General features: G+C 34.7%; 1 long non-coding RNA gene across 1 annotated transcript; it reads right to left on the reverse strand.

Moving 5' to 3' along the window:
• Positions 1-29,957: 29,957 nt before the first annotated feature.
• LOC125754923 (uncharacterized) lies at positions 29,958-84,660 on the reverse strand. The gene is made up of 3 exons (XR_007410071.1): positions 84,505-84,660; positions 80,187-80,342; positions 29,958-30,157 (listed from the first exon to the last, which is right to left on the reverse strand). It is a non-coding gene; the product is annotated as an uncharacterized LOC125754923 (long non-coding RNA).
• Positions 84,661-144,179: the final 59,519 nt, after the last annotated feature.

Here is a 144,179-nt window from a genome sequence, read left to right on the forward strand (position 1 = left end):
ATAAGTGCCATATGGTTTTTATTTTTATTTTTATTTTTTTCATATGGTTTTTAAAAGTTGAAATAGGGGTTCCGGGGTGGTTCAATCAGTTAAGCCTCTGCCTTTGGCTCAGGTCACGCATGATCCCAGGGTCCAGGGATTGAGCCCTGCGTCTGGCTCCCTGCTCAGTGGGAAGCCTGCTTCTCTCTCTGCCTCTACTGCTTTCCCTGCTTGTGTACTCTCTCTCTCTTTCTCTCTCTCTGTCAAATAAATAAATAAAAATCTTTTAAGAAAAGTTGAAATAACTTCGAAATGCATCCAAATAAAATAGGGTAATTAACAGATAGAGGTAGATGGCCACATACCCATTTGACATGGCAAGTACAGTAAAATACTAGAGTGAATTTAGGTGACGATACATGGGTATTTGCTATAAAATTCTTTTGGAGTGCCTAGGTGGCTCAGTGGTTGAGCGTCTGTCTGCCTTTGGCTCAAGTTGTGATCCTGGGGTCCCAGGATCAAATCCCACATTGGACTCCCTGCATGGATCCTGCTCCTCCGTCTGCCTATGTCTCTGCCTCTCTTTCTATGTCTCTCATGAATAAATAAATAAATCTTTAAAAAACATGTTCATAATAAAATGCCAGAAAAAATAATTTAAAATATTATAGCAACAAAAATGTGATGTCCTGTATAATGTATTGGAATATATTTATGTTTCTTGTATTTATTGTTATGTTGCTTTTTTGAATCTGAACATAACATTAAGTTATTTTATTAGTTTTAATATTCTACTGGTTAGAAGTCAGGGGGAAAAGAAAGGAAATCTTCACAGCAGCAAATTCACAGAGAGGTAGTACAACTAGAATGCTAACCAGCTAGTAAAAGTTAAATTCTTGAGGCACCTGGGTGACTTAGCCAGTTAAACATCTGCCTTCTGCTCAGATCATGATCCCAGGGTCCTGGGATCAAGTCTTGCATGGGGCTCCCTGCCCAGCAGGAAGCCTGCTTTGCCCTCTCCCTCTGCCCCTTCCCCTGCTGTTCTCTCGCTCTCAAATAAATAAAATGTAAGTTCTTATGTAGGCTCCACTTTTATCTTTAATTACCAAGACAGATCTTTGCTAGATTAGCCCCACGCATGTAGCTCCCCACTGTACTGGAGTGCACTAACTTGAGCTTCTCATCCCCCCTCATGGAAGAACTTCACCTTGAAGCTCCTAGTGCTCCACTGGAGGCCAAGAGTGGTTTCCCTGGTGGCTTAGAAAGCTATGTAGGTAACATAGATCTGAACACTCTTATTTCTTATATGGTAAGAGTTTAGAGGACCAGGCCATCTTCATTTTGCACCCAACACAATGCTTTTGGCATTATCCTGAAATATGAACCTAAGCAAGGTGCAGACCCAAAGACTGAAGAGTCTGCTTTACACTAAACCTGAAAGATGGAGGATCCATAGCTTAAGGAGCTGTGCTATCTTGCTAGCACCTGGATACTTTCTTATAGGTGACAGTACTCAGTACTAAAAATATCCGAGTAAAAAATATAGACTTTCAATCAAAGAAAGTAGAATTAAAAACAAGACTCCATCCTGGGTTTCAGCACCAAAACAAAAACAAGGACCTCAGAAATATATTTTTTAAAGATTTTATTTATTCATGAGAGATACAGAGAGAGAGGCAGAGACATTGGCAAAGAGAGAGAAGCAGGCTCCATGCAGGGAGCCCAATGCAGGACTTGATCCCGGGTCTCCAGGATCACGCCCTGGGCTGAAGGCAGGCACCAAGCCGCTGAGCCACCCAGGCTTCCGAATCTCAGAAATACTTTAAAAAAGCAATTTTGTTCTGGATATATTTTTTAAAGATTTTATTTATTTATTCATCAGAGACACAGAGGCAGAGACCTAGGCAGAGGGAAAGACAGGCTCCATGCAGGGAGCCCGATGTGGGATGTGATGCTGGAACTCCAGGATCACACCCTGAGCCAAAGGCAGATGCTTAACCACTGAGCCACCCAGGTGTCCCTTTTGTTCTTGCTGAGCATTTGGAGTGAAAGTAATGTGAGTGTCACCAATTTTTGGATCCAGTCAGTATTTAATCATGTGTGAAAGTTGCAGGAATAATACTGGTTAATCAGTGAGGGAACAAATGGAAGTTTTGATGTGAAATTAGATACAATAAGATAATATGGGCATCACCCTGGAAGGCTTTCAAAGTGCCCAGAAGACCTTACAGATACTTTCTCCTACCCTAATAACAGGTTTTGCCCTTTCAAATAACAATATAAAAATAAATTACAAATAAGTGTTCAACTTACTTGATTGTTCTTTTCCAAAGATATAGATGTGTTCAACAAACATTTCTGAGGAATTACTCTGAGAAATTGTGATGAGTTCTGTTGGAAGCTTAACAGACTCAAAAACACCCTAGGAATAAATATATTAGAGAATTGTTACATATGGGGGAGCACTATGGATGAGTCAAAAGAGTTTTGACATTTAAATATGTTAAACAACCTTCTTAAAAAATAAGTTGAACAGATTTTAGGGAGCTATGATGAGTAGCCAACATTAATATTTTTGCTTCCATATGAAATTCTGGGCTCTTAACAATTAAATGGGTAACTGCCATTTATATATGGTACAGAATTTACAAAGCAAATATATATTTAACATTCATGCACACAGTCTGCAGCTTAAGAATCGTCTTTCTTTTACAAGGAAGGAACTAAGAATGAAAGACACCAATTTACCCAAAGCTGTATCTGTACTACGTAACCAACTGGACTTGGCCCAGGTCTTTCTTCTTTTGATCTAGGACTTTTCCTCATTGTTCTAGAAAGGACCGTTTATCATACAACTAGTTCATAAGATGACACATCTGTTTGATGAAAGGAAAACTGAAAGGAAAAGCATGAACACTTTTTTCTTCATTCAGAGTATATATTAAGATTTTTACATGCTCTAGAAGACTTGTTCCCAAAGTATGAAATGTGTAGTATTGCCATCAACTGCAAACTTGTTAGAAATGCAAATTCTTGAGCCCCATCCCAAATCTATTGAATCAGAAACTGGAGGTGGAGCTCTAAAATCTGTGTTTTGACAAGCCTTCCAGATTATTCTGATGCATGCTAACGTGTTAATTTTCTAATTAAACAGATAATTCTCTCATTAGCTTGGTAGGAATATCCAGGGGGGTCTGTATCTAAATCTTTTGAATTATTTGCTTTTTATATTAAATACTTGTATATTCTAAAATTATTGTTTCTACATCTAAGTTTTAATAAAACCATCAGCATTTATTCTTGGTAGGCAAAACTAACATTTGCAGGAGATGCTAAATTGTTGATATATATTTTAAAATGATAGTTTAGTAATTATACTTTAAAAATACATTAGAATTACTGATACAATTATTTTTATTAGTTTTTTTTTAAAGATTTTATTTATTAATTCATGAAAGACACAGAGAGAGGGGCAGAGACACAGGGAGAGGGACAAATAGTTTCCATGCAGGGAGCCCAATGTAGAACTCAACCCTAGAACTCCAGGATCACAGCCTTAGCCCAAGGCAGATGCTCAACTGCTGAGCCACCCAGGCGTCCCATATTTCTACATTTTTAAAAAAAGATTTAATTTATTTATTTATTGAGAGTGCTAGTGGGGGTAGGGGTAAAGGGATGGAAAGAGAGAGAATGAGAGAATCTCAAGCAGACTCATGCTGAGTGTGGAGGCCAACTCTGGGCTTGATCTCAACCCTGAGATCATGACCTGAACTAGAATCCAAAGTCAGGAGCTTAACCGACTAAACCACCTAGGTGCCCCTCTGTTCCTCACCCTTAATGTAACTAGAGTACATTATGCAAAAATAAATTTTCTGAGTCAGACATTTTCATTAGCATTAAAACATTTTTTTGAAGACTTTATTTACTTATTTGAGAGAGAGAGAGAGAGAGAGAGAGAGCATGTGCACAAGTGAGGGAGGGGGGAGCAGAGGGAGAGGAATAGAGAATCTCAAGCCAACTCCCAGCTGAGCATGGAGCCTGAGCTGGGCTTAATCTCATGACCCTGAGATCATGATCTGAGCCTCCTAGGTGCCCCATATTTAAAATTTTTATAGCCATATATTTGTCTATATTACCATGTAATTTATAATTCGTGATATTTGTGAGACTTCAAAATGATACTTTTCATTAAGACAAGTCCTATCTAATGTAAAAAATATTGAATTCAATGTTATTTACCAAGAATGGTTTGTTTTCTTATTTTACATAATCAAATGAAAACTGAATTTAAAAATTGGTCGAGGCACCCAGAATGGAGAACATTACCAACATACTAAAATAACCAATTGCTATGATTTTCACTATACTCAATCAAAATGAAGCTTCCATTGTCTGATTCTGTTCATTTTAAAAGCCATTTGGCTTATATTAATTTTTCCTTACCCATGTGCATGCTATCTGATTTGGCCAATGGTTCCTGCTAATTCACAGTGACAGTTTTGAATGATGTCATTTTTTATCATTTCTGAGTTCATTGCATTTAATGTTCAAAAATATGGCAAAACTATCATAATAAGAAGCATAATCCAAGGAAAGACATTGGCAAATATCTTGTATGTTATTTCTGCTGAACAAATGCAAAAATGGAGCCTCATCTTCTCTATATATTTCAATCAAAACCAAACAGCATTGACAGACCAAGACCATGACTCATTTAGCTTTCTCTTTATTCACCGTTTGCTTATTGCATCTATTGTCAAAAGAAGGAAAGAAAGAAAGAAAGAAGAAAGAAGAAAGAAAGAAAGAAAAGAAAGAAAGAAAGAAAGAAAGAAAGAAAGAAAGAAAGAAAGAAGAAAGAAAAAGAAAGAAGAAGAAAGAGAAAGAAAGAAAGAAAGAAAGAAAGAAAGAAAGAAAGAAAGAAAGAAAGAAAGAAGAAAGAAAAAAGAAAACACCTCTAGTTGGAATTTAAATTTTTCTATACTATGACCTCATTTTTTCCTAAATATAGTTGGATAATTTCTGACTCTTATAGGTCATTTCCTTACTCAGAATGCTCTCCTGCTTTGCCACTATATATCATTTACCCAACTCAAAAGCTTTCTTTTTCAAGGTCCTGTTTAAGTCACTTGTAGAATGTTGTAGAATGTCTTTTCTGTCTACCTTCACTCATATAGAGCTCCTTCTTAAAACCTCTATATGGATATCACAATTACTCTTATATGGCATTATTTTGAATGATTTCATCATTTTATGTGTTAATGTCCTAATTCTTCAGACAAATTTTAAGGAAGTCAGTAAGATGTGAATTTGAAGTTCACAGGCTCTGGAATGAAACTTGCTGGCCTTGAATTCCTTTTCCGTCAAGTTCTTTTGGATTAATCCTCTTTGATTAAGTTGTGTGATTTCAGATAACTTGGATTACTTGTGCTTCAATGTCCTCATTTGTAAAATGATGATAAAGGAAGTATCAATCTTCTGAGAGTTGTTACATGTAGAGTTGACTGATGTAGCAATTATTATAAGGGTATATAGGAAAGAACAATACAATGGAACTTTTGAATATGAAAATATCTGAGTTTTCCCCCCCATTTAACTAGCCTAGAAAACTCACAATATTCTTATATGTTTGTTTTTCCTCATCTGAGAGATAAAAATGATGTTTTCAGTGATCTCAAAAGTTTATCCTAAGTTTGAAATTCTACTGCTACTGGAATGAGGATGTCATCAAATTGAGTCCCGTCCTTTCTTCCCTCCTTTTTCCCTCCCCCCTTCCCTCACTCCTTTCTTCTTTTCTCCTCCTCAGAATTAAAATTCTGAAATGTAAATAATAATCTTCACTATTTGATGAATTTTTGGAAAAGAGATGATCATGTCTACTTTTTTTCTTTTTGTTTTGATCCACAGATAACTCTGCATTTTCTATGCTCAGCACTCATGTAATAGCTGATCAATTGACAATCCTATAAGGCTAAACCATGTTCAAACTAGATTGTGCTGAGCTATTTATGTAGCCTTTTACTCCTGCTTTCATTTTATTCACCCTTCCCTTCCTAAATGTATACAAACAGACATAACAAGGCCTTTGCTATCCAACATTCTCTTAGTAGAGATTATGATATGCAGTTTAAAATAGACACCTCCTCTAAATGGACAGTCTTGAGGCTTTTGGTGTGGCTAGCAGATCATTGCTCCATGACCAGAAACACACAAACAAACAAGACCAAAAAAGAAACAAAAACACAAAACACCCCACAGAGGCCTCCTTTTACAATGTTGAAGCAGTGCTGTATGAGACCACATAGCTTGGCAAGTGACAGGTGGTCAAGATATCAATGCCTCCTGGGCAGCTCTGACAAGGATCTTTGAACAGTGCAGAATGGAACGTCTGTACAATCATTCCCCAGGAAAGCTATCTTCTAGATATTCTTATGTATTTCTTTCCTCTCCAAGTAGAAAAACAAGCTGAACTATAGACACTTACTTCGCTTCTATTTTAAAATATTTCTTTTCCAACAATAATAAATTATTGGAAAGCAATTTGGCAAAATGTATTAAAATGTTTATACTGGGGCACCTGGGTGGCTCAGTGGTTGAGCATCTGCCTTCAGCTCAGGTTGTGATCCTGGGGTCCTGGGATCTAGTCTCACATTGGGCTCCCCACAGGGGGTCTGCTTCTCCCTCTTACCTGTGTCTCTGCCTCTCTCTCTGTGTCTCTCATGAATAAATAAAGTCTTAAAATAAAATAAAATAAAAAATCTGCCTAGATCTTTCCCTTTTATCGTTCTGTTACCTAGATATACTTCATTTTATTTCAGTATTCAGGAAATGAAGGAAATGTGGTTCAGTTTTGAATGTGCTTGAACTAGCTCTGGGGACAGGCATTTAGCTAAGTAAGAGGGAAATTTTGCAAAAAATGGAAATCTCTGGTCTTTCATAGGTTCTAGTATAATATTAACATTTTATTTGCATAATTCTTATCTTTGTATTGAGTTTACTCAATCTTATTATAATATGGTAATGGTTTTTGGAGAGCTTTACATTCTACATTATTCTTGTAAGAAATTTGAAAGGGAGAAATGTACAGAAACAACTACTTGAGATTGGATAAGTACATATTGGGTGATTTTCTGATTATATTTTTAAAATATTGTTCCCAGATTCATGTACACATTTGGAAAAAAACTAACTTCACATATTTATTATGTATATTTTAAATAGAAGAAATACCATTAAAGTCCATGGAGTAAATATATAGTCATTTTGTAAATTATTTATCTGGAAACCTCAAGAGCTTTTTGCTGCTGTTTCATCTGTCAGTTAAATTTGTTTTAGTGGTATAAGTAATAGTTATGTGATATTATTGTATGAAGTAGTCATGAAAATATGTACAATTTACTTGTAAGACTGATCAAATAAATAAAGATATGAGTATATACTGTCTTGATCAATGCATGTAACTCTGCAAGTGCCAATCACCCTTTACCTTATTTTTCTATGTGAAAATGTACACACTAATTTAACATATACTTTTTTATTCATTTTTACAAAGTGAATTATATGTCACAATTTTAAAATTTGCGGAGATGTATAATTTCATACATTCTTAAGAGTTGCATTTAAATAATTTTGTACAGTCCTGCAACAATTAATTACTATTAAAACATCATGAAAAATAACAAAAGAATCTAAAATAATCCACCAATGTCTTTAGTACACCAACAAAAATACCTAAGGGTAAATTTGTATGTGTCTCTCTTCTTTTTCTTCTCTTTCTCTTCTTATAAGGACATCAGTCATGTTGAATTAAGAGTCCATCTTTATGACCTAATTTAACTTAATTTCCTCCTCAAAAGCTCTGTCTCCAAATCACATTGAAGGTTGAGGCTTCAATATATGACTATTGAGGGAACAAAATTCAGCTCCTAACACTGCATAATTGGTGAATAGTTTAATTTAACTAGGGTGTGGTATACATCCTGCTATGCTAGGACCAAATAAATGAAAAGCAGTAGAGATAATGAAATACGGCTATTTGTAATGAGGATGAACTACAGAATCTAAGTTTAGGAATGGGCAAGAAGTATATAAAAAGTATAAGAAGCATATATAAGAAGTATAGGTATAAGTAGGTTCAATGGATGTAGGTATAAGTAGGTTCAATGGATGTAGTTCTTTATGAAGATGAAGAATTATTACAATTATTGTATCATAGGCAAAATTTACTGAACACTTCCTGTGTGTCATTTGGGTGCATAACAATTCTGTGAGAAAGGGCTAGCACTATTCTTGTTTTACAGATAAACACAGACGAACAAAACGGTTCCTTCAAAGATCACATACTTTGGAAAATGATGTCAGGATTTGAAGAACATCAGTCTGAATCCAAGACCACTCTCTTCACCACAATGTCCTAAGTGAGCTGGAGAAGGAGAAAGAAGTGATGTCTATGTAGCAGAATTCTCAAAATCAGTATTCCTCAGGTAGTAGCTTCATTGGTCTTGGCAAACTCCAAAGCTGATTATAAAAAGTACTGGCTGATTTTTGAACTGGGGGAACAAGTATTTTGAGAAGAACAAGTTGTTGAGGGGCTAGGGCAATGAGAATGGATCATCTGCATGAGTGAACAAATCACAATGATGGTAATAGCACATCAATAGCTTCTCTGAGCCTATGTGAAGCTTTGCTCGGTGGCAGTATTGTAGTCAATGAGGTTTATCTGAGGGGTGGTGATTGCTAACTGAGCATATGTGAATTTGTAAATTAAGGGAGACCTTGATCTTTGTGTCAAGTTACTGGGTCTAATCTGGAGGTTCTAATCCATTCCAGGGAGTTCCTAGAGGCTTCAGATTTCATTCATGTTCTCCAGAGTTTATCAGAGATATTATCAATCATAGTCTCTGATTACATAGAAGCCAAGTGGATATTTAGGTATAACCATCCTTTCCTGTTAAACACTGACACTGCATATAACTGGCTCATACCACCTTTCCCAAGCACAAGACATGCCTTCTATATTATGATATCTTTGGCATCTAGAACAGCTCCTTAAACATACTAGAATCTCAAGATATTCTTAGTGAATCATTTTGGAAATAAATTTAATTCTTCATATCTTCACTAAAACAAATTTCTACTCTTGGTACAGCTGTGCAGTAGTTTTTAGAGAAACTCTTTCTACAGTAATTTAGCTTTGAAACCTTTGTGCCACTGGATGTTATTGGCACAGTCAACCCAGTGCAAGTTCGCTGGTTCATATGCTAGGATGTTTTCTGATTTCCTGCAGGGGAGCAAAGTGATTCCCAGAACACAGAATTGTGCTATTATTCCAGCTTCCCTTACTTATTCTGAGAGCAGCTCAGAATCTAGACATCAAAGGAAAGCCCCAAATTTCAAACACAAAAGTGACAAGAACTTCCATTTTCTTGACATTCTCCTGGGGGAATAGTGGCTGTTATTAGGTTGGATTTGACAGCATTGATTGATTGTCAATTTGATTTAAGAGCACAATGCCCCCCCTTTCATTTTATTCTTGCCAAGGACCCTGTACGATTTGACTACATTTTTTACGCAGGCTTCATTTCACCCACCCCTGTGTATCCCCCCTTCCTAGTTACAGATTTGGAAAGGGGATAGTTTAATAATATGCCAGGTTGAGTGGAAGCCAATTTTTATTTTCTTTCTCCTCTGCTTTATTATTGGCCAGATTTTTAAAAAGTTCTTTTCTGCTTCTGTGTCAAATAGAAGCCAAATTCATCTCCTTTTAACTTAAACTATTCTTTGTAATAATTTAGCCTCATCCCAGTCCCTTGTGTTGTTCTATATCCTTAGACCATATTTGGTTGAGTTCTGTAGATTTCCAGTTAGATGAAAGTGGCTTAGAACCATGGAGAATCTCCAGAAGCCATTGATTCCAGTCCAGGGCAGAAAAACTCAACTCTAGACAAATGGTGTCTTTCCTGTTCTTTAAAATTTCAAGATCTTCCAGTGGTCTTCAAACTTACATTGCATTTACATGGAGTACTATGTTCTTTTCTATTTTTTATTTGGAAATTTCAAACCTAAAAGGGAAATGAAGAGACTATAATGAATATTGTGTAGTCTTCACCTGGACTCATCATTTATTGTTATCTCATTATGTTTGCTTTCTCTCTCATGTTCATTCTTTCTCACACTGTATAATTCTCCTCTATCATCTATCTATCTATCTATATCTATTTATCTATCTATCTATCTATCTATCTATCTATTATCTATCTATTATCTATCTATCTATATCTATCTATCATCTATCATCTATCTATCTATCTATCAATCAATCATCTATCTCTCTTTCTATTATCTATCTATCATCTATCTATCATTGTCACCATCTGTCTGTTTATCTATCCTGGTGAGCAATTTGAAAGGTCATTGCAAGCACCATAATACGTTACCTTAGGTAAACCCCTACAAAACATTATAGACACAATGTTTGTCCAATGCCTGACAAACTTACTAAAAGGCAAACAGAAAACTGCCTATCAATTGGTTTATGTAGTAGAAAGGGATTTTTTCATTTAGTAAATCAACCTGTGTGTGTGTACATGTGTGTGTGTAGAGCAAAAGTCTTTCTTGACTAAGGAGCGTGTGGCAATACATAATGCTTGCAAGATCTCTATATATGTGTATATATAAATAATTATTTGACATGTGAATAAAGCATACGTAAAAGTTAAAATGGCAAAAGGCATAAGAGAAGTGCATTCTTGAGTTTTAAAATGCATCCTCCACCAATTGGTTCTGAACCCCAGAGAACTGAGCTAGTGTTCAGCTGGCGCTTTGCCAAGGACATGAGGAAAACTAGGGCTCTGATGAATTTTGACATGGTGGCACTTGCAGTCTCCTGAGGGACAGCTATACACTGCTTTTCCTTCCTGAGGTAATAGGCACACAACCTGCATTAAGTTATATTCTCTGTCCCAATCATCCATACTGGAGAAATGTAGTGAAAACACACCAAAGCACAGAAGGGATACGAGGTAGCAAAAATGAGTCTGCTGTCTAAGAGATGTGTGTAGAAGGAAAAAAGGATATGGTTATTAGAAAGACACTCTCAGCCCTCTGTAAGTGAAAGAATATCATTTCTTTCTGAGAATCTAGGTGGCATAGTTCTTTTTCCGGTAACTAATGTATAGCTAGAATTGTTTAACCTTCATAGTAGTCTGGATCTCCTGGGCTTTCTGGATCTGAAGCAATTGCCCTAAGAATAACTAAGAGGCCAATGAAATGAAGAAAAAGCAAATGTAGGGCAGTTCTGCACCAGGAACATGACTCACAGAGGTCAAGTACGTGCCTGACCTAATGAGGCTGACAAGCACCATCTCAGTGACAGCCTGAGCTGCCTTCTAAACCAACTGGACTTCCTCGCTACCTCCTAGGGAGATACTCTGGCTCACAAGGTAAACTTTGAAAAATGATGGCTAGAAATGTTTTGATAGACATAGAAGATGCAGGCGTATCCTGTCCCTTTAGACACCAGGTCTTACAGATGTGGCAAGAGCATCCCCTGGTCTATAATCTGCACAATGGAGTTTTTAGTTATTGTTCTTTTTGCTTCTCTCTCTCTCTCCACCCCCTTCCCAACCCTTGTGCTATGCAACTAAAAATAAACAAAAAGGAAAGCCCTTCTAGAATTTTGTGTTTTAGCATCTCAAAAGCAAAAGCATACACACTGACACTGTGTCTTTTTGCTATAATTCAGTTAGGCCACCTAGCACAGAACCTCATAGATGGCAAATATTCATTTTCTTTTTACTTAGTCCAAAACATGCCATGATCATCATCACCATCATCATCCCCAACAAATGTTATTATGTGTAATTCCTGCTTTCAATGGACTTAAATTATATTTCGATACACATTTACATAGATACAAATGTAGTTATAAATACATGAAAAAGTGCAACACATTACATTTTAATGACTGGATTATTTTCCTTTTGCCCTCCAAAAATGACTTTCTAAACTGAAAGTATGTATCTTATTCATATTTATTCTTTGTACAATGTCTGTTAATATTAGACCCTTAATAATGGTGTTGGTTTTATATATATATATATACATATTATACGCACATATATATACATATATAAATAATATGGTCATATATTCATATATGTATATGGATAAAAACTATTATAGTTATTATAGTTGTTGAATGAGTAGTATCAAACAAAATATTCTATTGGTTCTCAAAGAAGGGAGATACTAGATGGGTACAAAAGTCTGGGGAAGTCTTCTCAGAGTAATCACATACCTTAAGCAAGAAAAAATGAAAGATGTTGCATACAAAGATTTCTCTCAGGTGAAGGTCCAAACAGATTGGAATGGATAATTTGGAAGTTCCAAAAGATCGATCTTTTGGTGGCAAGCTAAATGCTTTGCTATGGCTTTTAATGTAGCCTAAGAAAAGTTCTTTGAGAAGGAGAGAAACATATTAGGCCATGGCTTAATAATTCAAAATCAGGGTGCCTGTGTAGCTCAGTGATTGAGCATCTGCCTTTGGCTCAGGTCGTGATCCCAGAGTCCTGGGATGGAGTCTCACATCGGACTCTCTGCAGAGAGCCTGCTTCTCCCTCTGCCTATGTCTCTGCCTCTCTCTGTGTGTCTCTCATGAATAAATAAATAAAATCTTAAAAAAAAAAAGAATTTAAATTCAGTGTCACAATGCAGAATGGATTAAGCAGAGGAGACAATGGAGGAAAGAGGTTTACAGATATGGACTAAAAGATAATCAAGTGCCATGTGAAAGAAAAGGAAGAAACAAAAGGACATAGCAGCAGATAAAGTAATATCATTTAGTGGGTAATTAACTTCAAGAAACAACAAAGAAAAAGGAGTCAAAGATAACTCCAAGTCTCCCAATTTGATAACTAGGAAGTATGGTGGTAACATTAAGCCCTACAGGAAACTATAGTTAGGGAGAAATGGCTTCACGATAAAGAATAGAAATTTGAGTTGCTTCTTGATAAACTGTTTACTAGAAAATAAAGGACTTGGGACATTAAACAAGGTTCTCAAGGCTGGAATGTAGCTCTTAAAATCATTCACACAGAGTTGGTGATCCACTTGTCTCATATTGAATCCTTTGTCATAGACTGCTTACCTCTCATCTTTCCTTCACTCTAGTGCACTTCTAGTGTTTTCTGTTAGCAGTATGTGGGCTCACAGACTGTGCAAACGACAAAACAAAGTAATTTCCTCTCCAAATCTACTTGCCTGTTCTGTAATATGCAAGTGGAACTTTAAATGACTTCTCCTGCAGCCCCCTCATGCCCATATATTTTATTATTTTAATAAGCATATCCTTAGGTAAGCTTTGCACCTGAAGTGCCTCCACTATTGAGAATGTCTGCTTGTGTTCTTTGTCATCTTCATTTATTAAGTTTAAATTTCACAGTTTGGGCCAGTCTCCTTTCCCAGGTTGATAGTTGGTGTTTTGGATATTTTCTAGTTTAACTGAGAATAGAGAAAGTCCCCTCTCACCCTACACTCCACATATCACCTGTTTCTTTTACTGTCACTTGTTTGTTTCAAGAAAGGGAAGTGAACCAGAATGCTTGTTGAACTATGTTTGAGCAGAAAGTTTACTTCGTTTTATGGTTAGTTACCTAGAGGATATCAAATATTGACGTAAAACTGGGATGTGAGAAGAAATTCTATACCTTACTTCATCAGTTTCAGTATTAGGAAATTGTTCTGGCTGGAGAACTGAAAAAGAAGATCCAAATCCTTTTTATATATCCAACTATATGAAACAGTCTGAGTTTTCTACGCCTGTATCTAAATGAGCAGATGCGGAACAACATTTAATTTCACTGCGACTTCTGCCATCTGGAAAATATTGGAAAACTATCACAGCTATTTCAATGGTAGCAGGATTTCTCTTCTGTAATCTAGAGCTATTAATGTGTGATTATTGAGAGAGAGAGAGAACATATCTATTGTTATATTCTAGAAAAACTTCTCTGTTTTGATATGCAAATGTTCATAGTTTTATACTCGGGTTACTAAAGTGGCTTACCTCAGTATATATTATTGAGAGGCTAAGAGGGTTAAAATATATTTGTGGTGAACTATAAACCCTTCCATTCATTTATTTTTTTTTGAGAGGTTGACTAAAATTGGTAATGATGAATATGTTTTTTGATAACCCGAAACTATTATTACTTGGATCAAATTGAAACTTAAGAATCCAAAAGAAACAGAAAGTTTTATAGTAAAAGCTTGATAAGCAATAGAATGAGAGAATGAGCTATTAGGATAAAAAAATAAGCAGGACTTTAATTAATTTTTTTAATCATAGAGTGAGGTTATTTTCCCTGAGGACTTGCTTTTTTCCAGTATTTCATTTTACCTGCATGGTTTCCTATTCATGTTAAATGGAGGAACACTATGGCTCATATTTTTCTTTTGCAAAGACTACTTATTCTTTAATAAGGACAGGTAATAGTTTCTTTGTGGAGCTAATTGACTTTCTTGCTGTGAACATAGAACCTTAAAGCTAAACTAGTGAATTTTAAATAAATAATGGAAGTTTCCTAACTTTATGAAAGTTTCGTCAAAAGATACTGTATTTAATCTGATATAGATCCAATAGAGAAATTATTTTACTTATTAAAATATTGCAAAACACATTTATTTGTTTAAAACTCTGATGTGTTTCATGCAAAAAAATAAATAAATAGCTCATAGGTGCAGGCTAGCACATGAATGCATTGCATAATGAAACTGAAAAATATATTAATACTGTATTCATCTTAGTTTTGAATCCTGGAAGAAAGACCCATGGTCCAGAAAACAAAAAACATATGTGGTGGGTACAATGCAAAATTAAGCTTAGCAATGTTAACTTGTCCAAAATTACAAAACTAGTAAGCTCTGGGTGTGTCGAGACAGAAGGGGAAGTAGTGGTTGGGTTAGCCAAGGATCCTGAGTTACAAAGAAATGCAGATTTCATACAAAGCTGGAAGATAAATAATCTGGAAGTTGCTTTGGACAAGAAGGAGATGTTAATACAATATATTGAAACCAAGGGTATCTTTTTCATTTACCTTACAAATCATGCTTAAAGGCAAGTTAAATTAAAAATGTGTAATAAGTAAAATAAAATCTCAAAAAAAAAAAAGATTGCTGCTAGTGAGAATGTTTAACGCAAATGCCTTTTGGGCACTGAGGACAACATCCGCCCATTCCAACAGTAAAAAATAATAATAAAAATAAAATAAAATACACTATATAATTAAGACTAAACAAGTATCCATTGAATAAATTTGTTGCCAAAATATTTTGCTTAATTGCAACTTTACAAAAATGTAAAATTTGATTGCAATATCAATAAAGACAACTATATAGATAGATATCACAGATAATTATTTAAAGATAGAATGCCTAAATCCCAGAATGTTTACCATAAACTTACAACTTTATGCATATGGATCTTATACTTTTTAGTAGTATTGTATAATTTCAATGCTAATTATTTTTTTATATGGCTCCTAAAATAATTTTCTATTTCTGGTTCACACTACAACTAAATGTGAGAAGGAAAAGAACTTGAGAAACTTCAATGTCTTAGACCTTGCGCAAAGTGGATGATGTATATGTAGAGAAACCGTGACGGATAGTACTTAAAATGGGTATATAACTAACTTAAAACTAATCTTTGTTTCCTATGGTATGACACCCATGAATTCAAGGTATGGCAAGTAACAATTCTACATATAAAAATAAGAAAAAATCTACTTATATTTGTTGACATTTTTGTTGGCTTTTCAACTTGTTTCAGTTGAAATTATACCATTTTACTTTAGCTTACAAAAAATTCTTGGATACCACCATTACATGTATTTTCTCATTTATAAACCCCAATTCTGTGCTTGCAAGTGGCATTTCAGTCCACATATCTCTTGATCATTATAACTCCATGTTCAAAGCTCTAAAGAGAAAAACTAGTATTCAATCAGGACATAAAAAATCATGTATGAGGGTCCTACATGTTCAGAGACTCTTGCATATACTGTGGTTCTAGAATATAAAAGACAAGGGGCACCTGGGTAGCTCTGTGGGTTGAGCATCCAACTCTTTGATTTTCCCCTAGGTCATGATCTCAGGGTGGTGGGATCAAGAGCTACATCGGTTCCTCACTCAGCAGAGTCTGCTGGAGATTCTCCGACTTCTTCTCCCTCTGCCTGTCTCCTCTGTGCTCTCTCTCTCTCTAAAATAAACAAATAAACCTTTAAAAGACAATAGATAGACTTTGTAGCTTTATAGTTGCCAGTAAGACTCTCTACCTCTTATCTGGAGCCTTGACTGCACAGGAGGGAAGAGCAAAGAATCCTCAAGTGTTACACTGATCTCCTACTGAGAAAATACTATATTCCACTACTTGTGATGAGAGTAGTTAATCATGAAATAAAGTGAAGGTTCTATATAAATAAAACGACAGTTCAGTACAGAGAAGAAAAGCAAATCAAGACACTGATTCTTGGTGTTTTTCTGGAAAAGAACTACACATTCATCTCAAAATAGCACTCCAATATAATTATTTTGAGTCAAAAATACCCTTTTTTATCACTTTTTAAAACTATATTTGTGGTCAACAAAATTTTGAAACCCACCTCTCCCCCTCTCCAAGGTGCATCACCTAATCCCTGAAACTTGCTAATATGATAAGATATCATTTCTGTGATGATATGGTATGTTATTTAGCTCAGTTGATCTTCTGATAGGGAAATTCTCTGTATGGACCTGACCTAATCATATGAAGCCTTAAAAGCAGCAGAAGGCAAAAAGTAAAGGCAGAAAGATTTGAAACATAAAAAGTACTCAACATGCTAATGCCGGCTTTGAAGATAAAGAAAGCCACATAAAAAGAAATATGAGAAGCCTCCTAAGGAAGAGAATGGCCTCTCCCTGACAGTCAGAAAGGAATCAGGGATGTGAGACCTAAAACCACAAAGGACTGGATTTTTCCAACAAATTTAATGAGCCTGGAGGTAAACCCTTTCCCAGAGCCTCCAGTTAAGAGCCCAGCTGACACCTTAATTTTTGCTTTGTGATACTCTGAGCACAGATCCAGCCAAAAGGGCCCAAACCTCCAACATATAGCATTGTGATCTAATAAATGGGTGTTGTTTTAGGCCGTTAAATTTGTGGTCATTTATTATGCAGCAATAAAAACTAATATAATATTTCACATGTTTTGTGTTTTGGAGGGCAGAGAGTTATTTGATCATTCAGATCATCAAGTCTTTAAACACAATGGATAGTCATAGAAAAAAAATTATTATAACTTTTTAAATAGAAACTCAGGATTGGATAATGTTAGAAAAATAAATCTTCAGATATTCTCTGAAACTTACTGCCATTGAAGGACATAAAAAGTGTCTTTAGGGGCAGCCCCGGTGGCGCAGTGGGTTAGCGCCGCCTGCAGCCCAGGGCGTGATCCTGGAGTCCTGGAATCGAGTCCCACGTCGGGCTCTCTGCATGGAGCCTGCTTCTCCCTCTGCCTGTGACTCTGCCTCTCTCTCTCTCTCTGTATCTCTATGAATAAATAAATAAAATCTTTAAAAAAAAGTGTCTTTAGATGAAGTTAATAAGAATGACAAACTGAATTTTTCCAACCATAAAAATAGACTTATTTTTACTTCTACCTTCACAAATCTTGTTTTCCCCTATATTAATATTTGTTATTCCAGAATTATCTAAGAAAAGAAAACTGGAGCCTCACAAGTATAATTCCTGGAAATACTGGAAGTCTACATTTTCTTGCTTCTCTTGCAGCTAGGTTGAGGTATTGTAATTGAGTCCTGGCAATGGAATATATACAAAAATAATACTTGCCATTCCAATATGTGGCACTTTAAAGAGGTCTATGTCAAACTTCTGTTTTTTTTTTTTTTCTTCCTTCTCTGTGATGACATTGGTGACCATTTGTTTAAAATGTTAACATCAGAAAATTAAAAAACAAAACAAAACAAACAAACAAAAAAAAAACCAGGTTGGATTCCTGAGTTATTGCATATAGGAAAGCCACCAAAGAGACCTTATAGACCCATACCAGAAATAAATCTTCATAATGGTAATTTACTGAATTGGGAGGTTCAGTTGATTTGTTATAGGAACTAGCATTAATCTCCTAAAACATTACTTTTCTCCTGAAACTATGAAGTAGCAACCAATAGCCTCAGAAATTATCAATAAATCAGTGTTATTAGTACTGTGAAGTTTAAGACCTCAATTATACCACAATACTAATTCTAGCATGCTCCAGGAGGCTGGCACAAAGCATATGGTAAATAAATAGTTTCAAATGAATAAATAGTTTCAAAAGCCTTGCTTTTTCTGGATATAATATGCTTTTACAATAAGGAATATCATGTAGTCTACCTAACATTTCACTAAGATGGCTCATGGTCAACAAGGCCTTGTCAGATAATTGCTCTGAAGGCCTAAACTCATGGAGGAAAAATACAAGTAACACCCTGAAGCTTACTACCTACATTCTCCAAGCTCCTTGTTCTAGAAGATGATTATAATTTTGCTTACTAAAATTTTTCATTTCCTCCAAATTATGATAAAGCTAACAGCTGCACCCTTCAAATAAAAGTAAAATACTTTTTTTTAAAAAAAAGTATAATTTGGAGAATTAAAAATAACCTGGAATTTTCTGACAATGCTAATTGCCTGCTAATTTTGGACTGCCTACTCAAACATATACCAATATTAGATAAAACAAAAAATTTAAAAATCAAAAAGGCAGAGTCACCTGGGTGCTCAGTTGGTTAAGCATCAGATTCTTGGTTTTGGTTCAGGTCATGATCTCCTGGTTGTGGGATTGAGCTGCACATCAGGCTCTCTGCTCAGTGCAGAGTCTGCTTCAGATTCTCTCTTACTCTCCCTCTCACTCATTTTCTCTCTCTTTCTCTCTCTCAAATAAATAAAATCTTAAAAAAAAATCAAAGCATCTATTTATTCTAAAAACATGATAAATGTCACCTTATATACCTAAAACTGAACCACATGCATGGTATAAGTAGCAGACAAAGTGAAGTGATGGAAAGGTAAATTTCTAAGAGAAATTGAAGTACTTTTATGTTTGCAAGAATAAGCCAGGTTCAACACAGCAAAGCAGGGACTCAGAAGAAGAGCCTCCAGTTGTAATAAAAAACACAAATAGCCTATGACCAGTATCTGGGGCTCTGACAGAAACTGGCTGCTTCATTTAGATTGCAGGAAGGAGTAAAAATAGCCTAATAGCTTCAAATTGGGACAAATGATCAGCACCAGGACTTGTAATATCTACAGAGGAGTGGAACTCTCTATCGCCAATTTATGATCATGTCTCAGAGAGATGCTTGAAGAGAACAGATAGATATCAACAGAAATTGCTATATCCAGAAAAACAAAACCTGCTAACAAACAAAAACAAAGCACATTAATCAATTCAATATTGAAAGTTGCAAGAAAAATATATTATGTAAGGCAAAAATTCAAATAGAATACTAATAAGACAATTAAACAAATTAAATTAAATAATACACTCAGGAGAAGGAAATAGAGCAATTTAAAAAATGACATTTTTGATCTTCAATAATAGATAAAAAGCAATGAAAATTCACAGGAAATGAAATGTATCAGAATTTTAATCAAGAACAGGTTTATATGAAAAAAAACAATTGAAAATTATAGAGTAGAAAAATATGAAAGCTATGACAATATGATGAATTGAACTTAATATATATTTGATAAACTTTAAAACTATTCATGAAAAATTTCTTAATAAAGTCATACTAGGGCAGCCCAGGTGGCTCAGCGGTTTAGCGCTGCCTTTAGCCCAGGGTGTGATCCTGGAGACGCAGGATCGAGTCCCACGTCAGGCTCCCTGCATGGAGCCTGCTTCTCCCTCTGCCTGTGTCTCTGCCTCTCTCTTTCTTTCTCTGTGTTGTCTCATGAACAAATAAATTTTAAAAATCTTTAAAAAAAAAGTCATACTAAAATGCTCAATAAATGAAATAAACACTAGAATGGACCATTGAAATCAGCATTGAACTGGAAGATAGTAATTAGATATACAACTAGAAACAACATGGGTAGATATAGAGTGGAAAATATAAAAGAGAAATTAGGGGACATGAAGGTTACATTGTAACTAAAATATGTATCTTAGAAATCTTGGGAGGCGATAACAGTGCAGATAGAAATAAGAGGTTTTCAAAAGGCAATGACTAAAGATATTCTAGAAATTGTTAAAACCTTATAACTTAACAGATCAAAGAATCTATTAGTGGAATGCAGCAGCTTGACAACTTAAAAAAGAAAAAATATTGTCATCTCAACTGATGCAGAAAAGCAGTCACTTAAATTTAACACACATTCATAAAAAGATCTTACCATACTGGATGTCAATTTTATTTGGTAAAAACATATACCTAAGACATATAGCAAGCATATTGCTGAGCTATACAGTTTTTGAAGCACTTCTGTTCAATGAGGATTCAGATAAGAATGCCTGCTACCACTGTTAGTATTTGATATTACACTGAAGGCCTTCACCAATTTCATAAAACAAGATGAATTAATTAGAGGTATATGGGTTGAAAAAGGAAAAAGACAAATTTATTATTTCAACATGATATAATTATCTACATAGAAAATGTAAGGGAATCTAAAAACAAAATTCCTGACTAAAAATTCCTGAGTAAAAAACAACATAATAAATATATAAAAATTAAGAAATTTTTATAATATAGTAATCTCCAATTAGAAAACATAATAGACAAAAAAATTTTGTGTCCTTCCCCTTCCAAAAAAATAGGGTAAGGTGACAATGAATGAATATAATAAAAGATGTGTGAGAACTTTATGGAAAAAAATTGTAAGGACCTAAAAGAAAACCTGTGTAAATTGAGGGATTTACCATGTTGATAGATGTCATAAAAATGTCAAGTCTTCTCAAATTTATCTATAATTTTAATTCAATTCCACTGAAAGTCTCAAAAGGATTTTTTCTGGAAATTGAAAAACTGATGAAAGGCTCAGTGTTCAAGAATAATGAAAACAATGTTGAAGAAGAAAAGCAACAGATGGAACTTAATTCACTTTATGGTAAGATTATGATAAAACCACAGTGCTGGAAATAGTGTGCCATTAGTATGGTACAGAAATGTAACTTAATGGCACAAGACAGAAAAATCAGTTATTGACACAACTGTATTTGGAAATAGAGTGTAAAATAGAGGTGGCCTTACCAATCAATTGGAAACAGATGATTTACTGAAAATGTGTTGTTGGGACATTCACTTATCCATGTGATGTAAAAAATAAAATTAGATCTCTAATTCCCACCATGCATCTAAATTAATTCTAGAGATACCAGATGCCTAAATAACAAGCAAAATTTCAAACTCTTAGATGGAAATGTAGAAGAATGCATTATTTTTTCAATAGGGTGAATTTATCAAAGAAATAATAACATATCATTAAGAAAAAAATATAAACTATGTCAATATTAGAATGTTTGGTGTCGTAAAAGACAGCATAAACAAGGTTTAAAGTCAAGGATGTTATAAGACATTTAATACATCTAAAATGTACGCATTTAATTTCTAAAATACATAAAGGACTTCAATAAATCAAAATGAAAAAGATTACAGACAATCCAGTAAATTTGAGCCTGGTCAAAGTAAAAGAACAAAAAGAAGGACCTAGTAGCCAAAAACAGGAATCAACCTCACCAGCAATCATGAAAATGCAAGTTAAAACAACTAATCATATGTTTTCAAACAAAAGATTATCAAAAATTAAAATAATAAAAATTGATGCTTATGTTATACATGCCTATGTTATTGAGGGAGGAGGGTAGAATTTGATTTATCATTCACTGAGGGTATAGATGAAAACTGGTCCAAACATTTTAAGATTAATTTGACAATATTTAGAAAGGTTGGATTAAGAGTACAACAATCCTGCTTCCAAATGTATTTCCCAGTTAATCTAAAGCACAAGCCACAAGGTGACATCTGCAAAAGATGTTCAATGCAGAAATTTTGTATGAGGAAGAAATTGAAAATTATCTAAATATCTAAGGATCAGCTCAGGGATAAATGAAATAAGCTATGTTATATTCAGAAATACTATGATACAGTGACCTGATTAGATGTCTATGTTTCAATACAAAAAGATTTTAAAATAATAAAATGTAGTTTGGCATCACTATCTAGCACACAAAACTTTCTCTGTTATTTATGAGTACTTTTATATAAAACTTTTGCTGTGAGTTGTTACAAACCAAATTCAAGCTCATGGCTGCCTCTTGGGATGGAAGGAATTTTTAAGCCTCACAAAGATAAAAGGAATTTAACTATAATGATATGGTTTATGTTTTTCTTGTATAAAAAGATTTAAAGCCAATATGACAAAGTTAACATTTTCTTTACATTTTGGTTATTTGGTGGGTGGCTATTTTAAAGAGTGATATACTTGCAGTAATCTGTGCTGCTGCTTTTGCTCAATAAAGTGTGCCTAATGTGAAGTTTGTCTTGTAATTTATTTTTCATCATATCTTTGAAAGATTAATTCCCAATTTATAAAACCTGGGATAATCAGTTCATATATGGTAATTATAAAACAGTCCCAGTTTCCAAGCAGGTGTTCAGAGGATAGAGCCTGAATAAGAATGAGGCCAGGAAGAAAAAACGGACCTGTTGACGAGAACACACGGTACATATAATAGCCTTCGTATGTCTCTCGACAATAATCTACAGAAAAACCATGATTTTCCTAAAGGAACATCAGCCACTTCATGCAGGTGGCGGAAACTCAGCTATACTCCAGGAATTAACTCGGGCTGGGTGACACAGTGGGAGGAGCTAAAGAAAAAGGCTTTTAAATCCATCTCCAATCAAGGAGTGGCCAGGGCCTCTGTACGTACTCCGTCACATTTGTAGGTTCCTGAGCACAGAGCACGAAGCTTCTGTCCTTGGACGATGCCAAGCTTTTTATCTTATCTTTCATTCCTCTGATACTAGAAGGTTGTCTTTGTCGCATTCGATATTGCAATATCTATGAATGAAATTTGGTCTAAAATCATTATGGAACTTCTGATTTATTAGATTCTAAAAGAATCCAATACTCTGTCATAATAGTGAATAGGAAAGAAATTAATTCTTTGCTGAATAGAGTTGCTATTTAGCTGCTTTGTTTCTCTTGAAAGTATAGCCCAAATTGGAGTAATTATCATTGGAAGTCAGGAAACTAAAGTGGCCCAAATTATTTTTCTTCTTCAATTCAGTAATTGTACTTGCATAAATAACAGTATTTGTCTCTGGAGCTCCAGACATTTCAGTTTGTTAGGAATTGTTTAAGCCAAATCAAATATTATTAATGCATGCACCAAAACAAAGGGGTAAAAGAGGTTTCTAACAAGAGAATTAGAGAGAAAAAAAAAAGAAGAAGAAGAAGAAAGGCTTATACAGATTATATCTGTGGGTGAAAATGTTACAGGCATCCTGAATTTAAAATTTTCATTTTTAACTCTCTCTTGGCTTCATCTTCACTCTGAAAAATAACTTACATGAATTTTTCACTAGCCTTCAATGTTCGATATATAGCCTTCAATGTTCAAATATAATTTCTTTTAACCCTGAAAGCAGACTGTTTCTTTATATCAACTAATGCCTAGGAGTGAGACCCATAACAATGTTTGGCAGATTCTTGGCTGATCTGCATGATGAAAAAAATAATGTAATACCTTGAATTTTGCATTGTGTCCTTCCTCCTGTGCTGGAAAATTCTTTGCATCACCCTTTTATTACTTAACTGATCATGCAAATTTCAAGGTGTATGTTTACAAACATTTTGTTGTGTTTCTCATGCTATTAGCATTCTGAAGCTTTCTCTTTCCAGGTTTCTATGGCAACAAGGGTACGGCACATTCATTAAAAAAGAAGTTCTGTTTAATTGATCTACTAATGTATTGCTTAATAGTAACTGTTAAGCAGTCTTTTGTTTCCAAGTCATATTTAGGGTTCACCTATTTGCATAAAAACATTTCATTAGCTGAAACCAATTATTAATAGTAATTTTCTTTCTTTAGTTTTAAATAACTAAACCCTCATTGAGGTTTTCTGAATAGCAAATATTTGTAGCTTTCAGAATACACTTGCCATATGAGCTTGGCTTGCTTTGTTTCTGTGAGCAGCAAGAAAATTATAGAGCTTGAAAATTTTGATCAAAGAAGGAAAAAATAAGATGTCTCTCCTTTACAACTGAAAGTTAGATATTCAGGAAAGCCAACTCTAGACCACATCAGACAGTGATAGTTGTTTGTTACTTTTAATATTAAAAAAATACAAGGTATGAATACAAAATTTAGATTGGAGCCCTTTTACGGTACTCAAGGGAAATCCTGACACTACATGTGCATTTAAAGATCTATGAACATACTTAGAATTAATGCCTGTAAGTATAAAGGTTTTTAAGTAAAAGAGAAATGTTGTTTTAGTTAGGTTGGAATAAGAAACAAATTATTTTACCAATGCAAGCCAAACACTTGCAATTGATACTTATCTTTGAATAAAATGAGGTCAACTGTGAGGTCTGCCCATAACCACATATGTATGAGAATTCATATACGTATATACATTTTTGATAGTGTTTTAGATTTATAGCTATAAGTTGATATATATTATATGCTTACAGCAAAGATTTATTCTAATCACTCTGATAAATAGACTCATTCTTAGCTATGTATGTTACTGTTACAATATTAGAGGACTCGATTCTAAAAAGATAAGCTAGGAAGCCTAATTTGAATGGCAAATATACATATTACTGACCAAATCTTCTTCTCAATATGTCAGTTCAATTTATTTACGTGTACCTATTTATATTTTCAAAAATATTAATCTAAGTGCTTTATATTTGACCCTTGGTGTACTCCTGTCCAGCTAATATCTTGGATTACTTAAGTTCAAAGAATTGCTTTAAAATCAGATCATATGCTTATAAATATAGTATTGGTATAGTTTAATAAAGGCAATCACATCATCTTTCCAAACTTCCAGAAATATAATTAATAAACATGTTCTCTTTCTTTCTGTATCCTTGACCTTTGTGTGTCTTTGCAGATACATTAATAGTATTAACATAATGCTATGATTAAAAAGCTAGACAGCACAACAATGCTGCTTGACAAGATATTTTTACAATTCTTTTTGATGTCATTCAGTTAAGAATGGATATCTTTAGAACTCTTATAAATTAAGTGGGTATTCCCAGTGGAAGCTCTCTTAGTTTTCTAATAGATGTTTCTATTTCAGAATATGAAACGTTAGTTTCAGCTTATGCCACCAGTATCCATAGTTTTGCTAAGTAATAATTATATATACTACACATTTCAAAATAAGCTTAGAATTAAAAACATTTTATTTTTAAAGTGTGTGAAAGTTATATTTACAATTTTTTAAATTGTGAGGTCAGCAAATAAATTGATGAAGAATGCAAGAACTTTTCATTCTGCTTGATTAAAAATATTTCCATTAAAATATGACTGGGGAAATGACCAAAAATATCAGTCATGATTATATTAAATGAATAGTAAAATAAAGATCTTTAGTAAAGAAACTCCTTTTGGGACTACTACTATCAGTAAAAAAAACTTTAGCTTAAAATAGCATTGAGAGTGTAACTTAATGGAGTGAGATGAAGATGGTATATGAGTATTACTTTGGAATTTTCTTATTTATAGCAGATTATAATACCTTAACAAGATCCAATCTCTGAATTTGGGCAATTATTTTTCCCTAGTTTATCGTAAAATGAAAAGTCTAGCTTTAACTCCAGAAAGTTCAAAATTGAAATAGTATCATTAAGCTTTGTGTTAAATCCTGGGATTTTAATAATTATTTTATTTTTTAAAGCAAAGTTAAATTCACTACATATTTACTTTAAAAGTAATACTCTCTTGCTCTGACAAGTCAGTGATGTAAAATTTATTAAGTAAACTATACATTTTAAAATTATCAGGTAAAATTTATGATAGAGAGATATAAACCGAAGATAATCTGAAGAAATGCTGATCTTCAAAGTGTTTCCCATTAAAAATTCCTTCTATGCCCTTTCTTCATGATTTAGCAAATATTTATTAAGTATACCATATGTGCTAGGCCCTCATTGTTATAGCCATTTGGAGTACAATGAAGAAAAACAAAACTAAAACAAAAACATACACACATACACATGAATACCTTTTCTTTATTGATTTTTATGTTCTAGCAAGAAGAGACTAGAACTGAACCATCCATTAGATGTGATAAAAGCTGTAAAAAGGAAATAGAATGAAGAGAGTCATTTGGAACATCAGGAATGGATAGATGGGGGAGGTAGGGCTCAGGGCTGACCTAAATGAAAGGTGAGATTTTTATACTACGAGGGAGGGAAGGAGCCAGGCAGGTGGACATCAGGGATGCAGTAGGTTCCAGGAAGAGGGACAGTTAGAGTAAAGGCCTTTAGGTAGGAATGTCCAGGGCAGAGACTGAATAGTAAGGAGGCTAGTGCAGTGCTGAGTGAGCTGTGGGAGAAAAGCAAACGGGGTTTGAGAAGAGGTCCAGCAGGTCCAGCAGACTACTGTGAGCATTTTGACATTTACTCTGGTGAAATGGGGAAACCACTTCACTGCAGAGTCTTCCAATGCAGATGTCATTTATTCTCACATACTTTGCAAAAAGATCATACTAGCTGCTCCACTGAGGATAAACTGTAGGAAGATTTTCTGGTAGTACTGTTGTATCACAAAGGGTCCCAAAAGTTCGTGGCTTAAAACAGTCATTTTATGTTACCATGATTTTGAGGTTCAGAAATTTAGGAAGGTCTCTTTTAGACAGTTTTCACTCAGGGTTTCTCATGGTAGTTACATGCATATAATGGCTGGGGCAGGACTTACTCAAAGGTTTGCTTGGGCAGGATATCAAGGATGGCTCACTCACAAGGCTGAAAAATGATGCTGGCTATTGGCTGGAGCTCAATGGAGCTGACAAAGTATCTATATATAGCCTTTCCAGAATAAGGTCTAAACTCTTTATGAGTTGGAATAAGTGTCCCAAAGAGAGGACAAAGTAATAGCTGTATGGCTTTTATGATGTAGCTTCAGAGGTCATACAGCTTTACTGCCTTCATATTTTTGTGGTCAAAGCAGTCCCAAGCCTATATGGGCTCAAGAGAGGAGTGACAAAGATTTTGTGGCCATTATTTTATACTCTCTAGGTTGTTCCATGGCTACTAATTATTTATATTCTTACAATATATAAAATATGTTTACTCCTTGGAAGACATTGCACTCTGAAATTCTCATTACATTATAGCAGTGAGGCTTGGGCCTGAGATCCAGTATCTCCTCATCTAAATATGGTCTGAATGCAGATAAGATTCCTCAGGCGTAATTCCTTAGATACAGCTCTTTGGGTGTCATTCATCTTGATCAGAAGATTTATAAACAAAAGAACATTTTATCTAATCTCCCCCCCTTATAGTCAGCATATAAGGTTAGGACAGGTAGTTCAATGTAGTAGACATTGCCATTCATGAGCAGGAAATGAGAGGAATGGACACACTGAATCACTGAGTGACATTCACCTTCCTTTCTCCCAAGAAACAAAAATCAAAATTCCCTTCTAATCATGTATTAAGCAAAGTGAAGAATCTTGTGATATGTACTTGAGGTATAGAAACCTATGAATGACAATAAAAAAGACAAATTATCAGCTCCATTTGGTATCGTCCCACCACCACCACCTCCCCCCTGCCACATCAGTCTATAGTTGTGGAATACACAAAAACACTCACTTTCAGAAATGGAAAGAAGGAGAGAAGCACCACAGTTATTTATCTGAAAAAAATTTTAGAATCTCTCAGGCAGAAGTTTTGATAATGGAAGTAGGAAATGTTTCCTGAACAATACTCAGCCCATTGTATATGGTTTTTACCTTCAACCTTGGATAAATCCTTTCTTTCTTATTATGTTCCCAGGCTACATATGGAATGGGTATTAGAAAGTATATTCTCCTTGGGAATTGAACATCTTTCTTAGGCTATTTCCCTGTCATGGTTTTTCTTTTGGCAATACCTCCTAAAATCGCATTTAGCTTCTTATATATTTTATTTCTTCCATTTCATGTGCCAATCATATCCACAACTTTTTTTTTTTTTTTTTGACACTTGTCTCTCTCTCTCTTTCCATCCCTCCCTCCCTCTCTCAACTTAATTATGGATAACTTGACTGAAATAGCTGTCAGGAGGGAACAAAACTCTTAGTCTTTTTTTCCATGTTCAATTTTGTCCAGCCTAAAGAATTCATTGAGAAGCACCTTAATTTATTTAGGGTTTAAAAAAAGTATGCAGGTTGGACCATTGATTTTATCATTGCCACAAATTCTCACTGGCCTTTGTTAGTCAGACATCTTCTGAGTTTTATCAGTTAAGGATGGAATCAGTTCCCACTTACAACATCACAGTTCTGGATTCTCACTAGTACCTTTCACAACATGCTTCAAAAGCAGCCAATTTTCTTGGACCTCTTTTTTGTAGCACATTTTCAAACATAAGCAATAATACTAAACACAAACTATTAGTATTTTATTTCCCAACATCTTTGACTAAAATGACAATATATTTCAGTATTTGTCTACCTTTCAAGTTATCATAAATAAAAATGTAACCAAATATTTCAACTTAGCATAACATGAATAGTTGACTTCCGAGCCTCAAACTTCTCTCCATCTTCTTCCCTATCTTAAAGCTTATGCCACATATTTCAATTTTTTAATGGTAGAACTTTACTCTTGAATAAATTTCTGTATGTATGAGTCAGGAGAGACTAGGTTACACTTCAATAGCAAGTAATTCGGAAAACTCAGAGGCCTAATATTGTAAAGATTTATTTGTCATATATTCTACATGTCCTTTAAAGGGTGGCAAAGGATTCTGCTCCATATTGTCACTGCTTTGACTGTGGCACATGGATTGATGACCTAGAGGGATTGTTGGTCATACTGCTAGGTTTTTATATGATAGTACAAGTGAAAGGAACATGCTGGGTCTCCAAGCTTCTGCTTTAAATAGCACACATCACTTTTTGTTTGGCAAATCAAGTCATATAGCTACGTGGAGTTCAAGTGAGTGAAGTTCCTCAACCACTATGCAGTGATGACATTTTGGATACAACACCAAACACATGATCCACGAAAGGAAGAACTTATAAGCTGCATTTCATTTAAGTTACAAATGTCTGCTTTGCCAAAGGCACGTCAAGACAATGAGAAAACATGTCATAGACTGAGAGAAAATATTTGCAAAAGACAACTCTGATAGAATACTATTTTTTAATATGCAAAGGACTCTTAAAATTTATCAGTAAGAAAATGAACAACATGGATAAAAACTGGGCAAACGACCTGAACAGATATCTCACTAACAAAAGACATACAGATAGCAAACAAGCATATGAAAAGATAGACCATATCTTATGTCATTTGGAAAATGCAAATTAAAATAATAAGGAGACACCACTATAGGCTTATTTCATTGGCCAAATTCTAGAACACTGTTAACATCAGATGGGAGGATGTGGAGCAACAGGAACTCTCATACATTGGTGACAGGAATGTAAAATGGTACTGCCACTTTGGAAAACAGTTTGACAGTTTCTTATAAAACTAAATGTATTCTTATCATATGATCCCACTGTAGGTTTATAATTCCATTTTCTCCAATCTAATGATACATGTGCTGCTTGCCTCTCTACTAGAGTCTTGATCCATCATCTCCTATTCTCTCAGTTCTTTTATTTTTCTTCTCATTTACATGTTTGTTTTGTGTTGTGTTGCTTTTAAAAAATAACATCCTTACTGGTAGCATTCTGAAAAAAAAGCAAGAGTATCAGATAGAGTCTTAGAAAATTGCCTACATCCACTTTTTTTGATCTACACAAAGAAAATTTCAGGGATGCCTGGGTGGCTCAGCGGTTGAGCATCTGCCTTTGGCTCAGGGTGTGATCTCGGCATCTCGGGACTGAGTCCCACGTCTGGCTCCCAGCATGGATCCTGTTTCTCCTTCCTCTTCCTCTGTCTCTGCCTCTCTCTGTCTGTCATGAATAAATAAATAAAATCTTTAACAAAAAACTTTCAATGTTAAACTCAAATATTATGATCTCTTCAATATCCCATTTGTACAAGACTGTCAATTTTTAAAATTTTTAAATTTCTGTAAAATATCATCAGCGAAAATATATTTTACATGTCAGTTAAGAAAAAGCCTTTATAATTAGCTTATATATACAATATAGATTGTAATTAAACATACAAATAAGTAGTTCAACTTCCTTTTTTATCAGGCTTTTTTTTTTTTGTACCTGATTTTTTCAGAGATATTGTTCATCTGCTTAATTTGCTTAATGTGAGTAATATATCTCCTGAATATAAAAATAAACATCATTGTTGACAGGTTTTGACTAGCCCACTCACAGCCACAATTGAATCATACTGAATTGAAACCAGGCTTCCTTTGATTCTCCACATCTTTTCTCAAATATCCAGTAGTGAGACAAGTTTGAGCCTTCATAATCTAACTCAGATATGGAGCAGACAAAGTTTGAAAAGTGTTGCAGGTGACCTTCTCTATTTCTTCAAAATATAATTTGTTAATTTAATGATATCAGTTGAGGTGGTGCTACCACATGCAGACAAGATGCTGGGCACAAAGGGCACCACAGCCAACAGGAAAGATTAATCCTACCCATTTTACAAACAATTATTTAATAACACTTAAACTCTTCTCTAATTTCTTTCTTATTAAAGGGAGGAATAGTACATTTTATGATATTAACTTCATTTGACAAACAGAAGCAGAAAATCCTCTGCAACATCCAAGCAGTTTCTTATTCTGGATGTGTCTGTCCCATGCCCTTTTTGTACATGATCAGAAGTAGGTGAAGATTCAAATATTTGACTCTATTCATCTGTCCCACTTGCATGTGGCTCCTTCCATGGGTAGGCTTTAATTCCTAACTCTAGGGATGCTCCCATATAACAACACTTCATTGTTGCCAGAAAAAAAATTCTTCACCTTGGGCTGGCTCTATATCCCCTTTTCCCCTTACTCCTTATTTTTTCTTACCTCCCACCTCTTCTTTTAAGCTCAGCTTCTTGTGTGAATTATCAGTTATTTATCATTTCCATGGATAGATAGGGCCCAGGGTAGAAGATAGGAGAGAAGGGAGAAGATTTCTTTGTAATTTAGCCTCAGTGTGAACCTTTCACAGGGCCAAGATTAGCCTCTTGTTGGCATATCTCTTGGGTGGTTTTATATGAAAGAAATTTATATGTTTTGATTAGCTTGCCTTGCATTACCAAACCCTCTTCTCTTATCATTGTAAATGTGAGGTTGCACAAAGGTGTATAAGACTGTCAGAAGACTCACAAAATTTATATAACTGACACTTATGAAAAGCATTCCAGAGGTAAAAGAGGGGGTTTTGAGGATCTTTTATAAAAGTAACTAATCTAATATAGGTAGTCAGAGAAGACTTCTGTGGAGTGATTTTTGTTCTTATCTTAAAGAAAGTAGTAATTGATGGGCGTCGAAGATTAAAAGTCTGGAAACAGTTTTGCAAGCAGAAGTAACAGCATATTTCTACCTATAATGGGGAATTGGGGGGCAGAGTGGGGAAAGCAAGGTAATTTAGATAGACAGCTAGTATGACAGGACAAAACACAAAAGGCACAGTAAGTAAGATGAGTCATGGGATGACATGAAATGAACAGTGAAAATCCATATAGTATATGTTACACATTTTGATATTTATTGTAAGAGTGACTGTAAGCCATCAATAGGAATTTTACTCTATTTTAATTTGATTTTGATTGAGGTGCAATTTAAGTACTATAAATTCACCAATTTTAAGTGTACAATTAAATTGGCTTTGATAAATGTATGAAGTAATGGAACCACTACTAGAATCATGATATAGAACATTTCCATCTCCCTCAAATTCCATTTCACAGTTATTTCATTTTTAGAATCTCATATGAATGCAATCATACACTTTCTTTGGTGTCTGGCATCATTCATATTCACTCATCAAAATGTTTTGATATTCTTCAATGCTATTACATGTATCATAACCTTTTATCATATTAATATCCAGATTAATTTTTTTATAAATTCTTCTTTGTATGGTTTATTTAATTTTGAATCCTTAGTCTGGTATTCAATCTGAAATTATGAAATTGTTCTTAAAGAATATACAATCCACTTTATTTTGTTCAATTTTATGATAACAGTTCCCAGAACATATAGAATATAATGTATGAGAAGTCTGCTTCTCAAAACACAAATCTTTTGCTGTAACCTTGAAAGAAAATCAATGTGGTTGATTTGCCCCTGTTTTTTGCATTTCAATCTATTTTTCTATAGCTTTCATCTCCTAAATATATTCCAAAAGGGTGTTCATAAGCTATTCTTTAAAAGATTTTAAAATAAATGAAATCTAAAAAATGGGGATTGGGGGCACACCTGGGTAGCTCAGTTGGTTAAGCATCTGCCTTCAGCTCAGGTCCTGATCCCAGAGTCCTGGAATTGAGCCCAGAGTCAGGCTCCCTACTTTGAGGGGAGCCTGCTTCTCCCTTTTCCTCTGCCTGCTGCTCTGCCTACTTGTGCTCTCTCTCTCTCTCTCTCTGTCAAATAAATAATTAGAATCTAAAAGATTTTAAGCAATGTGTAAATTGATCTGTTGAGGGACAGATCCAAAGAGAAACTTGATTTGTTCCTACATAGTAGATTTACAGATACTCCATAAAAAATCATCCATATTAAATCTATATTTTTGATTCTAGGAAATGACCTAAAGCTAGACTTTTTCATTATTGCATTTTTATATATATGAATGAAGAAATAGATGATTGTTGAACTGTGCTTTGAAAACATAATGACAATCATTAATAATAAAATGATACCTGTTTGTGTTCATTGATTGTGATTCTGCTAGTAAGAATGACCTTTTGGATGCAGAAGAAATGAAATGCTAGAATATTTTATTGGTTTACCTAGTTGTGACTCAATATTAAAATAATAGGCAGAAAAATCAAGAAATTAAAAATTCATCTTCATTTGAGTTACAAAGAGTTCCTCAAGAACATATTTATTTATTATTGGGTCCTTGTTTAAATTAACTTTTCAGTTGCATTTCAAAGATGAACCAGAATTTATCACTTTATGATGCCTACTGAGCAATTATTTAGGCCTTTTCCTCTCTTAAATTCTATTAAGATGACAGGATAAATTTTTAAAAATGAGAAGAAAGCCATATATTACTTGAAAGTCAAAAACAGTGCCAAAAGCAAGCCCTACTATTAAGGAATTTCTGGAAGATATAATACAAATGGAATCTAACTAGTGGTAAAACTCCACAGAGCCTGGAGACTTATACAATCTTACACAGGGAATGGACAGAGCATCCAGTAAATGAATTTTCACAGGAAATAAAAACATGAAAATATTCCAAGGCGGGAAGAGCAGGAGATGAGATAGTAATCAGTGATAGAGTGATTGATTCACATGGAGTTAAAGGGCAGTGGAACAGCTGCACGAGGATCCATTTTCACAGCAGTTGCTAGGACATTTGCCCCAAGACTAAAAGCCAGTAATAGAGTTCTTTAGCTGAAGTGGAGCATATGCTAATGGAGACTCTCAAGCTGCAGATATAGATAGAGCCAAAAGAAAAGCAGAAAGAGCTCACATAGTTGGAAGTCAAGCTACTCATACACCTTGCTTATCTGTACAAATCCTTAAAATCAGAGTATCTATCATCAGAATCAGCATTTGCCAATGGTGCTTCGGTTGTACTCAGGAAATATTCTCTATCTACTAAAACTGGTAAATCTAGACTTTTTCTTAAAGGTAGAAATAAATGAAAATCAGTAAAGTTTAGAAGTTTTCCAATATCATTTAACTGTCTCAACAAGATATTACTTTCCTGAACTAATAAAAGAAGCATCTATCTATTAATAAATAGAATTAATAAAAGTTGCCAATATGGTTGGTCAATTCAGAGAGATTTAAAATAATTCCTTTAACAGGAGAACAATAACTAAAATTATGATACTGAAATCTCAATAAAAGAAATAATCCTCAAGAAAACAGAAATGATTAAAGGGGCCAAATAATAGGATTTATACTAGAACTAATTGGCAAAATTAGAGTGGTACATGAAGGTATAACATTTATAACACAAGAAAAAGAATTTAAAAAAATGGTTGCTGAAATTAAATCTCAATAGATAAGCTGTATAGCGGAATGGAACTGACGGAAAATTATGTTATTGAATTAAAAAAGAGAGCTAACTTTTTCTCAGAATTCAATGGAAAATGAATAAAGGTTAAAAAAAATGTGAGAGTAATTTGTAAAATACAAAGGCCAGATGCAGGAAATCCAACAGCACCAATAGCACCAATATGTTTATTCCAGAAAGAGATGATTGAAAGAAGATCAAATCAATGAAATAATAGAAAATACTCCTGAAAGACTTGATGTTTAGGTAGCAAGGACTCACCAACTTCTATATACAAATATTTCAAAGGTAAATAAATCTAATGAACACATACTAATTTTCTTAAAATATAGAAACACAAACACAGCTCTGAGAGGGAGGCAGAGACAGAGAGAGTGAGTCAGAGAGAGAGAGAGAGAGAGAAAGAAAGAGAGAGAGAAGGATTACCTGTAGGTTTTATTGTCGTATTACCTGAGGTTCCTTTTATTTGAGCACTGCTCTTCTACATGTATTTGTCAGGTGTGATTCTATTTCTCTTGAATTTCAGAACACAAATCAGTTTAACTGGCCAGGGAGTTGCATTCCTTTGAGTACAACTATTAGTCCATAGGTAGGTATTTGACCTGGGTGGGTTTCTCCAAAGTCATTTTACAGGGATGGATGAGAGAACTCTGGGAGAAAAAAACATCTCTCTTCTCTGATTGTAAGGTACAAAGAACTGGATGTCAAGAGCGCCAGTTAACATTCCAGTGTGTGTTGTGTACTTGTCTGATTGTGCTGCCCCCCCCCCCTTTTTCTTTCTTTCTAGATTTACATGGCCATTCCTCCTGCTTGATGCTTCCAGTGTTCTTCTGGGAAGATTACCCGGCACTAATCATATTCTTGTAGCCATGTGGGGATTGTTTCGTTCTTTACTAAAGGGAGGCTCTTTGATCTTAGCCACCTCTGTGGGATGAAGGGGGAAAAGTAACATGGTATAGAATGCCACTTGGTCAATGCCTCATGTCACTCTGAGCTAGGATGTAACACATCAGAGTCTTAGCTCCACCTTGTACACTTCTGGCCATCCCCAGGGTTTCCCATTGCTATCGAAGCTTAAAATGTCCTATAGCCTCTTCAACACCGCTAGTGAACACTAGCTCATCAGACTGTGCTCAGCTGCAGGCTGAAGGTTAGGAAGGGGAAGACTACTCCTGGCTTCCTGGCTCACTTGTGTCCTTTCACTTGTTCTGCTGCTGCTGCTACCATGGGGGCTTGCCTGTCAGTTGCCCAAAGAGGCCAGATGGTGCAACCCAGCACGGTAGTAGGGCTGACCTTGTACAGCAACCTTTGACCAAGACCCTGGACATAACAGTTCTCTCTTCCTCTCCTGATACAATGTTTCAAAATGCAGTTCATATTATATACTGGACATTATTCTAAGTACTTGACATATATTAATGAATTAATAGGTAAGATCTATTATTACTCCTGCTCGACAGATGAGGAAAATTAGAAAGAAAGGAAGTTGAGACCTGGCAAAGGTGCAATGTCAGGTAGTATAATTTGTAGTTTAGTTTCTCCAAAACATTAGAAGACAGTGATAGTTCTCAGCACACTCTGCTGGATGATACTGAAACTAACTAGATCCAGTTGGCAGGACGCATGTGCCATGGAGAAAAGGAAGAGAAAGCGTTGTCTCACTAAATACAATGTTAGTGCTCAGGCAACCTCTCAGGGGGACATCCATTCTCATTCTAACTACACATAACTAAGAACATGATTTTCCTTTGACTTTAAGAGAGAAATGAAATAGATCAAGGATCTTGAGGTCCAGTAGCAGGTTGTCAGGTCCATAAAAGTCCAGTACTGCAGAGATGCAACTCCCTAGCTATCCACGTGTTTGGGAGCAGAGCTTCTGCTCAGGGACAGTCCCTTGATGGAACTGACAGTCCTATAGGCTTTGGCTCAGCCAGCCCTGGTAAAGCACGGAAGTGCTGCATCGTTGGCATTGGAGTAGTCTGATGCTTTAAAAATGCTTTTGCCCTCCCACTCACCGAATACAAGGCAAAAGCAACGGTTCCGCCTGCACAATTCCACCCAAATGCTGATTCAGATCTCTGGCACTGGAAACGCAAAGCAGTATTCTAGTTTTGTCGATGTATACACACCCTAACCACAGCCTCCTAGTCATCCAGGAAACTGACAGAACCACCAGCCCTTCCTAGGCCCGTGATGGTGAGGGTGATTGCACAAAAGCAGATTTCCAACTTAGAACTTTACCTTTAGGGAAACACAAGGGCTTCAGGGCAGAAATACTCCCTTAGCCTGCTGATGTCACTGAGCAATAACCAGGACCGATTCGGGGACACACAGGCACCTAACTGTAATTCCCAGAGAGAAAATAAAACAGATTTTGGAAAGAACAAAACTGATACTGATATTTCTGCATTTAAAAATGTGAGGGTTTAAGTGATTATATCTGGCTAACAATGTTAACGACTTCAGAATTTTAAAGTCCAGGAATTTCCTGGCTTCATACAAGTTTGTACCAGATGTTTAAATGTTTTGCTGGGAATTTCAAAATCAGCTTCTCTCTTTCTCATTCTCTCTCCCTCTCCCTCTCCCCCCCCCCTGCCCCCACATACAAACACTCCTCTCTCTGGCTTTTACTCTCTTGATCTCATTCTCACTACTCTGTCACCCTCTCACCCTCACCCTGTCCTTTCCTCATCAGTCAGATTTTATCCCAGATCTGCTTTGCTGTATGTTGGGTCCATTTTGCAAAATCCAAATTTTGAACTCCAGGTTCTAGAGTAAAGTAAATCAACTGATACAGTCACCGAAGTAATCAGCTTCTTAAAAAAGAAGATAGAAGCAGGAACAGGAAACTACTCAGGGCAAAAACTATTCCTATATGTCCAGCCATAAACACTCTTTGAGAAAATGAGTTGACTTTAGAGTTATTTTAATTTTAACTTAATTTTATTGTGTCTGCTTGTGTTTGCAAACATTTCTGACAATCTTTCCATAGCTCTTGCTTTCTGTCAAGTTTACAGGTGAAATTGGTGTGAAACTGTGAATTATAGGTTCTGATTGAATCAGCATGTAGTAAGCTAGGATTAATTGATTTGACTACAGATTAGAGTGAGAACATCTTTCGGAAATGTGTTGCTATCCATGTAGACATAGCCATAGGATCAACTGACATTTTCTGTCAAAGTCCACCTCATTCATTGAGTACAGTCTGCTCCCGAGATAGCAAAAAAATTTTTGATAGATGAAATGCCCGAATACATTCATGTTCTTTAAAAAACAAAGCTCTAGCTGGGCCATTAAAAACAATTCTTCAAAATAGAAACTGACAATCCTTCCATGAGAGGGTAAGTGTGACTCCATTGTTAGAGCTCGCTATAGCTCCCATACCATTAAAAATTGGATTTTGATCTGCTAATGAAAGTGACGTTTTGATTTTACTGTCTCTTCTCACTGCTCGTCTTACATTGACAATTTGTAGTCAAAAAGGAACAAATCACGCAGATAATTTGAATATTGGCTTTGTCTTCCCTTCTGTCTACCTTTTCTAAATAGATGAACTGACAAGTGATGCCTTGGTTTATCTAATCTCAACAAATCTCTTCTGCTCTGTTCAATAATGCCACTTGACACCTCTCACAGGTTCATTTACGTTAGCATGCAGATTGTTTCTCTACACAGATTTTATGTAAGATTAACAAATTATTTAGTATGGGGTTTAAACAGATAATTAAAATAAAGCAATGTATTAGCTTCCACTACCCCTTTATAACTTCTAATAAAACAAATGGGCTGTGTCGCAATATAATCACTTGCGTCATATTTTTATGTCCTTTTGTTTCACATTTCTTTCTATAACTTTTATTAATTAGCATAAAAGTTTTTTTTTATTTTTTTTTATTTATTTATGATAGTCACAGAGAGAGAGAGAGAGAGAGAGAGAGAGGGGCAGAGACACAGGCAGAGGGAGAAGCAGGCTCCCTGCACCGGGAGCCCGATGTGGGACTCGATCCCGGGTCTCCAGGATCGCGCCCTGGGTGAAAGGCAGGCGCCAAACCGCTGCGCCACTCAGAGATCCCCAGCATAAAAGTTTGAATACAATCCTATGTCATGTCTTCTAGGAGAATATAAAATACTAAGTAAGTATTTGTACACACATATGAAAATATATGTTTTATGAACAGGTATTTTTATATGGTATCAGCAAATTAGATTTTAAAATTTAAAAATCATAGACCTGTGTATTTAAGATTTTAAATTATATTATGATAAAGCTGCACTATAGAGAGTCTTCCTTTGAAGGATCAGCATTATTAATTTCTCTGAATATATGTTAGACAAAGAAAACGTATCTTTATGTATGTATCCATACATATGTATCCATTATTTTTGACATTTATCATAATATTCTTCTGTACCTTGATCTTTTTACCCTTTATTGATGTTTCTTGAGAGTTCTCTAAAGTAACATGTGGCTTATGTCTCAGGCTGCTGTTTCTTTAGTCCAACCTAGAAGTCTCACAGAAGTAGAAGAAAAGTGATTTGAAGAAATAAAGTACATCTGTGAGAAATACTTGAGAGAGTAGACAGGGGAGGGAGGTTATTAAAGTCCAAGGAGAAGCAATGGCAGCCTGAGAGAGAGGCAAGCCTAGTGTCATTGTTAATAGGAAATAGGATGGGAGCTTTTCAGTGCCCTTCCCTCTGTCACATTTTGGGTGTGTATCACCCCCTGTATTTTCACTACTTCAGAGTAAACAGTACCAGAGCCAACACAACAGCCCTTACTCAGTAGATAACAGGTGAATAAAGACTAGCTGGATCCTGAGTTTTCTTACCTTACTTCCAAAATATGGCTTGACAACCATAATTACTTGAGACAGCTCAACATAGAGCACTATCAAGAAGAGGTATCAAAATTCCCTGAGATACAGAGTCAGTTAGTTAGGAAAGAACAAAGAGTTTGTCAAACCCAATCCATAATGTTCTGGGAACTTTTTCTAAGGACATGTTTCACCTCCGAACCCATCAGAAATTTTACAATTTACAAGTGAGAATTAGGTCTTGGGTCTGTTACTTTTAATAAAATTAGTCAAGATGACTGACAAACTATGGGGAAATAATCTCACAAGTAAGATAACCACACATAGAGGAGCACAAACAAAATAAAAGAGAAATGACAAAACATTATATATACTATACTGGATAAACCAGAATTTTGTTGTTGTTGTTGGTTGGATAAACCATAATTAATACAGCATGTGAGTCAAGAATTTCTCAACACTGCATCCATGGAGCTATTGATAATTGAAGAAGGAAGTCATTAAGGAGGCTACTGGTAATAAAAAATTATATGTAATAGTTGGAATGAAGAGCACGTATATGAGGTAAAGGGAAATAAGATAGAGCCAAAGAATAAATTTTGGAGCTGAAAGATCAGTTGTAGAAGGCAATCAGGAAAGGCAGGGTAGAAAATATAAACAAAAATCTAACAAACTTGGAATATAAGAGTAGAAGTAGCAAAGTTATAATAGACCAAAAAAAATAGATAAAAGGATCAGATAAACTCTCTGAAGAAATAATGACCAAGATTTATAAAGAACTAAAGACTGAAGGATGAATGTTCAATATTAACATGTTACAATCTTAAGCAGCGTAGATGGAAGAGTCCCCCATCAAGATAAATGACAGTGTAATATAAGGACAACAAAAATCAAAAGAAGTTCCAAAAGTTACTAATAAGAAAGGATCATCCACAAAGGAAACATAATTATATTGATAACAAATTTCTCAATAGAGAGGCTAAAGACAAGAGAACTTTGGGGATTATTTATAAAGTTTCTAGAGAAATGACATTTGGAGCTAGAATTTTATATATAGCCATATTTTCCTTTAAATGTGAGGGCTTAACAAGATAAAAGCATGAAAGGCTTAAAGGTTTTTTTTTTAAAAGCTTCTAAATTATGGGATCCCTGGGTGGCGCAGCGGTTTGGCGCCTGCCTTTGGCCCAGGGCGTGATCCTGGAGACCCGGGATCGAATCCCACATCGGGCTCCCGGTGCATGGAGCCTGCTTCTCCCTCTGCCTGTGTCTCTGCCTCTCTCTCTCTCTCTGTATCTGTCATAAATAAATAAAATATTAAAAAAACAAAACAAAACAAAAGCTTCTAAATTATGCTTGCAAGTATGACTGTCACAAGAGGAGAAAAACAGCAAGGAGGATGTTATGAGACATAATGCAATAGGTATAAGATACCACCAGCTTCAAATGAGGTGGTTCCTCAAATAATCAATCTACACCTTATAGAAAACAGCACTACCCCTATATACATAAAGCTGAACCTGGAGAAGACAGATGTAGTTCCTGATGGTCTGATGGCATCATCTTCAGCTGAGCAAACTCTCAGGATTTTGGTCCCAGAACGTTGAATATTTTTTGCTGGAGAATATTGCTACACACTGTATCTTGATGGGACTAACTTCTTTCTGTGTGACCTAAAAGCTCTAATTGTTTTACCAATAAATGTTTGTGCTTAGGTTTTGCTTCTTTTAATGTCACTTGATATTCTTTAATTGTCAACAGTTCATTTTAAGCCATTTATATTTAAAGCGATTACTGAAATTTTGAGTTTATTTTTGCAGTAACCATGTTTTCTTGTTGCCTTTTTAAAAAAATCACTTCCTGCCTTTTGTCTCATTGAGATTTAATTTTTTTATCTATTCACAGTTTTACATTACATGTACTAGTTCTTTTTCAAAATATACAACTTTCCCACGTCGGGCTCCCGGCATGGAACCTGCTTCTCCCTCCTCCTGTGTCTCTGCCTCTCTCTCTCTTTCTCTCTCTGTCTCTGCCTATCATAAATAAATAAAAATAATACTTTAAAAAAATATACAACTTTATAATAAGATCCCAGTGTAAATCACTGTCTTCATCTTACTGTTCGGAAAACACAAAGTATTAAAAGCCCAACTTTGATCCAATTTCTGCCTGAGGCACTTTTGAGCCTTCTGGTTCTCTGAAGTGGCAACTTTGCTCCCACCATCTGATCTGGCTTATTATGGGACTCTTATTTAGATTTCCTCTCTATTTAGAGTTACAGAGATTTTCCTTTTGTTTTAGGACATGAATATACACTTTAATATATATTTTTATTTCTTTATGCTTCCAGTAGTGATGAGCAATTTCAATATATGGAAACTTCATCAACTTCACATAAAATTGTAAGAATTGGGACACCTAGGTGGCTCAGTGGTTGAGCGTCTGCCTTTGGCTCAGGAAGAGCATGATCCTGGAGTCCCAGAGTTCAAGTCCCACATCAGGCTCCCTTACTGGAGACTGCTTCTCCTTCTGCCTGTGTCTCTGCCTCTCTCTCTGTGTCTCTCATGAATAAATAAATAAAATCTTTTAAAAAATTGTAAGAATTAACATCTCTATATTTTTCAATTTTCCTATCCAAGGATATGATACATTATCTGCATATTTAAAAGTTATTTTTTCTATAATGTATTTTGTTTTTTATTAAATGTATAAGTCTAGGGATGCCTAGGTGGCTCAATGGTTTAGCTTCTGCCTTTGGCTCAGGGTGTGAACCTGGAGTCCTGGGATCTGAGTCCCACATTGGGCTCCCTGCATGGAGCCTGCTTCTCCCTCTGCCTGTCTCTGACACACTCTCTCTCTCTCTCTCTGTGTCTCGCATGAATAAATAAATAGAATCTTAATAAATAAATAAATAAATAAATAAATAAATAAATAAATAAATGTATAAGTTCAACCAAATTTTATTGAAACATTATAAAAATATAAGAAATTGGGGCATGTGGGTGGTTCAGTCAGTTAAGCATCTGACTCTTGATTTCAGCTCAGATCATGGCTCAGGCTCCTTGCTGGGTGTGGAGCCTGCTTAAGATTCTCCCTCTCTTTTTCTCCCTCTGCCCCTCCCTACCATCTCTCTCTCTCTAAAAACAAAAAACAAAAGAACAAATATAAGGATAAGAAATAGGACAAGAGCTTTGGTACAAGGCTGTTTATACCCAATTTTTAAAACTCAATGTATGTAAATAAAATAACACTGCATATATAAAAGATATATATATGTATATGTGTGTATATATATGTATACACACACACATGCATACATAAATGGCTATATATTCACACATTACACTAAACACATTAGGTTAGTTGCTAATAGATGTGAACAGAAGGGATGTTTGAGTAGGAATGTAGAAAAAAAGGAATAAAATACATAAATAAAACAAGAGAAAGACCTTGAATAATGATAAAAATAAAATAGAAACTATGGAGAATGGCTATCTTAATTCTTTGTGCAAAAAAATATATTGTGCTAGCAAGCATATGTTATTTCCATATTCAAATGTGTGACTCAATATTAATATACAAGCAACCTTGCATTTAAAGGACTCATTCGCAAGAAATATTCTGAGGTAGAGCCCTTCATATTATTCCCATATTTATAATGACTTGTGATTATTATTCTATTTCAAGTAATAAAATTCAAGTAAATTCACTGTGGAATCTTGAGCTCTCAATACTTAATTTATTTCACTAAGTAATATTAAAAAACTTGAAGAGCCTAAGCAACTTAGTCAATGTTAACATCAACGATAATTAAATAGGACTATGAAAGGAAAAATTTAAGTATCTTTTGGGTACCTAAGTAATTAGAAGATCTCAGCGTTCTGCAAATGAATATAATATGAACAATACACATTCTTTGCCCTAGAACTGAAGCCTTGAAATGTTCATATTTCATAAATTTCTATTTGCCTAGGTCACACATTTTTCCTTTAGTCTGATTTGAGTACAAAATCAAAGTATCGGAAATATTTTCTTGACTCTCTTGCAGAAGAAATTTAAAGATCACATTTATTTTTTCCAGCTTAAGACTTTCAAAACAACCAATCTGTTCTCACTGTATGAGTCATTGAAATATGAAATTTAATAAGGATATGGCAGTACAAATTACTTTTCCAGTAAGTATATATTGGTGGCATCAGCATATGCATTCAAAATTTATCAGTAAATAGGAACAAGGCCCAAATCACATTTCAGACTTCTATTTAGGTACCTTGGATAATATGGAAGAAGAACATTTGGAAAGAGAGACATTTGGTGTACAGCAAGATGACTTCTACATTGGGAGGCAAAAGAACGGCCTTTAGTTTGGCTGGGCTAGAAATTAAATTGCTGATCAAAGATAAGTTTGTTTCATTAAAACTTCAATATAAATGAATTAATTTCAATATCCTTATTTGTAAAATAAAGGATTGAACTGGATTTTTTCTGAAGAATATTCTCCAGTTCTATCATTCCATGAGTCCATTAATTGAACCTAAAAATATTTGAGCCATGAACCTTTTATTGTAGATTTTCTTACCAATGATATATTAGAAGATAAATGGATATAAATCCAACAGCTGGAGTTGAATCTTAGCTCTAATAACCCCTAGCTCTAAGACTTTAGATACTCATATTCTGCAAGTCTCTTTCTGCAAATGTTAAGGGAACATAATACTATCTAACTTGTAAACACTTATTTGAGCACCAACAATAATAAACATAAAGTACCACCAGCATAAATCTAAAGCACATATTGCATACTTCTTGGTCTATAATGTGTTCAATGTTATTAATAAATTATTAACATTTGTATCAGTCCATATTCACACAAATTACTTAGTAAAGTGTTTATTTTTAAAACCAGAGTTAATATATATAATCTTTAAAATTATACAACTGACCAAAAGTTATAGTTAGAAATATAGATAAAAATAAATGAAAAATAAATAAAATATAAACCAATACATGCTAATTTAGCTGCCATTCTACATTAGAAAGCCATATGAGGAAATAAAGCTAGTTATCCTTCTTAAAGGGATCTAATGACATGTAGAAAAGTCTTTTCTTTTTCTCTCCCCCCCCTCCTTTTTTTCAGATAGAGAAAGAGCATGTGAGTAGGAAGGAGCAGAGGGAGAAGGAAAGAGAGAATCTTAAGCAGGATCCATGCTCAGCGTGGAGCTGGGCATGGGGCTAAATCTCACAACCCTGAGATCAAGACTTGAGTCTTTCCCCCCCCCCCAAAAAAAAAGAAAAGAAAAGAAAAGAAAGTCTTTTCTGATGGGAGACTTATCACTAGATTTCCTACTGATAGTAGGTTTTTTTTTTAATATTTTATTTATTTATTCATGAGAAACAAGAGAGAGAGAGAGGCAGAGGGAGAAGCAGGCTCCATGCAGGGAGCCCAATGTGGGACTTGATCATGGGACTGTGGGATTATGCCCTGAGCCAAGGCAGATCCTCAACCGCTGAGCCACCCAGGCGTTCCCTGATAGTAGTCTATATTTAAAGGAGTATTTTGTCATAATCCTTTCTCAAATGCACATGAATGAATAGGCATGAACTATTAAGAATGAAAAGAAAGTCTCTTTTCAAGACGAATATTAAAAACAATCCACCAAGAATTTACCTCAGACTATAGACTATACCTCAGAATGACTAGTAGTAGCACAGGCTGAAAATAAACTTCTCTGTTTTTCTATAAACTGAATACATTTTTATAAATTGGAGAAATGTTTGACTTTGCAGTTTATTCATTAATGATCAAGTAAAGCAAATGTCACATTCTGGGTAATTTTTTCAATTATCATGGCCATGTCATTTACTTGTGAACCAATATTAAATAATACTGAATAAAAGGAGAAAGCTGAGAAAAGCAAACTGGTAAAAAAAAAAAAAAAACGATTATAAGTTTAACATATAACTAAGTTAACTGCGTGAACTAATTTAAAATTAAAATGAGTTGCTTCAAAGAAAAAGCACCTATTATATAAATGTAACAAGATGTTTTACTAAGTAGTGTTGATTTTGAAAACTGGAAATATTATTACCTTAAATCACAGAAAAAAAATAAGGAAAAATTCTTGAAATTTTGCAAAGATATGGAAATACTACCTTGATCAGGCATAACAAAATCTTAAAACAAGGCTTATTGTAATTCAGATGTCAAAAAAATTTTTGTAAGGATTCAGATAATAAATAGTTTTGGCTTTGTGGGTCCTAAAGACATTGAGCAACTATTCAATTCTCCCATAAGTAAGAAGCAATGACAGTGTGTATATAAATGAGCATGGCTGTGTTTCAATAAAACTTTCTTTATAAAAATAGGGAAAGGTTGAATTTGACCAAAGGGCTACCGTATTCTGACCTATGATATAACTAATGCTTCTTGAAATAAAATAAATTAATCCAATGATAACTGAAAAATTTCAGCGCTAATTTACTTTGCTCTCTTCATGTGAAAAAAAGAAACATCAGCTTTTTCTGTAACATTTGTACTTTAAACTTTTCCGGTTAAAATACTGATATGAGAACCAGGCTCTTTCTCAACTTTTGAAGGGACTCATTCTGTTTAATCATTTCTTTCTTTTCAAATAGCTGGGTTTGGAAGAAGCCACAGAAAAGGATGGACAATGAGGAAACAAACCAGTGGTTCGAAAGCTCCCAAAGCAATGGAAAGAGAATCCTGAAGGGACAGGAATGAATCAGTACAAGAAAATTTATGGTCAATAGTACAAACAGGTTAGTGAGTGAGACAGCAAACTAGGAGAAAACAAGCACAGAATTTACTAGTTCCTCCTTTGGTATCTGAAATAGAAACATAAAACCCTTAGGAAATCATCTTCTCTAGTCCTTTGCCTTCAGACAAATGGACATCTATACAATTAATGACAAGGAATTGAGGACTCCAAAACTCTCTGGAGATTTAACAAGTTTTGAGAGAGAATTGCAGAAGAAACTCACTTGAATATAAACCTCAGTGGTTTGAAAGAGTTAATGATCATCATATGATCTCAACATATTACCTGGAATGACAAGTATATTTGACAAGTGTACTAGGGAGAATTGGCCTCCCCGGTTGTCAGCTATTCTTATGCTTTCATTAGGGTTTTTTTACATCTTTTTTTCCCTTAAAAACCAATTCCCTGTCCTTCATTATAATAGGCTTAAAATGTAATATAATTACTCCAGCATAATACAGTTCAATTATAATATTTGCTAAGAAACTGCATTGCCATCTTTTCTCTACTAACATACACTGACACACTTCAAGGGAAATTACTTTGAAGTGTCTAAGATGGCTACTTTTAAACATTAAAACAAAGGTAAGCGTTGTCTATAATTAGCATCTCAGTACTCATTTCTAATTAGGATATAGAAAAGTGGGTACAGAGTGTATTTTATTGACCAAACTGAGGCAACAAATAATTGTATCAAGACAACAGATTTAAATAGCATCCATGGATATATAGCCACTCTCCTTGAAGTGAGGATGATGAGGATTCCATATACATGAGTGACCAACACATGGACCAGGAGAAATTATTCATTTAAGAGTAAGCAGTTGAAAATGTAAAATTTTGTTTTCTTTTAGATCATATATATATATATAGAGAGAGAGAGATAGATCATATAGTCATATCTTTTAAAGTAAATGAACATAGGTATCCAATTAATTATAAATTATATGTGAAATACATTACATTATCATGTAAATAATAATAACCTATGTACATAATAAAGGCATTAAGAATGTTCATCTGGTGCAAAAGCATGTAATCACTGTTCAACATAAAAGAATAAAATATCTATTTGTATTAGTTAATTTGAAGTACTCAATTTGATAAGAATGCCATAAGAGAAATTTATTTACTGGAAAGGAGAATGAACTAGAATAGAAATCTCTTCAATGCTAAGATTTTGTGATAAACCATTGCATCTGCTGCCTATAAGAAAATTCAAAAGTCTGGTCACTGCCAGAGACCCTATTCCCCCATGGGTTACAAGATGCATTTCAGTGAGCAGAATTCATAGTAGCACAGTGTCTCAGCCATATGTACACCTTATGGCAGGACCACCTGTTAGTTCTGGAGCAGAAACTTTAGTCTAACATTCTGCTTGATGCTTTACATTTTTTCACATTCATCCAATTCCTCTAGAAAGACATGCTGTCTATAAACAGTTATATGATCCTTGGAAAGAGCACCGGCTTTGGAGGCTGTACTATGGTTGTTCAATTTCTGAAACTTTTGGTCACTATATTCACCATACAATTAATCCCTAATAATAGGTTTTAAAAAGTTAGAAGTGAATAAATATGTAGACTTTATGGGCTCTTCAGTGACCACCTGGACAGGTTTATTGTGCTTAGCACATTGACTATGGATAAAGACCACATGTGGGGGATATAACCTCCACAACAAGACACTGAACAATTCTGTGGTGCTTAAATTCTGCCAAAGCATCTTGAACTATTTTTTGAACATTTTAGAATTGGCAAAATCTGAAAGACAGCTTGCCAAGTATTAGTCCACATATATATTTCAATGGGACTTTAATCCATATGATTCTAATTCATTTATATTTAGATCATCAAGATATTTCCCAAGAGCTATTAGATATTCTTTAAAAGCTTATGATCATTTTCATTAGCTCTTTTTTTGTATGAGTCAGAAAAATGTGTTTTACTTCAGGTACAATTTCTAAGAGGGTTTTGCTGCATCTTAATTGAACTGCAATTTCAGGGAACGTTCTTAGTCTACCAAAATACTTCTAATAAAACATATTAAAATATTATCAAATGGATAAGTATTTATGAATTTGGCATTGTGCTGGGAATTATAGGGGCTGTACATGTAGTACTTCTGTCCTGCAACTTATAGATAGATAGACAAGACCAAAGTTCATAAAGTAAATATTAAACATGAGTGGTATTTGTATTTTCTGGTGTAGTTTTGAATTGGTGTGCTTATTTAAAATGCAGTTTACTTGGGAACCTCCTCTGAGATTTGGCTTAACTAGGTCCGGGTGATTCACATGTATGTTAATATTTGATAGCACATATGCTAATTAAGGATGAAAATAATTTGGAAGATTTTTGTGGAGAAGCCAGAACTGAGGCTAGCCAGCTGTAGATAGTTCTAGATAAGCAAAAAGAAGAAACATATGGTTAAGTTTAACCAGAAGCTGGAGCTGTAATATGGATAGGACTCACCAAATAAGCAATAATGGTGAGAGAGCCTGGCAAGATTAGAAAATTCATGTTAGAAATGGCAAGAAATAATACAGAGAGGGCAAGTTCTAGAAGGAGATCTGCACCAGGCTGAGGAGCATAGTATGTCAACACAGAACAGAGGCCAGCGTGATAAAATCAGTCCCTAGGAAAATCAATTCCATAGCTCTTTGTAGGACAGCTTGAGGACAAAAATCCCCATAAGACGGACTCAAGTTACGATGATATTTCAGTAATTCAGGGAGGATGATAATGACTTTAAGTAGGCTGGATCAGCTACGTAACTTGTAAGCCCACTGCAAAATGAATGTGAAGTCCCATGTTCAAAACTTACAAAGAATTTCAAAACAGTGACAGTAGAAGGCTTCCTAAATGTGGGTTTTGCCTAAAAGTGGGACCTTGAGTGTCCATGAAGCAGGCTCTGTGAGTCGGGTACAACAATATTAACACAAAATGGAGGATCTGAGAGCTAAACTCAGTTTCATATAGGTTTTGTTTATGAATAAAATTTAACTTTTAATGTGACTAAAATGTGAATTTTTCTTTCACATAAGCTACATTTTTCAGTTATTCTGGCTATTGGGGACATGGAGATGTGCAACTTTATAGTGGCAATTAATTGGAACTGGTGAAGGAGGAAATCAGGAGCTATTTTAGAGGAAGACACAATATAGGTAAAATTCTTTCAAGAAAAAGGAACTGGGAAAGATAAACATATAGTTTTCTAGACTTTGTATTTTTACCAAAAAATTATGTGGAGGAAAAATGGTAAATTTGCTTCTATTTATTTTGGGTTTGAATACAGAGAACTATATTTTAAAAATCCTGCAAGTAATTAATTGGAGCCACAAGATCAAAGACTGGTAAGAAATAAGGATATATATATATATATATATATATATATATATATATATATAGTGAATTATATATATATATTTATGTAAGGTGAGTGATTTTTTTTCTATCACAAGTGAAAAATTAGATACTTTAAAAGGTGAATCTAGACACAGATTCATGCACAGGAAGGCTCTTAGAAGCAAGGCTATGCTCCAGCTGATTTGTGGAGGAGGGAAACATTGTCTTGGTGTTCCCTCTGTGTCCTATAGCTGGGTGCCTGCACTCTTTCAGGTACTCTGTGCCAGGTGACACCGTTTACACTGTACAGCACCTTCCCACCTAAAATATACACACACACACCCCCACCTCATCCTGACTGTCGTCTAATTTCCGCAAATCCTTGCCAAGGCATTCACTGATAAAACTAAAGACTGAAGTGTTAGCTGAAGAGATTAGCGTGTGAATGTTCTCACCTTACATTTTGACAGATGCCTCCTAAAATTCCAATATCCACTATTTGACACTGAGGAATGGAGCTTTAACACGGTAGATGCTAATAGCAAGCAGTGGATCCTCCTCCAAATTACCTCAGAGAAGGGTAATTGTCTGTGTTCACAAGGCGGGTACAGCCTGGATGTGTTAATACTCATGTATGTACCCACCATCATGTTTGTCTTCTTAAGGCCATAACTTGAAGACACAAGTTCTGTTAGAAGTAATTCAAGTGTTCATTCAAGTATTAATTGAATGTGGCTATGTGCCAAGTCATGTGCTATGTCCAGGGTCTCCAACAGCAAATAAGAGACCTGAGTTTATGTCCTTTTGGGATCTTTTGGGAAAAGATAAGGAAAGAGGACATTTCTGTACAGCATGATAAGCTGATAGGTTATTCGATGGCTGCTGTGGGGCATTGGGGGGGACACCGAATTCAGCCTGAGATGGAAGAGAAGGGCAGAAGCCAATCAGAATGGGCTTCTAAAAGGAAGCACAGTCCGAATTAATGTCAAAATTTCTGTCCAGGAGTCAGTCTTTTGTGGGATTTACTGTTAGAATTGCCAGTATGTAGCTCCAAGACTACTCACTCAAATCTTTCAGGCAAAATTAAATAGTACTTTGAACAAACACCGTAGGGCTTCCATCCTCTGACTGCCTTTCTTTCTCCCCTTGACTCCCTCTTTCCTGAGACTATGCTGTTTGTCCCAACATTTGGTCTATTTCTTTAGGAGTCGATTCCCCTGAAATTTTTACATGCCAGTGTCTTCTTTTCAGTCAAATTCCCAGTTCTCATTCTTTTTAACCAATCAAGCATCTTATTACTGATACCTCAGTGTAATAAGAATTTAAAATTTATTTATGTTGCTTGAATTTAGCATAAGTATAATCATTATGTTATAGAATATATAATGGATTAACTAGCATTTCGTGATTTGGAAGGTAAAGGTGGAACATTTTAAGCGTCCTACCAGCTTACTAGTATAACATTCTTTCTTCTAAGTAAAATATAGTCTAGTTTTAATATGAAGTTGGTCTACTTCTATTGACATTTCCACAAGTTTACCTTATAGTGATACCTTACAAAGGTTAAGTTATTCGTCAACTTTGCATTATTATAAGGATTAACACTTTCTGAGGGTTTATTATGTGTCAGACACAATTCCAAGCACATTACAAGTATTATTTCACTTGATACTTGTAGCAGAGATTAATGTCATGAACAGAATGTTTGGGTTCCCTCAAACTCATTTGTTGAAGCTCTTAATATGGTGGTATTTGGAGGTGGGGACTTTGGGAGGTAATTAGGTATAGATGAGGTCACGGGAGAGGAGTTCCATGATATAATTAGTGTCCTTATAAAAATAGACTGGGTTCCTTCTCTCCCCTTAACTGCCATATGAGGACACAGAAAGAGGAATCCATCTGTGAATCAGGAAGAGAGCACTCACCACAATTCCATCACGTTGACTCCTTGATCTCAGATTTCCAGAACATAAGAAATAAATGCCTATTGTTTAAGCCAGTGTGTGGTAATTTGTTACAGCAACCTGAGCAGACTAACATAATTCACCTATTTTAAGACTTACCCTTAAAGAAGATAATATTATCTTATTTCTTTTCTCTCTCTGTTTCTCATTTTCTATACCTTTAGCATAGGACACAAAAATCTCCTTGTGAGGATTTTGTGTGAGAATTAAATAAATAAGTATATATAAACTGTTTAGAACTGTGCCTGGCACCAAATAAGTAATAAGTGTATTACTTGGCTGTAATACAAGAAAAATGTAGGAAATCTGAGTAGTTCATAAGAAAAAAATTTCCACCCCAAGCAGTTAAAAAATAGGCAAAGGGAGTGCTTCAATTTCCTACTTTACATGGCCAGACAAGTCCCAGGAATTAAGCCCAGAATGATTCTGTTAGCTATGTTGTTTGGGTATCATTTTCAATTTTATGGTCACACCTTCACTTATAAGTGGTTCTGAATATTTATTATTTATTTTAGATTATGAACTCCTAGAGGTCAGAGCTTTTACCTAAGCAGCTATATATGGAATTCTGAATGGACTCATGAATATGTAGTGTTTAAATACTACTTGAGAGCAATCACATGTATGCTTGCTATATATCACAAGAAAGAAAAGTACAATCTATAATACCTACTTTTATAGCATTGAATTATGTTGAACTGGTAAAACAAATACTAGGAAGAGTGACTAAATGAGAGTACCTATAAACCAGAAATATTTCTTTTATTCAGAAGACAAACTTTCTATAAAAAGGCATTCTGGAGGTTCAAAATCCTTTTACATAGGTATGACAAGTTTTATAATGCTTTAAAACACTTGAAGGTCACGTTTTATTTCAGCCCTAGCATGTGATCTCCATCTATTTGACCAGAGAAAATACCAACAGAGGAAACACCCATCTGTATTATTTATAATTTAATTCTTTACACTGTTTATAAGAGTCTTTTAAAACCAAAGCTGGTTATTTGGATATGTGAGTAAATAAAGTCAAAGCTTGAAATGTTTTATCTTTTTATTTTGATTCATTTTACCCCTAATACTCCTTTTATACTGAGATATAATTTACATTCAGTAAAACATACAATTTAAGTGTTCACTTGATAAATTGTAAGAAATGTGTACAACCATGTAACCATCACTCCAACCACCCCAGATTTCCGTCATTCCTGATTGATTGCTGCCACTACCAATCCCCTTCTTCCATCTGCCCTAGGTAGCCACTTTCTGATAACTATTGTCATGGACTAATTTTACATATCCTAGAATTTTCAATAAATGGAAATCAGCAAATGGCACTGTTTCATGTCTGGATTCTTTCACGCAGCACATTATTTTTGAAATTCACCCATAGCATTGAGAATATGAGTAGTTCATTCTTTCTTATGACTGAGTAGTTTATTATAGTAGTATTATAGTAGTTTATATAATTACTATAATTTATTAATTTTCCTGAGCATTTGAGTTGTTTTTCAGTACTAAGCTATTATGAATAAAGAGGCTATGAGCGTTCATAGTATGGACATACGTTTTACAATTTCTTTTTTTTTTTTTTTTTCGTTTTACAATTTCTTAATTGAGTATCAGTGGAATTGCTGAATCAAAAGGTACCTGTAGGTTTTATTTTATAAGAAATAGGTAGTTTTCCAAAGTTGTTGAATCATAAACTACTAGGGCCTTCTGAAACATTTTGGTGTTTCACATCCTCCCAACATTTAGTACTGTAGCTTTTTAATTATAACTATTCTAGTGGATATGAAGTGGTATCTTATAGCTTTCAATCTTATAATAAATTAAAACATGAATTCTTTCCTTGAAAGGTTGTTCTTTTTCTTTAATTCCTTTTTGATAAAGCCCAGGATAATATAATATATCTTAAGTTCTAAGATTGCACTAATATACACTTTTCCACTCTCTTGTATATTCCCATTTATCTTTGTGTTGAAGTTTTCCATTCAGGCATTATGTTTCAAGATTTTTTTAAAATTATTATTACATTGGGAAAGTTTACGGAGAAATGTTTTTCCACTTTGAAACGACATGATTAATATCTCCTGGATGTTTTAGTGTGCTTAAATGTCCACTTTTTAAAATGGAGTTTTTAAAGAATATGAAAAAAGTAATTAGATGCTCCTGTAAATGCAGAGGTTATAATTGATCATGATATAACAAATAGCAAAGGTACTATAACTGGATTTGAGAATCATTTGTGATGGAAAGATGATGGAAAAAGGAGAAGAATGTCCTATTAGAGATAAATCATAAATTTCAATAAGAAAAAACACAAGGAACTACTAAATTTACCAGTTACTTTTTTAATCACCTAACCAGTAAACATGGTTGCCAGATTTAGTAAATAAAGACTCCGAGTTAAATTTGATTTTCAGATAAACAACATTTTTTTAGTATAAGTATCTCCTATAAATATTTGGGTCATACTTATACCAAACATATATTTGCTGTTTATTCATATTAACTGGGTCCTGTATTTTGCCTGGCGACTATACTCTCTTCTTTATAACATGGAAACTATTATTAAAATTTCTTTTAAAGTCACATTGATTCTTATTACACACAATATGGTCAACAAACTCTGAAAGACTCATGAGCATACACATTCATAAACAAGAATACAAAATAAACAAAAACATCAGTTAGTATGCCAGTTTGCTAGCGCGGTCATAACAAGGTATTTGAGATTGGGTGGCTTAAACCAAAAAATGTATTATCTCAGTTTGGAGGCGAGAAATCTGAGATAAAGCTGTCATCTGAGTTTGTTCGTCCTGAGGGCTCTGAGGGAAAGATCTCTTCTAATCCTCATTCCTTGGCTTATTGATAGTCATCTTGTCCTTGTGTCTCCATCTTCCCTCTGTATATGTCTGTTTTTAATTACTTCTCTTATAAGGACACCAGTTCTATTGGATTAAAACCCACTCTAGGGGTACCTGGGTGGCTCAGTGGTTGAGTGTCTGCCTTTGACTCAGGTCGTGTCCCAGTCCTGGGATAGAGTCCTGCATCAGGCTCACCATAGGAGTGTGCTTGCCCCTCTGCCTCTTTCTGTGTGTGTCTCATGAGTTCTTTTTTTAAAAAAAGAACTCACTTAATGACTTAATTTTAACCTACTGACTTCTATAAAGATTCTATCTCCAAATACAGTTGTGTTCTGAGTAGTAAGATCAGAACTTCAACATACACAATTTTAGAGGACACAGTTTAGCCCATAACCATGAAGAAGAGGGTTGGAAAAAACTGACAAGGGAGTGAACAAAATATGGGTAATGTAGAGAATGAATCTGAGCATGGCTTTTATGTTAAGTATAGGAAGTATTACAACTTAAGTATGATTTTATCTTGCCAGTATGAGTTTTAAGAGGTAGGTATCTGGGACGTTTAGCAATTACTCTTAGATTTTGGTATGGAAATCTCAGTGGAGCCAAGATTCTCACTCTTGGTGAACTACATCTTAGTATAACAACCAGAAGAAAGCATCTATAGGTAAGATGGCTTAACATTGTAGGTGTTATATCACTTTCTTCTCTAATATTTGATGATGACTCCAGACGTAAACCAAATGAAGAAAAAGAAGAGAATAAATTTGGAATCATATTTTAAAATCTTTTCTAGTCTGGAATGTGTTGAAATTCACTTTGAACAATGAAAATGATTTTTCCCCCTAAACTTTAAAGTTAATTTAAAACCATGGTTTTTATTAAGCAAAACTCTGCTTCAGGGGATTATTCTCTACTTTCTCAAGAATAATCATCCTTGTGTAACACAGAATCTTGGTTCTGCTCATTTGGACACAGTAAGAATGAAATCACTGTTTATCCTCTCATACTCTGAAAGAAAAAAATATGTTAAAACAATTGTTGGGGATTTAATAACATTTGAACACAAATTTCCCTGAACATAAAATGTATTTGTGTGTGTATAAAACTCAAAGTTCTATCTTATAGCATTTTCTGGAAAAAGTGGCATGGCTGTGACTATGTTTTTTTATTTCACACATAACCTACCCTTAGCAATGCTCATCTAAAAATAAGAAAATGCTTCACGAGGCAGAACATAATTTCCATCACAAACATGAAGAAATATTATGAGGACAAGGCTATTGTTCATATTTCACACAGATTCTCATGTTTTAAATACAGAATGGCATAGATTGATCTCCTAGAATATTTAGTAGAATATATCCATCACCTTCATCCAACTGATGGCACAAAACTTAGATTTATATTTTTTCCTTTATTCCATGATTTCTCAAATCAAGAGATGGACTGAATAAATTTATAAAGTCTCCAGCTGATTCATCTATTATTCAACCTGAGAAAGTATACGGGATGGTAAACTACGTAAATGTGCTACATACCATATCAATGAAACCCTCCTTGATGAGATGTTTCAGTTTCTCTGCTTTGCCTAAATACAGCAATCATGGCACTTTAATTGCAGTTAATTGTTTTCATTTCCATTGCCCCTTACTAAAGTGTGAGCCCAACACTCCTATTTACCAAAGCTTAGCACAAACAGATAAGTAGCATTAACTAAATAAAATGTGTGCTTAATAAATAAATGAATACACGTTTTGAAATAAATGACAAGTATAATTTAGTGCAATCTACTATGTGCCAGGTAACATGCTAACCCAGTAAAATGGACTATTTTGCTTTCTTCTCATGAGCTGATAACATAGATCTCGTTATTATATACTTCCCAGATGAAGATGCCAAGCCTTGAAGCAGTTAGTCAGTGGCAGAGCATGGATTTGAACTAAAGTGCTTCTGTTTCCTGAGCCTGAGAGTTAGTTTAATTACAGCTAAGAGCCTGCCCCGCAGAGCCACACTGCCTGGAGTTAGGCTTCTCACCCTGCCTCTTATCAGCTGCATGGTGTTGGAGAATTGATGGAATAGCTCTATGCCTTAGTATCTTAACATTCCTGTGCCTTAGTTTCCCATTTGCTAATCAGAGATACTAAGAATTACCTCATTCATGAGATTGTGTTGCGTTGTAAATGATTTATTGTACACAAAGCACTAGAACCAAGCCTGGCTCGTGGTTAAGTACTATATAAGTGTGAGCATTTTTATTACTACGGATCATATTATATTATACATTTTGCATTTAAATTTCTATCTCTTATTTACTATCCTGTATGCAGTTCTTGAATACACTGCAACGTGCTATATGTTCTAGACTCTGCAGTTACACTGGCACAATGATTACATGGGCCCTGATCACTTTTTTTTTTTTTTTTTTTTTTTGAGAAGATCAAATCCCCTTCATACAAAGCTCAGGTTAAAACTGAGCAAGCCCCTACAGGTGTAACTTTGTACTACCTGAACAGAAGAGGTGAATAGAGAAAGTGGCTGAGTATTTCTAGGCGGAAACAGAATCAAAGAAGTGAATGGTTTTTGGCATCACATGTCATACTATTACAAGACCAATTTGTTGGTCTACTATATTTGGTGGAATATTGTGTTTTGAGCAAAGAAAGGAAACGGTAAAGTAACATTAGCTAATTCACTGTAAGCATTAGATGTATTAGGTTTAACATAGATTTAAATAATAATAGGATTCAGAGGAGAAAAGGAAATAGAGCTACATTTCAATAACACTGAATAGCAGCTCTATTTATGGAAGGCCGTTTTATCTTTCAATGGTGCCAGGTGTAAGATACAAGGAAGGTATACCTGAAGGACATTGCCAGAAACAATGGAAATTCTTAAACAGGTCTCCTTGAACACTAGAATGAGCCAATATGATTTGTTGCCTTTCAATATACAATATCCATTTGTTAACTATGAGCAAGAATTAGTTCCACGAGTAATTAGTGCAATAATTCCCACTAATCTTGATCTGTTATACCCTACAATTTGCTCTTAATATTAAATAAAATATTAAAACGTGTGACTATTTTTATATCATCGGCCTTAAAAATCTCACTAAGTTATTTTAATCAATATACTTGTTTTAAGTAAAAGCCATTTAATCTCCTGACTTATACATTAACCTTCCATTAAGTATTAGTGAAGAAGTTAAATGCACCTTAGTCAATAATGCTAATGCAGGAACTGTTGTATTACCTATGGAGAAATGCGTATTCATATTATGTTAAAGTGGCTATCCTTAACGATTAGCCATTACGTGTCAGGAAAGTGATAATAAATTTGAAATATTCCATGAGAAAATGAATTATAATGTTGAAACTGAGTTCTCTCTACTGTAATAATTTTGAAATGAGGTCATCTGCTTCTTCTGGTCAGTGCCTTTTAAGGCAATGATATTGAAGTGATGAAGACACCCTGGGTGACACTTGAACCTCACCTTGCAGTTTCACATCTTGGTGGGTAATAAATGAGGCTGCTAATTGAAGCTGAGACATCTGAATCTATTGATGGTGGTGTTTTAACAAGTACTCATTTTGTGTAAATAATGTGCCAATATCTGTAAGCTGCTTACAATAATGCAGAATTTTTTCTGCTTCAAACCTCCTGCATATTTTTGTCTACCCCTTTATCATGAAATGAGATCTGTTTTCAATCCCTTCCTGCACATTCTTATATTTCTCTAGCATTTTTCTACAGATTTCCTCCCATCAAACTCTTCTTTTATGTTAAGATTATCAATGTAAATTCTAATGGTTTATGGGAGCACACAAATGCACTTTCTTTTTCACTTAGGAGAACTGGTATGCCTGGATAAGAAGCTGCTTCTTAGATCATTGAGGAAAATGCGTAGGCTCTAAATAGCATTTTTCCAGCTGTATTCTTCCACTGTTGCAATGACAAATGCAGATGCTTATTTATCATTATTTTTCTGTATCCGTAAATATTTTTCATTATTATTGACATAACAAATATTAGACATAACAAATATTATTTCATGACTTAAGAAAAATAACTAGATGTTGGGACATTGTCATGAAACAGTTCAAATTAAATGGCTTATTGTTCTTGTCTTTGCCACCTGTAGGTGTCCTTGCAATACCTTAGGAAAAGAGGCCAATATCCTGAAAAATATATATGTGTGTGTATGTATTCCATGTATTTTCAATTTTTAAGGAAAATGTATAATTTCTAAATAGCCCACTAAAGACATGTCTCAATTTTCTTAAGGCAAGAATAGTCTTTTGACTTATTGCTATAAAGGAGCAAAACAGAACTGATGCCTAACCTGATCATTAATGAAATGTTTAAATCTTGTTGGTATTGTTTTCTGCCTAACAGCCTATCTAAAATTGTTCTAAGGCTGATATTAACTCAATAAGTTAATTACTTAAAATCTCAGTTTCTCCCTCTGGTAAATGTATTTCCATGCACTTTGTATCACCAGTTATTAAATAAAGTCATTATTTTTGGAATTATATCATAAATATTTTAATCATGTATTTGTTATATAAGGTAACTCCAAAATTACTTTATTTTTGTACTAATAAGTTATTTTAATTACTTAATTTTTATTGCATTATTTTAGGAAAACTATTATAATGAGTAAAAAATTTAATTTTGGCACCCATAGTTCATAATCATCAGCATATAATTTTCATTCCATTCAAAGGTGGGTTACATAATGTTTTATCTTATTATACTCTTTTATAAAAAAATATCCTAAAATACTCTTGGAACTTCAAATTTGGGAACACCTTTCTCTATAAAAAGGAAATAAGAAAGATAACAGGATATTAAAATTTTATACATAGCATTCATTAATGTGTTTATCTTATAGAATTACTCTATTATTCTGTTGAAATAGTAAGAGCCACACATTGAATATCAACCATGTAGCAGACAAAGCTTTATGTATTCTCCATGTTTCAATTTACTTTAGCCTCACATTGTCATTAGTCATATCTACCACCTTGCCTCTTACAATTGGGAAATGGAGTTATAGAGAAGGTAGGTTCCCCTCCAAAGATACCAGGATTTGAAGTTGAGTAATTGGCATTACAGCTCATGCTTATATACCTTATATACCTTTGATATATTGTAACTAAATGCAATGTAGGAAGGTCTTATAATTATGTCAGAGATTCTTCTTTAACATCCTTCTTTTTACTGAAGAATGAGTTTGATGAGTTTGATGAAAAATAAAATTATAGAAATAAAGAATCTTTGTGGGTAAATTCTTACAGACACCTTGCCCCAATAAATGGGGCAGCAAAGCAGTGATAGTTCATTCAGTAACATTGTCTTTATCACTGACTTTTATTCAATATGATTCACTCTTTTAGAATTTTGAGAAGAAACAAGCCAGTGGAAATTTTCTTTTTAAGATTCATTCCTCAGAAAGCTCTGTGAATAATAAGATAACAGAAAATAAGATCAGAGTGGGCAAAAGTCAAGCAATGTATTAGGGGACTAGAATCCAAACTACATTCTAACTTGATAGAGATCAACTAACTAATCAGTTACTACCTAGAAAACTATGGAGATAGGCTGCTCCCAAAAATGCCAGACCAGGCAAAAGATGAGCACTCTAGCTCCTACTTAGCATCAGGAGAGAGTGTAGAAATGAAAGCTAAAACATTGTCTTCTCATAAAATGCCTGCAACTGAAATAAATGTACACATCCCAAAGAAAAGCAAATAGTATGACCAATGGATAGAGATAAAAAGATAGTCTTGTCATTTTAGGGTCCTAACGTGTGGAGAAGACAAAGATGGAGACAGGATATCAAGGGGACCCATAACATTTTGAAAGGAGATGCACAGACTTAAATACCCTTTCCTGGAAAAAAGGTCAAGTATAGAGACATTTGTATAGGCTCAAAATACTCAGCTGGAAAATAAAATAATGGTTTAACTTTAAAAGGCAAATTGATAGGTAAAACTCTTCATTTTATGAAATAGTGAGGAAAATGTATATGGATAGGATGATAACTATTAAAAACAGATAGGAGACTTTAGGGAAATATGTTTAACTTCCTAATATCAACATGAATATCCTGTCTGACTTTCTACATTTCCAGAGACAAAATATCAGATTAGATGGACCTTGTTTACTTAGTATGAAATTAACTATGTTCAATGCTTCTTGTCTATTTCAATTTTATTTCCATCCATAGGTCTGTGAGTTCAACTCCAGGCGTTCTCTTAGATTTTATACAAACTTCTAGTTGCTGTGATAAGGTGAATTACAGGTATGTAAAAAGTGAGAAAATTATTAAAGGTTGGGGATAGATGAGATAGATAGATGATAGATACATAGATAGGTAGATAGATGACAGATAATTTACAAATGGCAAAAGTGAGCAATTAAGGAATATTCATCTTTCTATGAGCAACAAATTTTTATTATAAGATAGCAAATTGATATATACATTGTCATTGATGTCAAGTTTTTCAAAATTATGTAGATTTCCTTTTTTATTTCTCTTAACAAATATTTTGTTGATAATGTGCTAGCAAATTCTTCAAGCTACTTCGTAATTGTAATTTAAGTGTTTTTACAGTCTATAGTGATTTTCAGGACATCAGGGTACTATTTAACAAATGGAAATTCATTCCATAATATTCTAGATGGATTTAAGTATAATATATCTGATGATGATTTAAAGGTATGGAAAAATATACATATACATACACATATACATGTATATATATGCATGTATATGTGTATGTATATGTATATGTATATATACCTATATATATGGTATAGAATATCATATATACGTATGTATATGTGTGTGTGTTTATATATATTTATATATATACCTCCTTTAGCTTTCTTCTTTAGCTTTCATTCATGTAAGAAATCATGTATCTGTTAATGAAAGGAAAATTGTACCTAGTATATATCAAGCAGACTTTTTGCATTTTCTGTAAACCATTAACTTGACACATAATCTTGTTAATAGCAGTTAGTGTAAAGTTACATAGCTTTACAATATCCCTGAAATGATAATATAACTATTTATAAAAACACTATCCTCATTCCCTTTCTCCTCAGTCTCCTCTCTTGATTCTTCCACTGATGCTCTCTCTTTCCATCCTGCTTTCTGAGCTCAGATTTAATTTTGGAAAAATATTTTCCTAATTGTTACCCTCCTCTTAAACTACCCCCATCGTCTCCTCATTTATCAAAACTTAGCTTGTCCTAGGACTTTCCCATACCTCAGAGTCAGGATCTGCTGTCACTGTAGCATCTCATATCTTTATTCTTCTCCCCTCTCTTGTTTCATTATGTATTCCTCTGTGTTACTCCCAACCACTTACCCTCTCCCTGTCACATTGGAAACAAGCTCACCAGTCTTTTTCTTCATTAGGAGGCTACCATTGTGTGAGAAATATTGATAAGAAATACAGTCAACGTGTAAGAGGAAATGGCTTTGGGGTTGGCTTCATAAAATAGAAGTAATTAACTTAGTAAATTGTGCCAACTGGACTTTGTGGAAGGAGAAAGGAAGGACTTCCAGGTATTCTCATCAGTGAGTTCTTCCTTGACTTTATCTAAAATTATCTTTAGGTAATAAATCATAAGGTCTTCTATCCATTGTTTTAATATGCCAGCTTTGGTATTACTACTTGAAAATAAGCTACAGGGGATCCCTGGGTGGCTCAGCGGTTCAGCTCTTGCCTTCGGCCCGGGGTGTGATCCTGGGGTCCCAGGATCAAGTACCACGTCAGGCTCCCTGCGTGGAGCCTGCTTCTCCCTCTGCCTATAACTCTGCCCTTCTCTCTCTCTTCTCTCTCTCTCTCTCTCTGTGTCTCTCATGCATAAATAAATAAAATCTTTAAAGAAAAAAAAAAGAAAATATGCCACAGTGCACATGAATGCAGGACAAATTGAGCAAAAGCCCTTCACCCTGGTGCCAAGGGTTTGGAATCATCTTGCACACTATTGATTCACTCCTTTTCCTGCCTAGCCATCACTGGGGAGGATTCCCTCCTGTCTTCTACCTCATTATCTGGCTGGTCTTGTGATTAAGTTTTGTGACTTTCTAGACACCAGTGTTTTTCCTTCCTTTTAAACCCACTTTTGCCATAGGATTACTTATTGAGTTCCTTCATAGTGTTTCCTTCTAAAATCTGTTCCAACACAAGTCTTTGACCACTGCCTCCCATTTTTCCTGGTCTCTAACACTCTTACTCCTAGAATGCCTTTTTCTCTGTCAATTGCTACCCCTATAGTGTTTTTCTTTTCTTATTGACCATACACTATAGTTTTACAAAGATAAGCACCAGTATGTTCAGTACTACGGTCCTTATCTTTTCCAACTGCATCCATAAGACAAAGCTTCAACGTTGGATCAATTGCTCCATTTAACTTTCCATTTTCATACCCCAGCTACATGCAGGTAGAGAAGACAGTATTCTAATTGAGGAAATTTTTGCCAATTCCTTATGGTGTGCCAAATAGTAAGCAGAAAAAAGCAATGTGCTCTGCCTTAATGGAATTTATGATAAACCAGCCATGCAGATAGAAACTGAACTTTAGTGTTATATTTTACTGATTCTTTTTCTGAATTTATTAAGGTCTCTCTTCTATTCTTCACAGAAACATCACCTTTCTTTAAACCATCAAAATTTCTCAGGAAATAACATTTTACCTTTCACTGAGAAAATCAAGGCCAGCATATATGAATATTCACTTTCTTTCACATCCTTTTGTTCAAGATTAATCTTTTGTTATGTTTTGAGTCTCAATTTCCTTCCTCCACCCTCTATCACCAACCTTTACTTGATAAGTTATTTCTTAGTTCTCAATCTTCATTTTTTCTTAATACCTCTCTTTTCTTATCAGAATATCTTTATAAATTTCACATTTTAAAAAAGAGTCCAGGATGCCTGGGTGACCCATTCATTGATTGAGCATCTGCCTTTGGCTCAGGTCATGATCTCCTTGCAGAGAGCCTGCTTCTCCCTCTACCTATGTCTCTGCCTCTCTTTCTACACCCCTTATGAATAAATAAATAGACTCTTTTAGAAATAAATAAATAAATAAATAAATGTCCATTTTCTAGCTATAGTTAATTGAACACTTAGTACATGCCAAGCTCTGTGACAAGTTCTTTACATATTTTATTTCATATTCATGATAACACAAGAGATGTAGAATATTTCCATTACTTTATAGATGCCACAACCTGGACTTACAGAAGTACGCCACACAAAATAGTAAAAATGAAATTTGAGCCCAGGTCCTTTGTTCCAAAACCCAAGCTTTTAACCACTTTGGTATTTACTTCTTTTCTCTCCTTGATGATTTCATCTGTCACTTACTAGTGTGGTGGTTGATTTTATGTGTCAACTTGGCTAGGCTATCATACCCAGTTATTTAATTAAATATTAATTTAAGTGTTGCTGTGGGGATATTTTGTAGATATGGTTAACATCCATAATCAGTCAACTTTAAGTAAAGCAGATTACTCTAAAATATGGGGGGGGGGGGTGCTCATCCAGTCATTTGAAAGGCCTTAAGAACAAAAACTGAGGTTTCTAGGAGAAGTAGATATTTGTTCTCAAGACTACACATCAACTCTTTTCCTGAATTATCAACCTGCAAGACTGCCCTACAGATTTTGGACTTGCTACCCCCATAATTATGTGAACCAATTATTATTTTTTAAATATCACGCACACACACACACATATACACACACACTTCACTAATGGTTCTATTTCTCCCTGAAGAACTCTAACTGATACATATAGCAATGACTTTTACCTATAGCTCCATCCCTTAATTCTTTCTTGCTTCTTATCTAGATATTTAACTGTCTATTGTACTTCTCCATACAAGTGACCAAAGGAAATAAATTCATTTCCAAATTGTGTTTTTCTTTCTACTCCTTTCCCAGTGTGTTTTTCCTCCTATGTCTCAAACTTGGTAAATGGCATTTACCTACTCAACTGTCAAACCAGACTCTCTGCCTTGCCCTGAATCACTCATATGCTATTTCAACAAATATTTCTCCTTTGTCTCTTTTTTTTATCTGTTGTCCAGCCTTCAGGCAATTTGCCAATAACTTTGCTTGGACCACCATCGTTTTTGTCTTCATTATTGCCATGACACTCTCTTTCTGAGAATGGTTTCTATTTTCCTTATGGAATCTGAATTAATATACTTTTTAAATCATTTTTAGTTGCCTCTCCTGGCTTATATTTACCTTGGTTGACCTCTATCATAGTAATTATCACACTGGCTTATAATTGCACCATTAAGAGTTTCTTTTTTTCCCTGATACACTGCATGCTTCATATTTTGTCCATCTTTGTATTTCTAGTGCCCAGCACAGTGTTTGACATCCAGAAGGAACCAACAACAACAAAAAAATGATCAGTGAAAGAATACTATTTAATATTTAAGTAAGAAGTAAAGAACAGATTATACATTTCATTTGATTGAATATCTGTGATATCCACAGCTAGCTGCCTTCAAAATACTTGTTCCCTTTTATTATTTAAAGTTGGTAGGTAGTGGCTGGCCAGTCTGACACCATGTTTTCCAGCTTCCCTTGCAGGTAGATGTGGAAATGCAATTACTTTTTTCCAAGGAGCTGTGGTTTTTTGAAAAATAATGTTCCTTTTCTCCTTGTTGTATACGGACCTTGAGTCATGACAAAACTATACCTTGAAAGGTTTCTAGATCTCTGAATCACCACCCAGAGGAAAGTATGTGCTGATCTCATTGTAAGTTTATGTGAGCAAAAATCAAACACAAATATCTGTTACAGCACTGAAATTTTGAAAGACTACTTGTCAGAACAGCTATTTTTTCTAATTAATATAATATTCAACCTAAAGTTAAAAATAATATATTTGTAATTTGTTACTCAATGCCATTAAGGATATAAAATTGTCCCCAAGTTATCAGCCTTCATAGTGTCAAATTCATTATCTCAGTCAACTTTACCTAAACTGAGTTTAGAAGGTTGAAAAGCCACTGATTTGGGTAACAGAATTTGGATATATTCCCAGTCTTTCTCCCACCACATAGCTGTTTTTGAGAGCTAACATAGAATTTAACCAATTTCAGAAAATATAGTTGAAGATTCAAATTTTGTCATTATCAGAAATTGCCTTATTTCTAAAATGATGATAGCTATCTTGATTGGCTGCCTCCAACATGTCATTTTTATTTATTTTTTAAAGATTTTATTTATTTATTAATGAGAGACACAGAGAGAGAAGCAGAGACACAGGCAGAGAGAGAAGCAGGCTGCCCTCAGAGAGCCCAATGTAGTACTCAATCCCCAGACCCCAAACCACACCTGAGCCAAAGGCAGATTCTTAACTGAGAATCTCTTGAGCCACACAGGTGCCCCCCAACATGTCATTTTTAAAACTCTATTTGAAAATTTATTTTAAGAAATTTTATTTAAATCTTTTCTTTAGTTCAAAGGATACTCTTTTATTGAATTGTCACCAAAGGCTAAAAATAAGTTTTACAAGATAGAAGTAAAAACAATGAACTAGTTAGAATGAGTAATTTATTGAGGAGATCATTGAACTTCATTTAACTATCATGTATTTCTTATATCTATGAAATATCAAAGTCAGAAGACCAAAAAATGCTGTCAATATAGTTTATAGTTTGTATGTATAAAACCTTATAAAAACACTTGTGCACATACCACTCAATACCTACAAATTAACTTGATATATGGTTTCAGTTAATAATCAAACCAAACAAAAAGATTTAGGAAAAAAAATGTTAGTGGATCAAGGATGTTCTACTTTTTGTACTAAGAATTTGCACCATAATCCGATGAATACCTGCTGAATCACTCAATCTCATCTTTAAACAAATTTAAAATAATGCCAAGAAAAATAAAACAGCTTGTATAAGTCGGTTTCTTTGTGTGAGTCAAAGACCATTTTTTTTTTCCAAATTGAGATGGCATGATTTCTACAGGAAAAGTCAGGGTAGTTTTTAGTGGAGAGGCACCTGGAAATAGCATATGTTTTGGCTAAAACTACCCATGATACATGCTCAGGAAAAGGTCCTGAGAATAGATTGCCAGAGATTTCTTATTCTATAAATATCTTGCTTTTCTCCTAATCACTTTGTGGTAGAAGCCAGAATGGCAATCTTGACGGACATAGGCAGCTAACTAATGTATTGATGTAGGATAGACCCGTGATCCTGTGCTTTACCTCTTTTTCTATTGAATTTAGAAGATATAATGCATGTAAATCCCTTAAAACTATTCTGGCAGAGTAAGCATTCAGTACTGGAAGAGGCTATATATCATAAAGTTTAAGTGCACATGCTCTGGAGCCAGACTGCCTGGGTGTGAGTCCCAGTCCTACCACATCTCCCCATGTGACTCTGAGCAAGTACTTAACCTCTTTGTGCTTCAGGTTTCTTTTCTTTTTCATCTGTGAAGTACGGATAATAATCAAACTACTTCATAGACTGGTTGGGAGGATTAAAATGGTAAAAGCATGTTAAGTGTTTAGAGCAACACCTGTCCCATAAGGGCTTAATAAATTAGTTATTATTACTTAGCATGTACATGATGCTTAATAAATGTTAGCCTCTTCCTCCTATCAAAAGGAGAAGTCATTTTATTAATTGTAAATGTAAACCCATGTTTTCTTTTATAGTTTTTTTTTAACATACTTAAATGCCATTTTTCCCTTGGATACTTCCCAGTTGTCTTTTTTCTTATCACAATTTAAAATAAATTATTGTTATTTTTTTAAACATGAAGGATGTCCCAAATATTTAAAGAAAGTAATTACATACATTTAAAAGAAATAATTCCTATTAGGATCTTTAAAAATTAATTAGATTTACATTTGAAATCAGACTGCATTTTTAAAGCAGATTATTTCTCCTTAAGGATGATGATATAGAGAATTCATTTTGAGCCTTCAGGGTATAAACAAAGACACTATTCAAGTTTCATAAATTCTTTTAACATGCCAGATGTAAAATCAATTAGCTGTGGTAGAAATATGGCCTCATATTTTAAGGACTGCAACATTCTAATTGCTTGGTCTGCAGTTTTGGCTTTTTTTTTTTTTAATAGTAATATAAGGGGATTTGGACTTAAACATTTTTCATTTCTAGAATGTTCTTGGTTGATTTTTGAGAGTACCTAATATAAATGCACTAAGAATCTTCTTCGGAAATTTAAAAACAGAAAAACACATCTGTAATTTCAAAAGGACATCTCAGAAAGGTCTTTACCCATAATAAATAAAGGGCCATCAACAGGATTCAACTATAATCCTTAAATATTTGTTATGAGTTCTCAAAATTGTAAATGTCTATTCTAGAAACACTCTAAAATTTATGTTTTAAAAAAGATTTCAACAGACTGAGATTGTTCAAGTAGATTAGACCCTGCCTAAGAAAAGATAAAATAATACTTTTAAAAATATAATCACAGGTACTAGTGATGACACAGTAGCTTACCAGAGTGGCCAATTAATGACTTTAGATTAGAGAGATCAGCTGGTTTGACTAGACTTAGTTCCACATACCTCTATGTAAACCTTGATCACATTATCAGAAAAATAAAGCATGGACAATTTGCTCGACTTAAATGGGTAGTTCACAATTAACATCTATTAGCAAAGCCTGTTCTAATGGACAGGTATGTTTATGCTAGCTTTTTATCAGTTCCTCACTTCCCCTTTCCAGATCAATTACTTGCTGATTTTCAGACAAAATTCAAAGTACTTCCTACCAAAGACACTTTTAACCATGTCTCTAATCTAGATCAAAACCAGGACATTTATTTTTCTTGCTCAAATGTAATATAGTCTGGCAGTCACTTATCTTAAATATTTGAAGCCAGTTATGACTGGAAATTTGGGTTTTCTATATTTTGAACAAAAAATGTTATCTATATATAGTATATTTCATAACACTCCCAGCAAGGTATGCAGCAAGATATCATAATTAAAAGCATTAATATACCTTCAGCATAAATATATAGACATTCACTGTAACTAGAATAAATAGATAACATAAAATTACTGAGTCACCAAGTAAGTTAACTAAAAATGTTAGTTTTATAGAACATTAGAGATTTCAGAATTGTAAATAAGTTATTGTGGATCAATAATATAAAAATAATGAACTAAAAGTGGTTCCCAATAATTGCAAATTTAATAAATCAATAATTTTTATTGTTATAACCATCTCACCAATAATAGTTCTAAACTCCAGACAAAGTTTTTTTTTTAAACTCTACAAAGGGGGGATCCCTGGGTGGCTCAGTGGTTTAGCGCCTGCCTTTGGCCCAAAGCGTGATCCTGGAGTCCCGGGATCGAGTCCCACATTGGACTCCCTGCATGGAGCCTGCTTTTCCCTCTGCCTGTGTCTCTGCCTCTCTCTCTCTGTGTCTCTAATGAATAAATAAATAAAATCCAAAAAAAAAAAAAAAAGACTCTACAAAGAAACTGGAAATCAACTAGCAGTAAACCGAAACTGGAGGTAATATGACCCTTGAAAGGCCAACTAGGTGAGATGCACAATTATATATTTTTTGGTCCCATAGGGACACTAGCTGGTTCATATTTGCATGCAGAAAGAGTCTGAGGAATCAGAGGTAGAATTTGGGCTATCCAGACTGGCTGGAAAATGGTTGGATAATGCCAGAAAACAGCCACAAAGAAGAAAAGGATTTGAAATATATGAATTACATATATATTTTTTCAAAGCCAAAGCTGATACTTTTTTTCACATTTTTTAATTTAAATTCAATTTGCCGATATATGGTATAACACCCAGTGCTCATCTGAGCAAGTGCCCTCCTCATTGCTCGTCATCCAGTTACCCCATCCCCCCACTCACTTCCCCCCATCTGCAACCCTTCCGAAGCTGATACCTAAAAAGTTTATTCATGGAGCAAGACTCCAAACACCAGAAAAAAACAACAGCTGGAAGCATGAGAGTTGAAAAGAGACTTCAAAATTTGCCTGTTACGAAAAAAAAAAAATTGCCTGTTGCTGAGAGTTCGGATTTAAAGTTTCAGTAAACTGGAAGACCATAATAAATTGGCTTTACATTGTACTCTGGAAGGAACAAGAATAAGGAATAAAGACCAAATCCCAAGAGTAAGGACTTTGGCCTAAGAATAAGGGCACAATAGAAACAGACCTTCTCTAATAAAGCCTAAAAGCAAGCATTCATGATATTAAGGTAATCTATTAGTAATTTAATGGCATATCAGAACAAAATTCCCCATTTTTATTCCTTATGCTGTACCTTTTATCCCCATAACTTATTCATTTCGTAACTAGAAACCTATACCTCCCACTCCCCTTGACCCATTTTGCTTATCCCATCCCCCAACTCCTCCCTGGCAACCACCACTACCAGTTTGTTCTCTATATTTAAGGGTCTGTTTCTGCTGTTTTGCTTGTTTTATTGTTTATTTTGTTTTGTATTAGATTATACATATAAATGAAATCATATGGCATTTGTCTTTCTTTGTGTGATTTATTCCAGTTAGCATAATACCCTGCAAGTTCATCCATGTTGCTACAAATGGCAAAATCTTCTTATTTTCCAGGGATGGGTAATATTATATTGTGTATCTATATCACATCTTTATCTGTTCAACTATCAATGGACACTCAGGTTGCTTGCATATCTTGGCTATTATAAATAATGAGGTACCCATATCTTTTCAAATTTATATTTTCATTTCCTTTGGGTGTATACCTGGCAGTAGAATTACTGTATTCTAATCTTTTGAGGAACTTCCATACTGTTTCCCATAGTGGCTGTACTAATGTACATTCCCACCAACAGCGTATGAGAATTCTTTTTTCTCCACATTCTTTCCAATACTTATTACTTCTTGTCTTTTTGATTCTAGTGACTCTGACAGTTGATATCTCATTGTGATTTTGATTTGCATTTCCCTGATGATTGGTGATGTTGAACATTTTAATGTCTCTGTCAGCCATTTGTTTGTCTTCTTAGGAGAAAAAAAAATGTCTTTCCAGATCGTCTGCCCATTTTTAAGTTGGATTATTTGTGGGTTTTTTTGGTGTTGTTGTATAAGTTCTTATTATCCAAACCCTTATTGGATATATCATTTGCAAATATCTCCTCTTCTCTCATTCAGCAGGTTATCTCTTCATTTTGTTGATGGTTTTTCACTATGCGAAGGCTTTTTGTTTTGGTATAGTCCCATTAGTTTACTTTTGCTTTTGTTTCCTGTGCCTAGGACATATATTTAGAAAAATGTTGCTAAGGCCAATGTCCAAGAGATTACTGTACATATTTTCTTCTGGGAGTTTTATAATTTCAGACCTCATCTTTAGTCCATTTTTAATTTATTTTTGTATATGGTGTAAGAAAGTAGTTCAGTTGCATTCTTTTGCATCTGACTGTCCATTTTTTCCAGCACAATTTGTTAAAGAGATTGTCATTTCTCTATGGAATATTCTTGCCTCTTTTATCAAATAAGCATGGGCTTATTTGCTATTTTTCAAAGGAAGATAACAGAATAGTTTCTGCAACATACCTTCCACAATGTTTAATATATAACAACAACAACAAAAACCTACCAATCATAGGGAAAAAATTCAACCCATAGACCAGAGTGGAGCGGGGTGATGGGTGGAGATAAGAAACAGAGCCAGAGATTCATAGATGTTGAAGTTAGCAGACAACATAACCAATATGTTGAATTTAGAAGACAAGATTTCACAATTACTTAGATGAACATATTAAAGAATTTTCAGGACAAAATGAATATAGTGGGTGAATTTCAGGACAGATATGGAAGCTATAGAAAAGAAACAAATAGAAATCCTAGGGCAAAAAAATATAATATCTCAATTGAAAAAATATTATATAGGCTTTATAGCAGATTGTATACACACAGACACACAAAAGAATCAATAATCTATTTATACTAATCTATAGATTATACAAGTGAAAGCACAAAGAGAATACAGACTAAAAAGAAAAAACAGAACCTTTATGATATATGAGATTGTATCAGGAGATTTATCACTTGTGGAAATGGAATCCAAACTAAGGCAATGTCACTTGGAATACACTGGAAAAGGAAAAATAAAAGTGTTCTTAACATACCAGAGTTGTCAACAAAAGTCTTTCATTTATTAAATACTTACTGTGTATCACTAATCTTGCCACAGGAGATATAGCAGTGAACAAGAATGACAAGATTTCTGGTTCCATGAAACTTACATTCTAGTTATGGAAAACAAACCTTGAACTAAAAATTTAAATTATATGGCTGATAGTAATAAGTTCTTTGATGAAAATAAAATAAATTGATATCATGGAGGATAACCAATTACCACTCAAAAAAAATTCTGAAAGTTTTCTGTGGTGGGGATGACACTTGTAACCTGACAGCACAGAGCAAGTCCTGTGAATATAGAAAGAGAAAATAACTAATGTAAAAGGTCTTAAAGTAGAAGTTTCACATGTTTGAGGAATAGAAAGATAACAAGTGCAGCTGGAGAACAGTAAGTTAAAGGGACCGTCATATAACTGAGGATGCAAAGGCCAATCAGGACAGGCCAGAGAAAGGAGCTTGCAATTGTTTCTTTATGCAATGGGAAGACATTGAAGTGTTTAAATGACAGGGTGGATACATGCCATATCATGCCATGATTTATGCTTTTAAAACATCACCATGGGAGGGAAAAATGTTATGGGGTAGGAGGAAGTAGAAACAGGAAATTTGATGTTGATTACACAAGGTAAATAGGCATAAATTCCTAATCGGGAATAAGAAAAAATAAGAATCAAGAATGAATTTAAATTTGGGGCTTGAGCAATTGGTGGATGGTGAACATGAGATAAAGAAAACCATAGAAGGAGTATAGGTTTGGGATAGAAATTAAGATTTCAATTTTGGACATGTTAAGATTAAGGTCCCTTTTAGATGTCTAAGTAAAGATATGAAGTAAGTAGTCAAGTATATGAGAGTAAAGTTCAGAAAGAAGTCCAGTACTATATCTGTAAATCGGGGAAGTCCATGGAATAAGATGCTCAAATCCGTGAATCATTTAAAGAGAATTATAGTTAAAAGAAATAGCTAAAAATTCACGGGGAGCCTGCTTTTCCCTCTGCTTATGTCTCTGCCTCTCTCTGTGTGTCTCTCATGAATATATAAATAAAACCTTAAAAAAAAAAAGAATTCAGTCCCAATTCAGTCCTTGGGCATTGTAAAATTTAAATGTGACTAAGAACGCATGGACAGTAAGGTAGGAGCAAAACCAACAGAATATACTAAAAGCCAAGAGAAGCAGGTGTTCACAAAGGAGTTATTTCATTTACTCAAATATTTATCAAGTATTTACTATGTAACAGTCATGTTTTAGGCACTTGAGATATGTCAATGGCTATAAAGGGTATTAAAAAGGATAAAACTATTATTATGAAGATTATTTTCTACTGGGAAGATAGACAATAGAATAATAAATGTAATAAATTTAAAAATAATATTTTGGAAGATGATTTTTTGAAGAAGATTTTTAATCAATTAGTTTATTTATTTTTAAAGATTTTATGTATTTATTTGAGGGAGAGAGAGGATGAACAGGGGGAGGGGCAGTAGGAGAAGTAGATTCCCTGCTGATCAGGGAGCCTGATATTGGGCTCAATCCCAGGACCCTGGGATCATGACCTGGGCCAAAGGCAAACACTTAGCCGACTGAACCACCCAGCTCCCTGAAAAAGATTTTTTAAAGTAGAGCATGTTAACAGGGTATAGAACACTAGGGGTAGTGGAAGAAGTGGTTTGTAATTTAAAATATTGTCCGAATAGAAAATTATTAACTTTGTTGAAGGCTATTGGAAGATTAAAAGAAAAACTGAAGACATTGCAACGACTTTTCCAAGATAACACTCTCTAAATTTGGAGGTACTGAAGAATGGTGCTATGCTGATGGAAATTATCCAGGATGGATAGAAAGAAATTGATGATGCAAAGCAACAGAAAAAAAAGATACGGGGTGAGGAATAACTTGAGAAGCTGAGAGCAGATGGTATCTCAAAACATGGTGAAGGTGACTGCTTTGGATAAAGTTGACACAAATTGTTACGCCCAATTATTGTTAGGATAAAGGGAAAATGAGGTGAATTTGAGTAGGTTGGCAGGTAAAGGATGGTTGGAGAAATCAGATGAGTTCCATTTGATTATTTCTGTTGATCCTATGAAGCACAAATGTAAGTCCCTGGTTTAATTTCAAGAGAATTTCATGATATGCTCATTAGGTATCAGTCATACTTCTTTTCTTCTGGTTTCAAACCCAGAAAGGATAGAAGAAACAAGAAGCCAAATAGAAAAATAAGTATCAGTTTGTTCATTCAATCAGTAGAAAACCAGTGAAATTGTACAGTACGCACAGCTTGATATTTGGATCCAGAGTTCAAGGGAAGCCTGAGTTGGAGAAGAACACTACATAGTCAATAGTTAAAGCTCTGGATTTGAATGAAATCATTTAGAAAGAAGATAATAGTGAGCAAAAAGTACAGAACTGAAAATGGAACCCTCAGGAAAATTCAGATTTCAAGTACAAAAATAGAAAGATGAGCTTTCTAAGAAGTAACCAAAACATTTAGTAACTCAGAATTCAACATATTTAGTTAGAGTATCAACTACAAAGAAAAATTAACTAAGATAAAAGAAGATGAGGCTATGGAAATAGGAATTTTACGAGACTAGATCTAGAGCTGGACTTCAATAGATTGAAGACTAAAAAGGAGGGAGGGAAAGTAATAATATTGAGATTGATCTACTATTTCAAGAATCTTGGGATGCCTGGGTGGCTCAGTGGTTGAGTGTCTGCCTTTGGCTCAGGGCATGATTCGGAGGTCCCTGGATCCAGTCCCGCATCGGGCTCCTTGCATGGAGCCTACTTCTTCCTCTGTCTCTGTCTCTGCCTCTCTCTCTCCCTGTGTCTCTCATGAATAAATAAATAAAATATTAAAAAAAAAGAATCTTGACAGTCATGGGGAAAGGGGGGAAATGAAAATAATTAGATGTAGTGGACTTTTTGCTGTATAGGTTTTATATATTTTTAATGGTAGAGACTTAATCCAGTTTATTCTGTAAGAGCAATGAAAAGTAATAAGGGGAGTTTACTGACATAAGAATGAGAATAATCAATAAAACAAGTACCTCATGGGTGAAGAAGAATGGTGGCCATAGCAGAAGGTGGCAGAATGAGTCTCAGAAAGTAAATGTATATAACTTGGTATGTACTGGTAAAGGAAAAAAGTGATCTCTTGCCTGAAATTCTCAGTTTTCCTGGTGAAATTGGAACCAAGTGAAAATAGAACAGAATAAAGGAAAGAAAATAAAATCGAATGGGATTCTTTTCCCTAAGTGGTTTGCTCAACCTGGCCAAAACCCAGGGTAAATAGAACAAAGAAATGAACATATAAATCTATGAAATGAGATACTACACAGAAAGATACTTACAAAAATTAAGATTTCAAGAGGACAATTCTTACTCCGTAGTTGAAAATTACTTTCCCATCTCCAGTCCCTCATGAAGAGATTCATGCCTAAGAATTTATAAGATGAACTCAGAGTTTTTTAAAAAGCAAATGCAGACAGTATAAGTCATATGATTAACTAAGGCATGCAAAAACCAATGGCTCATGTCTTTATGAGTTATGACTTGAATAAAATTTTAAAAATGAAAAACAAAGGGGTTATTTCCTTTTTCTGATCACTAAAACAAATCACACCAAATCAGCCACACTTGGTCCTAACAGATTAATGCCATACACAAAGTACATGAAAGACAGGCATTTGATAAGAGATTTTAGTGAGGTTCTTGTTGATGCACTGAGCAGAGTGACTTATCAACAGATTTATCCAGGGGAATTGGTAACTGACAGAAAGATTGCCAATTAATAGATTGATTCCAGTCAGTAGGAACGTGTCTAAGTGGAAGGTTGAAGAGTGCAGTTTTCAACTTTACCTGTTGCAAACAGCTTATCAATGACTTGGATGCTATAACACATGGCAAGCTCATGACAGGAAGAAAAAGCTAAGAAAAATGAAAGTAAGTGTGTGTAAGATGGAGAAAAGATAAGGAAGGAAGGAGGGAGACAGAGAAGGAAGACATAGAGTATCTGTCCATTCATCTCCATACCCACTGCCACCGTTTTCATCATCGTTTTCATAATTCTTGTCTGAAGCACAGTACTACCACCCTATTTTCTTGCTACCACTTTTATGGGTGCCAAATTTATAGAAATGTAAAATCAGAAGGCAAGTAAGAAAAGGAAATATTAGAAGCATTAGTGATAGTGTGAAAATATGTAAAGATGGTGGCCTTTGGAGCCTGAAAATTTGGGCTTAAATTTTGACTCTCTAGTTACTAATTACATGACTTGGTCAATTTATTTAATCTTTTCGTGTCTCATTTTTTTTCTCTGAATAAAAGACATGTCTATCATAGATATACTGATGGAGGATTCAATGAGATTATGTAGATAAAATGCCTGGGTGATTTGTTCCTATTAAGTTGTTGCAATGAATACATAAAAAACTGTTGTAGGAACTGACAGTGATTAGCTTCAAAAGGGAAGGTGGAGAGGACAAGAGAATTGTCTTCAAAAAAGTAATTGTCTTAATACCTGAATACTTACTGCTTCAGGTATCATATATTTTAAAATTTGGTTTATTTTTATTTTATTGTTTTTTAATTTTTATTTATGATAGTCACACAGAGAGAGAGAGAGAGAGAGGCAGAGACACAGGCAGAGGGAGAAGCAGGCTCCATGCACCGGGAGCCTGATGTGGGATTCGATTCCGGGTCTCCAGGATCGCGCCCAGGGCCAAAGGCAGGCACTAAACCGCTGCGCCACCCAGGGATCCCTAAAATTTGGTTTATATGAAAACAATGGCCTATGGAACAATGGATAATATATCATAGAACAAAGATTTGGACTCAATATTAGAAGAATATTTTCTGACACATAGAATTTTGAGAAAATATATAAACTGCCAGGGGATGTAGTGAAATTCCAGTTATTGAAGATATTCCAGGAGAGGATGGAATATACCAAAGCAGTCATCAGGAGCTGCATGTACACAGCAGAAGACTGGATAAGATGGCTATAAAATTCCTTTCCACATTTGACATTTTAAAATTTCTCATAATTTCCTTCTTATTTGGGGTAATTCATATTAGAGATTGGAATATAAACTGTAGGCTTTAAACTGTATTTTTATCTTAAAACAGCTGCAATATCACTATGCACCTAAATCAGAAGGTTTGATCGCACATACATCATATATTTAGATTAAGGAATATTGCTGCATTTAATTTTTTATTGTCTACTCACTAAATACACACATTCACACACACATACATAGTAAAAGTAATTATTTTAACCTATTTGACACATACATCTCTCTGAAAAGACTATTGTGTTGCTGATAAAAATCATAAACCGTTCTTTGGGCTTATTCTACTTTTGGAAAACCTTAAAATTGAGGATTATCTACACCACCTATACTCTTTAAGTCTGAATTCCCAAAGAATGCATGGAATCAGAGTTCCATTTTTTAAAGCTAGTAAATGCATATTTAGAAAAGAATAGAAATAAAGAAATTTCTACTTTTTTAAAATATTTTTTCCTTTTAGATTCCTAGTCTGAGAGGAAAAAAAAAATTACTGCCATACTTGGCATTTCTGCTTACTTAGCCATAAAAGGAAATTATGTTGCATTTTTTTCCAGTCTAAAAAAATAGCAAATCTATAGCTGTGTTTCTTCTTCTGTTTACCTCTCTTTTATGACAAGAATGAAGATAATGACCAAAATATATGCAATACTTAAATGTTGTCAGATATTCGTCATATTTATATTCTTCACCGACTCCACTGTCCATAGTGATTTAATACTACATTAAAGTCAAACCTGGGAGGACATCATAAACAGCTCTTGTTTAAAGGGCATTGTGAAGGAGAGCCTTTAATCTGATTGATGAAATAAATGGAAAGTAATCTATCCTCTATTCAACAGCTTGTTGATGATATGAAAGAATTCCTACTCAAGCAAGCAAGGCTTTAAAGAGAAAGACCTCTTTCATCCTGTCAGCCTCTCATTTTTAGAAAAAAGTTAAGTTTTTCATCATGGTTCAGGGGAGTCCTTGTAAAACGTTCATTGAAAATTTAAGAGCAATTACAGTGTCAGACAGCTAGAAAAATTGCTTTTACTGAGTGAGAGTTCTCTGACAGATGCATTGTGGGAGAATTGATTCTTTCTAAGGGATAAGTGAATTGTCATTGTTAGGCTCTTCTCATGACATCTAGCTAGATGTCATCTGCTTTGTAACAGAAGATTTGAATCAGACAACTGTACTCAACACTAGACAGTGTCTAGATTAGTTCTGCAAAGAAATAAGGCTTTGCTCTGCATGGCATCAACTGAGCTTTTAAAGATTACAGATGAGCAAGGGTTTCAAAAAAAAAGTTAGAAAAATCAAAAACAAAGCTTTATAGCCACTTCAGAAAGCCTGGATGTTTAACCTGTAAGGAAGTCTGTCAAATCCTTGTGGAAACCATATAGAGAAAAGATCAATAGGATACCTACTGGCTCCATTAGCTTGATGTAAAAGGGGGAGAGGGAAGCTGCTCTTCCACAAGAGAAACTACATTATTCCAGGGATTATGCGGGATCAGTTCACTTTGCAGAGAAGAAGAAGAGAAAATGAATGAAGATTCTTGGTGGGCCAGGACTGGAAAGAAAGGGCTTGTCAGGTAATATAACTGGTGATAAGAAAGTGGCTTATTGACTGGGAGGTGTCTCTAATTAGATGTTCATTTGCATAGGGGAAGATGCCAGTTCTAATCTGGAGTGAGGCTGGAGGAGATGTGCAGAAAAATGGTTGTCACTCAATCTGCTGCAAGCTAAGTCTAAGATAATTCGTGAATTTTGTACTCGCTCGTTATTCACACTGACTTTTAGAGTGAGAGAATATACTTGCTGTGGAAAAATATGCATTTTAATGAATAAATAACTCTCCACATGTCATAAATTTTTACAACCTCATGCACATTAATGCTTGAATTAGGACTGAAATATTTGGCTATGTACACATGAATGAGAACAATTTAGTATACTTGATGTGATAAAAAGAAAAAGAGAAAAAAGTTTCAATGTTTTTAGAAAGATTATTTCCAAAGTGAATTTCTTTTTATTTATTTTGTTCTTTTCTATTTATGTTTTATTGTAACATTTTATATTCAATAGGTTTATTTTTGACAAACATCCTTCACTGAATTAGCTTATGAATATTTTCAATTAAACTTAGCCAAACATAAACAGTACCATTGGGTGGATAAGCCATGAGTAATTTCCATTTGGGGGACATGGTTGGCATTGGCCAAAATAGATCTGGCTGTTCATAGAATGGTTTGGAAGTTCTTAAATTTTTGTGTAATTGTGTTTCTAGTTCCCAGTAAAATTGTGCACTTAAAGTCCAAGAACTTTAAGGTAGTATTTTTTAGAAATTTACCTCAGCTTTAGCAAAATTTCAAGAGATTAACTTATTTAACTTTCCCCTTTCTTTAACTTTTTAAATTGATCTTAAGTATTTTATGGATTGAAACCATCATAAGAATATGTAGAAACACCGTCAGCACACCATTTGCAAGAAAAGCTTTTGTCTTCCCAAAACAGTGCTCTGTATCTATATTCCTGTTCCGAGCATTCTTGCCATTTATGTTTCCCTGGAGCCCTTTATCAATGTTTATTTGAGTCCTCAAATGAATTGATAATGATTCAAAAGGGCAAACTTGAATTCCACTAGCAGAGTGCAGTTAAAATTAAACAACACACAAATCTGACGGCTTTCATTTCTGGTATTTTCCTTTTAATATCCTCACACATTTGTTTTACTCAGGTTGGCAAAGTGCATTTAAGTAGTTTACTAACAACTGAATTATTTCATGTGTCTCCACCCTAAGCAGTGATACATTATTCAGTGAATTGCGTACATGAAGAGGAGTATGTTATCCAGTCAGTGGTGTTACAATTCATAGTGTTGAGAGTGATCAATATCACAATATACACTAGGTTTAAAAGAACTTACTTGATTGTGTAAAATTTTATAAGTATAAATCTGACAGTGAGATAATGCAGTTAAACTAATGCCACAAACACACAAATATCGCATCTATCAGATATTTAAAAACTAATAGGCAACAGAAATTATGTTTTTTCAGCTTGCATAGAGTGCATTCCTATAGGATGCTTCTGTAATGAGATCATTCACAGTTAGCAAATGGCAGAAATAAACTGAATAAAATATTTCATAATACATTACAAAAGATAAACCAATTCAAAAATGTATAAATAGAAACATGTAATTCTTGTACATAAAATTTGTTTTTAACTTGTTAGAAAACATTGCAAGATATTCTCAGTCTCAAATAAAGGCACTGGAAAAGGGGTAGAGCTATATTTGGTCATGTGACCTAAGTACTCCTTAACTCAACAATGTGAAATATGGAACAAGCACAATCAAGAGTCTTTTATTCATCAACAATTGAGCAATCTAAAGTTACTCATGAGAAGACAGATGAATGAACTTGTGAAATCTATTTTATCAGTGGTCTTAGTAATCCATATAAAATATGTTATGATCATACATTCTGTTAAATGGCTATTTTCCAGTGGAAAATAGATTTCACTTCCATTTTGTCTATTGGCTCGTTTCACCCAAAATTTTTTCTAACTAAAATTGATGGCAGTTACAGAATATCGTTTTCTCCTTTCAAATGCATCTTAATATACTTAAATGGATAGAATAGTTGAGTTTCAAACACTTTATGAGGAGAAAACAAATTTTTAATTGAGGAAACATAACAGAAGATAATTATTTTAGTAGGCACCTTTAAATTTTTAGAGAATTGTAAAAATTGTTTATTTTAATATATCACCCTTAATATATAGAAAGAATTGGGGCACCTGTGTGGCTGGGTCAGTTAAGCGACGGACTCTTGATTTGGGCTCAAGTGATGATCTCAGGATTATGGAATCGAGCCACCAACAGCTCTGCACTCAGCGGGGAGTCTGCTTGATTCTCTTTCCCTCTCAGTTGGCCCCTCCCCCGACTCACACTCTCTTTAAAAAAAAAAAAAAAGAATAAATATTTTTTTTAAAACAATAAAAGAAAAATGTACAGAAAGAATCAGTATCAGTTGATGAGTGATTCCCTTGTAAGTCCAAGGCCCTATACTACAACAGTCACCATTGAGGATAGATGTGTTTCACCTTACCATTCTTATTAGCAAGCTATTTTACTATATTGGTGCAAATCCTCTGCAATTTCTGAGAGGCATGTCAGAAAAAAAATTCCTAACATTTACTGTGAAATTTTTATGGGGACTCCATATTTATAAAGAAATAAAATAAATGCTGTGTAATATTTATGGTGGAATGAATGGCTTTACTCAGCAATCAACTGCCCTAGTTGAATATGAAATAACTTGTCTGTATCTATGTTTGTGTAACTTTACCATCTGTGGCAAAGTTCTAGTGTCACATTATGAAAGTCTCAGTAGAGTAGGCTTTTTTCTTCCCCAATATGAGTTCAAGAATTACTTTAATCTTTTTTCTTCTATAAGAAAAGATAAATGTTATCTGCTGTATATACCTGATGAAACACTTATCTATTTTGATAATTAATGAATCCATTTTAAGCACATGTTATACTATCCATCTTTTGTGGTTCAAAAATGGATGACAGTGTGATTATGTCTTTGTGAGATAAGTAAATGTGTGTATTCTTAGATCATGTGGCTTTTAAAATATCAGCAAAGTAAAACTGTTGTTTTTCTTAATCTGGACTTCAAATTTGGCACTTTTGTCTATTTTAATGAATGAGGGTATATTGTATCATAGTTGATAACTAAAAAAAATAACTCCACAATGTTGAATAAACTAATGATTTATGCTTATTTTATATATTTATATATTTTTCTAAGATGTGTAACATAAAATATTTCTCTGGGCAGGGTTGATATAGATATGAGCAAAAGATACAGTCAACCCTATTTACTCATGTGGTAAGAAAGTGTTGAGAATGGAAGCCACATGGACCCCCTCAGAGCACCACTCATGCCAGTGGTTCTAATGAGCAGTGACTTAGAACAGTCAGTATTTTTTAACAATTCAGCCTTCATTCTAAGTGCACCTAACCTGTACAGTTAGCCAGCCTAGTTGTGACTTCAGTTTGAAGAGTCATGAAATTAAATATAGTGTTAAGAGTTACAAAACTTTATTCTTAAACTTAGAAAATTAAAGATAAACTTAGATACTATTTTATATTCCTATAAAGGATGTCTAATACCACAATTAGACATGCCTAGGAAACCTGTTTTATATGTTTAAGATAATAAAGACCCCAAAAGTGTTTTTCTAGGATACTCTCTGTCCTCATCCCATCCATTTAAGCACCGTCTTATCTAAAATTTTGCAAGTTCTTCCTTAAATTCATAGAAACACATTGCTCCTGGTCACATTACCCTGTACTTGAACTTAAAAAAGATTAACTATTGGAGGGACGCCTGAGTGGCTCAGTGGTTAACCAACCGTCTGCCTTCAGCCCAGGGCGTGATCCTGGAGACCTGGGATCGAGTCCCATGTCGGGATCCCTGCATGGAGCCTGCTTCTTCCTCTGCCTGTGTCTCTGCCTCTGTGTGTGTGTGTGTGTGTCTCTAATGAATAAATTTAAAAAAAATTTAAATAACCACTGGAAAGCATTATAATAATGTTACAAAATATAGTAAAAGCAGATGATGTAAGAGATAAAAGTATGTCAAACTAAAAATTGTACCAAGAACTGGTCATCAAAGTTTAAACAAGTTGGAATTAATAAATTAAACTTTTAAAAAGTTCTTTTTTTTCCATTTCTTTTTCATATTTCTCAGTGTATAATCTGGAAACTTCAAGTTACATAGCCACTCCCAGGATGTGATACATGTGTCCACATCACCTGACAGACAGCATTCACTTAAATCAGTTGAAAGCAAAGACAAAAGGTAAAGTATGCCCAGGCTGTTAATTTGTGTTTAATATATTATGAAACTTGCAATATCTTTTCATTGAAATGTATTTTATGTGGGAAGAGGAGACAAGAGGACTTAATATAATCCAAGACTTACTAAACGTCTTTTGCTAGTTATTTATGAGCTCACTCACTTTATTTTAACTTTAACTAATATGATAGATTTTCTTGGATCAATTAGTTATTTTGTGACATTTAGGCAGTAGAGTGGGAAATGATGAGGACAAACAGATTAAACATTGAGCATTCCCTAGTTGAGCCTTTTTGTTATCATCTTCTGTTGTAATGGCATGCTACCTTTGGGATTTGCGTTCCCAAAGTGATTAAAGAAATAGAGAGATAGAAAGAGGGAACTGGTTACAGTGGTGATAACAGGCTATCTCTATGGGTTATATTTAAAGCTGTGATGACACTAAATTCTTCTCGTAAAAATACATTGTTCTTTGTGATGTGTCTCACAGACATTAAGAATGACAAATAGTGTGTCATATCAAGAATTTCTTATATAATTATGAATTACTTTATTTAGTGAAAATTACTCTAATTAAAGAGAGGTTGGTATAGTGTTAAATTATGCTTATTATCATATTAAAGAATGTCAAATATTTTTAATTGCTGATCAACAAGAGCATAGGTTATGCAGCATTTCCCAAAGTCATTTGACTTAGAGGCTTTATTCAAAAAATGTCTAGTTGGACAATATTTCAGTGAAACACGTGTTGGAAAATGCTACCCTATTATAGCTGTAGATGACAAGGTCTATACCTTGCAATAAACACATTGTACATACATAAGGCAACTTCGGGAACAAAAAACGAAAGCATTAGATCACACTACAGATGATTCTAGACTTCAGAGAATATGCAAAACAAAATCATTTTCCAAGGTCTTGACTTTGCTCTCAAAACATTATAGAAACTAGTTCTGACAGAATTGGTTGGTGTGCTTTAAATTCTATATTTTACGACTATCAAGAATTCATAGGAATATTCTTTTTTTCCTTCTGACAATTCTCTTCATCAGGCACTTAGCACCATATTTATATTTTTTATAGATTTTATTTATTTATGAGAGAGAGAGAGAGAGAGAGATTGAGAGAGAGAGATGTAGGCAGAGGAAGAAGCAGGCTCCCTGTGGGGAGCCTAATGCGGGACTGGATGCCAGGACCCTGTGATCACTACCTGAGCTGAAGGTAGACACACAACCACTGAGCCACACAGATGCTCAGCGCTATGTGTTTTAAAATAATCTCTTCACTTCCGATTAATTCCTTATCAAAAACTGTTTTACTTTGCATCATCTTAAACTTCTGGAGATACCACATATTCTAAGATAATATATAATCAAGAGCTAAAACAAGTAGTGAAGATGAGAAGATCTCTAAGGAAAATAGAAATCACTGTGTCCTGGAATGCTTAGCAAAAGTCCTTAGAAAGAGTATGAGTGAAGGTATTACACAAATGCTCGAGTAAAGAAATATCATGGTCAGGAACATGCATGAGGAAGTTCTCTAAGACTATCAGTATATAAACTAAAATGATATGACAATGTGACCACAGTGTAGTTTTTGGTGTTGTCAATATTTAATTACTAAACTGATCTTGAAAATCTGAGATAAATATGAATGAGAAGAATGTCTCTATGCTTCCTGTTTCCTGTTCTTATTCACATTTAACACTGATCGTCCTTTGTATTCTTTTTTATCAAATAATGCAATAGGTTCCTATTCTCTGATCCTTGGATTGTATCAAGAACCAGAAATCCAGTGGAAAGGATGCTTGTCTAAGTCTGCAAATGCCTATGCTTGAGCTTGTAGTCTGTTTCTGTAGCCCTGCCTACAGCTGTCCTCAGAATAGTGCTGAGCTATGACAATGTATACCTGACCCTATTTTAGGAGAGATTTATAGAGGGCCTTGTTTCTTAGGAGCAGAACACAACCTGGACTGAACCCTACTACAAAGAATTTTTCCCTCTTAGTCTATTTATTTAATGTGCCACACTTTCAAATGCTACCATCTGCTCCACTCAGCCATTAGTAGCTTGAGATTTTGTTGATAAACTGCCCACCTTAATTGATATATTGTTTTTTAATCTCAGCATAGCTTTATAAACTATTGACAATTAAACTGTGTTTAAATGAACCATATAAATTAAGGTGGTAAATAGTTTCCTCTTTAATTAATTAAAACCTGAGTAATCTTGGTTTTAAATACTTACATTTTTTCATTCCTCTTTGCTATGCCTTCCATTTACTAAACTCTCTCACACACATACACACACACACACACACACACACACACACACACACCTTGCTGGCTAGCCTCAGTCTTCAGAAATTCTCAGGTATCCAGAATTAGTCTGACATGAAGACAGCCTAATAAGAATCTTGATGTTGACATGGTTCTAATTGATGCAATAATTACAAATATAGTTCCAAAATGGTCGAAAAATGGGGGTTATATTTAGTGAATCCTGATCATTATTTTACGGAATAATGTGGAACTTTGCACTAGGTGATGACATCCCCAATCCCTGTGCAAAAGCTACACATTACACAGCAGAGTTTTAAGAATGGACAAAAGTGATCAACTGGTATGGTAAGCCACAGAGATGAGAAAGCAGTGGAAGCTGTGATCACAATGAAAGTGATTTGCAGTAGGGTTGGTGGCAATAATAGCAACAACTGTTTCTTATTCCAACCAGTGCCAGGCAGCAAATTGCAGACACTCAGACAATGGGAAGTGTTAAAAAGATAAAAGATAGGGCAGCTTGGCACTTGAGTAGATAACTGGATGCTGGGGAGAAGCAGCCAATTGCAACCTGATACAAATCCCCTAAAAGGCTTCAATGTGTCATCTGTGGGCATGCCAATCATTGGAATTCAGAAGCCTTGAAGATACAAAACAGTGCAGTGAAAGACAAAGTAGTACTTAGTAATGCAAACCTGGGTTTGGAAATTAGACTCAGTCCCTTTACTAACTTTGTCACTTTGAGCTCTCAAACTCTCAAACTCAGTTTTCAAATCTGTAAATTAAGATCAATTTATATGCCTCCTATGTTTATTATAAATACAAAATGAAACCACATATGTATAGTACAAAGCAGAAAGCAAATAATAAATATTTTTAAAAACAGTATTGTGTGTCATTTAGCTCTGGGCTCCCTGCAATTTATTAGATCTATTGCTTTTTATTACAGAAAATACTTTGGAAACTCCAACAATAAATTACTGTTAAAAATGTGTTAATTAGAAGCTATGTTGAACATATATAATGTAAATTATTATTTAAAAAACTTCAGAAATTCATCCATTCAATATCTAGTAGTAGAAATTCAATGTGAGTAATTTAGAGATAATTGAATGTTATCATCTAATATTTATTATATATTTTGGTCTTTTGGTGTGAAAATTTCTATAAAAGTGAACTCTTTTAAATTTATTTGGAAAAAAAGTCAACGTAATGAATTAGATGCCTGTTTTGGACAGATACAATAAAGCTATAAATGGCTACAGATCACTGCCATTTGAAAGATTTTTTTTTTTTTTTAGTTTGATTTCAGGTTTTTTTCTTTGTCTCTAATCTTTGCTTTTGACCTACCAAATATTATGTAGGCTATGCCTCCAAAATGCAACTCAGTAAAACTCTGAAGCACGCATACAAGCATCCCCCTGACACAAACATGCTCATTCACAATAAGTATCATCCATTGGCTACTAATTAGAAAATCAAAACCACCAAATTTGCTTATATTTTTGGTAAGATACAAGTTGGCAGGATTTGATGAATAGAGATGTGAAAACATTTCTGGGAAGTTACACAAGCTTTGATGTGGAGAATTAAGATACTATTTGACTTCTCACAAGACTTTTTTTTTCCCTTACCTGTGGGTTCTTAGCTGTGTTCCAGAGAAGCAAGTATGTCAGATGAACAACCTTCAGACAAGTAAATTATAACTATCTACTTGCTTTGGTGTAACAAGAATAATTTGCTTGTCTAAAAAATACAGCATTATTTGTTTATTAAAGCAAAAATTTTCCTCTGTACTTGTAGAAAAGGCTAATTCTGCACACATTTTTGTACATCAGCTTGTAGATATGTTTTTCCAAGTGTTTTTTGGGGAAGAAGCAATTGGCAAAAAATGTACAGCATGTGATCACCCAGACAGTTTGGGAATTTATGTGATTCTTCACAGTAGGTCAGTTGACTGTGTCAAATTGAACAGAACAAAAGATAAATCTTCAAAATTGTCTATAGGGCACATACAGATTACATAATATTTTGATGAGCTTTTGGAGTTTCCATTTGCTGCTTAGAAATTCCCTTGACCTTAGGATTTGGCAGCCACTATGAATATGTCTGTATCACATCCATGATGAGTCATAGAAATTGAACCTGTGTGGGTGGACCAGGTTAGCGTCTTCAACTTTTTCAGACATGTTCCTTGCATGCCGAGTGATGTAGTGCAAACTTGTTGTTTCTAAAACACCAATTGGAACATGTCATTCTCCTTCTTAAAATCTTATAAAGATGAAACATGGTAGAGGAGTTCCTTCATTATCAGCTACGAACTATCATCTAGAAACATTTCTCACCCAGCTCCTGTCCATACCCACCTTACACAAAACACCATATTCTCCAGCTATACCAAAAGGCCTAGAGTCCCTAAACATGGAGCATTACGTCTCAGTGCTTTCAAACATGCAGCTTCTTATTCCTAGAAATGCTTTCATTCTCCAATCTCTTTTCTTTCTCACCTCATTATGTTCCCCTTCTGTGCCCCGTGCCTCTTCAACCTATGTTTGGTTATTCTCTATTTGCCTTTTGAATCTTATCTGGAAGATCATACTGTCAAAGAAGGCTTTCTAAACAATTCCCAATTCTTAATTGGATTCAGTGATTCTCCTACTTTCTATAATTTCTTGTACTTAACTTCATCATAACACCTAGGACAATATAATACAGTTCTACTGCTCTTTACTGATTTTTTTTCCTCTCTTAAACTGTGAGTGATCTGCAGTCAAGGACCACATTTCAGTATTTTTATGTCCCTAGCACAGTGTACGCAATGTAGTAAGTGTTCAGTAAATGTTCATTTGTTGAGGGAGTGAATCAAGAACAGATTTTTGTTAAATGCAATTTAAGATGTCTTTCACTTCTTCCTTCTTATGACTAACCCATAATCTGTTTTAGATTTTCTAAAACAGATTAACATGTAAATTACTGTCTAGAGTTTATATTTATTCATTTAGAATGGCTAGTGGTCATTTTCTAAATCTTTGCATTCTCTCTCTTCTTTAGCATGTACTCATTTTAATAATTATAAAAAAAACTTCAAAGATAGTGTTCTCTTTCTCTAAAATGGGTTAGATGTTTACAATTCTGGGAAAACATAAATTATATCTACAGGAATTAGCCAAAAGGAGTAGTAAGGAATGAAAAATATAATCATGTTAACCTCACAGCCAAAGCTTGAGCCAAATAAAGTAGTACCTTTAGAGTTATTAGCCTCAAGTAAGGAAATAAGAAAGACTTTTTGAAGAGGATGATTTTGACCCATCTCTGAAGAAGAAAGAGTTTATGGATAGAAGAATAATGAGGTTTTCTAGGCCAAGAAAATTAAATAAGCAAAGATTTTAAAAAGTTGAAGAAAGATGGTACAGAATGAGATGAAATTAGTTGCATGATGAAGGGGGTTGAAAGTTTCTTATTTTTGACATTCTATTTCCATTCTTAATAAAACTCATCACTATTTATCATATACACAATACAAGATTATCCGTACTCATGCTATTAGTCACTCAGAGTCCTAAAAAAGCTTTTGGCAGGACTTTTGCACATAACTTAATGATGATCACTTATTTTAAAATGAAAGCATAAAAAAGGAAGATCAAATATTATATATTATTTTGTTTTTATCTTGGGGCAAAATAAATTTATGTAATTTTCAGGTCCATTATACTAATGGAAGTTGACCAATACCCAGGATTTTTTTTTGTTTTTGTTTTTGTGTTTGTTTTATTTTGTTTTAGAGATTTTATTTATTGATTCATGAGAGACACAGAAAAGAGAGGCAGAGACATAGGCAGAGGGAGTAGCAGTTTCCATGCAAGGAGCCCAATGTGAGACTCGAAACCAGGAATCTGGGATCACTCCCTGAGCCAAAGGCAGACACTCAACCACTGAGCAACCCAAGCATCCCAGTACCCAGAATATTTTTGACACAATAAGCATAAGACGTGCAAAAGCTCTCACATTCATATCCCCTACCTTTCCTAGCCCCAAACCACAATCTTTTTGAAAATTGAGAAGTTTGAATTTCTGCATTCTGCAGTAGTTCCCCTGTATGTACTCTTGGAAGAGTGGAAAGTCCCCTTAAATCATAAATTCTGGTGGCTCACTCCACCATGATAATAACCTGCCTGTGAGATTTTCCTTTCTATGTCTAATGAGACTGGTTTCGAGTAGCTGCTTTCCAGAAATTCCCTGCTGGAACAGGATCTCCTCACACTCAAGTCAGGACACAGAACCACCAGACCCAAAGTTGCTTAAGGGAAATAGTTTTTTGGTATAAGTGTAGACGGATAAGATTGAACAGTATCTTCTACTTTAAGAAAAGAATATGACTAGAGAGAGACAGTAAAATGCTAGGACCCAAATGATGTCATGAGCTAATCCACATGTGAAGAAGGAGAAGAATAGACTGCAGGGCACAGAGTGGAAATCTCCCAAGAGAGAAAACCTAGAATAAAATGAATATCAATTGTGACCCTGAAAGGAAAAAGTCCCAGGACAGAATCTACTAGAAGCAGAAAGGAAGTCATTCCTCTAAAAAGCACTTTGCTAGGGTCATTTAGGTATTTGTCTGTATCCTCTAATAGACTAAGACCCATGATGGCAGAAAGTTTCCATTTTATCCATTTTTGTTCCTTCTGTACTTAGCACAGCACCCAGCAAATGGACACTGTTTAGTAAATATTAAGTGAATCCATGAGTAAATGAAAGATTAATAGACCTTAGCCTGGAAGTCTTCTATGGATGGGCTCTGTGACATAGAATTATAATGATAATTATAATTATATAATAATCAGTACTTATACATTTTATTGTCAAGCACCGTGTTAAGGACATTAAATGCATTACCTGTCACACAACTTAATACCTTTGGAAACTGGGGGGTGCCTGGGTAGTTCAGTCAGTTAAGTGTCTGACTATTGGTTTGGGCTCAGTTCATGATCTCATGGGTTGTGCGACCAAGCTCTGAGTCAGACTCCATGTTCAGTGGGGAGTCTACTTGAAGATTCTCTCCCTCTGTCCCTCCGTGTGCACACACTCTTTTTTTTTCTGTTTCCCTCTCAAATAAATAAATGAATCTTTAAAAAAAAATTGGAAACTGGTGTTTTAGTTGAGGTTCATGTAATTTCAGAGGCTGAGCTCAACCTTAATTTAATACTAATTGTTTATGGCAATTTCTTAATATTCTTAAGATATATTGATAAAATAAAATGGTTATTTGTTGAGAACTTAAGCTTGAATAGTGGTGCACAAAATTTTATTCCAGTGACAATACTGCCTTTCCTCATTTATTTAGATTTACCATTGTACGTTTAAGAACTGTTGTCATAAACCTAGCTACAAGATCATCAGCATGTAAATAGAAAGAGTTCACAACAACAGGAATTAAAGTATAAGCTTTTATTCATAAAAATTTAATTCAAGATTAAACTTACAAATTGCTGATTCTTTTTACTAAGATAGGAGTGACACCAAGTATGGGCCCTTTGATGACTAGGTCCTGAGTAGCACTCCAGTGGTATGTGTAAAAGGAGTGTATTAAAATAGTGGAATTACAGCCAAATAGGAGTACAAAGTGAGGAAAACAGCTACAATCCATATGCAACCATTCATCCTGGTGTCAGAAGATGACATGAGAGCAGGCACCAGGGTAGGTCTCAGCAAGAGCACCCCCAGCCCAGCCCAAGGCTGGTTCTTTCAATATTGTGGTCTGAAGGGAAGTGCAGGGTGAAGGCTCATCTACCACCTGTTGCTGGGCACAATAAGTGATAGCAAGAGCCTTAGGGATTCTGATTACTAACTCTCTTTAGTAGGAAGTATTGTGAACAAGAACTTTTTTGTTGTCTTTACAAAGAGATCTGTTCTGTCGATTCTTATTGAAATATACAGAAGAGCTTGGATATCAGGATTTCGAAGAAACAGAATCTTCAGGGCTGGATAAAATAGGTACTGGAGTGAGAACGAAGCAACAGAGCAAAGAAATCTCTGAAAGCAAATCTCCTTATTCCAATTCTGGAGTTTTAGGCATCTAGAATGTTAGTAGCTATGCTAATATTGCAGTCTCTAGCAACATGTAGCTCTTGAAAACCTAAAATGTGGCTTGATTGGAATTGAGATGAACTCTAAGTGACAAATATGTACTGAGTTCTGAAGACTCAGTATGAAAAAAGAAAAAGGAAAGTAATCATGAATTTTTTTTTCTTGATTACAAGTTGAAAGAATATTTTAGGCATATTCAGTTAAATAAAATGTTATAAGATTAATGTGACCTGTTTCTTTTTAAACTTTAATGTGACTGTTATAATTTTACATATATGGCTTTTACTTGAGCTGACTTTACATGTCCATTAAATAGTACCAGTTTATAGGATGGTTATATAGGTTATGTACAGGATGATGTATTACTTTTATTTAATCTTACTTCAACAGGATCTTGAATCCTCTTTAATCTCTAAGTTTTGATTTAGGGAATCTTTAAATCTTTAAATGAATTGTAAATAATGTTATCAATCCTCAAAAAAATCTACTTTTTTAAGGGGCACCTGTATGGCTCAATTGGTTAAGCGTCCAACTCTTGATCTCAACTCGGGTGCTGATCTTAGGATCCGGAGTTCAAGCCCTATGTTGGGCTCCACTCTGGGCATGCAGCCTACTTAAAAAAAAAAAAAAATCTACTTTTTAAATTTCAAAATGTTACATAAGAGGATTCCTCTTGTATTTTGATATTTTTTAGTCAATATAACTTTTAAAAACTAAACTCAGCAATTGTAAACTAAAGAAAGAACAATTGATAACATCTATTATAAAAAAAGCTGGGGAAGGAACAGTGCCCTTAATACCAGCAGCTCTTTGTTTTCTGTGTAAAGAACAGTCTGAAATGGAACCAAAACGGAGGTGAAAATATAAAAATTTATGAAACCAATTATTGATCCCTTGCCATTACTATAATCTTTTCATAAGGTACCCTTTATCTGAGAAGGTATATGTTATCCACATAAATCAATATGAAACACAGGGTTTTGAGGAATATTTGCATATGATGTAACTTTAGCCTGAAAATGTACACATGGGTCACATATTATTAACAGTTTTAAAATTAAAATTACATTATTATAACTTATAGTAAACTTATTTTTTTTAACTTTTTATATATCAATTTGGGCCTCTGATGTAAGCAGAATTCTTCCTAGATGGCTTAAATAAAGAGATTCAATGAAGGGCAAGGTTAAGAACAAAACGAAACAAGGAACAAATAGCAGCAGCAATGTGTCATTACTGCCACCAAGGCTGATGGCATAAGGTTGTCAAAGAGTTTCAAAAGTTTCTCTTTTGATTACTTTATGAATACAAATTGTAATGTATTGCAATGAATCGGAATTAAAATAAAAGATAATGAAGACTAATTTTATTAATTTGGGAGAAATTGACAAAAGATGAAAATGTAGTAATTAGGTAACATCATTTTCAACTTCTGACACTGGACATTTATTTTGGTCATGATAAGGATTTGGGATTAGTTAAAACTGGAGAAAATTTTAAGCCTCAAGTATGAAATTGCATAGATGATTCAGTACTTTCTCACATACCAATACCCCATATAATCTAATTTTAGAGATGAACAAAATGGATTCAAAAACTGGAAATATGTACATAATACTTTAACACTAGCTTTAAACATTTCTGGGGTTGTGAGTGACCAGATCTTAACTTGAGAATGGCCCTTCTCCCCCCTTTCCCTCCCAGTGAATCAATAACTCTTTTCAACAAACAGTTCCTCACTGCCCTCTTACCTTAGCCCATTCCTACTCTCAGGTGGGGTGAGACAAGCATCTTAGAATAATATGTGCCATGAATGATTGAATTGAAAAGAATACTTAGAGAAGTGAATGGATAACATACTGTTTCCGCAGTTGTTCATTTGAGATTTTGTAATCAGTTGTAGTTACTGACTCAGAAACAACAGCGCTACAATTCTATATCATTAATAAGGGAATATATATACCAATCCTATAGATGATAGAAAGATGAGGGAAATAACATTATATTTTGGAAGGTCTAATCCTTATTCAAACTCTGCTTAGATGTCCACAGTTATGCTTTCTGGCAAGGCTACCTTTTTCATCAAGGTTTCTTTTAAGTGTCCTGAAAGGAACTCCATTAGGCCCCACATTATCATCACATTAAGCATGAAGAGGTTATTCTAACTTGCGTGATTTTGGTAAATGAACTGGTGACACCTAGTCACAGATAGAAAACCTCAGTCATGCTGTATGGGATATCTGGTTTAATGCAACATAACAGACTTCTTATGTGCCTGCCGACTTTGAAATATAACCCTGAAACCTGGGACTATTAAGCAACTAGATGAAGTTATTTAAAATAAGAGTTCTTGCAATGTCTGGTATCATCTAAGAAAATCTTATAAGTCATCAATTCATAGCTATAGCCCTACTATCTGGGTATATTTTTCTACTCAGTGTTCCCCAGACCTCCTGAATCCTAAAACATTCTAGGAATACATAATCCACCTCCCCCAAAATAAATTCATGAACCTAGACCAAGCATCTTAGGATTCTTATTCAGCAACCTAGACCAAGCATCTTAGGATTCTTATTCAGCAAGTCTAATTCAGAGTCCAAGACTATGTACTTCCAAGAAATTCACTTGCCCACCCCCCGCCCCCGAGGGGTAGCATGATCAGGCACGTTTGAGGAAGACTACTTCATTTGACCAATTGGAAGTATTTGAATTATACTATTTTAAAGATATACCTGAAGCACTTGATTTTGCTATTTATGAAATACATTAATTGTTTTCATAAATAAAATTTATGATAGATTTTACACATGCCATAGAAAAATTATGTGCATAGCAGTTTCTATTTTCAGTATAAAATTGTGTATATGTGTTTCAGTTAGACAAAATTCCTGATTTAGCATTTTTGTGTTTATAAACAACCATTCTTAGAAAACAAATTTTAATGCTTTTTCTGGCATTTCATGGAAAAACCTCAAGTATTTAAATCATTCAGAGTAACCACCATTTATTGAACATGTCCTAGATATAATATTTTTTAAGATTTTATTAATTTGAAAGAGAGAAAACATGAGAGAAAGAGAGATCATGAGCAGGGGGGAGGGGTAGAGGGAAAATCAGACTCCTTGCTGAACAGGGAGCCTGATTTGATGAGGGACTCTATCCAAGGACCCTGGAATCACAATCTAAGCTGAAAGCAGACACTTAACCAAAAGAGCCACCCAGGTGCCCTGAGCTAATTCTTTTACACATAAATGTTTTTATTCATCATAAAAAGGTAGGTAAGCATTGTTGTGCTTATTTTTACAAATGAGGAAAGCAATTTTCAAAAATTTAAGTAGCATGTCCAAAATCCCACAGTTGATATCAGAACATTAGTCTAAACAGACACTTCCTGGGTATCACATTGTTTCTCAGGGAAAAATACTGTAACAAACTAATTTATATGCCAAACCAAATCAATAAGGAATTTTTCATACATGCATTACTGTGGGCATTCATTGTCATTACCTAACCATATTAAATTTGATATTTGGGCAGCCCTGGTGGTGCAGCGGTTTGGTGCCGCCTGCAGCCTGGAGTGTGATCCTGGAGACCTGGGATTGAGTCCCCTGTCAGGCTCCCTGCATGGAGCCTGCTTCTCCCTCTCCCTCTGCCTGTGTCTCTGCCTCTCTCTCTGTGTCTATAAGTAAATAAATAAAATCTTAAAAAAAATAAATTTGATATTTAACTTAGTTACGTAAATATATAATTTATGTTTAGAAATATCACAACTTAAATAACTTTCTTAAAAAAAATAAGTCATTGGTGAAGAAGAAATGCTGACAATATCACTAACTGTGAATGGCCATTAGGATGTACACACCAAAGACAAAGATATATACTTAAATGTATTCTTTTTAAAAAAAACTTTTTATTTAAATTCAATTTAGCTAACCTAAAGTGATTATTAATTTCAGATGTTGAATTTAGTGATTCATCAGTTGCATATAACACCCAGTGCTCGTTCCATCAAGTGCACTCCTTAATGTGCATCACCCAACTATTCCATCCCCCCTGACCTCCCCTCCAACAACCCTCAGTTTGTTTCCTATAGTTGAGTCTCTAATAGTGTGCCTTCCTCTCTGTTTTTATCTAATTTTTCCTTCCTTTCCCCTATATTAAATTTCATATATGAATGAAATCATGTGGTATTTGTCTTTCTCTGACTTATTTTGCTTAGCATAATGTTCACTAGTTCCATGCATGTCATTGCAAATGTCAAAATTTCATCCCTTTTGAATATATATATATATATATATATATATATATATATATATCTTTCTCTATTCATCCGTCATTGGACATCTGGGCTCTTTCCATAGTTTGTCTATTGTAGACATTGCTGCTATAAACATTGGGGTGCATATGACCCTTCAAATCAGTATGTTTGTATCCTTTGGATAAATACCTAGTAGTGAAATTGGTGGGTAGTTCTATTTTTAACATTTGAGGAACCTCCATACTGTTTTTCAGAGTGGCTGCACCAGTTTGCATTCCCACTAACTAGTGTAAGAGGGTTCCCCTGTCTCCACTTCCTTGCCAACATCTGTTGTTTCCTGCGTTGCTAATTTTAGCCACTCTGACCACTCTAAGGTGGTATCTCACTGTAGTTTTGATTTGTATTTCCTTGATGCCAAGTGATTTTGAGCATGTTTTCATGTGTCTGTTAGTCATTTGTCTGTCTTTTTTTGGGAGAAATGTCTATTCATGTCTATCCCCAGGGTTCATAACCAAATCAACAAATTTGCAATCATCTATCAAGATGTTTAGAAATGTAAGGAAGAAACCGCACTGTTTAAATAGTGTCAATTTTTAAAAATTGCCATGCTTTTCAGATTTTGCTTCCTCTAGCTACATAACCATCCATTTTGCAACTACATAAACTACATATTTTTGCAACAGAAAAATAGCCTCAATAAACTTTTAACTTGTCAGTAGAATACTTCCAAAAGCATAGAATAACCGATAATACAATTTTATAGACACACACACAGGCACGGGGTGTGTGGAGGGAGAGTAGGTGACAAGATCTGATCATTGAGGGGTGCCTGGGATGTTCAATTGGTTAAGCATCTGACTCTTTATTTAAGCTCAGGTCATGATCTTAAGGTTCATAAGATTGAGCCCTGAGTCCGGCTCTGTGCTGGGCATGGAGCCTGCTTGAGATTCTCTCTCTCTTTCTCTCCTTCTGCCCCTTCCCTCTACATGTTCTCTCTAAAATAAATAAATCTTTTAAAAAGTGGTTCTTGAAGCTTATCAACTAAATTGTCCTATTATTGATTTGGAAGACCTTTCTTGTAGAAGATCTTTCTTGAGACTGACCACTAGAAAAACATCTGACTATTTATATAGAAAGTATAAAAAGAAAGCCAGTCTCCCTAGCTTTTGTAGTATTCATTCTATTCTATTCTATTCTATTCTATTCTATTCTATTCTATTCTATTCTATTCTATTCTATTCTAATTCTATTCTATTCTTTTCTTTTTATTCCCCAAAAAACATATTAAACATATAGAATTCATTTGGGGGTTAGTTTTTGCTGCCTTACTAAGGTAAATTTGTTTTCTTAGTTTAATTCAGGATAATTTAAATTGCTGGATAAATCATGACCATGAGGTATGCCTGTATTCTATATAGAACCAAAGAATTTGGGGCATAGAAGAGACCTTAGCATTACATCATTCCAATCCTTTCACTTTAATCATTGGGAAAACTGAGAGATTTGATAATAATCTACTCATCCAAGACCATGTTACTAGTCAATTGTTCAAAAGACTAAGCACTAATTCCACCATCATGCCAACCCAAAGATCTCTTAATGTAACGTGAAGGTACTCAAACTAAGAGGAAGTGGAAGTTTAAAAATCACAAAAAAATCATATAATTTTTTTATATGACTGACTTTGATATTCTTTAAGAGATTGTACTGGTTGAATAATGTCTCTCAAAATTTATGTCCACCTGGAACCTCACAATGTGAACTTATTTGGAAATAGGGTCTTTGCAGATGTAGTTAGCAAAGTTTAAAAAAAGGTCATTCTGGATCAGGATAGATCCTAATTCCATGACTGGCCTCATAAGTGAATGCACAGAAACAAAGAGACACAGAGAGAAGAAGGCTATATGAAGATGGGGGCAGATTTGGGGATGATGCTGCCACAAGCCAAGGAAAGCCTGAGACCATAAGGACTGGGATGAGGCAAAGAAAGACTCTTCCAAGAGTCTTCATAGGGAGCATGGACCTGCTGACATTTTGATTTCATATTTCTAGTCTCCAGAACTTTAAGAGTATCAATTTGTGATCTTAAGTCACTTTGTTATGTCAGCCCTAGGAAAGCAATACAGAATATCACCCAAAGTAATATTTAAATGTGATAGACAATGCCAGAAATTCTGTTCACTGAATGTATTTTCATTTCATATGATAGCTTTTATGTTTGATTTTGTTTATTTGTTTTAAGATTTTATTTGTTTGAGAGAGAGAGCATGAGCAGTGGGGAGAATAGGGGAGGGAGAAGCATGCTCCCTGCTAAGCCAGGAGACAGCATGGGGCTTGATCCCAGGATCCTGGGATCATGACCTGAGCTGAAGGCATTTACCCACTGAGTCACCCAGGCATCCCTCATGTGATAGTTTTTTTATGATATAGATATAGTTACAGATAAAGATATTCTCTTTTCTGTTGTAGTCTTTGGATTTGAATTTTGAAGATGCCAATACATAAGGACTGCTAAAATAACATTTCCTCAAAATAGGCTGTAACAATATTCACAATGAAGTATTTCTAGAATCATACTCCCATTATATCTTTGAAGCATAATTACCCTCTTAAAAAAGGAATAACTGTCATATATTAGGCATAAGCATCACAGACCCATAGATGATAGCATATTGAGAACTGTTGGTTAAATTTCACTAACTTAGAGAAAAAAGAAAAAAAAAACCTAATGTCAGACTTGACAAAAACTTAATATAAGAAGACACAAAAATAGATTCTGTAGTATTCTGTAGCATTGATTTTTTTTACATTGTTATGATAATGGCTTTTAATTAATGTGTATTTATATTTAACCTATTATAGCTATAACCTCCGGTTTAGGGGCAAATAGACAAATATTGGTGTTTTTTCCACAACCTTATTTTTGTGCTAAGGTATTTCCAAAAAACATTTATAAATTCAGTGCTTATTGAGGGAGCCTCTTCATAAGCCTCAATGTCTTTCATGCTTAAACAGGCTCCCAAAGGGCAGATTCATTTTAAGCTTGGGTGGTTCCTCTTATCAGCTTGATAAAAAATAAAATATCAAAGTCATGAAGTAAAAGTGAGTTCATGGATCTCCTGTTGAGTTAGAAACTGAATGCAAATTATCTTTAGGCATGCATATGTGTGTGTGAGAGAAAGAGAGAGAGATAGAAGAGAGAAGATAGAACTTTTCTAGAGAAAATTTCCACTAAAACTCTGGAAAAAATATTTGCAATGAATTTATCTGACAAAAATTGTATTAAAAATATATAATGAATTTCTATAAATCAACAATAAAAAAGTGAAAAATCACTTGGAAACTAAGAAATAGAGGCCTCTGAGTGGCTCATTTGGTTGATCATTTGCTTTTGGCTCAGGTCATGATCCCAGCGTCCTGGGATGGAGCCCCAAGTCAGTCTTCCAACTCAGTGGGGAGCCAACTTCTCTCTCTACCCCTGCTCATGCTCTCTCTCTCAAATAGATAAATAAAATCTTAAAAAAAAAGAAACTAAGAAATCACTTGAAAAATTACTTTATAAAAGAAGAAATATAAGTGCAATAAACTCTTGAAAATGTAGTCAATATTATTGGCATTAAGGAAATGAAAATTTAAGCCACAGTGAGAGATCATTCAACACCCATAAAATTCAAAGACTGACATTAAATAGTGATGATGTAGAACTCTAACTTTCATACACTGTTGGCGAGAGTAAAACTTGGTACAATATTTTGGAAACTTGTAGGACAATTTCTTATTAAGTTAAGCATACATCTATGTTATTTTTTTTTAAATATTTATTCATGAGAGACACACAGAGAGAGGCAGAGACACAGGCAGAGGGAGGAGTAGGCTCCCTCTGGGGAGCCTAATACAGGACTTGATCCCAGGACCCTGGGATCACCCCTTGAGCTGAAGGCAGATGCTCAATCACTGAGCCACCCAGGTGTCTCAGCCTAGGTGGGACTCACATTTACTTCATGACTTTGATATTTTATTTCTTTATCAAGCTTATCATTTTCCCTTCAATATAATTTTAAATTAACTATTATGTTTTTGTTTCCATGTAGTTTCATTTTAATATTTTATTTTATTCAATTATCTTTTTATAATAGTATACTTGTTTTTTGATGTAGAAGGTATTAGATAATAATTTGTTATTACACACCAATCTACTCATAGATATCAATCCAAGATAAATAAAAACATAAATCCACAATAAAGACTTGAACAAAAATGTTCCTTGCAGATTTAGTCACAATAGTAAAAAAACTATAAACTTCTTTGTGCCCATTAAAAGGGAGAAAGATAAATAAACCATAGGGTAGTTACACAATAAAAGACTACTCAGAAGTGAAATGGAATGTCTTACTGATATATGAATCAACAGAGTGACTCTTAAAAACATTATGCTGAGTCAAAGAAACTTAACCCAAAAGAATACATCTTGTATTATTCCATTTATATGAGCTTCTGGAATCAGCAAAAGTAATCTATGTTAATAGATGTAAGAAAAAGACTCAATAATTTTTGATATACATTTTGGGTGATAGTTAAGTTGAATTAAATATTGAAGAATAGCATATTTTAAAATATCCAATAATGCTTTGATAAAATATGTTAATTACAATAATAATATTTAAAAGCAAAGAGAATACATACAAAATAAATCAGTTATAAAAAATATAAAGAAAATTTTCTGATCATATCTTCAAAGAGAAGAGACAGGATATAGACTAATAAACTTTCTTATATTTACTATGTTAAGAAAAAAAATTAAGAAAAGGATTTTCACGTTGTGTTAACCTAATTATTTAACGTGTAAAGTTAAAAGTTTCTTCAACACTCAATAACAACCAAATGGTATCTCACAAGATAAAGAGAATGTCAGGCTGGTCTCCAATTGTTGGTCCATATTAAATGCAGTAAGAAACTGGAATCACACCAATAAAACTTTAACACTAATATATTTATATTCTCTATTCACCCAAGTTATAATTCCTATATGAGGGCAATGCAAAGATGTTCTCAGAAGTGTCTGGACTCAGAATATACTCCATTCAGATGTTAAAACAACAAACAACAGCAACTCTCAAGAGTGTTCTTTAGAACATTTTTTTCTTCCAAACAGGTAGCAATAACAAAGAAAAATTGTTGGGTCTTATCTCCAAGTGAAATTACTGAGGATAATGCTAGGCAGGGGTAGAGTTTGGGCGTAGAGGAAAGTTGTTTTCCTAAAGAGGGGGCAATTTATTATAGAGCCATTCTTAACTTTCATAAATTGGTGTAAGAAAACTTCACAGTTTTAATATTACCACATATGAATATCTACCTAACTAGCTGTATTTTAAGATCGTTAATAAGGTAAATGAATATAAATAGCATCAACAAAATGCAAAAACTTGTTATTTTTTTGCAACCTTGTAAATAAAAATCAGTCAAGAGAAAATTGGATTAGCATTAACAGAATAAGTAGGAAAAAAAACATATCCATATCAGATCTATGAGATCTAATCAATGCTACATTCAGAGCAACTGTTATTTTCATTATTTTTAAAATAAACAAAATATTATAGCAAGGATTTACTCAAGAGATAGCAAGAAAAATAAGCAAAATCTAAATAATTCAGAAAAAAGTAAATAAGAGAGCTTCAAACAGAAATAATTACATTGCAAAAGAATGGAAATAATAAATATGATATTTTTATAAAGAATTATATAGAAAAACTCTGGCTAATTAAAAATACTTCAAAAATTAGAAAGGGAATGTTTTAACAGGTATAGAATACATTTTAAAATTAGAACAATTGACACTAGTATATTTAAAAATCTCAAGAAAATGGACAAATTTTTAATGAAAAACATAAATAGCCAAAACAAATTCAAGGACTTTGGGATCCCTGGGTGGCGCAGCGGTTTAGCGCCTGCCTTTGGCCCAGGGCGCGATCCTGGAGACCCGGGATCGAATCCCACGTCAGGCTCCTGGTGCATGGAGCCTGCTTCTCCCTCTGCCTATGTCTCTGCCTCTCTCTCTCTCTCTCTCTCTCTGTGACTACCATAAATAAATAAAAAATATTAATAAAAAAAAAGTTTTAACAAATTCAAGGACTTTAAAAGGAAAAAATAAAGCAAAAAAACTGGAAACTGTCAAAAACTTAGCACAAACAAAAAAAAATCTCCAGAGACAGATAGTTTTACACTTGACTTATTCTAAGTTTTCAAAACACAGATAATGTCTGTGCTATAAAAATTACTAGAAAACATAGATTAAAAAAAGGAAAGTTACCAAATTCACTTTATAAAGCAAGAACTGTTCTGAAAATAAGCTGACAAAGATACTCAGAAATCTGTATATCCAATTCTTTATGACTGTAGACATGCAAAATTTTAAACAGACTACAACAAAATAGTCTTTAGTCCAAGAATCAAACTATTCATCATTATGAAATCTATTAATAAAATTTATCACATAGACAAGATGAATATAAAAATAATAGAGTCTTTCCATTTGGATGTGCAAGACTATAACAAAAATCCAAGAACCATTAACTTGTATAAGTTTTTAATATGGAGAAATAAAAATGCTTCCTCAACATGATGAAGACTATCAAGCTTGATCCAAGAGACAGTATGGGACGTAATCCAAAGCTTCAGGAAGACACTGTTCCTATTGAACATTGTCCTAAATCTAGCTAGTGAAACCTGGAAAGAAGAAAGCAAATAATTATTTGCAGATGATATGATGTTAAATCTGGAAAGCCCAAAGTATAAAAGATGTAAAGCAATGTAACACTTGAACCACACTTAAAATGAAACATGCATAGAGAAAGCTTAAGATACAAAGAGTATCTTTAGATAAAATTGTAATATCTACTTTTTTTTACCCCTTTTGCTGATTTCCAAAATGTTTTTAATGCATGCATACTGCTTAAGCAAAGTAAACAAAAACAACAGCAATATAGTCTAATGAACAAGAACACTAAAGTATGTGGCAGGGGGAGGGGAAATTTCCCAAGATGCTGAAACTATTAACAGCTGTGTGTATAGACTTGTACATATGTGTTTGTGATACACACGCATGCATACATGCAGAGAACTATCTATATAAACACATTTTTGTGTGTGTGAACTCATACTATATATAATGCTGTTTTCAACTTGGAATATTATTGACTTCATACATCATGGGCATCATATTATACAAATATATAATCATTTCAACAGCCATATGTATTACAGATTCTCATATGGATTTGCTACAAATTGCTTAACTCATCCCTTGTTAATGAAATTTAAACTGTTCGTAGGTTTTAATTTTTACAGTTAATGTTTCAATGAGCATTCTTGCATATACATGCCTTTTTGTACTGATTTTTACAGTAACCTATTACAATATAACAAATTACCACAGAATTTAGAAGCTTAAAATAGTCACTTATTTTATCTCAAGGTTTTATGTGTCATAAATTCATGGGTGATTCTTCTGTTTCACATGACATGAGTGGAAGTCACTCAGTGGAAGTTAGGGGCCAAATGTGCTGTCTGGGGTTTGAGACAACTTCCCTCTTGTGACTGGTGGCTTGACAAAGACGATTAGAAAGCTGGGCTCAGCTGGGACTGTTGACAGAGGTGCTTCCATGTAGGCTGCTCGGCATGGCAGTCTCAGTATATTTGGTCATAGACACAGCTACTTGGAGCTCAAGAAGAGTATTCCAAAAAGCCCAGATGGTGGCTGCAAGGTGTTTTATGACCTAACTTTAGAAGTTCCATAACATCACTTTTGCCACTTTCTACTAGTCAAGGAATCTACTACGGCCAGCCCAAAGTTAAAGGGAGAGAAATTGAACTCTATTCTCAACAGCAGTAATAAATAACTACAGCCATCTTTAATTTAACACAGTGAATAAATTAGGGTTCCTGAAAGTGTAATTGCAGAGTCAAAGAATATGTGCATTTTAAGTCACTTTGCAAAAAGTATATATCAAACAAATTTTAAAGAAGTTTTAATGTGTACTTTTAAAATAAGCATCTGCATTGGCAAGTTAATTGTCTCTGAGTGGCTTTTAGAGATATGTAGTATGTTCCATTGGGCTTTACATTAAGTCAGTTGATGATGTCAAACATGCAGCTGAGCAAAATGAAACATGACTTATGATGTAAAGTATCAGGAAATTAAGAAACACCTTCACGATACACAATTAGGAATTCCCCCTTACCTGCAAAGTTCAGTGAAACTCCAAATACACGGATTTTTAGATGGTTTGCAACATTGTTTGAGACTATCTCTTAAAGGCAAATAATTGATGTACTGTGCTGGAAGGTAAAGCTTTTAATGGTAGGTAGGATTAGCAATATTATATTTAGACCTATACCAAGACAGTAAATCTCTTTACTACCTGAATCATCTTTGAATCATCTCCATGTTGCTTTGTAGATTTCCATATATGTTTTTCCCCTTCCCTGAAGCTGACAAAGTAAGAAGAATTTGGAATCTTCCTCCACTTAGGTGGACATGCTACCCACATGCTTACCACTCCACATCAAAAAGTATAATCTAGAAATGACAACTGCTACAAGCAATAGAGAACTCAACTAATAATGCCTTAAAACATAACATTTATTGTTAACAACAAACCTGGGATGTGTGGTCTCAGGGTAGGTCAGCAATTCCATGATATTCACAAGAGTTTAGTTTCTTTCTCTCTTTTCATTCCAGTATTCTTATATGTTGACTTATTGTCCTAGTGATTATTGTTTCAGAGAGAAAAAATGGCTCCTTTAGCTCCAAACACAATATTCATGCTCAAATTTTAAAAATGGAGACTGAGCTTTTCTGTCATGTTATCCTCTTTTGTAAGGTAGCAAAAACCTTAAAAGCTCCCCAGTAGGCATCTTTTCGGTCATATGTGGTCACTCACCCTTGTTCCCAAGGAAGCTGGAAAAGACATTACCTGACTTCAGTCTCCATTGTGAATTGTTAAAGAAGAAAGATATTAGGGGTCATGGCTTTTGTTAGTGAACCAGCAATTCAGTCATACAAGACAAAACAAAAAGCGAGTTAAGTCTTGGGAAAAAGTTGAAGAAGTTCACTGAAGAATGCTTCTAGAATAGAAGCAAGAAGTCTTTGTGAGTTATGTATAGACCAGCCTAATTTTCCAGTATAGGTCTAACAAGTAATGAAATTAAGGATTTTTTTTAGTTCTTATCCAAGCTCACTTTTCTTAGAGATCCAACAAGGGTAGATCTTAGTGAGTGTGCTGTGGACTAGGAAATTTAGAATTCTCTCTCTTCCTTTTTTCCCTCTTCTTCCTTTAAATCCGGCCTTAGTATCTGCTTTCCATTTGTAAGATTTTTTTTTCATTGTTGGAGCAAAGGACAAATGAAGTTGTCAAGAAAACAACACACTGTGGAGAGAAAAACAAGAGTTTTGGCGACTCTGGATAAAGAATCAAGGTTTTATTCCTGGATATGCTTCTAATTATAAAATCTAGGGCTCTTGTCTATCTTATTTAATTCTTAGTTTTTGCATCTATAAATGAGGAAGTGGCAAAAGATTGCATTCAGGGTTATATTCTATTATTTCATCAAGACTCTGTCACATAGTAGCCTAAAGCATGAGTAAGCCTAAAGAACGCTGGCTTGTTACTAACTGGAGTCACATCAGTCATCATCATCATCACCTTCATTACCATTTTCACTGAGCATGAAGTGCCAGGCAATATGCAAAATGCTGTATGTGGATTATTATATCATATAATGCAATCCTTACAATAACCCAAATGCTGCAAACTTTACTCTTATCCCCATCTTAATGGATGATACAGTTGAGACTAGGAGTGGTTACTTGCCCAGAATTGCTGGGAAATTTACAAGTCCTGGAATTAAACAAAGTTATCATCGATTACAGAAGCTAACTACCCATTACATCATTGATTAACTGAAGGAAATACCAATGAGCTATAGGATTAGTGTAATTGTTTTGACTTTCAAATATAACTTGCTTATTAAAATGGTACCAAAATAAGAACATACAAGCTCTTGATATTTTGCCAACATACTCTGGCCAGAATGATCCAATGCCAGGAACTGTGTTCATTTTGAATGTTTGCAAGCAGTCCATGCAGATTCAGGAGATGCAAGGGCACTCAAGAACAGCCATTTACAAGGTTGCCTAATATTGAGCAAGACAGACTGATTTTTTCGATAGTTTCCTAACTCCAAATCCCGAGAAATTAACTTTAAAACAGAAAAAAAAAAATGTGCCAGAGCAGCCTGTGATAAGATAAAGTAATTGAAGGATTTGTTATATTCCCTTCATGCACTAAGTAGATTAAAAGGTAGACCTGGTCAGAGCAGAACGATAGACAACAAACGGAATAGAGCAGATACAACAGGAAGCTTGTAATAGCCTTAGGTTAAGAAAGAAACAGATCCTATGCCAAAGCAAACTCCTGCCAATGCTACTTCTACACAAAATGGGTTGGCAGTGAGCCTGCAGTGTGCTGTTTGGGGCCAGGCTCCCATGAGGGGACAGTGTGGAACTGCTACTTACATGCTCAGAAAGTAGAAAAGGCGAGCCTGGCTTTTTTTCCCCTTTCTTTTGTTGCTATAGCTGAATAGGAAAATATTTTTATTTTCTGCACAAGGCTTGAAGGGTGCTCCAGACAGCTGTGCAGAGACATTTGCACCTGAACAAAAAAGAAACCAACCCCAAAGAGAGAAGGGGTGTTGACATGAATAAAAATGTACCCCCTGTTTAATGACAATTTGGTGAAAATACCTGTTTTCAGAGACAGAGTCTCCTGAAAAGCTTAGAAACCAGCTGGGCCCAGAAGTATACACCTGAAACTTAACAAGCAAAATAGGAAGCTAAACAATTTGTGAATAAAGGTTTTTCTTTCCTGTTTAAAGCTAGATTGGCAAATATCTATTTTCCATGAAAAAAAAATGCATTCATTGAAAACATACTGGATAGAATTAGAAGTTTAAAAGCCATTTACACCCTTACACACCATAAGAGCAGTTCATTTATAGCAAAACCCACAAATCTTTAATGAGTTTGAATTTGAGGATGAGAAAGCAGAATAACAATTCATATCTCCATAGGCATAACCGTGATACAGAATCTGCCAATGCCAGCACTTGAGAGATTTGTCTAAACAGTGACTTCACTTGCCAAAGCACACTGGAATTAGATGTGGGAGCTTTTGCCTCGAGTAGCAAGCAGATGGGCCATGAACAATCAGCAGAGTGATAGAAATGGAGAGAAAAACATAAGAAGGGTGGGACTGAGCACTTTCTCCTCAACTTTTATCAATTCTCTGTTTGCTTTCTTGGAATCCTCTAGTCAGAAAGAGAAATAAGAAATGAGTCAAAGGCTATAGAGATAACAATAGTCATTATCTTTAGAGATTGATCCATTCCAGCCACCACTGCCTGTAAGGGAGTTGTGGGGCAGGGCACTGCTGGCAGGGATGGCAGCTACACCACCTGCAGAGATCTTGAAGTAGACTTAGGCCACTAGAAGGATGATGCAATGTCGGTGACCCAAGGTGTAGTAACCTTAATAAGTCTTTTCCTGAAATGGAAATCCTACAAACCATGATTACGTAGATAATTTCCAGGGGTACTTAATATTTTACAACCTGCATTGACATTTTCTAGTACTTGTATTTTATAACCCTACTGGGAAACTGAGGTGATTTCTTTTTCAAAATCTAAACCCCATACATTTTAAAACAACTCTGAGTTCATGAGTTTTTTCCAACTATTAAAACACATTATTTATTTGGTGGAAATGACCCTATGTCTCCTTTTTATTGGAATGTCTCCATTTGGAGAACCCAAATCTGAGCCGGTCTTTTGTATATATTAGGTAATCACTCAAAGGGTATGATCTAAGGAAGGCCAGAAAACTCCCTAAATAAAAATGTTATCTTCTGTATCACCTGAGTGTCCACTATTTGGTGATTCAATGACTTACATTGTCCCACTTCCAAATGTCCTCTGTTACAAAGCACTTACTGTTCCTGAGATAGGTAAAACCTTGGCATAAAGGAAATTAGCCAGTTATTTTGCTCCCTACATTGTCAGTACAGAAACAAATGGCCCGCTTCCCGCTATTCCAGCAGGCAAAATCATTTTTGTCTTTCAAAATCTAGTTCAGGGGTGTGACTTCAACATTTCTACTTCAAGGGAAACCACTTGCTCCTTTTTCTTGGCCACCACAGACTTTATACTCACCATTCCCACAGTGTGCATCCACATGTTTTATAAGTTGTTGTTTATTTGTGTTTGTTATTCCTACTGGATTGTGATTTCCCACAGGCTAATGTGGAAAACTGGGTGTGACTCTTATTTATCTTTACATCCCCAGAATCTGCTGTAGCACTTTAATATGTAGCAATGTTTTCTTAAAAAAAAAAAAAGAAGAAGAATTAATGATGTAAGAAATGCTAAACAAAGATAATTCCTACTTTACTCTCTTGTCTAGGATATAAATCAGTCCTACGTATAACCTTGTAGGAGTCAGTCAAAATGGTTGACTTGTTTACTATGCATATATTTACTGAGAAAAATTCAAGAAAACATATTCTCCAGATATTAGATAATCAAAATACAATTGTGTACTGGGAGAGGAGGGATGGAATTAGTTTACCAGGGATCCACTCGTTAAGGGTTTGCATTATACATAGAGAATTTTAAAACAATAATAAACCATGCAAACACAAGTCTATCTTTTATTATAATTATCATGTGCTGGTAATTTTAAGCAATTTTAGTGATAAAATTATCCTCCCCACTAGGGAAGACTATGCCCTTGATTCCTCCTCCTTGGTACACTACTGCCAAAGTGTATTATTATCATTTATTTATTCATTTCATTACATTTATGCTCATGTTCCAAGGCTGACTCTGATTTCTTAACTTCATCACCTGTATAGTAATTTCAGATTAGGCTTTTAGGTATTTTATTGGATCTATTGTTCTACTAGGTATAAAATTTGGTTGGGAGATATTTTGAATCTCTATTTTTGGTCTTAAAGTAATTTTACTAGGCTCCATTTTCTACTCCAACTTGAGTGGATCATACAATTAACTAGAAAATAAGAGATAAATTAGTTCTCATTCAGTCCCACTAAAGTCACTATCAGCAAGACAGGGGTTAAGAGTCTAACATCTCTTCAGTTATATTTTTATTTATAATCTATCTTAATTTTTTAAAAATTTGCAATAAAGCTGTGTAAGTTTCATTTATGCTGGCAGGACAAATCAGTTAGTTGACAGAAATGAATAAGTAGAGGAAATGTTGGTCATTAGCAGTTGCTCAGCCATCTCAACTTGGACAGTCATTCCCCTAATGATGAACGCCATAAGAGAAAATGTGCAAAATATTTTTGAGGACCTACATATACTATCATTGGATTACATGTTTAAAGGATACAAAGCAGTGTCTCTTTACTTTCAAGAAATGTACATCTTAACGGTATAGGTAGAGAATATGTATTCACCAAATAATTTCAAGACACAATTTGAATAAAGAGAATTTGTATGGCTTATAAAAATTGCCAAACTGACGTCATCCAGGCAGTTGTTTGGTTGCCAGCTAAGGATATTTCATGAGAAGATTTTGTCATCTTTGTTGATAAGAACCTTATGGGTTAAAGACAACCTCTTTCTTTGCAAGTCCTTCATGTATCTTTTCTTCAAAAAGTAGTTCAAACACTGGCAGGTTAATATTTTGATATATTAGCCAACAGGATCTCTCCCTGTAATTATGTGTACCTCATGACCTTTCCCAGAGCTCTTACAGCTAGGGTCTTCCAAGTTCATTTCTCAGGGAAAAGATATAAGAAGAGAAATCCAGAGCCAAAGGGAGAGTCAAATTACTGGCTTTTGAGGAAGTCTGGATTTACAGATGAGAGTGAGAGGCATGAGTCCAGAAACTTCAGAGAAGTAAGAAATGACAACTAGTTTTCTCCAGCTGGAAGAGAGGGCTTGCTCTGGAGTAATCAAAACTGCACAGTGAATACATTGTGTATCAGTGTTTGAAGGCTGATGTAGGTAGATTTGGATTTAGTAGGAAACAAGAAATATCATCATATGCAAAGGCAAGTGCAATGATTTAAACAAATTACCTAATTCTGAAAAAGTCTGAAGGCAGCTGGAATACTCATCCTTGGCCAATTCTTCCTCCCAACAACCTTCTGTGATTATTCTGTAACTAATATAACTATCATAAAATGTTGGAATATGGAGGAAAGTTTAGTTATATCCAAAACACAATATCCTCAGGAAAAGGGTGCACAAGTTGGAATTTATTGTTTATATTTAGGGAAGGTCTGAAAATAGGCTTCTGATAAAAATGCCTTCTATCAATGATGGCAAGCTACCTGTGCCAAAGAAGGTATCATGGAAAAAGTACTGGCTGAGGACAAGCCTTACCTGTTTCAAACTGTGAACAGAGTAGTCCTAAACCCAGATCCTTGAGTATTTGTCATCAGTCCACTGGTGAAAGAATCCCAACTAAAATAAAAAAAGAAAAAGAAAGAAAGAAAGAAAGAAAGAAAGAAAGAAAGAAAGAAAGAAAGAAAGAAAGAAAAGAAAGAAAGAAAGAAAGAAAGAAAGAAGAAAGAAAGAAAGAAAGAAAGAAGAAAGAAAGAAAGAAAGAAAGAAAGAAAGAAAGAAAGAAAGAAAGAAGAAAGAAAGAAAGAAGAAGAAAGAAAGAAAGAAAGAAAGAAAGAAAGAAAGAAAGAAAGAAAGAAAGGAAAAAGAAAGAACCTCATTTAATTATACACTGATTGTTAACCTGCCTGTTCTAAGGAACCACAATAGCCTGAAAGAACCACACTCATGAGGCAATAGAACAATGTTGCTTAGTCAGGGCCTCTGGAATCTAATCACCCAATCTAAAATCCTAGCTGTTTTCTAGAATCACAGTGGTGTGATCATTAGGCAGGTTAATTTGCCCCTGTGTGTCTTGGTTTTCTCATCTAGGAAACTTCAGAGTGTCGTTGTGAGAATGAGAAATGAGAGCACATGGGAAGAGCTTTTGGTCAAAGGAATGAGCTATTGCTGTTCAAAATATCATTATGCAGCCTTTGGCTACCATGTATAAGATGGAACATGATAAGCACATTTAGTGTGCTGAATAATGCCCCTCAAAAGGCTACATGTCTTAATCCTCAGAATCTGTATTACCTTTGAAAGATACTTATTTTTTTAATTTTTTAATTTTTTTTTTTTTTATGATAGGCACACAGTGAGAGAGAGGCAGAGACATAGGCAGAGGGAGAAGCAGGCTCCATGCACCGGGAGCCTGACGTGGGATTCGATCCCGGGTCTCCAGGATCGCGCCCTGGGCCAAAGGCAGGCGCCAAACCGCTGCGCCACCCAGGGATCCCGAAAGATACTTTTAAATTAGACTTTGCAGATGTGAGTAAAGTAAAGATCTTGAAATCGGAGGATTATCCTGGATCCACTGAGTGGGTCAATATAATTACAATGGTCCTTATACAGGAGCACGGAAGTCAGTCTGAAGAGTAAGCAATAGGATGACAGACTCGAGATCGAAGTGATGCTCTTCAAGTTGGAAGAACAGCCTGTGAACCAAAGGACAGAGGCAGCTACAGGAAGCTAATAAAAAGCATAATTATAAGTTTTCATTTTAGTATCCTGAATCTTCAAATGAAGTGTAGTAAGGTATTTAATGCCCATTTCATAGAGAAGGTAATAAATTTAGAGAACATTTGTAACTTGCTTAAGATTAAGTGCCTGCAAACAGGAGAATGGGAATCACTTTGGGATTGCCTTACGCCAAACACGGCACTTGCTGTGATTCTAAGGTGTTATTGTGGAGACTCTATCTCAAGGTCCCATGTTAGGGAAAACCATACTTTATTAGAACATATTAACATGAACATATTAATAAGCCAATTACATGGAACACTATTCAGTCACTTCTAAACTCCAGCTTACTTTCCCCAAATTAAAAAAAAGCATCAAGAGGAAGTGTCTTATTAATACATCTACATCTATCAGCAGCAGCTATGAGGATCAGGGGCTATAGTGAAAAGATTTGAAGTCAGAGACATTTGATCCCAAAATTGGCCACACCTCTGCTACATAATCAATAATTCTCTCATTTCCAAGGTAAAATAATTACCTTATGAGGTTTTGAGAATGAGTAAAGATTTAATCAATATTAAATGTGGTTATGTGATGTGCACATCATTGCAATCATGTTTAAACTTTATGGAAAACTAATTACACTCCTGAAACTTTTCTAACCACATTACATGGATTATCTCATTTAATTTGCACACTATCCCTAGCACGTAGGCATGCTTGAAGCAGTATGAATAATGATTTAGAGCACAAACTCACAAGCCAAACTGTGGACTTAAACAACTTACTCAACCTCTCTGTGTCAACTCAGCTTCCTTATCTATACATTGACAATTTGACGATAATCATTCTTTACATCATAGGTCTGATGTAGAAGCGAATGTGTGTGAGTGACTGTGTGTGTGTTTACCTTTAAGAACCATGTGTCTGCAACAGAGTGCTTCCTGTGTACATGTTTGCAGATATTATCAACTCCCCACTTTGCAGATGAAGAAATGACCCTCAGGGTAGTTAATTACTCCTCCAAGGTGAAAGAGCTTGTAGGGGCTGGAATGCTGGAACTTAGACTCAAACTCACAATCTTTCCATGTTGTTTCCCAGTATTAGAAAAACACCTGATAACATAATAAGTATGTAATATAATAAAAATGATATTATGACTTATGAAAAGGAATTTAAAACATAATATCTACTATGAGTAAATGGTGTGGAGTCTTTGCATAAGACTTATTTCACTAAACACTTTAAGTCTCACTAATTCATTTATTTGTGACCATTAGAAATTTTCAAAAAGAAAAGCATCTGTACACAGAGGTTTATGGCCACTTTATTCATAGCTATGAGACTTGGTAGCAACCAAGATGTCCTTGAATTAGTGAATGGATAAATAAACTGTGATACATCTAGACAATGGAATATTATTTAGTATTAAAGAGAAATGAGCTCTCAAGACATGATAAGATATGGAGGAATTTTAAATGCATTTTACTAAGTGAAAGAAAGCAATCTGAAAAGACTACATACCATATGATGCAAACTATACAATATTCTTGAAAAGGCAAAATCAGGGAGACAATAAAATCAGTGGTTTCTAGGTGTTTGGGGAAGAATGGATACACAGGTAAAGCACAGAGGATTTTCAGTTGAGAAATTATTGCATAGGATACTGCAGTGTTAGACATTTGTCATTACACATTTATCAAAACCCTTAAAATGTTCACCAATCATGAACCTTACTGTAAGCTGTAGACTATAGGTGATAATGATGTGTCGACATAAGTTTGTGAATTTTAACAAATGTAGCACTCTGATGGGGGATGGTGGTAAGGGGGAAGGCTGTGGCTTGGGAGGGCAAGGGAAATATGAGAACCTTCTGTACTTCCTGTTTAATATTTCTATGAATCTAAAACTACCCGAAAACAAAGTCTACTTAATTTTTTAAAGCCTTTTTCATCTAACATCTGTTCAATTTTCCTTACTTTTAAATTGTAACTGCCCTAATTTGAGGCTTTTGTGTTGTGATCTATAGTAATATCAGGTCAAATGCTTGTGATTCTTTTTAAACTGTATTTGGGGAATTGGAAAGCCATGTTGAGTCAATAAGATATAATTTACACAAAATTAAAAAAATAAATCCTTGGATTTATTTGTAATTGCTATCATCTTAGAATTAACACAATTTGAAGAGAATGTTAATAATTTGATAGGGCATCCAGATGTATCTGCTCCCACATCTGACCTAATTTTACTTCAAATCAGTTACACCCTGAGTCCTAATGTAGAATGTTAGGTTTAAAGGGATTATAATTTCCCCCCAAATTCTTGGCTGTTTACACTCATTTGTTTCATGATGCCATAACTCCAGAAGGAGGGGAAGGCCAGTGACAGTCCACTCTATGCTTTATCACCATCATTACTTCACCTGCTATCAAGAGTATCACCTTCAGACATGCTTGTCACAGAACCTTCCTCTCCTCTCTTTCATTGTCTCAGGATGGTATCCGATCCCTTAGGGGCATTTTATTATATTTCTCTTCATTAATTCTTCATTTAAGAAGAATACACTCAGGCGATCCCTGAGTGGCTCAGCGGTTTAGCGCCTGCCTTTGGCCCAGAGTGCGAACCTGGAGTCCCAGGATCGAGTCCCACGTCAGGCTCCCGGCATGGAGCCTGCTTCTCCCTCTGCCTGTGTCTCTGCCTCTATCTCTCTCTCTCTATGTCTATCATAAATAAATAAATAAATAAATAAATAAATAAATAAATAAATAAATAAATCTTTAAAAAAAAGAGAAGCATCCACTCCATGCCAACACTATGCTAGGTGCTGAGAAATGTTACCGTTTGCCCACTCAATCTTTGTCAATCATCTCTGCTAGATTTTGAAGAAATGCTTAGGATTTGTTTTTCTATTGTTAGTTTTTAATTCACAAACTACATACTGGTAGGGCAAATGTCAAAAGAGATTTGGTTATTTTTCCAGCACTGATTTCCATAACTATTCTTTTTTCTTCTTCTTTCTTCCTTTCATTTTCTTGTATTTCCTAGTCATATTGTTTCTCTACCTCTGCTTTCTCTGTTCCTACATTTTTTAATAATGTCTAAGTACGAGAGCCAATGAATTAAATAACATTTTTTTAAAGATTTTATTTATTTATTCATGAGAGAGAGAGAGAGAGGAGAGAGAGGCAGAGACACAGGCAGAGGGAGAAGCAGGCTCCATGCAGTGAGCCTGACATGGGATTTGATCCAGGATCACGCCCTGGGCTGAAGGCAGACGCTTAACCGCTGAGCCACCCAGGGATCCCTGAATAACATTCTAAAAGTTTACTAACTCTAATGGGAAACCGTTCACTGATTCTGAGGATAGAACCCTCCCCCATCAAGATGCTCTGCAGTGCGGTCATATGTGTGTCTTGGTGTGCCACACGGGGTGCCCAATAACAGCTTCAACACAATTACATGTGGTTGATATAAAACTTGATACAGAACTTGGGAGAGCTCACACTTGTATTCCCGTCTAATGTCATTTCTCCCATTTTTTTTTTCTTGACTTCTTTAAGTGTAAACAAAAGAAAAGATACACAAAGTTCTGTCAGGATGTAAAGAGAAAATTTACCTTTTCTTCTTTATGGGATCATGTAAGGAAACACATTCTTCTAAGGTGGGATGGAACTGTTTGGAACTTAGAGTGGCAGATTCCTCCAAACCCAAGAATACTTCAAATTTTCAGAAGACTTAATAAGGGACAATTTAGGATGATAGGACATTTTTGTACCAGTATCTATTTTCATTCAGAAAAAGTTGACAGGTTATTATCATTTTTGACCGAGACAGGGTAGTATATCTCTTGATGCAGCCGGCAACACACAAAGATGGCTGAACAAGATGTTTAGTTCATTCACCTGTAGTAACATGTCTGAAAGCATCACTTCTGACTGAAAGAATCACTTAACCTGAAACATTCAATGGAAGTAGAAATCAAGTGGTTAATTCACGTACCAACTGAGACCACCCACAACTTTTTTTCTGATTGTTATGTAGACAAAGTTGTAGTGACCACCTTAGAATATGAATCCATCAAGAAGTAGTGTTAGTAGCAAGTTAACAGAATGTAATAAAAATGACATGAACTGGGAATATATAATTTTTTTAAAGCCACTCTTTTTTTTTAAGATTTTATTTATTTATTCATGAGAGACACAGAGAGAGAGAGAGAGAGAGACAGGCAGAGGGAGAAGCAGGCTCCATGCCGGGAGCCTGACATGGGACTCTGGGACTCGATCCCTCGGCCTCCAGGATCACACCCTGGGCTGAAGGTGGTGCTAAACCGCTGAGCCCTAAAGCCACTCTTTGTAAAAGGTAAGCAGACTACTTGATTCTTCTTTATCTATAGCAAAGTTGGCTATTACACAGAATGGTAAAAACAAAAGTAAAAGATCAAAGAATTGGCTGTGAGCAAGAAAAAAAATCAAGTTAATTAGAAAGAAATTATAAAACTGAGTTTTTATAGAGCAGTGTCTAAGCAAATCCTGAGTTCACAGTCATTGAAAACTTTTTAAAAGTAAAGCTTTTTTTTTTATGAGACTTTAAAAAGTGATATTACCAAGTTTTTAAAAATGGGTAATAATAATAATGATAATAATCATATCCTTGGGTAGTTTGAAGTATGAGGGTATTTTATAATTTAAGTTATTTACAATTTGAAAATCTGCGTACTCTGGTTTCTGTGTGATGAGAAATAAGCAGCCAAACGAATGAGTTCTTTGGTTCAAAGCACTCATCCATCCACTGTGAAATTGCAATACATTAAAAAGTCTGAAAAGTGGAATTGGAAAACATACAAAGCCCCATTTTTAAACTTTTCATAAAAGATACACTTGCAAAGAAAACAGAAACTTTGGACTGCAAAAGGCTAAGATTAAAAAGACAACAACAACAACATAAAACCAAGAGGCTGAGTAGGTGCAAAGCTATTTTTCTTTTCCTCCTAAAGCAGATTAACTAGTTGGGTATTTCTTTGAATAGCTTAAAAGGTTCAAGTTATATCTGGCAGAGTGAATAGGTAATGATATATGCCTCATTCACCAAAGAAACAAATGTTTTGTTTCCCGACTCTAATTCTGTATTTTGTAGTAAGCTGGAGTGATATAATATACACTAGTATTATTGTAAAACAAGAGTTTATTACTTGGCTAAGTAAGTTGATCTTTGAAAAAGTGTACAAGTGCTTTGAAATAAAATAAAAACTACTTAATCCAATCTTCTCTCATACAATTTCTTTCAGGGAGAACAGACACAGCCTGTTAAAATAACAAAGAATGTAGAGTTTCCATTCATGGCCAAAGTGTCCTCATTCAAACTCCCACTCTAAAGCTACCTTGCCCTCCTTCTCAACTTTCTTTGCAGTAGGGAAATGTGATTCCATGAAACCTCCGGGATTTTTGTTTTATGTTAACTGGCAGAGCTTTTCACGTCTCACAGACCTGGTGACACCTAAATGACACACACTTTGGATTGTCTTGTTGTGTGGAAAAGGCAGAAAAAGGGAGGAGGAGAAATCTAACACAGGTGAGCAAGGGCAATGTGGCTGTCACAAACGCTCCTGAGATCGGGGCCAAGCTTAGGACCGTTTTGGAGATAAAACAATTGCTTCGGTGAAAAGATTTCACAAGAAGTGTTAAGTTACAAACCTGAGAGTTCTCCAAAATCTGGCAGCCTTAGAATGAAGCCTTGCAAAGACAAAAATTAAATCTTCAAAATCTTTAGCCAGGATAGGAGCAGAATCACATAATTTAAGTGCAATTGGCAGACCATGTCTGATTTGCAAAGTGAGTGTGGAATTATGTCCACTTTTTACACATGATGGAGACTTGTGTAAAATGCCAACATTTCCAAATGTACTGAGTGATAAAATTGATTATTTTGGAATAGAATTCTATTTGGCCAAGCGTCTATGTCATTGCTACAATTTACCTATAGACTTTTACTTGGTGATATATATCTATTTAGGTTCTCTGTAAGAAATCATGAATGATGCATGTTTTCTAGTTTCAGTGTGATTTACAACAATAGATTTCATACTGACTTGATCAAAATATTCCTATACCTTCTGACTTTCTGACTTTATAGCAATGTCTTTAATGTATTCATTCCCAAAAGACTTTTTTAAAGTGTGTTCAAATGAAAAAATCATAAAAGGTTGAGATGTGATTTCCACAAGATTACAGAAGGTAAAACAAATGTCAAAGTAAATTTTTGCAATTGCTTTTGATTATAGCATTTTGAGATTCTAGAGCATTTTAGGAAATTCTTAAACCAGCATTTTTTTTTTAACTAAACATAACCTCCCTTGAACCCAACCACATTTCTTTTCCCTCCTGTCAGTCAGTTCCTTGTACTTCTTTTGAATCACTATTTGTAAGACAGGCCCCTAGGGCAGAAAGCATTTGTTGGGCTAGCTCCCATTATAAAAAGACTTTTCTGAGGGATCCTCTTCAGTAGTAAGAAGGCAAGGCGTCTTCTAGGAGGTCTATTTTATCAGACTCCTTGTTCCCACTGTTAATGTGAGCAGCTCACAACCTGTGAGAAAAAGAATGAAATCCAGTGTGAACCAAAGGTACGAACCAGAGCTTTTATAGTAAATGAGAATATTTATTTCCTTCTCTGAAAGTTTAGTGGTGGTTAGAATTACTAATGGTACCCATCATTACCAAAACACATCTGTATCATTAGCTGTTTTTTTTTTTCCAAGTTAGGAACACAATTGTATTATACTACAACAATAAAAAGGCTCCTTTCAGCTAATGAGTTCAAAACTGAATCTAATCTTAGCTATATGAGTAAAACAGCATGGCTCATTCCCATTTAGGAGAGTGTTTCTGTGTATCACAAAAGAAGGGCTAAGTGGGAATAAAATGCACATCTACTGAACCCCTTCTTGGTATTCCAGCTAGTAGGAAGCACTAGCGCTGAGTTCCACTCAATTGGCTGCTGATTTGACATCATGATTATATACATAAAGTTATAACTTTCTGTTTATCAAACACCATAGATTCCATGAGGATTGTAATTTTGAACTTGGTCTATTTGTGCCAAATTGCCTGAAAATAATAATTAGAGACAATTTAACATAATGAGTACAGTAGTTTCAGATAAATTACCCCTACAGAACATTAATTGTATTCATTAAGCAGAAAGGGATAAAATTCCAAGGTCATATCTATTATGGTTTTATTTTTAGAAAGCATCTTCAGTTTCTTTCTTTTAACTTATAAGACATTATTTTAGACAGAATGAAGAGATATTTAGCTGGTAAAATGATTGCATTAGGATGTTATTTTTAATTAAAATTCCACTTAAATTCACCAAAAATCACATTCTAGTTATGTTCCTATGTTTCTTTTTGCATTGCTGTGGGTTTAAAATCTTTTTAAATATCTAAGCATAAAAGATTATTCAAGTTTGAAATTTTTTCTAGTTTTCTAGTTTCATTAGCCTAAATGAATGAATATAGAAGTAGATATGTCAAGAAAAGCACACTGAATTCTACATAGGAAAGTCTAGTTAGAACATCTTTTTGGAATTAATGATTAAAAAGAAATGAAACAAAATGAATGTCCTTAGACATCCATTAAGTTAATTTACTCTTTTATTATTGTAATTGTTGAACCTGGAGGATTTACCAAAGTTTAATCAAGGTCAAGGTATAGCAAAATGACTAGATTGAAATGTGACTTTTACAGTGAAAGCTGTGAATTGTGTCTCTTTTGAACTGAGGTCAATCTGCGTTGACACAAAACAAGGAGACAGTGTGTATTATAAACTTAATATATTTGGCAGTAGGAAGGTTTAGAAAATTTAGTATTAGGCAAAACTGGTCCTTCATGCTTTTCTTAATGAAAAATCACAGTCATGAAATTCCCTTTTCTCACATTCCAGGTTCAACCTGTAGCCTTCTTGTTAATTTAATTACTGTTGCTAACTAACAAGCAATATCCTAGGGGATTCCCACCACTAATCCTCAGATTTAGTTTTCAGTTCATTCTTAGGAACTCAGTTAATATCTACTGAAATGCTTAGTCTTATCAACTCAGACTGACATGTTACTGTCAAGGTGTACACATGCAAATCTGGATCATTTTAACTCCATCAAAATGTCTCCTGGCAGGGAACCCCAGGTGGCTCAGCTGTTTAGCGCCACCTTCAGCCCTGGGCATGATCCTGGAGACCCAGGATCAGGTCCCACATCGGGCTGCCTACATGGAGCCTTCTTCTCCCTCTGCCTGTGTCTATGTTTGTGTCTCTGCATCTCTTTCTCTCTGTGTCTCTCATAAATAAATAAATAAAATCTTTTTTAAAAAGTCTACTTGCTTCTACTCTGAATATTATATGTATTTGCTTATCTAATAGGTATCACAAATTAATATGGCAAAAATAGAAACTTTGGTTTTCTTTTTTTTTTTTTTAATTTTTTTTTAATTTTTATTTATTTATGATAGTCACAGAGAGACAGAGAGAGAGAGAGGCAGAGACATAGGCAGAGGGAGAAGCAGGCTCCATGCACCGGGAGCCTGATGTGGGATTCGATCCCGGGTCTCCAGGATCGCGCCCTGGGCCAAAGGCAGGCGCCAAACCGCTGCGCCACCCAGGGATCCCCGAAACTTTGGTTTTCAACTCCAAATCTGTCCATATATAAAAGTGGCACAACAATTCCGTCAGTTAGTTGTTCTAACAAGAAGCAAACACGCCAGAAACTATCCTTGATTCCTCTCTTTTTCTTACTCCACATAAAATGAGGCAGGCTTGGGACACCTGGGTGGCTCAGTGGTTGAGCGTCTGTCTTTAGCTTAAGGCATGATCCTGAGATTTTGGGATCGAGTCCAGCAGAGGTATCCCTGCAGGGAGCCTGCTTCTCCCTCTGCCTACGTCTCTACCTCTCTCTGTGTGTCAATCATGAATAAATAAGTAAAATCTTCAAAAAAAAAATCAAGCAGTCTTAAGTCACTCATTTTGGAAACATAACCCTTCCCATCCACTCATCTCCAATGACAACTCTTTTGTTCAAGCCACCATCATCTCTTTGATGACTGGACCCTATAGTCATCTAATTGGTCTCCCACATTCTTTTCTTATCCTCCATACTACATACTCTATGGAATGATTATTTTATTTTATTTTATTTTTAAAGATTTTATTTATTTATTCATGAGAGACAGAGAGAGAGAGAGACAGAGACACAGGCAGAGGGAGAAGCAGGCTCCATGAAGGGAGCCCGATGTGGGACTCAAACCTGCGTCTCCAGGATCACACCCTGGGTCAAAGGCAGGCACTAAACCGCTGAGCCACCCAGGGATCCCTGGAATTATTATTTTATAACCTAAGTCATGTAGTATCTTCCCTCTTTTCAAAAACTTCCAGTAGCTCTCATGTCACTTGCAGCACTAGTGAAGTCTGCAGTGCCTTATATGACCTGCCATTAGCTCTCTCTGAGTCAGATTTTACCACTCTTTCAATGGCTTACCATGCTCCAGGAGTCCTTGCCTCCTTGCTCTTTACTCAATGCGACCACGTGCATGCTTCACATCTTCTCTTGCTGCCATTTTAGCATTCAAGGAGAGCTGCATCTTCCTCCCTTGGTCTATTCTGATTTCTAGTCAGACATCTACCTCCTCACAGAGAGCCCTTCCATGATCACTCCAAGTGGAATAGAAATCCCCCTTTCCTACCTTTCCTTTACCCTGCCTTGTTTCTCATCAGAGCACTAATTGCTGCCTTGAAATAGCAAGTATTTATTTGCTTGTTTTTGATCTGTTTCCCACACTAACTGTAAAGACTATGAGAGCAGGGACTTAGCCTGTTGTTCTCAATCCCCCGTTTCTAATAGAACAGTACCAAGTATAGATCTTAGACGATAAAAATATCTGTTTAATAAGTAAAATAATGATTTGTTCAAATGGACCAATAGTGTGGCCTGGGCATAAGAAATGCATTTTTAATCTGATGATATCACTTGAACCACAGAGGTTTTTCTGTTTGTGAGGTTTTTTGGTTTTTGTTTTGTTTTGTTTTGTTTTTTTTTACTTTTATTTATGGTTCACGGTAACGTGAAACACTAGGCCCTTGTTTAGATCTGGTGATTTGATCAAACCAGGCTGCGTGATTTGTGTGTCTCCTTACTTCATATGTGGCTCCTGTGCCCTCCTCAATCTGGGTCCTCCTGGCCAGTATCTCCCAAGTTCTCTTTTGAAGTTTCATTCAACAGTTTTCTCAAGTAAAACTGGTGACTCCTCTTTGCAATCTTATGAGCTTATTCATAGTTTTTTCATACCACCAGAATACTTTTTGCTCTGGTTTACTTACTGGCACATTTCTTTCTACTGGATCATAAGTTTCTAGAGATCAGAATCTGTGTGTTAGTCATCATTTTACACTTGATCGAAGAAGTACTTGATTTACTACACAAGTAACTGCTACAAAATGTATTTCCAATGTGAATTCAGTGTGTTTAAGTGATAAAAGAAGACCAGTGTAGATTGAAGAAGAGAAAACAAAGTGGTAGGAGATGGGATAGAGTAGAAATCAATCATATTGGGTGTTGTAGGCAAAGATAAAAAGCCTGCATTTCACTATGCTATGTGGAATAAAAGTGTTGGAGCCTACAAGAAGAAGAAGTGATGACCAGATTCTTTTTTTTTTTTTTTTTTTTTTTTTTTTGACTCCTCTGGCTGCTGTGTGGAGAATAGACTTTAAAGGATCACGAAGTTAGGAGACCTACCAGAAAGTTCCTGAAGAAATGAAACCAAGAGATCCCAGTAGGTCAGACAGCATAGCAGTAGAGGAGATGAAGGGAAGTTGGATTCATGTTCTGGAAGTAATATGCTACATATAGGAGAGAGAGAAAGGAGTCTAGGATCACCAATAGAAAAGTTTTGGTTTGACCAACTGAGTGTATTATTGTGTCATTTACTAAGATGAGGTAAGTAGGAGAAAGATGTTGGGGCTGTGTGTATGAAACTGAGAGGTGTTTTTGCTGCCTTTAATTTTGTTTGCCTTTTAAACATCTAAGCAAAGTTATCAGGTAGACAGTTGGATGTAGAAATGTACAGCTCAAGATTGATGAATGAATGATTAATGAAACCTTATGGAAGGTTCTAAGCTACTTTTTGTTAGAACATCATTTTTTTTATTGCAAGAATTAATTAAATATAGTATTTATTCAATAATCAGAAAACACATTAAGTAAGAATTTTCTCAAATGTAAATTTTATCCTAATATATTTTTCTAAAGCTTCCACTATCTATAGTAGAATCTATCTATATCCACAGAGATACATATGTATACACACACATATATCATTTAATTATTTTATTATATGTTTAATCTTTAGTTCTTTATGATTTTCTACCAAGATGGCAATGTCTTTCAAGTAATAAATCACTTGAATACATTAGAGGATCATTCTCCCAGGGATTTGAAGGGGTGTCTTAAGTACCCAGGTGTGATAATCTATAAGATTTTGTCTTTCTACTCTGTATTTATTCTCTTTAAAGACTTTGGAAATGAGTTGCACCAGATCCATCATTAAAGACAATGTGCCCTTTCTAATGATCCTGAAAGGGAAATGATGGAGAGTGGGCCAATTTTCAGAATATCTGTAATAGAAGTTGCCATTAAAAATCATTGCTTCAATAACTAAAATCTTACCAACCTCGTGTTACCATCAAGACACAAGAATTATATATAGAATTAGAAATGAAGAAAGGATTTTTATAAAGAAAAAAAGGCTACCTAGGGGCACCTGAGTGGCTTAGTTGGTTAAGTGTCTGACTCTTCATTTTAGCTCAGGTCATGGTCTCTTGGTCCTGGGATTGAGCCCCATGTCAGGCTCGGTGCTTAACTGGAATGGGGGGGGGGGGTGGTTTGCTTGAGATTCTCTTTCTCCCCTCCCTTTGCCCCTCCTCTTGCTCATGCTCTCTCTTTCCCTCTCTCAAATAAATAAGTGAATCTTTTAAAAAATACCACCCAAAGTAAAAGTGAAAGTAGAAGAAGAGATAGCAATAGATTTATTTTATTGGCTTACTTAATGCACACTGATAATTCTAAACAAAGCTGTTCCCCACCTCATAATTTTCACACCTGGTGCTGTAAAAAATTCATAGACTTTTCTGGGCTGTGGCTGTCAATGCTTCAATAATTTTGACTAATGTATTATTGATGTTATTGTTTGAATATAATCTAGGGGACATTATATCTTATTCAGCAAAATTTTATTTCCACATAAATTTTCTAATTTTAGATTATGATTAATTTTCTTGTTGGGAGATTTCTAAAAACTTTCCCTCAAAACAAAACAAAACAAAATGGCAATTCCAAAAATTGTTAGACATTGACACGGATTTCATTCACCTCAGTAAACAACAGATAAATCCAGGCAGTTTGATTTAAAATGCTAGGGAAACCCCTTAGAAGCTATATTAACAAAAAAGAATAAAATGATGGGTTTTATATATAAAGGTAGTCCATCAAATTGAGTCCTAGCTAACAGGTCCACATGGAAGAATAGAAGAGTGTAAAGAAACTACTGCTTCCTCATTTCCTGTGCAGCAAAATGATTTACTTTTTTCTTAGATATATTTTAAATTATAAAAGCAGTTTTATAATTGTTAAAAAATTGTATGCATATTAAAACAAAATAAAACACTAAGGAATTATGAAGATTAATAGTAATACCCAATACCATTTGTCTCCCCAAAGGTAATTACTCTTAATATTTGTATGAGCATTCTGCTAGATTATTTTTAGAAATTTAATATTATCTATAATGCAACATATATATAAATATTTTATAAAGGCATTATATTACACATGTTGAGCACCCTGTTGGTTTTCAGCTTACCAAAATATCTTTTCATTTTTTATACATACTTCAATTTTTACTTTTATTACACAGCTTTAATAATGTAATTTATAAAGGAGACATAATGCTTTTTTGCAAATAGTCCATGATTCCAAATCGGTGATGTATAGTAAACAAGGCTGCTACCATTTAAATCCCTTTACTTCCTCAGTTATGGAGAAAGGCTTATAAAGAAATATATGTTATCCTCTAGCCAAATACATTTGGACAAACAAACAGATGGACAGATAGACAAATAGCAGGGCAGACATCAGGATTCAACAGTTGCTGTATTTGTTATAAAATATTTCTCAAAAAACTGAGATTGTACAAAGAGTCCAGATGGAGTTGAATTGATCACTTTTTTTGATATCTTATCAGATGCTTGCCAGTACAATCATGTTGCTTTTCTAGATACACACAAAGAAGTTATTAATTAATACTTAGGTGAAAAATTTACACTTGTCTTGATTATCCCAATTCTTAACCTTCTTTGTAACCAAGCATCTGCCTTGCTTAAATGTCATGGTCAATAAATATCTGCCTGGAAGAGCAGAATTTCTCTATATCACTCTACAGTGTCAAACACACAGTGTATACTGATTAAAATGATGTACAATCTAAAAGGGGAGCATGAGTAGGAATAAGCCATGTAAGATTATTCACCAAGGAAACTCTGATTCAATCTTACTCCCAGAGCAGGACTTTTTGTAAATAAAAATTTAATCCAGAAATTGTTAACAAGCCATTTTCTACAAATTGTGTAAACATTACTGAAATGAAAAAAACCCAGACATAATATAAAAACACTTCTTTTATCTCTAGACACAAGCAACAGTGAACAAATCAGGTTAAAAACAAAAAAAAAAAAAATGAGACATTAAGTTAAAAATCGGGAATAAAGCAAGTATTGTCATTTGGAATGCTTGCTTTACGTAAAATATTTTACACTTCCTTTATATTTCTTATTTAAAGTAGGTAGTAAGCCATTTGAAAATATGTTGGGAGCGAAATAATATAGCATCATTATGGAATGAATGTCTTTAGCTTAAAGATAACTTCTGTTGTTCTCTCATGATGATGTAGCAATCCTAGTCATAATATCAACACTGATGTAAGGTTTCTTAGAAAAGGAGCTAGGAGAATAATACAGATGAGAATGGTTTATGTGTATTACAGATGACAAAATCAAATTGCGCCATCCATACCAAATGTGAGGTGGCAGAAATCAGCAGATTCAAAGATTTCTAAGTTAGGATGGTGAAAATTTATTACAGCTGCTATATGGATCACTGAGTGTTAAAGATATAAAAACAAGAAATGGACTTCAACTGTCATAGAGGGATTTATTTAAGACTGATGGCAAAAGCTATTAAATTCTTAGTTTCTGAAAAAAAAAGTGGAATTTCCTTTCTGAAAAAAAATTTAAGTACGTGGTGGATAACTGTTTGTAGTGAGTAATTTGCAACAGCTTTGTTGTGAATGCCACTTTCTACTTTATCACTGTATCACCCTATGATTTCTCTCCTTGCTCTAGATCCTCTCACCCTAGCAGCTAGTGTGTTTTTAAATTTTTTTCATGTGTTTATTACAATCCAACTTTACAGAGTACGTCACTATCCTGTGACAAATTACTAGCAATATCCATGTGTGAGAGTGCAAATGGTGAAAATTCAGACACCAAGTTCTTGCTGGTTTTGCTAAATGGTTTCAGAGGGGAAAAGGAATTGTTTCTTACAGAACATTAAAAGTTAAGAGGCTAACTTAATATCATCACATGAATGCTCCTAGTATTCGAATCCACAGATTATTCCCAAAATTGTTGGCAATTACTTGTCTTTGAACCATTAACTAATATTCTCAGTATTCCCTTAAGAACTGCCCATCTATATACACTGCCTTAATCCAAGATCAGAAAGGATAGCATTGCAAGAGGATATGTCTATAACCTGACTTCTATTCTTTTTATGTTCTTAGAACTACAGATGTAAGCCTGTTTAAAGAACTAAGAAGGTAGTTAAAATACTAAATAGTCTACAGATGCATGGAGTATCTTTGGAAGAATGCTTTGTAAACACAGGCTAGTATCATCTCACATGTTTCAGAGACATTACATTTTCACAAGTTTATGCACATCTGCAGGCTGTTAATCATGAATTTGGTTGCGATTCAGGATTCCAGCCTCAGTATCAATGCTCTTTCATAAATTGAAAGTATTTATTGTGAGGTTCAGAGGCAAGGGCCATCTTGTTTTTATTATACTCCCAGTAGTAAATAGTATGGTTTTCTACAAACACTAAATGTTTAATAAATCCATATTAAAATTAAATGACTTCAGTTGAACTTAATGTATGAAATATACCTCTTGGGGTGCCTGTTTGGCTCAGCCAGAAGAGCATGTGGCTCTTGATCTCAGGGTTGCGAATTTGAGCCCCATGTTTGGTGTGGAGATTACTTAAAAATAAATTAATTAAACTCAAAAAAAAAGAAATGTATCTATTTATCCATTATAAACATAAATGTTGTTAGCTCCCAACTTTTTAACATATTTATTTTCTTCAGTGTTTCTCAGATGTCTATTTGTCCTGGGTTGGGTTTCTTGGGAACAGCATCACATGCAGGAGGGTTATGGAGAGGGCCTTCAAGAGAACACTAGAGGAAAAGAAAGATTAGATTGAGTAAAAAGAGTAGATGATTTGCAACGCAGACCTAGGACCTCACTGTGTACCACTACAGGCTCCAGACTGGGATGGTGCCCCACAGCTATTCACTTTAAGGTCTTCATATCTCCTCATTGATGACTTATGGATGAAACCTACTTCCAGAGGAAGCAGCATGACCTTGGGAGGGTGGGAATTCTTTAGCCAAGGGAAATTTTAGGAAAAAAGACTCAACTAAGAGCTGTCAGCCAACATTATCAGTAGCTGGAAGAATGAAAATTTTAGTCCTGAGAGACTGGTGTGGTGTACTCTATCATTCATTACACTATTTTTTTCCTTAATCTTGTTACTTCACTCACTACTCTACCAAAAAAAAAAAAAACAAAAAACAAAAACAAAAACAAAAAAAACAAAAAAAAAAAAAGGAGGGGTTCAAAAATCATTGATTTTTATTTCTTTTCCTCTTATCCAATCACTAACCTTTAGATAACAACTCTTTCTTTGTAATTAGTCTCTTCTTTGTTGCCACATTTCCTTTTGTCCACAGGATGGTATAAATTATTATAACACACTCCTACAAGGTCTTCTTTTCTTAAACCTTTGCAACTTCTCAGTATTCTGTATATTTAAACCATAATTGGGGAAGCGAGTCTTCTGACAACACATCTTTAACATAATTTTTACTGTCAAAAAGCTTCCGCACTCTTTCCAAAGCCAAGTAAACACAATTCTTTCTTTGGCCTATGGCTCAGGGTTCTCAAAAAGTAGTTAAACATTAATGAATATTTATTGAGCAATGACTACATGGCATGAGCTCTTTTAGGCACTGGAGTACAGCAGTGAAAAACATGCACAAAAAGGTTGTTTACATCTAGGAAAGAGGTGAAACAAGCAGCCAAATTTATTAATAAAGTTACACAGTGTATGTAAATGATACATTTATAGTGAGAAGTGCTAAGGAAAAATAAAGCAGGAAAAGGGCTGTGCAGTGTTGAGATGAAGTTGAGATTTTATACAGGGTAGAGCTGACTGATAAGGTGATAAGTAAAGCCCCAAAGGCATAATAAGAGCACATGTCCTATGGATATTCAACAGAAGGGTATTACAGGTAGAGGGAACAGACATTACAAAAGTCCTGATAAGGGACATTGTTTATATGTTGGGAAAGAAAAAAAGAATAGCAAGACCAGAGGAGAGGTAAGTGAGGGGGAAACTACTAAAAGACTAGGTCAGACAGGGAAGGATGCCAGATTAGCAGAACTTTGTGGATTCTTGTAAAGAATTCCGATTTTTTTTTTTTTTTTTTGATGAGATGGAAGCCATTGAAAGGTTTTGAGCAGAATTGTGAAATGATATGATTTTCATGTTAAAAGCTGCTTTGCTGAGAATGCACTCAAAGTTAGAAGCAAAAGGAAGCTGTAGTAATCCAAGAAAGGGATAACGGTGTCTGGGATCAGGGGCTGGTTGTAAAGGAATGAGAATGGGTTGCATTCTGAATATATTTTGAAGGTAGATACAACAGAATTTTCTAATAGACTGTGTGATGATGAGAGGAAATGGAAATCAGAAAATCAATCTAATTTCCTAAGGAACTGTAATAATAGAGTTATAATGTAGTGAGAGGAGGATACTACAAGGGAAGGGATGGTGGTGATGGGAGGTAGAATAGGATAGTGGAAGTTCAGTTTAGGGCAGGTTTAGTTTTCTATAGTTAAATACACTAGAGGTGGTATCAAGTAGGCAGTTTATAACTGAAATTGAAATTCAGGGAAGTACAGGGTAGAGACACATTTGGAAAATAGCAGCTTCTATGTGACATATAAAGCAATGTTAGTGAAATTACAGTACTTCTGGAGTTAAGTATATAGAAGAATCAGGAAAGAAACTATGAAGGGACATCCAGAAGGGAAAAACAAAAACTTGGCATGCATAGTGTCTTGGAAGCCAAGTGATGAATTTGTTTCAAAGAGGAGGGGGTGACCAACCGTATCAATGACTGGTGATAGGCCAAGCAAGACGAGGGCTATAAACTGATCATTTAATTTAGACTGTAGAAGTTATTAGAGGCCATTAATGACAAACCAAAGCTTTCATCCCAAATAGTTACTTCATAAATATTTACATATAGTTGTTTTTCAGTCAGATTTGTCTACTCGGTGCCTTATAAAAATGACATATTTGCTTATTTTTTTCTGTACTCTTAGACATAATTCTCCAATTAAAATACTTGCTTTTCTCATATTCAAAAGCTATCCATGTTTAAAATTCTAATTTTATCATTCATCATTCATTGACCATTCTCTCCAGCATACTTTATATTCAATGTCCAGGACAACAGAAGGCTTGCTATCATGATCACATAGTTCCAATTATTATAGAAAATATTCTTTGATGGAATATAAATATATGAAGAATTATAAGTAGTAAATTTCAAAAATATTTAGACAGGATTCCTGCGTGCTGTTGACATTGAAGTCTACCCCCCCACTACCAAGTTTGCATCTAAATCGGAAAACCATTTCATTTCAGAATTTTTTAATAAAGAATTTCTTATTTGTATAAGTCAAGCCTGCCTCCTTTGAACTTAATCTATATTACTAGTGAGTCTCTTTGTGACAAAAAAAAAAAAAAAAAAAAAATCCTCTTTATTTTGTTGGTCCTGTAAATGTTTAAAGATAGATGGCTATCATGTTCCTCCAACCAATCCACAGCCCCATCATTCTTTCCTTTTGCAGACTAAACATTCCAGTTTTTTCTAAACATTCCTTATGTGACACCATGTCTAGCCCTTTTACTATCTTGGTTGCCCTATGTATTAGATCCAATTTGTCAATGTCTCTCTTATAGAATGGCAAACAAAACTAAACCCAGCACTCCAGCATGCCTCTGGTCAGTGTGTATAGGAGGAGTGGGAATCTGCACCTCAGTATTCCAATCACTCAAATCGGCTAAGGCAAGCTTAGATTTACCTTACTGTTGAATCTTTCCACTGACTTACAGTCAACCAACATAACGACTACATTCCAATATAGATAACATTTAATTTTTAATCATAGATGGAGGAAGCCACTCTTGTATGCATCTTTAAATCTCCCTATTTTTTTTAAAGACTTTATTTATTTTTTCATGAGAGACACAGAGAGAGAGGCAGAGACACAGACAGAGGAAGAAGCAGGCTCCTTGCAGGCAGCCTGATGAGGGACTCAGTCCTCAGACCCCGAGATCCTGCTGTGAGCCCAAGGCAGTCGCTCAACTGCTGAGCCACCCAGGCATGCCTAAATCTCTCTTTATTTCATCTTTACTCTCTGGTGTATAATGACAGTTGTTTCCAAATTCACTGAGTCACAATACTAAAGATATAACTCAAAACATAACTCAAACTAAAAACTAAACTCAAATAATCATTCTTACAGTCATATTAACATAAGGTCAATATAAAAAAATACCTTAAAGAGATTTAAAATATAAGTAATAAGATGTAATACTCATAGTTTAGTTTCAAATCCAAAAGTCTGTTAGGTGATAAAGAAAAGGGGATCCCTCGGTTGCTCAGCAGTTTGGCGCCTCCCTTCAGCCCAGGGTGTGATCCTGGAGACCCAGGATCGAGTCCTGAGTCAGTCCCCCTGCATGGAGCCTGATTCTCCCTCTGCCTATGTCTCTGCCTCTCTCTCTCTCTGTGTCTCTCATGAATAAATAAATAAAATGTTTTTTAAAAAGGAAAGAAGGACATAAATATATGTGAAATTCTTATCCTTCAATAAATGAGGAGCTCCTATTGGTATCTATAAATATATTTTTAAAAGCTTTTTTTAACTACAATGTAATAGTAATCATAATAATACAGTCCTACAACTCTAGAAATTTAATAAGATTCATTAAATTGTATACTTACAATGAGTAAATTATAGTACAATAAAGCTACAAAAAAAGCATTTTTGACAAAGGACTTGTATCCAAAATATATAAATAACTCTCAAAATTTATAATAAGAAAACAATTAAAAATGAGCAAAAGATATAAACAGACTTTTCGCCAAAGAAAATATACTAATGACAAACATCAAATGATGAAGTCATTAGTCATCATAGAAATAAAATATTATAAAATATTAAGATATCACTTCAAACCTATTAGGATGCCTAAAATAAATAAAACCTGAAGCCAAGCACTGGCAAAAATTGCAGCACAAATGAAACATTCACATATTGCTGATGAGAATGCAGTGTGGTATCAGCACTTTGAAAATCAGTATTGTACAACTTACATCCACACAAAAACTCATATATGAAGTTAAACATAGTTAGTTATATTCTGCAATTCAGCAATTGTACTCCTAGCTAGTTACTTAATTTGAAACTTATGTCCCCAGAAAAACCTGCACACAAATCTTTATAACAGCTTTATTCTAAAAACTGGAAGCATTGACGATATCCTTCAGTGAGTGAACTTATAAGCAAGCCATTGTGCATCCATATAATGAAATGCTATTCAGTGATAGAAAGGTGTGAAATCAGAAGCTATGAAAAACATACATGCATTTTAAATTGATATTACTAAGCAAAAAGTCAGTCCAAAATTACTGTCTATTGAATTATTCCTTTTATATGACATTCAAAGAAAAAAAACATGTAAAGATTTTAAAAAGGTCAGTGTTTGATGTGGATTTGAGAAGCTGGGAGGATTAAATAGATGGAGCATAGATTTTAGGGTGGCAAAAGTATTTAGTGTTACTAAAATGATGTGTATGTGACATTGCATTTTTCAAAGCCCGTGGAACTGTACAACACAAAGTATCAACCTTAATTTATGCAAACTTAGAAAAATTAAATCATTTAACAAGTCAGAAGATATCAGGATGGAATGAAGAATTGAACAAAAGAATCTAATTTATTAGTAAAGGGTTTTTTTTTATATATGAGAGAGAGAGAGACTGCAGGGGTGCACATACAAGTGGGGAGGGGGCAGAAGGAGAGAGAGAATCTCAAGCGGACTCCCTCCTGAGCATGGAGCCTGGCTGGTGGTTCGAACCTATGACCCATGAGATCATGACCTGAGCCAAAATCACAAGTTGGACGCTTAACATACTGAGCCACCTAAGGGCCCCCAAATCTAATTGTATTATAAAATATATAATATAACCTCACTAAAAGGAGTGGAGAAAAATTGCTGACTTAAGTAACTTTGGAGATGCCTGGAGATAGCAAGACTAAAGGCAAAAGAAACTGTACATAAAAACTGTATTCCACTTGATAATGTTGTTTCTCATAGGCATACAAGTTAAAGGTTCTGAAACCACTATAGACATATGCTGGAACCCCATTAAGTAAATGAATGGAGGATGGTGGGAGCCAGAGTTCTTACTATGGGAGTGAGAGAGTACAGACAAAGGAGAGGAGGCTAGAAGGATCCATGCAGGAATGGGTTACGGTAGGAGATATCACAGTGAACCATATTTAGCATAATATACACAAAGATAGTTACATGGGGATGTATTTCTAGACATCTATATACACAGGAATTAGTATAGACACATATAACTTCTTGCTCTGTCAGCTGAGGGACCCTATAAAAATACAATACAGAAGCAACTAGGTTTTGGGTTCAAATACCATTTTTCCAATTAAAAGAAGTGGGATTCCTTGGGCAAACAGTTAAATCTAAGACAGGGCTGGGAACATACAAAATAAACTGGGAGCATTTTATAGTGCCAGAAAGCAAGAAAGTACCAAAGGGGTGGAGCGGGGGAGTGGGGAGGAGTAAAAATCCAACAATGGGAATATGTCAAAGAAACACAGAAACCAACTAAAAATGTTCCTAGTGGTTACAGCTGGGACTACGTAGTAAGGTAATGTAGTATTGGATCATAATCATAGTATAAAGTAGATATTCATGAGTCTATATTGATAGAAATAAATAACTGAATAAGTAAATAAATCAGAAAAATAGACAAATCTCCTATGGGAAAAAAAAAATCTCTAAATAATTTATGTAGATACTTTCTATCAGAGAGGCATAAATCCCTGCCCCTTGAATGTGGGTTGGCATAGTTACTTCTTTCCAAAAAGCATAGTATATAAAGCAAGTAAAAAGGAGAAATGTTATAGTGAAGAAACTCAACAGGGGAGCCTGGGTGGCTTAGTCTGTTACGTGTATGCCTTCGGCTCAGGTCATGATTCCAGGGTCCTGGGATCAATACTCCCCTTAGGCTCCCTCTTCCTCTGCCACTCTCCCTGCTTATGTGCTCTCTCTCCTCTCCCTCTCTGTCAAATAAATAAATAAATAAATAAATAAATAAATAAATAAATACTTTTTTAAAAAGATTTTTTAAAAGACACACAGAAAGAGCCATAGGCAGAGGGAGAAGCAGGCTCCCCTCAGGGAGCCTGATGCAGGATTTGATCCCAGGACCCCAGGATCACACCCTGAGCCAAAGGCAGATGTTCAATCACTGAGCCACCCAGGTGCCCCAATAAATAAAATCTTAAAAATAATAATAAATAAGTAAACTCAACAAACCTCAGCCAGGTGATCAATAGTGATACCATGTTAATAATCTGTAGTTTTGATATAATACACTGAAAAATGACATTTCATTTCTGTTGTCTTCTTCCTCAAAACCCAATAACTCCTATTTAATCATGAGAAATGCATTAAACAGTCAAATCTGAAAGGTATTCTACAAAATATTTGACCAGTACTTCTCAAAACTGTAGAGGTTATCAAAAACAAGAAGTCTGAAAAATTATCATTGCCTAGAAGAACCTAAGGAAACATGATACCTGAAAGTAATATGATATTCCAGATAAGACCATGATCAGAAAAGGGTAAAGAAATGGGTAGTAGGAAAAAGGGTGACAGTGAGTTCATTATCATTAGCACTTCAACTTCTCAGCTGTGCCTCTTGTACCCTTTGCCACTGTGGAGAGGAGAAGGTCATACTTAGGAACTGCATGGCCTTCTTTGCCAAAAACTTTTATAGCCAAGTTTCAAAAAATCAAATCCTATTCTTTAATATAGTCTATAGATACCACTTATAACTCAGCTAGAAAGAGAGAGGACAAATGTTGTCCAGTGGTCTTCTCAACCCAATGTTCTAGTATAATTAGAAGTCAAAATACTCAATTCCTCTCACATTCTCATAGTTTTACCAATGTCTTGCAGTTAGAATCCTTGTAGCTTCAGAATGGAAACATTAGATACTTTGTAACTTCATTGCAATGTAACAGGGAATAAGATTTTGTTTGCCTATGTGAAAATATGTCCTAACCAATTTTTAAGTTATTTTGTTTCAGTGAAACCAACCATTTCCATTTGACTACAATAGAAAGGTTTCTAAAAATTATTTTAAAAGTTCTAGATGATTTACACATTGTTATACAGCAGAATACTTGAAAAGCATTAACTAAAAGCAACAGATACTGAAAAGGTTATTAGTTTCAATTTACTATTGAAACTTCTTGATTGCAGAATCCTCTCCATAGTGAAATATTATGACTTCCTGATTCACTCTGCAGTCCATTTCCCATGGCCTTATGCCTAAGAAAGCCCATCAGTCTATTTTGTTTACAATATTATGTTCATGCAAGCTAATCAATACGCCATGCATGTGATCTTTCCGAGCAAAAACTAAATTGGTACATGTTTTTCAAATTGAAAAGTGTACATCTTTGTCTGGGACATTTTAATTTGGCTTTCACTGTGATTAACAGAAGTGGTATTACCAATAATGACATGTGGTCCTAGATCAGAACCACTGCTGGAGCAAGCAGAGACCCAAATAGTACAAAGGGGGAGGTGGGGGGATGGCCTTTCTCCAAGTAAAATTTCCCTTAAGTGCATACTCTCAGAGCATATTAAAAAGAATTAGAATGTCTGGTTAGTGTTTAGATTACCTTATAAGATCTCACGTGTAGGCTTCAGATTGTGTGCAATAGTAGCCCTGTAATAAATGCACTAGCGATTTTAATCTTCCTTAGAGTCATTATTTTGCCCCTCATTCAAAGGATCTCACTTGATTTCACTTATAAAGCCACTGTGGACTCTCTCCACTTCTGGATGCCTCATAGTGGGTGGAGCCGTTTCAATTTCAAAGGCAGGAAGCAACAACATATATGACAAGAATCTCCTGTTCAAAGCCTTAGAAAACATAATACTGCTACCATGATTGTTAATTGTCAGACAGGTATCTGAAACATTTTCAAATTTGATTCCCCCATAGTAATGTGAGTTAAATTATTTTGTGATACTTGGTCATTTCATAGATGTGAGTCATAAAATACTGTCATCAGTAAGTGTGTACTTTGGTATGGCCATGAGTTGTCATCATAATAAAAAAATAATCTTTAAATTTTTCTAAATTTATCTATTTCAGTATAGTAATATTTTGCCCATTTTCTAAAGGTAAGGAAAATTATCATTTCTCTCTAAATTAATTATTAATAAATGGTTTCTTTCCTGATCTTTAAGTGAAATTAAGTAGAGAATCTTCATACAGGTTAGCATGAACTTTTAGATAAAGACATCATCCCATTGGGGTTTTATCCAAACCTACAAATCTTCAAAAGTTCGTGTATCACCACTCTTTAACTTGAATTGGGATTTTCAGCCAGGAGCAGTGGAGAACAAGAGCCAAGTGAATTATAATACCTAATAGTTATTACACTGGGAAGAATTGGTTGAAAAGCTGGGCCTGGAGCCAGGCAGCTTTTAGATCTTAACACTATACACACAAATCATGGTCCATATTTTCAGGATATAGGAGTATATGGTAGAGCTTACAGAAAACTCCCCTGAAGAGCTAAATCAACTAAATCAAGGTTGGTTCATCTCTAATTAGAACTTGACAGAAATGATTCTGTTTCACCTGCCAGTTTTCATGTATTTTAGCATTTTAGGAAAGCTTATACTGATGATTGTTAGCTCTGAAGGGCCCAATATTATACCCAAGAAATATTTATAACAGCTTATGCTTTCCATTCAAAATCATTTTACCAGCAGTAAGCAGTTATTTACATTCAAAGCTTCTGGTTTTAAGTACAACTATTCTTTTGTGGACAAACATATTAGTTGAGTGTCATACAAGTACAATTTGAAATATTATAGGCAAATAAATTTATAAATAAGAAAATAGTACATAAATGACTGCGTGAAGACTCGGTGATATAGTTAGATGTGAAGTACATTGTCTCCCTTGAATTAAGACCTCACTATTACATTTAAGAAGCCTAATAAGATGTATGAGATTTTTTTAGTTTTCATTACATACTTTGGGCTTCTTACTTCATTTACCTATTATGCAATCACAAGAATTAGGGCTTCCCCCTAAAAGTACAACTACAAAAGAAGATATTCTATAGAGCAGGCACATTGATAACTTTATCAGTTCTTAAGCAAAACAAAAGCTTTCAATTGTTAAAGAAAAAAATAGTGGATATTAGTATTAAAATATTTGACATAATTTAGATTAAAAAATTTATACCACAATGAATTTGGTTTCTATTCAATTCTCATCAAAGAAAAATATTCAGCTTATTTCCCTTACCTTGATACTGTTATTGATAGGTAAACTATATGTACAAAATGAAATCAGAAGCATGGTGCTGCTTCAGTTAAAAAAAAAAAAAAATTCTGGATGGCTAGATTTTTTCCAGGAAGATATCATGGGAACAATTAAAAATTTATTCTAATTTTAAAAATACTATACAATATGAAAATACCATAAACAAAGTAAAAAGTAAAATGATGATCAAGAAATAATACTTTCAAGTTATGAGAGGCAAAGTGCTACTATCCTTAATTTTAAAAAAGAACTTGTGATTCAATAGCAAAAAGATGCTTAATACAGTAGAAATATGGGCAAAGGAATAAATATGTAATGAGAAAAGAAGTACCAATGGCTAGTAAACATGGAAAAATGCCGATAAAGTCTCACAATTAAAGAAATGCACTTCAAAGTGCAATATTCTTTTTATCTATCACATTAAATTTCATGAAGGAATAGGAAAATAGATGCTTTCATACTACTTTAGTAATTGGTACAAACTCTATAGCAGATATTTTGTCAATATCAAAATTTGAAATACTTGAAAAGTTTTGGCCCAGATTCCAATTCTAGGAATTTAGTCTGTGAATACGTTCCTCACTGCTACATATGCAAGGACTATGAAGACATAGTTCAATAATAATAACAAAAAGTTGGGAAAAAACTTATTAACCTATAGGGAACTGATCAAATAAGTCATGGTACATCTACAGATGGGTTTCTAAGTAACAGTTGAAGATAATAAGCTATATGCGTTAATGTGAAAAATAAACAGAGTATATTATTGTGTTAAGAAGCAAGTTGAGACAGTATACAATATAACTATATACCATAATTTAATATGTAATAATATTTTAAGAAGTATGTGTGTAAATATATGAGTAGAGGAGAATCTGTTAGAATAGTACCTTTGAGAAGTGGGTCATGAAAAGATTTTATTTTTTTTCTTACTTTCTTCAGTACACTTGGAATATTTAAACATCTCTTGTACAAACACTACATTTCATGTCATACTTGCTATTTAAAGAAATCTTAAATGGAATAATAATTTTTCTCCACATCAACTTCGTTTCCAAGTATAGACAAATATTTTCATATTATAAATAATTAAGCATCATGAAATCTGTTCAAAATCAGTCTTTACCCTTTTTTGAGCTTTCCTACAGAATGCATGCTTTTTAAAAAGTAGTTTCTCCCCACAAGTACTATATTTTCTTATACAATTTTTTCTGATTTCTACTGTAAAATAAAGCTTTTTAAAATATTTTATTTAAATTCAATTTACCAACATATAGTATAATACCCAGCGCTCATCTCATCATGTAAAATAAAACTTAACCTATACATGTGCCTGATTTTGACATTACAGATTATTTTTCCATAGTAGCAATTCACTTTGGAGTCCATGATTTGGATCAACTTTGTAATTCAAGACAATATCTCTTAACATTAAAACATCAAACACATAATGTATGAATAAACTTTAATTTAATGTAAAATAATTTAATATCAAATAAATAAACATATCCAATAACTGAATATGTGTATATTTTAAAACATTCTCCCTGGCTTAATTTTGTCACATAAGGACCATTTTGGCTCACATAAATGCCAATCATACTAATTATGCAATAAAATTAATTGAACATAATAAAATTTAATACATTGATATGCACATTTCTCTACCAATGTCTACAATCATATAGGCATAGTTGCTCTACTTTTATTATATGTTATACATTGTGTTTCCATGTTATATTAGGCCTTCAGTCTAGGCAGTACCATTTTTGTTTACAGAATGGTCCTTTTGTTGCTTGAGACCAATACCAAATTTAGTCCTCCAATGCCACCATGAATGTTCCTTTAAACAAGTATCTGCATATAGTCTTTATTTAAAATGCTTTTGAATTCATATGTATTTTTAAATATTTAGTTATGTATTTATTTATTTTTAGAGAGAGAGAGACAGTATGCACACAGAGGGAGGGGGAAAGGGATAAGAAGAGAGAGAATCTCAAGGAGACTCCCTGCTGAACATAAAGCCAAATAAGGGGCTCCATCCCACAACCTTGAGATCACGACCTGAGCTGGTATCAAAAGTCAGATGCTTAACTAACTGAACCACCCAGGAACCCCCCTAAATATATTCTTAATGAACATTTTATGGAATTCTTAGAAGCTAATATATGGTAAAATAGTAAACAAAAGTTATTTTTAAAAAGATTAAAGTAATGTGATAAATAATTAAAATATGGTGAGAAACCCTTTGTGGTATGAAAATGAACTGACTGCTTGCTGGGAAATTTACCCTATGAAAAGTGTGTCAAGGAAAGTACTGTGAATTATATTCAGTATATAATTTATCAGATTCCTAATGAATATTTCACAATAGTAAGTGTTGTGTATGAATCGTAAATATATATAGATAAATAGATAGATAGATAGATAGATACTCACAAAAGACCTATTACAATGTCTATTTAAAATAATAATTTATTTAAAAAGAAGATTGTATAAAGAACACCTTTAAAAGAAAATTGCATTTCTGGGGTGCCTGAGTTGGTTAAGTGTCTGCTTTTGGCTTAAGTCATGATCCCAGCGTCCTGGGACGAAGCCCTACATTGGGCTCCCTGGTCAGCAGGCAGTCTGCTTCTCCCTCTTTCTGGATCTTAAGGCTCATTTATATAAAGATACATGAATCAACCTGAAAATTTAACACAAGTAAGTCCATCTGTGCAACATCCGGTATTCTGACCCTGACAAGAAGTTGGAACAGAAAACAGTGAGGACTGAAAAATTTGTAGCCTTTTGGAATCACACACCTTGGTTTTCAAAATCAGTTCCTCCACCTACTAGGCATCTCACTAAGCCACAGTTTCCTTACTCATGCTACAATTAATCATGGAGTGCCACTATGTGCCAAGCATCTCATAATTACACTTTCTACACAAATTTACTGGGGGGAGGAGCAATGAAATATCAAAAAGGTTATTGATAAAGCACTTCACAGTCTGGCTCCCAGTCAACATGAAACATGGGTGTACTGTAACTTTACTGTAGAAAGTGATTTCATCTTTCTTGCAATCAATTTTACCTATTCTATATGGCTCCCACCCAAAAAATAATCTTCATTTACTCATAATCTAGCATGGACCTGTTGGGCATAAATATATCTACACATTTTAAAGTTAATCTATTTTCAGTCTATAGCATCTCTTTGAACAAAGATTCTAAGTTTATTATTCACTGTATAGGGCTATTTTCTGCATCAGATGCTTTACCTCCCCATGATCCACCACTGTATCCTTAGAATAATTGAATTCAGGGTCAATAGACAGTTCTAATTGACTAATGCTTGTTGAATATAACATACCTCTTGGTAGTCTTATACTTTCCATACACTAAGTTTTAAAGACTTGAAACTTCCTCTGTGTGAATTGGCAAAGCCTGAATCATTGGAGGGTGTCAATTCAATAAAGTCATTGAATTGAATAAAGTCATCATTTAACATTTTGATGAATCTTCTTATTATCTTTGTCCCAAAATTCACTTTACTATATTTTGAAAGTTAACATAAACCCTGAGTCAAGGCCATGATGGTAAAGAGAGCATTACAAAATGACTAATATTTGTGTTACTAGGAATAAACTGGTGGCAGAGTCCTAACTGGAAGACTAAATCATCATTGTAGAAATTAGAAACTGGACTGGACATCAAAAGATCTGAGTTCTAGTCCTAATTCTGATAGTAATCAACTGTGCCCTTTTTGACCTGATCCAGAGATTTTATGTCTATGAAAAGAAAGGTTGGCTTAGCTGAATTTGCAGACCTCATTTTAATAAAAAAAAATCTCAGATTTTTAAAGTGAGCAGAATTATTCTCTGAACGCTTTACTAAATAGCTAAAACAATTAATAGATCTAGATTCTTGAAACTTGATCTATGCTGCTTCAAGAATTTCTGAATAAATAGATTTACTATTTGACTAAAAGCTATTGATTATCAATAAACTATAAGGCGATGATTAGAAATAATATGTATTTGATAAATACAGAACTCTCCTAAGTGCCAGATTCTCTTTTAAGTACTTTATGATTTTTCATTTATTGAACCTTCAGAAAAACTCTGTGAAATCAGTACTACAATAACCTCCATTTTATGGATGAGAAAATTGACTTAAATGACTCATCCAAGGTCACACAACTAGTAAGCATCAGAACAGAGATGCAAGCTAAAGCAGTGCAGTTCAGCACTCATGCTCTTAACCACCATGCAATGCAACCTCCTCAGGCTCAACAAGAAATAATTATCCTTCCTTTACCCACCATGTTAAATCAGAATCCCAATCCACAGAGTCGGGTGGTTAGAAAAATCTGTAGCATTTCCCAGAAGTTTTACAATATTTTTCTGACCACTTGGAAAGAAATCCAGAGAAGGAAAACTATACAGACTCTCTTTCTTGGAGAGAAAGTCTTCAGCAATGGACAAATATTTTCTGGGCCATGGTATTTGTGGGTAAGACTCATGAGAGACACCTGGATGGCTCAATCAGTTGAGCGTCCAACTCTCGGTATCAGCTCAAGTCATGATCTCAGGGTTGTAAGATAGAGCCCTGCTTTGAGCTCTGCTTCAGGGCAGAGTCTTCTTGATATTCTCTCTCTCCCTCTCCCTCTGCCCCTCTCCCCCTCTCCCCCTCTCCCCCTCTTACGTGCTTTTTCTCTCTCTCTAAAATAAAATAAATAGATCTTTAAGAAAAAAAAAAACCCTCACAGGAAGTGTTAGTAAGGCATTTTTGGTATAGCTGAACTATTTTTTCCCCTAATGTCAGACTATCAGGTATGGTGACATCACATAGCCAAAATATAAAAGAATGTGGCCTTGTATATGCTGATCAGTTAGGAATATCCAATCTATTGAAATGATTAATTATTCAGGGAGGGTCAATTTTAAATGAGTTGAAATATATAACATTTTTTAGGGAAGGGGGGATAGAAAAAGCCAAAATATAGTAAGTTAAATTATATTGGCAATTTTACTATTTTTATGAGACTAAAGAAATTTAAGGAACTAACTTTCTCTCACATAGAACCACTTTCTCCTGTCTTCATCTATATGATCAGAGGGAAAACATGCCTTTTCTATTTATGTAAATGCAAATAATAGCCATCAAGCAAACTTGTCTTCATAGTGCCAAAAGGTCTAGGATTTTTAAAAATTGTCATCATTTTCTTAAGTCATTTCTGTAACAGTTCACAGCTTAAAAGACTTTCCTACACTTTATCCCCTTCATTTGAGGACAAGTAAAGATCACTGTAGAGTCCCAGCTTCCATGCTCAGCCCAGAACTCTAGTTTCCTGAAGCAGTATGGTGGAAATCCTCTTGCCTGAAAGTGACTACATTTCCCAATGGTGAGAGAAATGATAAAAGAAAAATAAGTTTTGAGAGGATAATTTGACACTCAGGGTCCTAAGCTTAATTTTCTTTCAATTAATGGAGGTTTGAAAACTGTCCCAATGGGAGGGGAGAAGCAAAAGGACAGGCAGGAAATACCGTGGTTAAGTCAGTCCAGAGTCCTAGTGGTTCAATTCAGATCTTGGCCATTTACTAGCTCTGTTAACTTTATCAAACCACTTAATCTCAATCACTCGTAGTCTTCTCATCTGTGAAATGGAGATGGTAATAGTGCCATTAATGAACAAATGAACATAAGCTGCCCATTCAGTGCACCAGCATTGGTTAGGTATAACATAAGTCATTCTTTAACTATCATCCCTTTGGGTCTCCTCCCTCTAAATCCAGGGTTCTTCTCTGTACCTTAGAATTTTTACTTATAGGATTCACTATTCCAACAGGCATGGTAGTTGAGGAGCAGAAGCTTATACTTCTATTCATTTCCCTAAGGTGTGGACTTCAATTAATTAATATCAAGAACATTAACATAAAATAAAAATTGATTGAACTATATTTTACCAAATAGATTGCTTCTGTGTAAATAAAATGTCTCTCTACATCTCATGCTATAACTTATCCAAGATAGTATATATTCTCTGGAATTGGGCCAGGTGACAAGTGGTACAGAAAGACTCATGCTCTTGACTGGGAAGAGTCTACTTTCATATTTATGTAAAGGAGTGGACTATGGCTTACCTACTGTTCTACTCACAGTGGCACAAATTACACACAAAAATTAATGTGGGTTTAACCAAAAAGGGGGATCTGGCTTGAGTGAAATTAAAGGTGATAAGTAGCATGGGAAAATAAGCTTGTATATCATTTGTTGGATCTTACTTTGGGGATCTTCTAGTCCCTGACAGTGAAGGTAAGACTTTGCCTTCTTTTGACTTGTCACAAGTTTTACGATAGACTGGAAATGATGAAGTGTATTATTGTGAGACCTCAAATGGAGATGGTTATGCCGCTACAAGTAGATAATATAGCATAATCACTTGGAAGACAATAAAGAAGACTCTAGAGTGATCAAACCAGGATAGAGACCCAGCCTTTATATGTGCCAGCTGTGGCATCTAAGCAAGTTAAAGTCCTGCTCTGGAGTTCAGTTTTCTCATCTGCAAAATGAGGATAATTAGAGTATCATATAGGAATGATGTGAAAATAAATTTAAAAATTGCTTACCACAACTCAGGAAACAGTAAGTGTTCAATAAATGCCAGTTAGTGTAATTGTAATGTTATTATGAAGAGTGATCTAAAATGCTTATTTAAATGTTTCTAGAGGTTCCTGGGTGGCTAAGTCAGCTCAGAGTCTGCCTTTGGCTCAGGTCATGATCTCAGGGAGTCTGCCTCTCTCTCTCACTCTCCTATGCCCTCTGTCACTCAAATTAATAAATAAAATCTTTAAAAAATAATATAAATGTTTCTATTATTTTTGTTATTTAATAGAGCATGTGCAGGTGGGGGATGGGGAGGGCAGAGGGAGAGGGAGAGGCAGGGAGAATCTTTTTTTTTTTTTTTAAATAATTTTCCAAGTATCTTTTTTTAATTTTTTTTATTTTTATTTATTTATGATAGTCACAGAGAGAGAGAGCGAGAGAGAGAGAGAGAGAGAGGCAGAGACACAGGCAGAGGGAGAAGCAGGCTCCATGCACCGGGAGCCCGACGTGGGATTCGATCCCGGGTCTCCAGGATCGCGCCCTGGGCCAAAGGCAGGCGCTAAACCGCTGCGCCACCCAGAGATCCCAGAATCTTAAGCAGGCTCCACGCCCAGCATAGAGCCGAATGTAGGGCTTGATCTCACGACCTGAGCCGAAATCAAAAGTCAGGCACTTAACCGACTGAGTCACCCAGGAGCCCCTGTTTCTATTTAAATAAAATTAAAATCCTATCTTTATCCATGTCCATTTAAGCATGTCACCATCAACTTTATGTGAGCTATTGAAATCTCTGCCTAACTAGTTCTCATGCCTCCACCCATGTCTTTTTCCTAAATCCGTTCTACAGGTAGTGATGAGCACAATTTTACAAAACCCTTCAATGCCTTCTCACTGCTTTCAGAATAAAATAAGACACTTCATTTTGTGTGTGGAAAACCAGACTAGATCCTGCCTTGGGGTCTTCACACTTATTCGTCTCTTTACTTGGAAGACTCCTGTTTCAAGTTATTATTACACAACTGGTTCCTTCCAATCACATACATCTTGGTAAAAATGATCTCATCCCTTCACTTATGTTCTTACAGCAGTTTATTTGCATCATAGCACATGATTGTGGCCCTAATTATGTAACTGCTAGATTCTATACCTCATATCCTTCATGATAGGAAGAATTGTGTCTCTTAAATTTTCCACGTCCTCTGGGAATTTCTGATCCATATACAAATATGTTATTTTTACCAATCTTGAAAAAAAAAAAAACCTTTCTTGATTCTTTGCACTCTTTCACTTTATGACAAAATGCTTTGAAATAAAGGTACAAATTCATTATCTTACATATCTCTTGTCCCACTTTTTTTCTCTTTAACCTGTTTGAATTGGACCCTTCCCCCCATGATTCTATTGCTATTGGTTTTTTTTAATGTTTTATTTAAATTCAATTTGCCAACATATAGTACAACACCCAGTGCTCATCCCATCAAATGCCCTCTGCTATTGCTTTTTTATCAAGATCACTAATGATCCCCATATTTTAAAATCCAAATGGTAATTCCTATTTTTTTGTTGTTGTTGTTACTTGACTTAACGTTCAAAACAGTTAGTTGATCATCCTCTCATACTTGAAATAATCCTTCACTTAACTTCTAGGACAATGAACACAATGAACTACTTACTTTGTTTTCCGTGTACCTGACTAGAATAACCTTTCTCGGTTTCATTCACTGGTCCCTTCTCATTACCCAGATCTCTGAATGTTTCAGCCCCCCACAGAGCAGTTAGGAAATCATTTCTATTTTCTTTTTTTTTTTTTTTAAGATTTTTTATTTATTTATTTATTCATAGAGAGAGCGAGAGAGAGAGAGGCAGAGACACAGGCAGAGGGAGAAGCAGGCTCCACGCAGGGAGCCCGACGTGGGACTCGATTCCAGGTCTCCAGGATCACACCCC

This window comes from Canis lupus, chromosome 4, assembly GCF_003254725.2.
Source record: "Canis lupus dingo isolate Sandy chromosome 4, ASM325472v2, whole genome shotgun sequence".
NCBI classification, from domain to species: domain Eukaryota; kingdom Metazoa; phylum Chordata; class Mammalia; order Carnivora; family Canidae; genus Canis; species Canis lupus.